General features: G+C 44.6%; 4 protein-coding genes and 1 non-coding gene across 15 annotated transcripts in view; 3 read left to right on the top strand and 2 right to left on the bottom strand.

The window, feature by feature from the left end:
• Positions 1-10250: 10250 nt before the first annotated feature.
• zgc:163014 (uncharacterized protein LOC100038766 homolog) lies at positions 10251-62279 on the top strand. 4 transcript variants are annotated; one of them, XM_063045752.1, is made up of 13 exons: positions 10251-10515; positions 11180-11356; positions 21311-21416; positions 24472-24597; positions 26072-26240; positions 27017-27046; positions 28109-28231; positions 32217-32416; positions 34197-34393; positions 35319-35410; positions 37957-38008; positions 40384-40481; positions 62044-62279. In XM_063045752.1, the coding sequence occupies exons 1-13, from the start codon at positions 10463-10465 to the stop codon at positions 62046-62048; spliced, it is 1428 nt and encodes a 475-aa protein (XP_062901822.1). In that variant the 5' UTR covers positions 10251-10462; the 3' UTR covers positions 62049-62279. The 4 variants fall into 4 exon arrangements, with proteins under 4 accessions (XP_062901822.1, XP_062901795.1, XP_062901815.1 ...); XM_063045725.1 differs by lacking the exon at positions 62044-62279 and adding an exon at positions 48874-50377; XM_063045745.1 differs by lacking the exons at positions 24472-24597; positions 62044-62279 and adding an exon at positions 48874-50377.
• Positions 54322-87472, bottom strand: gstz1 (glutathione S-transferase zeta 1). 5 transcript variants are annotated; one of them, XM_063045774.1, is made up of 10 exons: positions 87388-87472; positions 66689-66740; positions 66133-66200; positions 63154-63234; positions 62292-62417; positions 61214-61292; positions 59760-59812; positions 57688-57737; positions 55256-55389; positions 54322-54474 (listed from the first exon to the last, which is right to left on the bottom strand). In XM_063045774.1, the coding sequence occupies exons 1-9, from the start codon at positions 87391-87393 to the stop codon at positions 55269-55271; spliced, it is 636 nt and encodes a 211-aa protein (XP_062901844.1). In that variant the 5' UTR covers positions 87394-87472; the 3' UTR covers positions 54322-54474; positions 55256-55268. The 5 variants fall into 5 exon arrangements, with proteins under 5 accessions (XP_062901844.1, XP_062901872.1, XP_062901834.1 ...); XM_063045802.1 differs by lacking the exon at positions 87388-87472 and adding an exon at positions 80456-80584; XM_063045764.1 differs by lacking the exon at positions 87388-87472 and adding an exon at positions 66878-66978.
• On the bottom strand, positions 84201-84496 carry LOC134356772 (small Cajal body-specific RNA 13). Its single transcript, XR_010020426.1, has one exon. It is a non-coding gene; the product is annotated as a small Cajal body-specific RNA 13 (non-coding RNA).
• A 343-nt stretch (positions 87473-87815) lies between the features above and the next one.
• glrx5 (glutaredoxin 5 homolog (S. cerevisiae)) lies at positions 87816-106996 on the top strand. Its single transcript, XM_063045714.1, has 2 exons — positions 87816-88192; positions 100837-106996. The coding sequence occupies exons 1-2, from the start codon at positions 87889-87891 to the stop codon at positions 101010-101012; spliced, it is 480 nt and encodes a 159-aa protein (XP_062901784.1). The 5' UTR covers positions 87816-87888; the 3' UTR covers positions 101013-106996.
• A 12058-nt stretch (positions 106997-119054) lies between these two features.
• The window catches only part of LOC134345253 (nesprin-2-like), a 276033-nt gene continuing 274191 nt past the window's right edge, over positions 119055-120896 (top strand). For 2 of the 4 annotated variants that reach the window (XM_063045664.1, XM_063045656.1), the window contains exon 1: positions 119059-119379. In XM_063045664.1, coding sequence (XP_062901734.1) covers positions 119301-119379 — 79 coding nt within the window. In that variant the 5' untranslated portion in view covers positions 119059-119300. Of the gene's footprint in view, positions 119380-120896 lie in introns of all 4 variants that reach the window. The other 2 variants (XM_063045672.1, XM_063045636.1) reach the window with 2 other exon arrangements.

Genomic DNA, 120896 nt, shown 5'->3' with positions numbered 1-120896 from the left:
AGGACCTCTCGGGTAGTAATCTCTGGATTGCTGTCTGTGCCACATGCCAGTGAGGGTAAAAACAGGATGATCTGGCAGATGAATGTGTGACTGAAGAATGGGAGCAGGGGGCTGGAATTTGGATTTCTGGATCATTGGGATCTCTTCTGGGGAAGATATGATCTGTACAAAAAGGATGGGTTACACCTGAACCTGAGGGGAACCCATTTTCTTGTGGGAAGGTTTAAACTAATTTGGCAGGGGAATGGGATCCAGAGTGCTAGGACTGAGGATGGGACAGTTGATATACAACTAGATGCAGTGTGTAGTGAGACTATAAGGAAAGACAGGCAGATGATGGGGCAAAATTGCTGTCAGTGGGATGAGTTAAGTGTTACAGGAGACCAAAATCAAAAAATGTGATGAGTACAGGACTGAAGGTGTTATATTTTTGAATGCATGCAGTATACCAAATAAGGAAGGTGATCTTCCAGAGCAGTTACAGATTGGCATGTATGACATTGTGGGCATCACTGAATCATGGCTGAATGAAGATCATAATTGGGAGTTTAACATCCAAGGAGATGTATATATATATCAGGATGTGGGCTTCACATTACAAGGGGAGATAGAAAAGGCATGTAAAAAGGGCAATGTTACCGTAGTCATGGGGGACTTCAATGTGCAGATAGGGAAAATCAGTTTTGGGCTGTACCCCGAGAGATGGAACTTATCAAATGCCTACAAGATGCTTTTTAGAGCAGCTTGTGGCTGAGGCCACTAGGGGAAGGCAATTCTGGATTGGATGTTTATAATGAACCAGATTTGATTAGATAATGAACACTTCAGAGACTATGATCTTAATATGATAGAATTCACCCTGCAGTTTGAGAAGGAGAAGTTTCAATTGGATGTATCAGTATTGCAGTGGAGTAAAGGGAATTAAAGGAGCACAAGAGAGAAGCTGGCCAAAGTTGATTGGAAGGGAACACTAGCAGGGATGACTGGAGTTTCTGGGAGCAATTTGCAGCAGCAGCAGCAGCAGGATATATACATCCCAGAGATGAAGTAGTATTCTAAAGGGAGGATGAGGCAACCATGGATGACAAGGGAAGTCAAAGACAGCATAAAGGGAAAAAAGGACGTGCAGTACGAAGTAGTGGGAAGTTAGAGGACTGGGAAGCTTTCAAAACCAACAGAAGGCAACAACAAAAAAAAGAGAAAAAATGAAATACGAAGGTAAATTAGCCAATATATAAAAGGGTACAAAAGAAGCTTTTTCAGATATATAAAGAGAGATGAGAGTGGATACTGGACTGCTGGAAAAATGATACTGAAGAGATAGTAATGGGGGATAAAGAAATGGCTGACAAACTTAATATGTATTTTCCATCAGTCTTCATTGTGGAAGACTTTAGCAGAATGCCAGAAATGAGGGGTCAGGGGACAGAGGTGTCATTGCTATCACTAAAGAGAAGGTTCCAGGGAAGCTGAAAAGCTTGACAGTTGATAAGTCACCTGGACCAGATAGACTAAACCTCGGTTTGAAAGAGGTAACTGAAGATATTGTGGAGGCATTAGTAATGATCTTTAAAGAATCACAAGATTCTGGAATGGTTCCTGAGGAATGGAAAATTGCAAATTTCATTCCATTCTTTAAGAAGGGAGGGAGGCAAAAGAAAGAAAATTATAGGCCAGTTAGTTTAACTTCAGTGGTTGGAGTCTATTATTAATGATGAGGTTTTGGGTACTTGGAAGCACATGATAAAGTAGGCTAAAGTCAGCATGTTTTCCGAAGGGGAAATTTTGCCTGACAAATCTGTTGGAATTTTCTGAGGAAATACAAGCAGGACAGAATCGATGGGTAATGTATTCTTGGATTTTCAGAAGGCAGTTAGCACAGTGCTGCACACGAGGCTGCTCAACAACAGGAGCGCCCGTAGTATTACAGAGAAGGTACTAGCGTGGTTAGATGATTGGCTGACTGGCAGGAGGCAAAGGGTGGGAATGAACAGGGCTTTTTCTGGTTGGCTGCCAGTGACAAGTGGTGTGCCTCAGAGTCAGTGTTGGGACTGATCCCTTTAGATTAGATTAGATTCAACTTTATCGTCATTATGCCGAGTACAGATACAAAGCCAATGAAATGCAATTAGTATCTGACCAGAAGCGCAAAAGAGTAGTGTTATTTACAAAATAACTGCGAATAAAAATAAGTGCTACAGCACACAAGTATAAAAGTACTGAGACAGTACAATATGGGTGCAACACTGCTTAGCGCTGTGATGTGAGGTTCAGCAGGGTCACAGCCTCAGGGAAGAAGCTCTTCCTGTGCCTGCTGGTGCAGGAGCGGAGGCTCCTGTAGCACCTACCGGATGGAGGAAAGTAAGAAGTCCATGGTTAGGGTGAGATGCATCCTTGATAATGCTTTTCACCCCGCCCAGGCAGCGTTTATGGTAGATGTTCTCAATGATGGACAATTGGGTGCCGATAATCCGCTGGTCAGTTTTCACCACACGCTGGAGGGCTTTGCGGTCCAATACGGGATAATTGCCATACCACACTGAGATGCAGTTGGTGAGTATGCTCTCAATGGTACAGCGGTAAAAGTCCGTCAGTATCCTGGGACAGAGGTGAGCTTTCTTGATGCTCCGCAGGAAATAAAGGCACTGTTGCGCCTTTTTGATCAGGATCACATAGTATGTCAATTATTTGCATGATGGAATTAATGGTTTTGTGGCCAAGTTTGTGGATGTTACAAAGTTAGGTGGAGGGGCAGTTAATGTTGAGGAGGAAGGGTGTATGAAGAAGGACTTAGACTGGGGAAATGGGTAAAGAAATGTCAGATGGAATATATTGTAGAAAAGGACATGGGAATGTACTTTGGGCAGAAGGAATAAATGCAAGCAACAGGAATTCTGCAGATGCTGGAAATTCAAGCAACACACATCAAAGTTGCTGGTGAACGCAGCAGGCCAGGCAGCATCTCTAGGAAGAGGTACAGTCGACGTTTCAGGCCGAGACCCTTCGTCAGGACTAACTGAAGGAAGAGTTAGTCAGAGATGTGAAAGTGGGAGGGGGAGAGGGAGATCCAAAATGATAGGAGAAGACAGGAGGGGGAGGGATGGAGCCAAGAGCTGGACAGGTGATTAGCAAAAGGGATATGAGAGGATCATGGGACAGGAGGCCCAGGGAGAAAGACAAGGTGGCGGGGGGGGGGGACAGAGGATGGTCAAGGGGTATAGTCAGAGGGACAGAGGGAGAAAAAGGAGAGTGAGAGAAAGAATGTGTGTATATAAATAAATAACGGGTGCGGTACGAGTGGGAGGTGGGGCATTAGCGGAGGGTAGAGAAGTCAATGTTCATGTCATCAGGTTGGAGGCTACCCAAACGGAATATAAGGTGTTGTTCCTCCAACCTGAGTGTGGCTTCATCTTTTCAGTAGAGGAGGCCGTGGATAGACATGTCAGAATGGGAATGGGATGTGGAATTAAAATAGCAATAAAGAGATCCAGAGCAGGCAGAAGACCAGGGCGGGGTGTCCATGAAGAAGAGGAGGGTTGAAGACAGGAGAAGGGGTCATCAGTGGGAGTGGAAGATGCAATAAAGAGATCCAGAGCAGGCAGAAGACCAGAGCGGGGTGTCCATGAAGGTGTCCAGGAATAAACGTATGGACAATTTTCTAAATGGTTGAAAATTCAAAAATCAGAGGTGCAAAGGGACTTGGGAGTCCTCGTGCAGGATTCCCTAAAGATAACCTTCAAGTTAAGCCAGTGGTAAAGAAGACAAATGCAATGTTAGCATCCACCGAGATAAAATACTGGGTGGCACGGGAGGTTGTTCCTGCCTGTGGCCATTGAACTTGCAGCTCCTCCCGTGGAGGGTCAGACACCCTGAGCCAATAGGCTGGTCTTGGACTTATTTTCCAACTGGCATAGTTTGCATTTTGTTGTTTGATTGTTTGTGGTTTTTGTATTGCTATATTTATGCTCTACTCTTGGTTGGTGCAGCTGTAACGAAACCCAATTTCCCTCAGGATCAATAAAGTATATCTATCTATCTATCTATCTATTTTGAGAGGATCAGAATACAAAAACAAGGATATAATGCTGGGGCTTTATAAGGCATTTGTCAAAGTTCAAAGTACATTTTATTATCAAAATGTATATATGTCACCATATACAACCCTGAAATTCATTTTCCTGCAGGCATACTCAGCAAATCTATAGAATAGTAAGTATAACAGGATCAAGGAAAGATCAACCAGAGTGCAGAAGACAGCTGGAGTATTGTGAGCAATTTTGAGCCCCCTTATCTAAGAAAAGATGTGTTGACATTGGAATAATTTACAGATTGTGTCTGTGGTAAAGAAGGCAAATGCAATGTTGGCATTTATTTCAAGGACAATAGAATATAAAAACAAGAAGATAATGCTTGAGCCTTTATAAGACACTAGTCAGGCCGCACGAAGTATTATCAACAGTTTTGGGCCCCATATCTCAGAAAGGATGTGTTGTCATTGGAAAGAGTCCAGAGGAGGTTCACGAGGATGATCCTAGGAATAAAGGGGTTAATATATGAGAAGTGTTTGGCAGCTTTGGGCCAGTACTCATTGGAATTCGGAAGAACGCATAGGGATCTCACTGAAACCTACCGAGTATTGAAAGGACTAGATAGGGTGGATGTGGGGAGGATGTTTCCAATGGTGGGAGGTATCCAGATTCAGAGAGCACAGCCTCAAAATTGAGGGGCAGCCTTTCAGAACAAAGATAAGAAGGAATTTTTTTTAGCCAGAGGGTAGTGAATCTGCGGATCGCTCTGCCACAGACTGCAATGGAGGCCAAGTCCGTGGGTATATTTAAGGCAGAAGTTGATCGTTTCCTGAGAAAGAAGGCAGGTGTATGGGGTTGAGTGTGATCTGGGATTAGCCATGATGGAGGTGACTCGATGGGCTGAATGGCCTAATTCTGCTCCTATATCTTATGGGTCCAGAGGAGGTTCATGAGAATGATCCCAGGAATGAAAGGGGTAACAGATGAAGAGCAATTGATGACTTTGGGCCTGTATTTGCTGGAGTTTAGAAGAATGAAGGGGGATTTCATTGAAAGGTATCAGATATCAAAAGGTCTTGACAGAGTGGATGTGGAGAGGATGTTTCCTATAATGGACCAGAGGGCATAGCCTCAGAATTGAGGGCATCAATTTTGAACAGAAATGAGGAAAAATTTCTTAAGCCAGAGGGTGGTGAATTTGTGAAGCTGTTGTCACTGTGCAGATCAACTCATTGGATATATTTAAGGCAGTGGCTGATAATCAGGGCATCAAAGGTACCGAGAAGAAGACAGGAGAATGGGGTTGATAGGGATAATAAATCAGCCATGATGGAATGGTGGAGCAGACTTGATGGGACAAATAGCCCAATTCTCCTCCTATATCCTATGGTCTTATAAGGTGACTCTGACAGGAAATAACAAAGTAGTGGTTGTGGAGGGGTGGGTTCGTGGGTGGAGGTGTGGATCAGCCTTTCTGCTTGGAGAAAGTAACTTTTTGAGTCTGTTGGTCCTGCCCATGGATGCTACGTCCCCTTTTCCCTGATGGGAGTGGGACAAACAGTTCATGAACAGAGTGGGAGGGGACCTTCATGATTTTGTTGGCCTTTTTCTGGTACCTTTCTGTATATATGTCCTTGGGTGGGTAGGCTGGTACCACTGATGTTTTGACTATCCATTGTTAAATCTTCCTGTCTACTGCAGTGTAGTTTGTGTACCATGCAGTGATGCAGCTTGTTAGGGTAATATGTTGAAGCACATGAGTATGAATGTGCATAGCCCAGCTGTCTTGAGCCTCCACAGAAAGGAGAAGAATTGGTGCACTTTCTTGGTTATGTAGGATGTGCTCTGGGTCCATGAGGGGTTAAACATTTCCAAGAGTTTGAAACTGCTCTCAGTTTCTACTGCTATGCCACTGATATAAAGAGGCGTGTGAGAGGTGCAGGTTCTCCTGAAGTGAATAACCATCTCCTTTATTGAATTGAATTGACTGGACGTTATTTCTTACAAACTTCACATACATGAGTAAAAATCTTTACGTTACGTCTCCATCTAAATGTGCAATTTATAGTAGTTTGTAATAAAGAGTATCTACAACAGGATAGTCAATATAGCATAGAAATACAATTGAAGCTGTAAAGGGTTGTAAATCTAGTCAGCTCCATCTTCGGCACTAGCCTACAAAATACTCAGGACATCTTCAGGGAGCAGTGTCTCAGAAAGGCAGCGTCCATTATTAAAGGCCTCCAGCACCCAGGGCATGCCCTTTTCTCACTGTTACCATCAGGTAGGAGATACAGAAGCCTGAAGGCACACATCTCAGCGACTCAGGAACAACTTCTTCCCCTCTGCCATCCGATTCCTAAATGGACATTGAACCCTTGGATACTACCTCACTTTTTAAAAATATATTATTTCTGTTTATGGCACGATTTTTAATCTATTCAATATACGTGAACTGTAATTGATTGATTGATTGATTTATTATTTTCTCTATTATGTATTGCATTGAACTGCTGCTGCTAAGTTAACAAATTTCATGACACATGCCAGTGATAATAAACCTGATTCTGATTCTGATTCTGAATTAATCAGTCTGATGGCCTGGTGGAAGAAGTTGTCCCAGAGCCTGTTGGTCCTGGCTTTAGTGCTACGGTACCGTTTCCTGGATGGTAGCAGCTGGAACAGTTTGTAGTTGGGCTGACTCTGATCCCCAATGATCTTTCGGGCCCTTTTTATTCACCTATCTTTGTAAATGTCCTGAATAGTGGGAATTTTGCATCTACAGATGCTCTGGGCTGTCCGCACCACTCTCTACAGAGCCCTGTGATTGAGGGAATTACAGTTCCCATACCAGACAGTGATGCAGCCAGTCAGGATGCTCTCAATTGTGCCCCTGTAGAAAGTCTTTGGGATTTGGGGACTCATGCCAAACTTCTTCAGCTGTCTGAGGTAAATGAGGTGCTGTTGTGCTTTTTTTTCACCACACAGCAGGTATGTACAGACCACGTGAGATCCTCGGTGATGTGTATGCCGAGGAACTTAAAGCTGTTCACCCTCTCAACCCCAGATCTATTGATGTCTATAGGGGTTAGCCGTCTCCATTCCTTCTGTAGTCCACAACCAGTCCTTTGTTTTTGCAACATTGAGGGAGAGGTTGCTCTCTTGACACCACTGTGTCAGGGTGATGACTTCTTCTCTGTAGGCTGATCGTTATTATTTGAGATAAGGTCAATCAATGTAGTATCGTCAACAAATTTATTGAATTGAATTGACTTTATTTCTTACATCCTTCACATACATGACTAGTAAACTTCTTTACGTTATGTCTCCGTCTAAATGTGCAATCATTGTAATTTATAATAAATAGTACAGTCAATGTAACATAGAAATACACTCAAATCAGTGTGGGTTGATCAGTCTGATGGCCTGGTGGCAGAAGCTGTCCCGGAGCCTGTTCGTCCTGGCTTTTATGCTGCAGTACTGTTACCCAGATGTTAGCAGCTGGAACAGTTTGTGGCTGGGGTGACTTGGGTCCCCAATGATCCTTCAGGCCCTTTTTATGCACCTGTCTTTGTAAATGTACTGAATAGTGGGAAGTTCACATCCACAGATGCGCTGGGCTGTCCGCACCACTCTCTGCAGATTAAGGGAGGTACAATTCCCATGCGAGTCAGGATGCTCTCAATTGTGCCCCTGTAGAAAGTTCTTAGGATTTGGGGACCTATATCAAATTTCCTCAACCATCTGAGGTGAAAGAGGCGCTGTTGTGGTCAGACCAGCGTCACAGACCACGTAAGGTCCTCGGTGATGTGGATGCCGAGGAACTTAAAGCTGTTTACCCTCTCAACCCCAGATCCATTAATCTCAATAGGGGTTAGCCCATCTCCATTAGCAGATTGGAGCTGTGGGTGGTGACACAGTCGTGGTATACAGAGAGTAAAAGAGGGGGCTTAGGACACAGCCCTGAGGGGCATCTGTGTTGAGGGTCAGAGGGGCAGAAGTGAGGGAGCCCACTTTTACCGCCTGCCGGCGATCTGACAGGAAGTCCAGGATCCAGCTGCACAAGGCAGGGTGAAGGCAGAGGTCTCTGAGCTTCTTGTCAAGCCTGGAGGGAATTATGGTGTTGAAAGCTGAACTGTAGTCCAGGAACAGCTTTTTCACATAATCATCCTTCTTCTCCAGATATGTAAGGACAGTGTGTAGAGCTGTAGCTATTGCGTCATCTGTCGATCAGTTGTGTTGGTAGGCAAATGGTAGAGCGTCCAGTGTTGGTGGCAGCATGCTGCAGATGTAGTCCTTGTTGACATTGCGGAAGAGGTTATTTGCCTGGCACCATGCCTCGGGCTTTTCCACTTCCCTTCTGTAGGCTGTCTCAACAATATTTGTGATGAGCCCCGCCCTGGTGTGTCCTCAGTGAACTTGACATTGTGATTATTTGGGTGTTTGGCCATGCAGTCGTGTGTAAGCAGAGTGTACAACAGCCCTGGTGTGCATCTGTCTTGAGGATGATGGGGAGGGAGTCAGGGGGACAGAGGGAGAAAAAGGAGAGAGAGAAAAAGAATGTGTGTATATAAATAAATAACGGATGGGGTACAAGGGGGAGGTGGGGCATTAGCGGAAGTTTGAGAAGTCAATGTTCATGCCATCAGGTTGGAGGCTACCCAGATGGACATGCCATCAGGTTGGACTGCTAGCGTCCTATACCCCTTGCCCATCCTCTGGTTTTCCCCCCTCCCCCTTTTTTATTTCCCCCTGGGCCTCCTGTCCCATGATCCTCTCATATCCCTTTTGCCAATCAACTGTCCAGCTCTTGGCTCCATCCCTCCCCCTCCTGTCTTCTCCTATCATTTTGGATCCCACCCCTCCCTCTCCCACTTTCAAATCTCTTACTAGCTCTCCCTTCAGTTAGTCCTGACGAAGGGTCTTGGCCCAAAATGTCGACTGTACCTCTTCCTAGAGATGCTGCCTGGCCTGCTGCATTCACAACTTTGATGTGTGTTGCTTGAAATTCCAGCATCTGCAGATTTCCTCGTGTTTGCGTTTTTAAATTCAAGGAGACTGAAGATTCAATCTCTCACTTAGAGGGAATGGGCAGTAAACATTGACCTTGCCTATCTATGATGACCACGTACTGTAGAATATTAAATCACACAAGTGTCTAAAGTAGGTACAGCTCAGTACATTACGGAAACCAACCTGCCCTTCATGGACTGCCTACACTTCGTGCTCTCTTGGTAAGGCAGCCGGGATAAACAAAGATACCCACCCACCCCAGATGTTCTCTATTCGGCCTCTTCTATCGGACAGATCTAGATCTACTGCCAGGTTCAAGGACAGCTTGTACCCTGCAGTTACAAGACTATGATAGAGTTCAATAAGATAGACTCTTGACCTACATTCTATCTTGTTATGATCTTACACCTTATTTTCTACTGGAACAGTACTTTATCTGTAAATGTAACACTATTCTGCGTTCTGTTATTGTTTAACCTTGTACTACTTCAATGCACTGTGCAATGATCTGATCTGTATGAACTGTATGCAGGACAAGCTTTTCACTGTTCCTTGGTACATGTGACAATAATAGACCAATACCAATTTCAAAGTGAATGAAGCTAAAACCAGATTGCTGGGGACCTGGCGTGGTGGTGGGGGGGGGGGGTGGGCGGCGGGGGCTGTAGCGTTGGGGAGTGAACAACCGTTGTTCTGGGTGGGGACCCTGCTAAGTGTACACTCTACAGCAAATGAGGACACCGCAGGCTGCAGATGTCGGAGATGCAGAGTAACACACACCAAATGCTGGAGGAATTCAGTAGGTCAGGCAATATCTATGGAGGGGAATAAAGAGTCAACGTTTTGGGCTGAGACCCTCGATCAGGACTCTAACATCCGCTGGGGCACTCAGCAGGTCGGGCAGCATCTGTGCAGGGTAGTGTGACTGATAGTGTGCCCCTCGCCCCTCTCCATGACCCCATTCCCCTGCCTTCACAGATGCTGCCCGACCCTCAGCATGTCTGTGTCTCTGTGCAGTGAGCTGGAGGCGGGGTGGGGATAGCATTGAAATCACAGTACGGAGCCTGGTCTGGAGTGATGTCGAAAGGGGAATCTTGTGTCAATGTTGGGGTGAAGGGAAGCAGGACTGGAGGCGACAACAAGAGATGAAGTGTGTGACCTGGACAGTTATCAAGTCGGACAAGCGGGACACGTCCATGATCCCGAGGGTGGATTTACAATTCACAGTGACGTTACTGCAAGGGCGGTGCCTAGGTCATGGGGCGTGGTCTTGTCTGTGACGGCACTGGGAAAGGCGGGGCTTATCATTGACGTTGAGGATAGGGCGTGGTCTGATGGGTGACGCCAGGAGAAAGGGCGGGTCTTGGTCTTTGGGGTGGTGACGCGTCCTGCGTGGTTATTGAAGGCGGGGGTTTTGAACGATGGAGTTTTACGCGGTGCGCTCACTGGTGGAGCCGCCTGGCAGGTTGCTGAGGTAACGGGGTCGCCGACCCCAGCGGCGCCTCTCCGCCTTCACCCTGTGTCTCTTATCCCCGCCTCGCCACCGTCCGTGGCCGTCTCCGATAATTCCGGTGGTTACTATGCTCTTTTCCGAACGCGCCTGCCCACCACCCCTCTCCTCTCCTCTCCATTGCCTGCCCACCAGCTCTCACCCCTCTCCTCTCCATTGCCTATCCACCACCCCTCTCCTCTCCTCTCCATTGCCTGTCCACCACCCCTCTCCTCTCCTCTCCTCTCCATTGCCTGTCCACCACCCCTCTCCTCTCCTCTCCTCTCCATTGCCTGTCCACCACCCCTCTCCTCTCCTCTCCATTGCCTGTCCACCACCCCTCTCCTCTCCTCTCCATTGCCTGTCCACCACCCCTCTCCTCTCCATTGCCTGCCCACCAGCTCTCACCCCTCTCCTCTCCATTGCCTGTCCACCACCCCTCTCCTCTCCTCTCCTCTCCTCTCCATTGCCTGTCCACCACCCCTCTCCTCTCCTCTCCTCTCCATTGCCTGTCCACCACCCCTCTCCTCTCCTCTCCATTGCCTGTCCACCACCCCTCTCCTCTCCTCTCCATTGCCTGTCCACCACCCCTCTCCTCTCCATTGCCTGCCCACCAGCTCTCACCCCTCTCCTCTCCATTGCCTTGCAGGGAACCCGGCGGCTCCGTCTTTCGCTGCCGCCTGGAGCTCCCTCTGCCCAAGTACTTGGTTGTTTTTGGCCTTGGGAACTGGGACACGTACACCGAGGATACTTCCTTCTCAGTCGAGGTGTCAGTGGGTCCTGAACTCAAACCCCGGAGGATTGGAGTGCTTTCATCAGCTGTCAGGTGAGGGAGGGGTTTGTACCCGCATCTGTGAGAGTCCTGAGTCAGGTTTATCGCGTGAAATTTGTGTTTTTGCGGCAGCAGTACAGTGCAAGACATACAGATTATTGTATGTTACAAAAATAATAAATAGCGCACGACGAATAACTGTCGAAGATGAACTTTGTTCGCTATATACATTTACCAACCTCTATAGTATCCAAGACATCTTCTAGGAGCGGTGCCTCAGAAAGGCGGCATCCAAGATGAAGGACCCCCACCACGCGGGACATGCCCTCGTCTCGTTGTTCGCGTTGAGAAGGAGGTGCAGAAACCTGAAGGCACACAGCGGAACCGCTTTTTCCCCTCTGCCATCCGATTCTAAATGGATATTGAACCCATGAACTCTTCCTCATACTTTTTTAAATTTCTGTTATTTTGCACTACTTATTTTCACTGTTTAATAAACATATATTTGTAATGTAACTAATTTTATTTTCTATATTTATTTATCATGTATTTCATCGTACTGCTTCCGTAAAGCTAAATTTCACGACACATGCTAGTGTATTAAATCTGGTTGTTCTGAAGTGTTGTATTAGGAATTTGTTGTGTTGGTCAGTATAGGATACCGCAGCAAAAACAACATTTAACAATTATAGAGAATAAGGAGTAAAAATAAAGTTAGAACTTAAAGTATGAATATACAATAAAATATTCATAAATACCTGTCTGTATTTATGATGAATGCAACATTATAAAAAAGGTCGAATGTGTTTACAGCTCAGTGACTGAGGTAATAAATAGATGGGGGTGGAGAACTAACTAGAATGGTTGATCAGATTAACTGCTTGAGCTGGCATGAAGTGTTTGTTTTAAAAGCCCTACCGCGCCTCCCAGAAGGGAGTTTTTAGAAAAGGCAGTTAGCTGAGTGGGTAGTGTTCATGATTAACTGTCTGCTTCTTTGTCCTGCAGCGATGGTTGACTGCAGCTGATCTGGCAGTTCGCTGTAAGTTCTGGCATAGTGAGAGGATGCTGCACCAAGCCAGGCAGTAAAGTTCAAAGTAAAATTTATTATCAGAGTACGGACATGTCACCACGTACAACCCTAAAATCCTTTTTCCTGTGGGCATACTTAGCTAACCTATGGAACAGTAACTACAAACAGGATCAACGAACAACAAACTGTGCAAATATAAATAAATAGCAATGAATAAATAATATGAAGTAACACTATAAAGAGCCCTTAAACTGGACCATCTGTTGTGGGACCAGAAATAGAATGTCCCCCTTCAATCGAGAGCCTGATGGTTGAGGGGTAGTAACTGTTCTTGATGCGGAAGGCGCTGGCGTGGAGGGCTATGAACGACATGGAGGAAATCTGGAAGTCGAACCTGACCAGAGGGCTTAAAAAGAGGATTTTCATGGCAGTCATAGAGTCCATTATCACGTACGGATGCGAGACGTGGACACTCACCAAGACTATGCGAAAGTCTCCAGATGGTTGCTATACACGAATGCTCCGGATGGCTCTTGACGTGAATTGGCAACAGCATATTACACGTCGAGCTCTATAACGACCTACAGATGCTCACCACTAAAATCGAGGCGAGAAGACTGAAACTAGCGGGGCACTGTCTACGCCACCTCAAGCTACCTGCCAGCCTAGTCGTCATATGGGAGCCCAAGCACGGGAGGATGAACCCTGGGCGCCCTCCCAAGACTATGGTTAACACACTCCTAGAAGACAGCGGCGCGGCTAATGTAGATGAACTGAACACACTGATGGAGAGTGAGAAGTGGAGATGCCAGCCTTCTAGGCCTGAGTCAACGTAGTAGTAGTAATTGTTCTTGAACCTGGTGGTGCGAGTCCTGAGGCTCCTGTACCGCCTTCCTGATGGCAGTAGCTAGAAAAGAGGATGGCCTGGGTGGTGAGGATCTTTGATGGATGCGGCTTTTCTACAGCAACATTTCATGGTTGAGAGGGCTTTACCGGTGATGTACTGGACCTTTTGTAGGATTTTCTGCTCAAAATGGCTTATGTTCATGGTTTGAACTTATTTTATGGTGGGGGTGGGGGGAGTTTAAAGGGATTAAGCAGGCTACACATGGAATGGTGGATACCTGCAGTGGACTGACAGGGGTGGTCATGGAAGTGGATACAATAGTGGCATTTAAGAGGCTGCTAGATAGGCACATGAATGTGCAGGAATATTTTGGTTAACAAAAAATTATGTTACAAAACTGAACAGTGCAAAGGAAGAATAACAAGGTGGTGTTCATGGGTTGTTCAAAATCTGAAGGTGGAGGGGAGAAAGCTGTTTTGAATAACTGAGTGGGGAATTTCCGGCCCACCTTGATGGCAGTAACAGGAAAAGGGCATGCCCTGGGTGGTAAGGGTCCTTAATGATGCCTTCTTGAGGCACCGTGTCTTGAAGATGCCCTTGGTGATGGGGAGCCTTGTGCCTTGTGATGGAACTGGCCGTGTCTACAGCCCTCTGCAGCCTCGAGCTGGGTTAAGCATCAATGTTGATGGGACTGAGTTTAAATCACGATAGCTGCTGTCCCTGGGAACTGCAGTCAACATCCTGCACGAGGCCAAACCGTTCATCCCATCTGGACTCTGTCAGTGTTCATGTTTGGGAGAAACTGGTGGTAGTAGCTTACAAGGCCCAAGTATGACCTGAGTTGTGATGTTTTCCAGTTTAGTCATAGTCATAGTCATACTTTATCGATCCTGAGGGAAATTAGTTTTCGTTACAGTTGCACCATAAATAATTAAATAGTAATAAAACCATAAATACTTAAATAGTAATATGTAAATTATGCCAGTAAATTATGAAATAAGTCCAGGACCAGCCTATTGGCTCAGGGTGTCTGACCCTCCAAGGGAGGAGTTGTAAAGTTTGATGGCCACAGACAGGAATGACTTCCTATGACACTCTGTGTTGCATCTCGGTGGAATGAGTCTCTGGCTGATTGTACTCCTGTGCCCACCCAGTACATTATGTAGTGGATGGGAGACATTGTCCAAGATGGCATGCAACTTGGACAGCATCCTCTTTTCAGACACCACCGTGAGAGAGTCCAGTTCCATCCCCACAACATCACTGGCCTTACGAATGAGTTTGTTGATTCTGTTGGTGTCTGCTACCTTCAGCCTGCTGTCCCAGCACACAACTGCAAACATGATCACACTGGCCACCACAGACTTGTAGAACATCCTCAGCATCATCCGACAGATGTTAAAGGACCTCAATCTCCTCAGGAAATAGAGACGGCTCTGACCCTTCTTGTAGACAGCCTCAGTGTTCTTTGACCAGTCCAGTTTATTGTCACTTTATATCCCCAGGTATTTGTAATCCTCCACCATGTCCACACTGACCCCCTGGATGGAAACAGGGGTCACCGGTACCTTTGTCCTCCTCAGGTCCACCACCAGCTCCTTAGTCTTTTTCACATTAAGCTGCCGATAATTCTGCTCACTCCATGTGACAATGATGGAGGAGTTCTTCCAGTGTACACTGCCATGTCCTTTTGATTGACTGTAAATCAACAAAATCACTGCAGATACCTAATGCAGATAATGGACTGTCTTGTTACAATGCTTTTGACAATTCCATCCTCCAATTCTTTATTTTTCATTATAATACTCAAAATGATTTTGATACCTTTAAAATTATTTGTAATTCCTAATTTTTTGAAGCAGTGAAATTGTTTCATTCTCACTCTCAGCTGTTTCTGGCAGCTTCAAGTCTGTATGCTTGAAACTACAGTGAGCAAAACAGTTCGAAATTGTCTTACTGCTTATTCCTCATCAGCTATGTGACAAAAATCACTGCTTTTTGAACACTGTTTCAAATGTAGTCACCCTAAGCATGGTGCCATGTCTAACGGCTGCACAAGTGCATGCAGCTGATGCTGGTTTGAAACTTCAGCAACAGTCTCCTGTCCCAATTAAGTGTCAGTGTCCCAAGTAAACAAAGGGAATCCTGGCTATTTCCTCATTAGTTTCTGTTCTTTAAGAGTTGTTCTGAATAATCGGCTGTCCTGATTAACCAAAGGCCCAATTAACTGGAGTCCACTGTACTTTTCTTGAAATAAGTGCCTTGTGGATGGAGCCTTGAGTGATTTCTCTTGTGAAGGGAGGTTAATTATGGGTCTGTATTTGCCTGCATTAGTTTAATAGCAGGTGACCTAATCAAGAACTACAAGATTCTGAGGGACAGTTTACAGCAATATTGAGGTTAACGCAGAACATTACAGCAAAGTACAGGTCCTTCGGACTGTGATGTTGTGTCGACCTTTGCCAGTAAGATTAATTTAACCCTTTCCTCTCACATAGCCCTCCACTTTCTATTATCCCTGCGCCCATCTAAGAGTCTCTTCAAAGTCCCTAATGCAGCTCCCTCCACCATCACCCCTGGCAGCGCATTCCACACAGCCACCACTCTTTGTATTTAAAAAAAAAACCTACCTCTGACATACCCCCTACACTTTGCTCCAGTCACCCCCTTCATATAAGTAATTTCCACCCTGGGAAAAAGGTGTTGGCTTCCACTCTATGCTTCTTATCATCTTGTACACCTCTCTTGAGCCGCCTCTCATCCTCCTTTGCTCCAAAAACAAAAGTCCTCACTTGCTCAACCTTTCCTCACAAGACATGTTGTGGAATCCAAGCTACACCTGAGTAAATCTCCTCTGTACCCTCTAAAGCTTCCACATTCTTTTAATCTGGTGACCAGAACTGGATACAATATTCCAAGTGTGGTCAATCCAGAGTTTTATAGAACTGCAACGTTACCACGTGGCTCCTGAACTCATTCCCCTGACTGATGAAGGGCAATGCACCATACACCACTTTAACCACCCTATCAACTTGCACGGAAACTTTGAGGTATCAATAGAAGTGGACTCCAAGATTGCTCTGTTCCTCCACTTGTTTGATTATGTGAGATGTTTAGATTCTGAGACAGCACATTAGCTTTTGGCACTGAGGTAACATGCAAACAACAATACAGGGACAAGGTTCAGACAACTCTCCACCAACAACACACACAGCTTATGGCAAGGTCTGCACACCATCGCAGACCGAAGCTAAGTGCAGTGGTGCTGCCGACCGCTGCCTCTCCCCCAGATGAGCTAAGTCTTTTTTACGCTTGGTTTGATGTCGCCAACGCTAAGCCCCGCCCGAGGATCCCACCAAAGCAACTGGCACCTTGGTCATCTCTGAGGCTGAAGTATGTAGGTGTTTCCAACGAGTGGGCAGTGACAAGGCTGCTGGACTGGGTACTCAGGATGTGTGTGACACAACTAGCAGGTGAGTTTACAGACATTTTTAATCTCTCCCTCTCCCAGTGTAGAATGCCCTCCTGCCTTCTGAGGAGTGTCTGGCAGCTCTTGGGCTGTATTCCCTGGAGTTCAGGAGAATGAGGGGGGATCTCATTAAAACATTCCAAAAGTTAAAAGGCCTGAACAGATTAGACATGGTAAAGTTATTTCTCATAGTAGGGGAGTCTAGGACAAGACGGCACGACTTCAAGATTGAAGGACGTCCATTTAGAACTGAGATGCAGAAAAATTACTTTAGTCAGGGGGTGGTAAATCTGTGGAATTTGTTGCCACGAGCGGCTGTGGAGGCCAAGTCATTGGGTGCATTTAAGGCAGAGATAGATAGGTTCTTGATTAGCCAGGGCATCAAAGGGTATGGGGAGAAAGCAAGGGAGTGGGGATGACTGGAAGAATTGAATCAGCCCATGATAGAACGGCAGAGCAGACTTGATGGGCTGAATGGCCCACTTTTGCTCCTATAGCTTATAGTCTGCTTCAAAACATCCATCATTGTCCTGTACCTAAAAAGACCAAGGTAACATGTCTGAATGACTGGCGTCCTGTCACAGTCACCGCAATAATAAGCAAATGCTTTGAGACGCTGGTCAAGGACTAAATCTGCAGCATGCTACCACCCAAACTGGACCGCCTACCATTTGCCTACCGACACAACCAATCAACAGGTGATGCAATAGCCACAGCTCAACACACCATCCTTACGCATCTGGAGAAGAAGGATGCTTATGTAAGAATGCTGTTCTTTGACTACAGTTCAGCAATCAGCACCATAATTCCCTCCAGGCTTGGCAAGCATTTCAGAGATCTCTGCCTTCACCCTGCCTTGTACAGCTGGATCCTGAACTTCCTGTCAGTTCGCCAGCAAGTGGTAAGAGTGGGCTCCCTTGTCTCTGCCCCTCTGACCCTCAACACAGGTGCCCCTCAGGGCTGTGTCCTAAACCCTCTCCTTTACTCTCTACTCAAGACCGTGTCGCTATCTACTCCAATCTGCTAATTAAATTTGCTGACAATACTAGATTGATTGGCCTTGTCTCAAATAATAATGAGGCAGCCTTCAGAGAAGTCATCACCCTGACACAGTGGTGTTGAGAAAATAACCCCTCCCTCAATGTCGCAAAAACAAAGGAGCTGGTTGTGGACTACAGGAGGAATGGAGACAGACTAACCCCTATTGACACCAATGGATCTGGGGTTGAGAGGGTAAACAGCTTCAAGTTCCTCAGCATCCACATTACCAAGGACTTCACGTGGTCTGTACATACCAGCTGTGTGGTGAAAAAAGCAGAACAGTGCCTCTTTCACCTCAGGCGGTTGAGGAAGTTTGGTATGGGCCCCCAAATCCTAAGAACTTTCTACAGGGGCACAGTTGAGAGCATCCTGACTGGCTGCATCCTGCCTGGTATGGGAACTGTACCTCCCTTAACTGCAGGATTCTGCAGAGTGGTACAGACAGCCCAGCGCATCTGTTGTTGTGAACTTCCAATGTTTCAGGACATTTACAAAGACAGCTGTGTAAAAAGGTCCCAAATGATCATTGGGGACCTGAGTCACCCCAACCACAAATTGTTCCAGCTGCTACCATCCAGGAAACAGTACCACAGCATTTAAGCCAGAATCAACAGGCTCCGGGACAGTTTCTTCCACCAGGCCATCAGACTGATTAATTCATGCTGATACAATTGTATTTCTATCTTGTATTGACTGTTCTGTTGTATACACTATTTACTACAAATTACTATAAATTGCACATTGCTCATTTAGACAGAGACGTAACGTAAAGATTTTTACTCGTGTGAAGTATGTAAGAAATAGTCAATTCAACTCAATTCAGTATCAGAGAGGACTGTGATCCTCTGCTCTTCTCTCCCTCAGGAGCCCTGGAAGGAGATGTTGCTGAGAATATCAGCAGGATCCTAAGGTTTTGGATGCTGGGGAAGTCTGGGGTAGGGGAGGGAGGTGGATGAGGGAGAGGAGCAGGGCCAGTCTCCACTCCTACATCAATCTGTAATTGCTGTAAGATTGTGACGCAGAATCAACACTGGGCCCTTTGGTGATGGAGCAAAAGCCCTGCAATCCCTCAGCTACCATGGATTCTTTGACGGTCTGGAGCAATTGCCTGCAAAAAGTGGGTTACAAGAAAATCCCTCCCCACCAATGAGCACAGCTACGAGGAGCGCTGCCACAAGGAAGCAACACCCATCATCAAGTTCCCCACCATGCTGTCTTCTCACTATTACCATGGGGAGGAGGTACAAGGGCATTAGGTCCTACATCAGCAGGTTCAGGAACAGTTATTACCCTTCAGCCATCAGGCTCCTAAACCAGTGTGGATAACTTCACTCACCTCCACTCTGAACTGATTACATAATCTATGAATTCATTTAAGGACTCTACAGCTCATGATTTCAGTATTGTTTTTATTTGTTTATTATTATTTGCATTTGCACAGATTGTTGTCTTTCACGCAGTAGTTTGTCAGTCTTTGTAGGTTTTTTTCATTGATTCTACCATATTTCTTTGTTCTGTGAATGCCTGCAGGAAAATGAACGTCAGTAGTAAATGGTGCCATATATGTACTTTCATTTAAAAAGATAATTTGAACTTGGCTTGCTGGCAACAGACAACTTCAGCTCTCTGGCTCACGTTGGGGCTGAGTGTTCATGCAGACCAATGGCATGAAGTGGCCCTTCAGCCCACTGAGCTCATGCTGGATATCACACATTGACGCGAATCCTACTTTTTATTCTCCTCACATTCCCATCAACTGTGCAGCCGCCCCCGCCCCCCCCACCAATTCCACCCCTCATCTACGAAACAGGGGCATAGAAGATGATAGAATCCCTTCCACGGACTCTGCATGCACTTTTCATTGTCTTGGTAAAGCAGCAGCATAATTGGAGACCCCACCCACCCCAGACATTCTCTCTCGACCCCCCACCACCATTTACAACAGCCTGAAAGCACATAGCACTAGGCATAACGACAGCTTCTACCCCACTGTTATAAGACTATTATATAGTTCCTTAGTTTGTTATGATGGACTTTTAACCTCACAGTTTCCCTCGATATGATCTTCTGCTTTGCCTGCCTGCACTGCACTTTTTCTGTAACTAACGTTTTATTCTGCAAGTTGCTTCCTTGTGGCAGTACTCCTTGTATGGCACCATATACTACTCTGACATTCTGTAACCTTGCACTACCTCAATGCACGATGTAATGATCTGTATGAACAGTTGTTCAAGACAAGCTTTTCACTGTCCATCAGTATGTGTACGGGCAGTCATAAACTGATCCACTTTGGGCTGTGGGTAGAAAGCTGAGCACCCTTGGGAAGCCCATGTGGTTACAAGGAGAACGTGCAGACTCCACACAGACAGTACTGGGGTCAGGACTGAACTCGGGTCTGGGTGCTGAGAGGCAGTAGCGCTAACTGTTGGGCCACCCGTGTGTTTCATAATGAAAGTTGGTGTGGTACTGGGAGAGGGGAGAGCCAAAGCTGGAAGAGGGGATGATGGAAACCTTGGAGCTCAAAACTGTTGGGTCGTGGGGTCGATATTGAAAGTGGAAGACTGAAGTTGGTGAACCCTTAAGTCGGAGGCCACTGGGGTTGGAGGTCTGTTTGTGTGGGTGGGAGGGAGGGAGGGAGGGTGGAAAGGAGTTTGTTTTGCTCTTGTTTTCTTTCTGTTCTTGTTGCTCGTGTTGTTCTGGTGAGCATGCCACATTGGTGCTTGAATGTGTGGCAACACTTGCAGGCTGCTTCCAGCACATCCTTGGGTCATGTTTGTTGTAAAAGTAAACAATGCATTTTAGTGTGTGGTTTGATGTGCATGGGATAAATAAATGAATCAAATGATAGATAAATAAAAGCCCTCCCCACCATTGAGCACATAGACACTAAACATTGCAGGGAAGCAGCATCAGGGACCCCTGACACTCTGGCCATGCTCTCCTCTTGCTGCTGTCATCTGTAAGAAGGCACAGGAGCCTCAGGACTCTCACCACCAGGTCAGGATTAGTTATTACCCCTCAAACATCAGGCCCTTGAACCAAAGGAGATAACTTCACTTCATCATTAAAATGTTCCCACAGCTTATGGACTTTCGAGGACACTTCATCTCATGTTCTCTATTTATTGTTTGTTTATTATTATTATTTCTTTTTGTATTTGCACAGCTTATGTCTTTCACACCCAAGCTGGTGTTACTTTCGTTGATACTATTATGGTCATTATTCTATTATGGATTTATTGAGCTTCCTGCAAGAAAATGAATATGGTAATATGTTTGTACTTTGATAAAAAAACTTACATTGAACGTTGAATTTGAATCTGAAACTGATCTGGGAATGGGATAAGAAGTGGGTGAATTCCCCCCACAGGCAATCTGGAAGCAGTGGGGTAAGGCTGCAGAGGATATTACAGCAGGACTGGAAGCTGGAGTCAACCGGTGAACACGGGGGTAAATGTCTGTATGGTCTTGGGTACAAGTTAGGGCACGGAGTGAAATGTTTTTGCTGGATGTATTCACAGGCAGTAGAAGAGTTAGGAATGCTGAGGGTAAGTGCTGGGCTTCATGTGTGTGTCTGCGCTGCCCCCTCTCCTCACCCCTGTGGTCGGTTGTTCCTGATCAGGTGCCTAGTGTGGCAGGGTGACTGGCCGAGTGAGCTAACAGACGTGGCCCGTGCGCAGGGGGAGCGATCGGGATGGCCTGCACTGTGTGTGGTCCTCGGTGCACAGGTAGGAACTGCTCAGAGCATGCTGTTGGCCTTTTTCACATGCATTCCCTGGGCACAGGCTTGCTGTCGGCGGAGAGACAGAGATCTCTGAGGCACTGTCCATCCTTTACTCTGAGTCTGGACACTCTCATGCTGGGGATTTTGTAGACATAGTCCCTGCAATATGGAGATGGGTGCTCTCCTCTGAGTCCAGACATATTCACACTGGGGAAGAGAGGCAGAGTCCTTTCTACACCCCCTGAGTCCTGACCCTCTTCTGGTGGTCAGAGGAATCCCCCAGAGATGGGGATGGGTTCTCTCTCTCAGTCTGGGCCCTCTCACACAGAGCAGAGGGATCTCTGGGGCACAGTCTCCCCTGCACTCTGTAAGTCTAGACCCTTAAATGTTGATGGAGAGGGATTTCGTGGGCACAGTTCCCCTGAGATGCCCCGAGTAAGGGCTCTCCGACAGGCAGGTGCTGGGGTTTCCCCTGGACTGGGTGGCACTCTGGGATGCCCTGGGACTGTAGCAGAGGGCTCATCTAGACTTGTGTCTCCGTTCCTGTTTGGAGTTTCAATCCTGACCTTTCACTCTGGAGCTGATCACACTGTGGACTTGCTTTGTGCTCACATATTGGTGAAACCCATTCAGCTATGTGTAATGTGGGTTCCCACTGAAGCTGGGAACAAACTTATGGCTGCTATTAGAACCAGAGGTTGAATGTTTGCTGTTTGGTTGTAAGTTGTTACATAATTCTGCATTGGTTCTCCTGAGACCATATGACATGGGAGCAGAATTAGGCCATTTGACCCATTGAGTTTGCTCTGCCATTTGATCATGACTGATTTATTTTCCCTCTCACTCCATTCTCCTCCCTTCTCCCCATAACATTTGACACCCTTACTAATTAAGGGCCTGTCAATCTTTGCTTCAAATATACCCAATGACTTGGCCTCCACGGCCATCTGTGGCAATGAATTCCACAGATTCACCCACACTGGAGCTGAAGAAATTCCTCCTCATCTTTGTTCTAAAGGTTGTTTGTCCTTGTATTCTGAGGCTCTATTCCTCTAGTCCTATACTCTCCCATTGTTGAAAACAATCCTCTGCACGCCCACTCTATCCAAAGCCTTTAAACGTTTGGTAGATTTCATTGAGATCCCCCCCATATTCTTCTAAACTCCAATGAGTACAGGCCCGAGCTATCAAACAGTCTTTGTACGTAAACTCTTTCATTCCTGACATCATTCTTGTAAACCTCCTCTGGGCTCTCTCCAATGCAAGCACATCCTTTCTTAGATACGAGGCCCGAAACTGCCCACCATACTCCAAATGTGGTCCCAATGCAGAGGCTTTATCTTTGCTTTTTCATTCTAGTCCTCTTGGAATGAATGGTAACATTGCAGTTCACTTCCTTACAGCTGACTCAACTTGCATGTTAACCCTTAAGGAATTCTGCATGAGTACTCCCAAGTCTCTCTGCACCTCTTATTTTTGAATATACTCACTATTTAAAAAAGTCTTCCGGAAGGTATTCCTTCGACCAAAATACATGATCATACAATTCCCTACACTGTATTCCATCTGCCAGTTCTTTGCCCGTTCTCTTGATCTGTCCAAGTCCTTCTGCAGACTCCTTGCTTCCTCAACACTACCTGCCCTTTCACCTATCTGTGGCAGCCGCAAGTTAGGCTGCAAAGCTATCAATTCTGTCATGATTGACATATAATCTGAAAAGTAGCTGACTCAACTCTGACTCCTGTGGAACACCAGCAGCCAACAAGAAAAAGCCCTTTTTATTCCCACTCTTTGCCACACCCTGAAGTGTTGTGAGGAGGCGAGAATAAGTTAGGTTCATAGAGGGATTCAGCATGGAGCAGATCCATTTGTGACGACAGGATGATTCAATTAACCTCTCACTCCTCTTCAGATCCCTGAGTCATAAACTTATGCAGAAATGCCTACCTGATCCAGTCCCATTTATTAGCATTTGGCCTATATGTCTAAACTTTTAGTATCCATGGACCCGTCTAAAATCTCTAAATGTTGTTATTGTACCTGCACCTGCCAATTGCTCTGGCAGCTCATTCCATTTACCCACTACCATCTGAGTGGAAAAGTTGTCTTGGGCTCATTTTAATTTTTTTCTACTCTTGCCTTAAGCCTGTGCTATTGAGTTTTAAACTCCCTTCCTGGGGGGGGGGATGGAAATGATCATTCATATCACCAGTGCCCTTCATGACCTCTATAAGATCACCCTTCAGCTCCTTGCACTCAAGTTCAAAGGGAAATAGTCCCAACCTCTCCTTACAACTCAAATCCTCCAGGCCCGGTATTGTCTTCCTGAATCTTCTCTGCACCTTCTCCAACTAAATGGCAACCTTCCTATAACTGGGTGACTAGAAATGCACGCAGTCTCACCAATATCTTGTACTCAATAACCTGACTGAAGAAAGCAAACATGCTTAATGCCTTCAACAGGAATTCTGCAGATGCTGGAAATTCAAGCAACACTGTACCTCTTCCTAGAGATGCTGCCTGGCCTGCTGCGTTCACCAGCTACTTTGATGTGTGATGCTTAATGCCTTCCTCTGAACTGATTCCACAATCTACAAAATCACTTTCAAGGACTCTATACTTTGTTCTCAGTACTATTTATTATATATCTTCTGATTTGCACAGTTTGTCTTTTGCAAATTTGTTATTTGTCAGTCTGTCTTTGTGTATAGCTTTTGAGGATGTTATTGCTTTTCTTTGTTTTGTAAATGCAAGAAAATGAATCTCAAGGTAGTATATGGTGACATGTATGTACTTGGATTATAAATTTACTTTGACTTTGTCTACCTGTTCATCTACCTTTCCTCTTCAATTCTACTTCTTCGGCAAATTCGGATGTAACTGCTGCTGGTTCCTAATTCCTGATGTCCTGGCTGCAGTTTCCTGTGGTCAGCCTCCGGTCTCTCCTCATTTGGCTGGAGGCCAGTGCACTGTTTAACCCCATGTGACCTTTCCTTGTGCTGGGTTGTGAAGAGGGAGAGGGTGGGAAAGTGGCTGAAAATGTGTCCTGTTCCCAGCAGATGTCGAGGACCCACTTCTTGAGCAGCACTCCAGTGTGCCGTGCCCAGTCTCACCAGGTTCTGGATACCGTCCCGGCTGACCTGATGGGTGATGTCTCTTTGCTTTCCCCAGGCTTCCTTCCTATCGTAAGTAAGATTTCCCTAGGGCAGAAGGATGGGACCAGTTATGCTCGTTCTCCAAAACTTTCAGCCCTGATCCACACTTGCATATATCTTCCAAAGGCAGGGAGCGTGATTGTGGAACAAGCTGCTTGTGCAAATGGTGGATGTGGGTTCAATTTCAAACGTTTAAGAATAAACACGAGATTCTGCAAATGCTGGAAATCCAGAGCAACACCCACAAGATGCTGGTGGAATTCAGCAGGTCAAGCAGCATCTATGGAGAGGAATAAAAAGTTAACATTTTGGGCTGTGACCCTTTTTCAGGACATTTTGTGTGTTATTCAACATTTAAGAGAAGTTTGGATAAGTACATGGATAGGATAGCTATGGTCCAGGTGCCTGTCAATGGGACCAGGCAACGGTTTGGCATGGACTAGATGGGCTGAAGGGCCTGTTTCTGTGCTGCTGTGCTCTATTTCTAGTCAAAAGGAAAAGCAGCACAGAAACAAACTCAGTGCATGCAAAATCCTGGAGGAACTCGGCGGAGCAGATGGTATCAATTGAGAGGAATAAACAGCCTACAGTTTGGACTGAGACTTCATCAGGACTGGAAAGTAAGGGAGCAGAAGCTAGAATAAGAAAGTGGGGGGAGGGGGAGTAGTACAGGCTGGAAGGTGATAGGTGAGACCAAGTGGGTGGGGAGAGGAAGGATGAAGTAAGCTGGGAGATGATAAGTGGAAGAGGTAAAGGGCTGAAGTAGAAGGAATCTGTTAGGAGAGGACAATGGACCATAGGAGAAATGGAAGGAGGAGGGGATCCAAAGGGAAATGATGGACAGGTGAGCAAAAAAATGTGGTGACAGGGAAACCAGAATGGAAAATGGAAAGAGAGAGAAGGGAGGGAGGAGTAACCAGCCTCTACCACTTCCTCTAGCAGCTCGTTCCATGTACCCACCACCCTTTCACTAAACGCGAGAGGTTCCTGCATTATTGGAATTTACTGAAAGATGTCTTAGGAACTTGAGCAGCTTTTTTTTACGCAGAAGGTGATAAGTATATTAAGTAGCTGTCAGAGGAAATGGTTGAGGCAGGTATAATAACAGCACTTAAGGGACTGAGGCAGGAAAGGCTGGGAAATGTTGGCTCAGAGGGATATGGGCAAAAGGGACTGGATTAGATAGGTACTTTGGTCAGTATGAAGCAGTCTACCTTTGGAAGATTTGTATTAGTGTGTGGGAAAAAGAGCAAAGTAGGTTATATTCATGGGTTCCTGGACTATTCAGAAATCTGATGGCAGAAGGAAAGAAACAGTTCCTAGCACAGTAAGTTTGGGTCTTCAGGCTCCTGTAACTCCTCTCTAATGATAGTAATGAGAAGAGAGCACGTCATGGATGTTGAGTGTCCTTTATGATGGATGCTGCCTTCTTGGGGCATCATCTTTTGAAGATGATCAGATCTCATTGGTTGGATCTGAGCTGACAATACTCTCCCTTTCACAGGCTGGTGTGGCCACTGCCAGGCAGGGCAAGAGCCTGGATCGGGAGGTACCAAAGACCAATGGGAAGGCTTGGTGCCCTGCAGGGCCTTTCTGCACTCCAACGAGGGCTGTGGGTTCTTCTAACAGCAGCATACGCCATCAGGAGGAGGAGGAGGAAGAAGAGGAGACAGGTGGGGTTAACAATGTGTCCATTTTCACACCCCTTACTGTGAGATCACTCTTGTTCCAATGCAAAGCTGCAGAGGAAAATCTAAAGATTGGGAGTTTGGAGGGACAGCAAAACCTTGGAGCTTGATGTGATTGAATGATGGGAACAGAAATGTCTCATTTTCAATTGAAGGACAGAGCCAATCACCTTCAGCTGACACTCTGATGCTTGTGACGTTGCACAGTGAAGTGTGAATCTAGGACCTGCTTCCCCCAAAACAATACTTCCAATACCAGCAGGCATCTGTTTAAGTTAGTTCCTGTGATGTGCTGAACTGTGTCCACAACACTTTTTCTCTGGTAACATACAGTGTGGTTATTCAACACACTTAATGCTTTCTATAGACAGAGTAAAAATTGGTGAGGGTTGGCAGGGATATGCCAAACTTTTTGTTTAGCCTCCTGAGGAAGGAGAGGCACAGGTCAGCTTTCTTGACCATGGGTGTCTCCTTGGTTGGACCAGGACACGCTATTGTTGATGTCCACACCTGGGAACCGACTCAACCTTAACACTGTTGACGTAGAGAGAAGCATGTGCCCCACCTCCCCTTTCTGAAGTCAATGACCAGCTCTTCTGTTTTGCTGCATATGAGGGAAAAGTTGTAGTCATGACATCATGTCACTAAGCTCTCTCTCTCCTTCCTGTATTCCAACTTATTATTATATGACCTTGCAAAGGTGATGGGGGGGTGAAGGAATGTCCAGTACTGGTAACTGATATTTGTTTTTCTAACTCCAGGGTGTGAATCAGATGTGAAGAGGCTACAGAGTGAGTAAACGTGCTTGTGAACCTTCAATGTCCCTCAGTGGTGGGAGGCGGGTGGTTAATAAGCAATCGACTGGCCCCTGGTCCTAATAACTATCTCAGCCCTCAGTGCTAGAAACTGCAAAGCGAGAGGCCCTGGGGTGGATGTTGTGCAGGGTGACTGAGGGGAGGCCCAGTTGAAATATGATTCTATTCAAAGATTTTAAATAGTTAGCTTTATTTGTCACATGTACATCAAAACATATAGTGAAATGCAATGACCAACACAGCTGAGGATGGTACTGTGGGCAGCCCACAGATGTCGCCATGCTTCCGGTGCCAATGTAGCGTAACCACAGCATAAACGCAGGAAATTCTGCAGCTGCTGGGAACCTGCAGCAACACAGAAAAACTCAGCAAAATAATTTACTTCTGTTGATTGTTTACAACTGTTTACTGCAACATAGAACAGTACTGTACTGCACAGTACAACACCTTTGGCCCACCTTTTAACCTACTCTGAGATCACCCTCCCCCCCCCCCCGCTACATAGCCGTCCATGTTTCTATCATCCATGTGCCTATCCAAGAGTCTGAAATGTCCCTGAAACTTTGCAGGGACACAAAACTGGTCAATATTTAACAGCTAGCCACTACCTTGCAAACAATTTTTGAACATAGCAAAAATAGCAAGGTAGTGTTGTGTGTGTGTGTGTTTATGTATGTGTGCGTATATATATATATATGTGTATATATGTATATGTGTGTATATATATATATATATATATATATATATAGTGTTTTTTGACTAGTTTTGTGTCCGTGAAGTTTCATGATGTTAGAGGTTTGTTGAGCGTGTAGCTGTGTGAAGGGATGGTGGGGGCGTGCAGGACACACTCCTCACTCCAAGCATTGTGGTTCTGTCACCACAGAGATAAGTGGAATTGTGTTGCACTATTTAGAGGAGGTTTACAGTGAAGGGCCATCTCACTGATCCTTGCTCAGCAGCCCCTCCCCAACCCCACCACGGTACTGCTCTCCTGCTGATCTGAGTGCTAACATCTCTCTCTCTCTCGGTGGCCTGCAGCTTGCCCCAGCCCTCGCTGGGATCACGCCTTGTGCCTCAGTGACCCAAACACAGCCATTCTCATTGGTGGAGAGGGACCTCAGAATCGCTGCAGTAAGGATGGCCTGTGGAGACTAGAGATTGGTAGGTGTGGTCACCCTGGCAAAGAATGTTAGATTAGAATCAGAGAAAGTTATTCTGTCGAAGATATTCAGCCCATCAGGCAAAAATGGGTCAGGTTAATTCTACCTCCCAGCTCACAGTCCCAAAGTCCTGTATGTCATGGCTCTTCAAAGTCATGGAATCATAGAGCAGTACAGCACAGATACAGGCCCATCAGCCCACCCAGCCCATGCCAACCATGGTGCCCACCCAGCTAAGCCCAACTTCCTGCATTCTGTCCATATCTCTCCAAGTGCTCCATAAATGATACTATTGTACCTGTCTCAACGACTTCCTCTGGAAGCTCATTCCATAGACTCACCAGTCTCTGCATAAAAATATTGTCCCCCTGGTGCCCTTCAAGTCTTTCCCTCCTAAATCTATGTCCCCCTAGGTTTGGACTCCTCTGTCCTGGAGAAATGACCATTATCATTCACCTCGCCTCTCATAATTCTAAACATTTCTATAAGGTCGCCCATTGTTCTATGTTCCAAGGAATAAAAACCCAACCTGGCCAAACTCTCCCTATAACTCAGCCTGTCCAGTCTCCAGTTTAATCACTTTTTATTCCTATAACAGGGTGACTAAAACTGTACACAGTACTCTGTGTGGCCTCATCAACAGCTTGGATAACTGCAACATGGTATCCTAACTCCTGTACTTGTTCCCTGACTGATGAAGGCTAATGTGCTAAACATCTTTTTCACCTTCCTGTGTTAGGGGCATCCCTGGTACATTCTAAATGTGGCCTTGGCTTCTGTCTTTGCCTCCCTGAGTTCAAAATCCTGGCTGTTTTTTGAGAGAAACCATTTCTACAGCTTCCACAGATTTGCACAGAACTGAAGCCCTCATCACTGTCCTCTCTACCCTGTCCGGGCCGCAGTTTTACATAGAACATAGACATCTACAACACATTACAGGCCCTTCGGCCCACAATGTTGTGCTGACCATGTAACCTACTCTAGAAACTACCTAGAATTTCCCTGCCGCATAGCCCTCTATTTTTCTAAGCTCTGAAAAGGCCTTATCGTAACCACCACCAGTGCACCCACCACTCTCTGTATGGAAAAACCTACCCCTGACATCCACTCTGTACTTACTTCTAAGCATCTTACAACCATGTCCCCTCGTGTGAGCCATTTCAGCCCTGGGGAAAAAGTCTTTGGCTATCCACGTGATCAATGCCTCTCATCATCTTATATGCCCTCTATCAAGTCACCTCTCATCCTCCGTCACTCCAAGAAGAAAAGGCCACATTCACTTAACCTATTTTCATAAAGCATGCTCCCCAAACCAGGCAACGTCTGTGTAAATCTCATCTGCACTCTTTCTGTACTATCCATATCCTTCCTGTAGTGAGGTGACCAGAACTGAACACAGTGCTCCAAGTGGGATCTGACCAAGGTCTTGTATAGCTCTGACATTACCGCACAACTCTTGAACTCAATCCCACAATTGATGAAGGCCAACACACCATACTCATTCTTAACAACACTGTCAACCTGTGCAGCAACTTTTTGAGTGCTCTATGGACATGGACTCCAAGATCTCTCAGATCCTTCACACTGCCAAGACTCTTGCCATTAATATTGTATCCTGCCTTCAAATTTGACCTTCCAAAATGAACCACTTCACACTTGACTGGGTTGAACTCCATGTGCTACTTCTCAGCCCAGTTCTGCATCCTATCGATATCCTGCTGTAAACTCTGACACCCCTCCAGACTATCCACAACATCCTCAACCTTTGTGTCATCAGAAAATTTACTAACCCACCCTTCTACTCCTTCATTCAGATCATTTATTAAAATCACAAAGAGGAGGGTCCCAGAACAGATCCCTGCAGAACACCACTGCTCACCGACTTCCAGGCAGAATATGAACCATCTACAACCACTCTTTGCCTTCTGTGGCAAGCCTATTCTTAATCCACCTTGGATCCTCCTTGGATCCCATGCCTCCTTACTTTCTGAATGAGCATGGGGAACCTCATCAAATGCCTTACTGAAATCCATATACACTACATCCACTGCTCTACCTTCATCAATGTGTTTTGTTACATCTTCAAAGTATTCAATCAGGTTCGTAAGACACGAACTGCCTTTGACAATGCCATGCTGACTATCCCAAATCAGATTATGTCTCTCCAAATACTCATAAATCCTGCCTCTCAGGATCTTCTCCAACAACTTGCCGACCACTGAAGTAAAACTCACTGGTCTATAATTTCCTGGGTTATTTCTACTCCCTTTTTTGAACAAGGGAACAACATTTGCAATCCTCCACTCTAGTGCTTCTCCCGTCCCTATTGATGATGCAAAGATCATCACCAGAGGCTCAGCAATCTCCTCCCTTGCTTCCCACAGTGGCCTGGGGTATACCTCTTCTGGTCCCGGTGACTTATCTAACTTAATGCTTTTCAAAAGCTCCAGCACATCCTCTTTCTTAATGTCTATATGCTCAAGTGTTTCAGACCACTAAGTCATCCCCACAATTACCAAGGTCCTTTTTCCTGGTGAATACTGAAGCAAAGTATTTATTAAGTATCTCCGCAACCTCCTCCAACTCGGTACACACGTTTCCACTATTGCACCTTATTCTCACACGGCTCATCCTCTTGCTCTTCACATACTTGTAGAATGCCTTGGAGTATTCCTTAATCCTGCTCGCCAAAGCGTTTTCATGGCCCCTTCTGACTCTCCCAATTTCATTCTTAAGCTCCTTCCTAGCAACTTTGTAATTTTCTAGAGCTCTAACAGTACCCAGTTTCTTAAACCTTTCTTAAGCTTTTCTTCTTAACTAGATTTTCTACATCCTTTGTACACCATGGTTCTTTTACCCTGCCATCCTTTCCCTGCCTCAATGGAACATACCTATGCAGAATGCCATGCAAATATTTCCTGAACATTTGCCACATGTCTGCCGTGTATTTCCCTGAGAACATCTGCTCCCAATTTATGCTCCCAAGTTCCTACCTAATAGCATCATATTTCCCCCTACCCCAATTAAATGTTTTTCCAACTTGTCTGCTCCTACCCCTCTCTGGTGCTATAGTAAAGGAGGTAGAGTTGTGATCACTACCTCCAAAATGCTCTCCCACTGAGAGACCTGACACCTGACCAGGTTCACTTACCAATACCACATCAAGTACAGCCTCTCTGGTTGGCTTATCTACATATTGGGTCAGGAAACCTTCCTGAATATACCTAACAAACTCCACTCTATCCAAACCCCTCGCTCTAAGGAGATGCTAGTCAGCTACTCTGCCTCGCACTACTCCATCGACCGCTCCACTAGGCAGTGTCTCCCTTTTATCCTGGAACCTTCTCTGCAGCCTCGCGTGAGCTACTGCATCTGCACACTTCTCCCAGACCATATCCTAGTGGAATCTCCCCTCCGTCTCCCTTGTTCCAAAGGACTATTTACAACCTGGGCAGCCTTCAGCCTTGGTGACATCTCCAAGCATGTGGGCCAAGAACTGGCAAGTGGGACTAAGCTGAGCAGAGGGCTGAAAGGCCCCTTATTTGCCATCTGAATGAAGTTTCCTGTCATCCTTCACGAGGCTGTCACTGCTTTCAGGTGTGTGTACTGAACACCTGGGTGGTTGCCTCACAGATCCCTGAGAAAATATCAACTTATCTCTTCAAAACCTTGCTGCTCCTCCACCCCATACCTTAATTCACCAAGACCAGATGCTGGTCTTTTCCATCAATACCAGCCTCTGAGAAATGAATGAGGCACACAGTTCCAGAGAACCTGTTCACCACTGCACCACTTTGAATATCATTAATAAACCATTCACATTGGAATTGGAGGAATGCAGAGGAGAGATATGGTGGAGGAGGTGGGGAAATGAAGGGAAGTGCCCGAAACATCGACTGTTTAATTTACTCCAAAGAAAATCGGGCTATTGTTTTCCATGGATTTTATGAGTGTAAATGACCCGTAATTTTCGACCTTCTGGGCAGATAATGGTGACATCTTCTGGTTTCCCCTGGAAACAACCTCAACACTAACCATCCCCGTCCCACAAAGTGTGTGTGGGCACTCAGCCACCTATGACCCTGATGCCAACCGTATTTACATATTTGGAGGGAAGAATGATGCTAAATGTTTCAACAATGTCTACATCCTGGACACCTTGACCTGGAAATGGTCCTTCATGGTTGTGAGTAAGGACAGCTGTTGAAATTTGGGACCTGGAGTGGGAGGCTGCTTATCACTGGGGCCTGTAGCCTGGCAACGGCGAGGCCATTCTCTTCGGCAACTGGCCCAACCAATCCAGTGTCCCCTTCACCATCAGGTTTGATTGTCTGACAGGGCTGGAGATCTGGTTTGGAGAGGCCAAGGCATGTAACAAGAATTTGCTGGAGTGGACTGGGAAGGTAAAAACAGAAATTGAGACTGTGTGGAGGATGCACCTTATTGGTAACTGGGATTTAATTTAATTTTGTATATTACTTATTGTAATTTATAGTTTTTATTGATGTGTATTGCAATATTCTGCTGCTGCAAAACGACAAATTTCATGACCTATGCCAGTGATATTGATCAGTCAGGTGTGAGGTGCCCTCAAGGCTGCCTTCTTGCCACAGGTGTGCCTCATTCCCCACACCTCCAGCTTGGGAATTACTCGAGCTGTCTTCAGGTTCACCTGTGGATCCAAGATCAAGCGAGTCAGATAGGTCACAATGTACAAGTCCCTGGACAATGGGAGCAATAATGCCCAATGTAGCCCTCATCATGACCACCTTCGTGTGTAGCTACATCATGCTGTCTGAGGAACCTAAATATGCACGCACCAAGTATCACGATGTGCATGTGCTAGGGTTCTGTCTGTCCCCCATGCTGCAAAGCGCGTTCTGGCCCTTTTGACTCGCAATGTCCCAGTCAGCTGGATGTTGCCACACTCCATGGAAAAGTTCTTCTGGACTAACACCTTTTACCACACCCATCTGGGTGGGAGTGGTCGACACAGGATATTCTGCAGACACTGCAGGAGATGGACTCGATGGACACAGCGGGGTGGTTTCCTGAGCGAACTCAGGAAATCTGCAAAATACTTCTCTGCCAGACCTCACCGACAGGCATCAAGACATTGCCTGGTGGTGAGAGGGACATTCCCAGTCAGATCCTTTCTGCATGCCCAGGAACTGGAGCCCACTGCCTCATGAGGCTGTTTCCCTGTTCAGTGTGGCATGCCTGTTCTGTGTCTCAACTCCACCTGCCTGGTTTTGTAGCCCACAGTCCATTAGAAACTGAATGTAAGTTTATTTACACAGAGAGTGGTAAGTGCTCAGAATGTGCTGCCAGGGATGCTGGTACAGACAGATACAATAGGGGCATTTAAGAGACGCTTAGATAGGCTATGTGGGAGGCAAGGGTTAAACTGATCCTAGAGCAGGTTAAAAGTTCAGCACAACATTGTGGGCTGAAGGGCCTGAAGTGTGCTGTAGTATGAACGTGTATAATATTGTAAAGGATGGGGAGAGGTGGATGGAATGAAAGGAAGTGTCTGATAGAATGGTGACTGAATGATTAAAGAGCGGGTGATTAATTAAAGACTCATCCATCTCGGTTGCGTAATTTTCGACTGACCTGTTCACCCCTCCCACCAGCCTGATGGATTTGGGGATGGGAGTGTCAGGGTGGCTTGGTAGTATAGAGTTACACTTTACAGTTCCAGCAATCATCGGCCCAGGTTCAATTCCTGCCGCTGTCTGTAAGGAGTTTGAATGTTCTCCTCGTGACTGTATGGGTTCTTCCAAAGACATACGGTTAGAGTTAATAAGTACAGGCAAGCTATGTCAGTGCCAGAGGCATGGTGATACTCGCGAGCTGCCTAAGCACATCCTCAAACTGCACTGGTCACTGACACAAACAAGTTTTACTGTTTTGATGTACATAAAGCTCATTTCTCTTTCTCTCCCTCTGCCTCCCCGCTGCAGGGAAAGGGGAAGGTGCCATCCCTGGCCTATCACAGTGCCGTTGTCTTCCAGCGGGAGCTCTTCATCTTTGGTGGCCTCCTCTTCCGGTCCCCCCAGGGGGGACAGGTCTACAGCAACACCCTCTACATCTTCAATCCTGAGCATGAGATCTGGTACCAGCCCATCGTGGTGGGGGAGAGGCCACTTCCTCGCTGTGGGTAAGTGGCTCATGGAGCTGTTGGAACTGACCAGAGGAGGACAGCTGGCCAATGGGTTTATTATTGTCACATGTACTGATGTACAGCAGAAAACTGATGGAGATGGAGACCACATTTCATTCTCAAGATGATTAGACTCTGCAATGCCAGCACATCCTTTCAAACAGAATTGTTCACAATACTCTAATACTCTGACCAATGCTTCATAAAGCCTCAGCATTACATCCTTGTTTTTATATTCTAATCCTCTTGAAATGAATGCTAACATTGCATTTGCCTTCCTTGCCACTGCAAGTTAACCTTTAGGGAGTCCTGTACTAGGGCTTCCAAGTGCTTTTGCACCTCTGATTTCTCAATTTACTCCCTGTTTAGAAACTAGTCTACATTTTTATTCCTTCTACCAAAGTGCATGACCATACACTTTCCTACACTGTACTGCATCTTCTTTACTCATTCTCCTAATCTGTCCAAGTCCATCTGTGGAATGCTCTGCCTCAGAAGGCAGTGGAGGCCAATTCTCTGGATGCTTTCAAGAAAGAGTTAGAGCTCTTAATGATAGCGGAGTGAAGGGATATGGGGAGAAGGCAGGAACGGGGTACTGATTGTGGATGATCAGCCATGATCACAGTGAATGGCGGTGCTGGCTTGTAGGGCTGAATGGCCTACTCCTGCACCTATTATCCTTCTGCAGACTCCCTGCTTTCTCAACACCACCTGCCCCTTCACCTATATTTGTATCATCCACAAGCAGGAGAGGGAGAGAGAAGAGGTGAAGGAAGGTGAGCTGCCTGGGCATTCACCACAGCCTCACTGAGTACCCCCTGTCAAACAGCTGGCCTCTGCTCCTCCCGTCTTGGCACTGTAGCTTTAGCCCGTCAGCCCCTCAACACCACAACTCTCTGACTCTCTATCTCTCCACCCGCAGTCACTCTGCCACGCTCCTGAGAGATAAACTGATCATTTTCGGTGGAAACCGGAGCTGCGTGTTCCTGAACGACCTGCACGTACTGGATCTGGGTGAGGAGACAGTGTGGGGTCAGTATGGGGGCTGTTGAGTGTGAACAACCTGCACATACTGGATCTGGGTGAGGAGACAGTGTGGGGTCAGTATGGGGGCTGTTGAGTGTGAATGATCTGCACGTACTGGATCTGAGTGAGGAGACAGTGTGGGGTCAGTATGGGGGCTGAGTGTGAACGACCTGCATGTACTGGATCTGGGTGAAGAGATGGTGTGGGGTCAGTATAGGGGCTGTTGACTGTGAATGATCTGCACGTACTGGATCTGGGTGAAGAGATGGTGTGGGGTCAGTATGAGGGGTGCCTGTGACCAGTGATAGAAATTGCCCAGCACTCAGTTCACCCTGTTACTGGAAGAGTGGGGGGGAGGGGGGTGCAGAATGCTTTGGAGCAGGAGCAGAAGAATATGTGCATCAGAAGTGAGCTTTCTGTGGCCATTTTTTTTTTTGAAAAAGCATCAAAGTTAAAATAATTAACAAAGGATGATGAGACCTGAAGAAAGGGGTTTTTCTTCAAAGATACAGCTATTATCAAAGCGTGTATCAAAGACAACTCTGAAAATTGTCTTCTCCAGATAGCCAGGAAACAAAGAAGGAACATGAAACTCATTCAGAGAGGAACCCCCCCCCAACTGTACAGAAAAGAATGGCATCCCAATAATCAACCCCCCATAACTCCTTACTCCCCCCACACACAAAAGAACAGGAAGATCGACCCCCCCCCCAAAAAAAAGCCTCATCCCCGCACAAAAAACTAACAGAACTCTAACAGAAAATCAACCCTGGACACATTTCCCTCGCAAAGCAAAATGGAAAAGGAATGGTGACTTTTTAAAAAAAAACCCGGAATATAAAAACCTTAAGTCTGAAATAGTCCACAGTCCATAAACGCAGAACTATGGTACCATCCTATGATATCACAGGCATTCATGGAAAGAGAGGGACACCACACGAGGCAGAGCGGCCTACCCCCCTGCCACAGTGAACCACACAACGATCGGCCGCTCTCAGACTCCTCCAGCAGTGATCAAAAGGCACTGAAGCTCTCGCTGACCTTCTGCATTCGCCTCGATGTCTCAGGTCTTGTGCAGAGCTTTTCTCCAGGGTGGAAATGGCTAGTACCAGGGAGCATAATTTTGAGGTGATTAGAGGAAAGTATACGGGGGGTGTTGAAGGTAAGTTTTTTGTTTTACATAGAGTATGGAACATACTGCCAGCAGCTGTGGTAAAGGCAGGTACATTAGAGGTAGTTAAGAAATTCTTAAATAAGCAGATGGATGAAAGAAAAATCAACCACTATGTGGGAGGGAAGGGTTCAAAGTACATTTATCATCAAAGTATGTATACTATACAGACCCTTCGTCCGTTAGTCCTGACGAAGGGTCTTGGCCCGAAACGTCGATTGTACCTCTTCCTAGAGATGCTGCCTGGCCTGCTGCGTTCATCAGCAACTTTGATGTGTGTTGCTTGAATTTCCAGCATCTGCAGAATTCCTCGTGTTTGTGTATACTATACTATATACAACTTTAAGATTCATCTCCTTGCAGGCAGCTGCATAAATGAAGAAACCCAATAGAACTCATTGGAAAAAGACCATCAAGCACCCAATATGCATAGAAAAGAAACAAATTGTGCAAACAATAAAACAAAATAACACTCAGAACTAAAATTTACAAAAGTGAATCCACAACCACGAAGCCAGTTCATTGCTGCAGCCGGTCAAGAGTCCATTAATTGCAGCCGCGGCCTCAATTCTGTGCAGAGATAAGCAAATCTCCCTGGAGCAGTGAGCTGAATATCTGCCCCTCCTTGACTCCGGCCCCAACACACCCGGAGCAGTGAGCTGAACCTCTGCCCCTCCCTCGATTCCGGCCCCAACACCCCCGGAGCAGTGAGCTGAACCTCCTGGAGCAGTGAGCTGAATGTCTGCCCCTCCTCGACTCCGGCCCCGACACTCCCGGAGCAGTGAGCTGAACCTCCTGGAGCAGTGAGCTGAACGTCTGCCCCTCCCTCGACTCCGGCCCCGACACTCCAATCTGGCCTGGTACTTATATCGACCAAACATCAGCTCGATCCTCGCTCCCGGGCCCTGCCCCTTTGACTTGGCCCATACCTGCCACGCTGCGACCTTACTGCACCTCGCGACTCCAGTTCACACCACAAAAATGCCAGGTCATACAGGCAGTTCAAAAGCACAGCGCTGAAAAGGAAGTTACAAGCTATCGATTGTAGTGATCGTTATCCAGGAAAAGTGTGATTAGTACAGCAGTTTGTAGTTTTGTTTGCTGCCGGTAAGGCATCGCTGCATCTCACTAGCGTCATCTTAAACCATATCCTAGAGTGATCTTAGAGCACGCTAAAAGGTCGGCAAAACATTGTGGGTGAAGGACCCGTACTGTGTTGTATTGTTCTGAATATGTGTAGTTCATTAACTAAACATTGTCAGGGTGGGGAAGACACTGGAATGTTCCAGAAAGGAACTGATGTAGATTGATGTCAGAATAGCCTCGCAGTCTGCTGATTCTAACTCCTGTCCATTTCCCCTAGGTTTCATGGAGTATGTGAACGTACAAATCCCAGGTCCTCCTCCTCCACGATGGTAGGTCTTCCCCTCGGGGAACGAGGGTCTGTGTAAACCACAGGGTTCAACAAATGGAGAGGAATGGTGCTGGTCAGGGAGCTTGATCTCCTCGTCCAGGTGAAGCAGTGGCTAGCCGGTTACTGTGGAGTGAGGAAGTACTGACTCCAGCAACCCAGGAGAAGGCACTGGATGTGTGTGGCCTCTATTGCCAGTTACACTGCTGGCATTTAGGGCAGCAATGAAGGTCCTCTATCTCTGGCGGTGTCCAGGGCTTCCTTCATCATGTCAGTAGCTCGATTTCCACTACTGTCGGTCATGCAAGTCCCAGAGCACACTAAGGAATACCATCGCTCTCAGATGTAGAAGGATTCTTCATTGCTGTTTCCGTAACAGTTTTGTTTTACCAGTCAGGGTTGTTAGCCCTGAGCTGAACCTCGAACCTGGAGGACCAGTGGCCCACTCTTAGTCTGGCCTCTACCCTTTGACCTGTTTGGCATGGGTGACCCAAGAAAGAGCCAAAACATAAAGCCCTGACTCCAGCCGATATAGCTCTCCAGGTCATTGAGGCTTGCAAGCCTCCAAAACTTGTGGTCGTCTTGGAGCTCGTGTGTGTGGTAGGACAGTGTAAAGAGAATTTTACATAGTACAGCACAAGAGTAGGATCTTTGGCTCACCATATCTGTGCTAACCATGATGCCAGTTTAAACTAATGCCATGTGCTTGGGTTCATCTGTCTGTCTAAATTCCTCCTAAATAATTCTATTGTATCTGCTTTCACCATCTCCCCTGCAGAGTGTTTCAGACTCCCACAACTCAGTACAAAAGAAAAATGAAAGCTTGCCTTGCAAATCCCCCTTAAACTTCCCCTCGCACCATAAACTAAAGCCCTCTAAACAGTCAAAGTTTTGGGCCAAGACCCTTCCTCAGGACTGGAAAGGGGGCCAACAACAAAATAAGGATAAGGTGAGGGGAAAGGAGTACAGGCTGACAAGCCTGGATAAGCACTTGGTCAAAGAGTTGGACAGCAGGAGAAACCACAGGCGGAGCAGTGAGAGAGGGTCTCACTGAACTGTCAAAGAGGAGATTTAACCTCCTTCAGGCTAAGCATACCACACAGTTCATTGTGACGAAGGCCCGTCACTAACTACAGACGGCACATGGCGCACTCGATAAAACACTCATCCCCAGCAGTAATGGTGACTGGGTCTGAAACAGAGCTGCTGCATGGAGATGTCTCAAATAGAGGCAGCAACAACCTGCGCAGGTGTGCTGATGGTGGAGGATACCATCTTTAATTGGATAATTGAGTTGATTAGCTTTTAGTTGGTCTAGGGGGAGGGGCTTAGCAGTTGTAAGCCTCAGGTTACCAAGGCTTTGGGGTTAGTTTTCTTTGGTGTTTAGTCTGAGGGTGGCTATATATATTTTTTTTCCCCAATTTTTGTCTTGTTTTGAGGTTAATAAAAGCACTCAATTTATTTTTGCAACTCAAGCCATCTGGTTATTTTTCTTAAACAATTGACCCACAGTTTTTTGTGACATCATAGATCACTAAATGTTGCAGCTCAAGTTGATCAGGTGGTTAAGAAGACACGTGGTGTTTTAGCATTTCACTAGTTGCAGGATTGAGTTTAAGAGCTGGGAGGTTAATGTCACAGACCACACTTGGAATATTGTGTCCAGTTCTGCTTGCTCATTCTTGGCAGGGTGTGGAGGCTTTAGAGAGAATGCAAATGAGATTTACCAGGATAAGAAAACTTGTCATATGAGGATAGGTCGAGTAAGCTAGAGTTTTTCTCTTTAGAACAAAGGAGGATGAGAGGTGACTTGATAGTGGTGTAACAAGATGATAAGAGGCATAGATAGAGTGGACAGCTAAAGACTTTTTCCTCAGAGTGGAAATAGCTAATATGAGGGGGCATACTTTTAAGGTGACTGGAGGAGAGTATGGGGAGAGGGGTTTATGTCAGAGGTAGATATTTTTAGAGAGAGTGGTGAATGCATCGAACACCTGACAGGGTGGTGGGCAGAGGCAGATACATTAGGGGTATTTAAAATAATTTTTAAAAAGGCGATGTAGAAGGGAAGGGTTGGATTGATCTTGGAGTAGGTTAAAAGATCCGTGCAACTTCATGGGCAAAAGGGTACTGTGCTGTTCTACGACAGTGCATATGGAGCTAAGGTCTGTGTCTAGGATTATGTAATGTGGTGGGAGAGATGGTTGACTAGGACAAAACCAAAGTCATTAGAAAACCAAATAGGTACGTATTACAATGGAGATTAAACTCTATGGAAGCTGCTGGTAAAGCCTTCAGTAATTTCTCTTTGGTTCCTTCAGAAATTCAACATAACTTCCAAAAAAAGTGTAATATAAATGGAATTTTGTCTTGTTTTAGTCGCCACGCTGCTGTGCCTGTGAATGAGAACAAGATTCTGATAAGCGGTGGATACAATCTGACTGGGGCCCTGCACGACGCGTTTATCTTCAACCTAGGTAGGTGGAATCTTGTCTGTGTAACTATGAAGCAGTTATTTCTCATCCTGCCTTGAGGGGAAGGCACTGGATAGGAGTCATTCTGGCCCTCTTTCCCTCAGCTGATTTCCCTGGCATCCTGGTGTTGCTCGAGACTCAGAATTACAGTCCATTGTCCCTTGGCCATTTCCCTTGCATGATTTCGGTATAACACAGGGTTATAATCTCTAATAAGAGCTAAGGAACCAATGGTTCAATTATTTTATTAACTGAGGCCATACCTAGACCATAAGACATGGGAGCAGAATTAGGCCATTCAGCCCATTGAGTCTGTTCCACCATTCCATCTTGGCTGATCCCAGAACACACTCAAACCCCATACACCTGCCTTCTCGCCATATCCTTTGATGCCCTGACCTTTCAGGAAGCTCAATTTTCACTTGAAATATACACATGGACTTGGCCTCCAGTTCAGTCTGTGGCAAAGCATTCCACAGACTCACTAATCTCTGGTTTAAAAAAAAAAATCCCTCCTTACCTCTAAAAGGTCCCCCCTCAATTTTGAGGCTGTGCCCTCTAGTTCTGGATACCCCCACCATAGCAAGCATCCTCTCCACATCCTCCTTATCTAGTCCTTTCAACATTCGGTAGGTCTCAATGAGAACTCCCTACATTCTTCTAAATTCCATTGGGTACAGGCCCAAAGCTGCCAAATTCTTCTCATATGTTAACCCCTTCGTTCCTAGAATCATCCTTGTGAACCTCCTCTGGACCCTCTTCAATGACAACACATCCTTTCTGAGATATGAGGCCCAAAACTGTTGCCAATACTCCAAGTGTGGCCTGACCAGTGTCTTATAAAGCATCAGCATTATCTCCTTGGTTTTATATTCTATTTCCCTTGAAATAAATGCTAACATTGCATTTGCCTTCTTTACCACAGACTCAACCTGTAAATTAACCTTCTAGGGATCTTGCACAAGGACTCCAAAGTCCCTCTGCACCTCTGATGTTTGAACCTTCTCCCTATTTAGATAACAGTCCGTACTATTGTTCCTTTTACTAAAATGCATTATCGTACATTTCCCAACACTTCCATCTGCCACTTTTTTGCCCATTCTTCCAATTTGTCTAAGTCCTGCTGCAATCGTATTGTTTCCTCAGCACCACCTACCCCTCCACCTATCTTCATATCACCGGCACACTTTGCTACGAATTCATTATCCAAATCATTGACAAAAAATGTGAAAAGTAGCGGCCCCAATACTGACCCCTGAGGAACACCATTAGTCACTGGCAGCCAAACAGAGAAGGCCCCCTTTATTCCTACTCGCCACCTCCTGACTGTCAACCATTCCTCTGTCCCTACCAGTATCTTTCCTGTAACGCCATAGGATTTTATCTTGTTAAGCAACCTAGTGTGGCACCTTATCAAATGCCTTCTGAAAATCCAAGTAAAAGCTTGAAATACTGTGTACAGATTTGGTGAAGAAAGATGTAATTAAACTGGAAAGAATGCAGGAAAGATTCACTAGGTCGTTGCATGGCCTTGAGGATCTGAGTTACAAGGAGAGGTTGCGTAGAGCAGGACTTTATTCATTGGAGTGCAGAAGATTGAGGGTGACCTGATAGACATATATAAGATCATGATGGGCATAAACAGGTGAACGCACATAGTCTTTTCCCAGGGAGTGAATGCTGAAAGCAACAGGGCATAGATTTAAGATGTGAGCTAAGAGATTCAATGGGTACATTAGGGGCAATTTCTTCACACAAAGGGTGTGCATACTTGGAATATTTATTATATTAATTAGCAACATTTAAAAACCATTTAGATAAGTACATGGATAGGAGAGATTTGGAGGACTATGGGCCAGTTGTGGGTAGGGTGGACTAGTTTGCTGGACATGGACAAGTCGGGCTGAAGGGGCTGTTTCTAAGCTGTAGCTCTCTGACTCTATTACTCTTGCCCTCCTCTTCCTCCCCTTGTCCCCCATCTAGTTTCCATGGTAATGATTCCTTATCCCTTATCGGGCCCTTTCTTTCACTAAATACATGCTGGGAAAACTCCACTTCCATTCCTTCCACAGTTACCATGTTAGTGGGGCAGATCCTATAATCTGCTGCCCCAGTGGAAGAACAAGGAGACCATTCAGCCCCTCTTGTTTGTTCTTATTCAGCGGCACCATGGCAGGACTTATTACTGCATAGTCAGCTGATCTTACAACGAGCCCCAAGTGCCCACCAGGCTCTGATACCGTGCAAACATAGGAATGAGGAGCAGGAGGAAGCTACTGGTCGTCTGGAGCCAGTCCCACTGTTCAGCAACATTGTGACTAATCTGACTGTAACCTCAAATTCACATTCCTGTCTTCCCCCGGTAATTAATCACCCCCTCATCCGTCAAAAGCCTATCTTCCTCTGCCTTATTTAAAGACAAGTTCTGTTGCCCTTTGAGGTCAAAATCCTCAGAAAATGTCACCTTGCTTTGTCTTATCTGGCCTTGCCTTCTGTTTATACAGTGACACCTAGTTCTGGGTTCTCTGCAAGGAGGAAACCCCTTCTATCCAGTACATCCAGTCTGTTGACCCCTCAGTATTTCAATCAATAGAGGTACTGTATATAAAATGAGGAAGGGTACAGACAGGGTAAATGCAAGCAGGCTTTTTCCACTGAGGATGGGTGACACCAAGACTGGAAGTCACAGGTTAAGGGTGAAAGGTGAAATTTTAAGGGCAACCCGAGGGTGAGCTTCCTCATTCAGTGGGTGGTGCGAGTGTGGAACGAGCTGTCAGTGGAAATGTTGGATGCAACATTTAAGAGCGTTGACAAACATTCGACATTTGTCCCTCCTGGCACTTGTCCCTGCAAGCAGCCAATGTGCTACACCTGCCCATTCACCTCCTCCCACAACTCCGTTCAATGGCCCCGAACAGTCCTTCCAGGTGAGGCAACACTCCACCTGTGAATCTGCTGGGGCCGTCTGTTGTGTCTGACACTCCCAATGCGGCATCCTCTACATTTGGTAAGGGCTATCATGAATTGGAGGACTGCTTCGTTGCTAACCTCCTCTCCATCTGCCTAAAGTGGCCAAATATTTTAATTCTGATTCCCATTCCAACATGCTGGTCCATGGCCTCCTCTTGTATCACGATGAGACCACCCTGGGGGTGGAGGAGCATCACCTTGTATTCCATCTAGGTAGCCTCCAACCTGATAGCATGAATGTGGATTTCTCCTTCTGGTTTAAAAAAAAATATTTCCCTCCCTGTCCCCTCTGCATCTGTCCCCCACTGATTTTTTACCTCTTCTCATCTGACTATCACCTCCCTCTGATGCCCCTCATCCTTCCCTTTCTCCTGTAGTCCACTCTCCTCTCCTATCAGATCCCTTCCTCTCCAGCCCTTTATCTTTCCTACCCACCCAGCTATCCTTTCTCCCCCTCACCCCACCTTTTTATTCTGACGTCTTCTCCCTTCCTTTTCAGTCCTGAAAAAGGGTCTCGGCCTGAAACATCGACTGTTTCTTCATTTCCTTAGATGCTGCCTGACTTGCTGAGTTCCTCCAACATTTTGTGTGTTGCTTTGGAGTTCCAGCATCTGCAGAATTTCTTGTGTTTGCATTGAGAGAAGTTTGGATAAATACACTGATGGGAGAGGTATGGAGACCCATGGTTCAGATGCTTGTAGATGGGACTAGACAGGATTAGATGGGCCAAAGGGTCTGTTTCTGTGCTGTTGTGCTTCATAATGCTATGATTTCTGTTGATCACCTAAACTCCAATAAGCACTAATCTGGCCTCTCCAAACGTTCCTCAGGCAGACAACCCACCAACTCCTGGTATAAGTCTCAGAAACCTTCACTGAACTGATTTCCGTGCTTTTTTCACTATGTACACTTGAGAGGTCAGATCAGCCATGATCTTATCAAAGGGTGTAGCAGGTTTGAGGGACCGAGGAGCTACGCCTGCTCCTTGTTATAGAATTGTACAGCATCAAAAACCCCTTTGGCCCATAAGTGTCATGCAAACCAAGATGTAGTATCGAGGTTAGTGTAGTACTCTACAACATTGGTTTGATTTCTGCTGTTTGTGTGTTCTCCCTGTGACTGTGTGGGTTTCCTCTGGGTGCTCCGGTTTCCTCCCACATTCCTAAGACATGAGTTAGAATTAGTAAGTTGTGGGCATGGTATGTTGGCACCAGAATCATAGCGACACTTGCAGGCTGTCCCAGACAGTTGATGCAAACGGCGTATTTCACTGTATGTCTCTATGTACATGTCACAAATGTCTTTCTTCTTCTAGCACTTGGCCCCTATCCATCAAAAAAAAATCTCTTGTCATCTAAATAGCTGTCATTATCTGCACTGTGTAGCACAGTGCCTTGAAAAAATATTTAGCCCCCATCCAGGAGTATTACAACAAGGGATTTTGATTAATATAACTAAAATTTTTATTTGTGAATCACATGCTTCTTTTTTCACAGTTGAGCCCCAAAAAATTGTAAAACATGGAAAAACTAAAAATTCAGAAAATGAAATGTCAGCAGTTCAAAAGTATTCATCCCCCTTTCCTCAGCTGAATCACCTCTCACAGCTACTACAACCAGAGTAGTCTTTTTGGATAAATCTCTATTAGCTTTGCACAACATGACGGAGCAAGATTTGGCCATTCCTCCTTGCAGAATTTCTCAAGTTGTGCCAGGTTAGTTTGGGAGCGGCGGCGGACAGCAACCTTGAGGTCTTGTCAGTGGTGTTCGATTGGGTTAAGGTCAGGATTCTGACTGGGCCACTTCAACATCAATTTTCTTCATTTGAAGCCACTCCATGGTTGCTCTGGCAGTGTGCTTTTGGTTGCTGTCCTGCTGAAAGATGAACTTCTCGCCCAGTTTTAAGTTTTCTGGTAAACACTAGCAGGTTGTTATCCAGGATCTTTCTGTATTTAATAGTGTTCATCTTCCCCTCAGTCCTGGTTAGATTTCCAGTCCCTGCCACTGAAAAGCATCGCCACAGCATGATGTTCCTCCACCTTCCTTTACAGTAGGGATGGTGTTATCTGGCTGATGTGTAGTATTAGATTTATGCCACATGTACCACTTAGTGTTGAGGCCAAAAAGATCAATGCTTGTCTCATCCGACCACAAGACCATCTTCCTCATCTTTGCAGTATCTTCTGTGTGATGCTTGGCAAAGTTTTATGGCAAGGATCAGAATCAGGTTTAATATCACCAGCATGCGTCGTGAAATTTGTTAACTTTACAGCAGAAGTACAATGAAATACATGATAAATATAGAGGGATAAAAACTGAAAGTATATGTATGTCTATTAAATAGTTGTTAAAATAAGTAGTGCAAAAAAACCCAAAAAATGTCGTGAGGTAGTGTTCTTGGGTTCAATGTCCATTTAGAAATTGGATGGCAGAGGGGAAGAAGCTGTTCCTGAGTCACTGAGTGTGTGCCTTCAGGCCTCTGTACCTCCTACCTGATGGTTACTATGAGAAGAGGGCATGCCCTGGGAGATGGGATTCTTGATGGACGCTGCCTTCCTAAGGCACCGCTCCTTGAAGATGCGTTGAATACTACAGAGGCTGGTACCCATGATGGAGTTTACAAGTCTTTGTAAATTACTTCATTCTTGTGCAGTAGCCCCCCCCCCATACCATACCAGATGGTGATGCAGAATGCTCTCCACAGTTCATCTGCTGAAGATTTCGAGTGTCTTAGTTGACAAACCATCTGTACTGGGTCCAGTGTTATTTGTCATATACATTAATGATCTGGATGATGGGGTGGTAAATTGGATGAGTAAGTATGCAGATGATACTAAGATAGGTGGCGTTGTGGATAATAAAGTAGGTTTTCAAAGCTTGCAGAGAGATTTAGGCTGGTTAGAAGAGTGGGCTGAAAGATGGCAGATGGAGTTTAATGCTGATAAATGTGAGGTGCTACATTTTGGTAGGACTAGTCAAAATAGGACATACATGGTAAGTGGTAGGGCATTGAAGAATGCAGTAGAACAGAGGAATCTAGGAATAATGGTGCATAGTTCCCTGAAGGTGGAATCTCATGTGGATAAGGTAGTGAAGAAAGCTTTCGGTATGCTGGCCTGTATAAATCAGAGTATTGAGTATAGGAGTTGGGATGTAATGTTGAAATTGTACAAGGCATTGGTGAGGCCAAATTTGGAGTATTGTGTACAGTTTTGGTCACCGAATTATAGGAAAGATGTCAACAAAATAGAGAGAGTACAGAGAGGATTTACCAGAATGATACCTGGGTTTCATCACCTGAGTTACAGAGAAAGGTTGAACAAGTTAGGTCTTTATTTTTTGGAGCGTAGAAGGTTGAGGGGGGACTTGATAGAGGTATTTAAATTTGAGGGGGATAGAAAGAGTTGACGTGAATAGGCTTTTTCTGTTGAGAGTGGGGGAGATTCAAACAAGAGGACATGAGTTGAGAGTTAAAGGGCAAAAGTTTAGGGGTAACATGAGGGGGAACTTCTTTACTCAGAGAGTGGTAGCTGTGTGGAACGAGCTTCCAGCAGAAGTGGGTGAGGCAGGTTAGATTTTGCTGTTTAAAGTTAAATTGGACAGCTATATGGACAGGAAAGGAATGGAGGGTTATGGGCTGAGTGCAGGTTGGTGGGACTAGGTGAGAGTAAGAGTTTGGCATGGACTAGAAGGACCGAGATGGCCTGTTTCTGTGCTGTAATTGTTATATGGTTAAACCAAATCTCCTCAAACTCCTAATGAAGTATAGCTACTGCCTTGCATTCTTTACAGCTGCATCAGTATGTTGTGTCCAGGTTGGGTCCTCTGAGCAATTTCAAGTTCTTGTGTGTCAATATCTCTCTCTTTTCACTTCTGATCCCTCTACAATGATTGGTATGTGTTCCCTTGTCTTGTATGCTTTTTTGGTGGTCGTGTGGTGAGTTTTGAATTTTTAGTTTTTCATTCTTTACAATTTTCCCCCGTATTTTGGGCCCTACTGTGAAAAAAGGACCATGTGATGCACAAATCTAAAACTTCAGTTAAATGAATCAAAATCTCTGGTTGTAATGCTCTTCAATGTGAACAAAGGTATGGTGAGTGAATACTTTTTCAAGGCACTACATATGACTCCATATTTGAGACTAAAACTAGGGGACACTGCCTCAAGATTCAGGGGAGAAGATTTAGGACGGAGATGAGGAGAAACTCTTTCTCCCAGAGAGCTGTGAATCTGTGGAATTCTCTGCCCAGGGAAGCAGTTGAGGCTTCTTCACTAAATATATTTAAGATACAGTTAGATAGATTTTTACATAGGGGAATTAAGGGTTATGGGGAAAAGGAAGGTAGATGGAGCTGAGCTTATGGACAGATCAGCCATGATCTTATTGAATGGCGGGGCAGGCTTGATGGGCCGGATAGCCTACTCCTGCTCCTGTTTCTTATGTTCTTATGCTGCAAAGCTGTGATGGTGCTGTTGGTGTGGTCTCACCAGTAAGACATCTAACATTCAATCCTACCAATCAGCTATCTGCTGTTAGTTTTCTTCACTCATTGCTGTCTCTACACATCAGCCTTTTATGAATCATGCACTCTGACGCCCTTGTCCCTCTGTACACCTGGTCTCTGCAATCTCTCACCATGCACCTCACTGCAAAACCGATTAGAAAACACTTGAATCAGGAGTCCTGATGAATGGTCTTGGGCTGGAATGTCAACCATTTATTCCTCTCCATGGATGCAACCTGACTTGCTGAGTTCCTCCAACATTTTGTGTGTGTTGCTCACGATTTCCAACAGCTGGCGAATCTCTTGTGTTTATAATCAGCAAACACCACCTTTGCTGGACATACTTGTACTCCATTAACGATGTACAGGGGATAGACTGATTTCTTCAGTGCAGAGGATTATGGGTAATATGACCTCTATTATTAACAGAGTGGGCACGTGGCCAAGTGGTTAAGGCATTGGACTAGCAACCTGAAGGTCGTGAGTTCGAGCCCCAGCCGAGGCAACGTGTTGTACACATTGCTCTGCGACGACACTGGTGCCAAGCTGTATGCCCTTCCCTTGGACAACATCGGTGTTGTGGAGAGGGGAGACTTGCAGCATGGGCAACTGCCAGTCTTCCATACAACCTTGCCCAGGCCTGCGCCCTGGAGAGTGAAGACTTTCCAGGCGCAGATTCGTGGTCCCACAAGACTAATGGATGCCTTTAATTTAATTAACAGACAGGGCAACTGAGAGGGAGCCTGGTTGAAGTTGAGAGATCACTTTATGAATAGTGGTGACCTTTAGCGATCATTACGCTTGTGAAACTGAGAGTGTTGTAGTAATGGAGTATGCAACTACAAATGCTGGGCAACTTTCTATCAAGTGGACATCACCCAGCACTAACTCCTTCCTTTCCATACTCTCTGCACCCCCAGACACCTACAACTGGAGCAGTCTGAATCACCATCCTCTGTCCTCTGTGCCAAGAGCAGGTCATAGCCTAGTGTACCTGAGCTCAAGCCAGGGCAGCACAGGGACCTGCCTCAAACTCCTGGTCTTTGGAGGTTCCGACAGCGCTGGACAGTTCTACAATGACACCCTTCAGGTCACTGTGGAGCTGGGTGAGGACCGCTCAGAAAAGCCCCATACATGAGATTATCCACGTGTGCCAGGTGAAGGTGGCCTGACCAGTAAATAATTAAACTGTATCGCTGGGACCTTGTCTCCTTGTGTTAATGACAGAGGTAAACAATCTGAATAACTAATCAGGACTGTGTGGTCACAGCCTTTTACCCTCTGGGTTCTGGCGTATTCTCTGGGGTGTAGGAGAATGAAGGGAGATGTGATAAATGTATATGGTTAATTAGCCATTGTAAACTGTCCTGTGATTAGACTAGGGTCAAATCAGTTGCTGGGCTGGAAGAGCCTATTCTGCACTGCATTTCAGTAAAAAGATAGAAAGATAAGAGTATTGGGTATGGGAGTTGGGATGTTACGGTGAAGCTGTATAAAACGTTTCTGAGGCCGAATTTGGAGTATCATGCAGTTCAGGTCACCTACCTACAGGAAAAATACCAACGTGATGAAAGTGCAGAGAAAATTTACAAGCATGTTGCCTTGACTTGAGGATTTGAGTTGCAGGGAAAAGATGAACAGGTTAGTACTTTATTCCCTGGAACTTTGGAGAATGAGGGAAGATTTAATAGAAGAATATGAAATTATGAGGGGTTTAGATAGGGTAAATGCAAGCAGGCCTTTTCCACTGATTTTGGGTGAGACTAGAACAAGAGGTCATGGATTGAGAGTGAAAGGTGAAATGTTTAAGGGGAACTTCATTCGCTGGTGAGAATGTAGAACAAGCTGCCGTGGGTTAGATATTAAACAGTTGGGAGAAGTACATGGAGGGCTGTATTCTGGGTGTGGGTCAATGAGACCTGACAGAATAACAGTCTGGCATGGACCAACTGGTCCAGAGTGCCTAGTTCTGTGCTCTATGACTCTATTTTGACAGTGTAGGGTTTGTGAAACTTGTTCATGGTTTAGAGTTCTCTTTTGAAGTGAATTGTAAGAAAACTAACAGAATGACTTTTAGAGAAAGAGTTCTAGGATTCCTCATTAGACGAAGGCTGTGGAAGCTTTAGAAAGGCTGTAGAGATTTACCAGGATGCTGTTTGGATTAGAGTGCATGTATTAAGAAGATAGGTTGAGTAAGTTAGGGTTTTTCTCTTTGGAGAGGAGGAGAATGATGACTTGGTGGAGGTGTACAAAATGATAAGATGCATAGAGTGGACAACTATAGACTGTGGTGGAAATGGCTAACAAACGGCTATAATTTTAAGGTGATTTATTGAACTTTTAACCTACTCCACACATACCCCTCCGTTTTCTTTCATCCATGTGCCATTCTAATAGTCTCTTAAATGTCCTAATGTAGCTGCCTCTCCCACCACCCTGGCAGGGTGTTTCACGCACCCATCATTCCGCAAAAAAATAGAAAAAAAACCTACAGTAGCTCTGACATCCTCTCTATACTTTCCCTTATTTTATCTTAAAACAATGCTCCCTATCTCCGTAAGACATATTCAATAAACTAAGCACCATCCTGGTAATTCTCTACACCCTCTCTAAAGCTTCCATATCCTTGAGGCAACCAGAACTCATTTTAGGAAGGTATAGGGGTGATGTCAGTGGTAGTTTTCAGAAAGTAGTGGGTGCACGGAGCGTGCTGCCAGGTGTGGTGGTAGAGGCAGATACATCAGGGATATTTAAGAAACTCATTGGCACATGTATGAAATATAAATGGAGGGCTGTGTGAGAGGGAAGGACAAGATTAATCTTGGAATAGGTTAAGAAAGCCCTCTGCTATGCTGTACTGTTCTATGTCTGAACAACTAATCAAAACTGTATGGGTGGCATTTTCACTCTGGGTTCTGGTGTTGTAGTTGACTTATTTGGGCAGTGGTGGGTTTGTGTGATGTATTTACTGTTGTCATCTGAAGGGACTGTAAGGCATCTGACTGCTCTGACTTTGAAGAATGAAGAGAGACCTCATCAAAATCTACCTAATTGAAGGCCAAGATGGAGAAGATGTTTCCTATTGTGGGGGAGTCTAGGAGCAGGGGGCACAGCCTCAGAATAGAAGGATGTCCCTTTAGAACGGAGATGAGGAATTTATTTTGCTAGAGGGTGGTGAATCTGTGGAATTCGTTACCATCGACGGTTGTGCAGGCCAAGTCATTGGGTTTATTTAAAGTGCAGGTTGATAGGTTCTTAACTGGTAAGGGTGTTACAGGGAGAAGGCAAAAGAATGCAGCAGTTTTATTTGTATAGCACTTTTCAAACACAAGCCAGTTCAAAGTGCTTTAGATAGAACAAGATATATAAAATCAAATATCAAATTTCAGGCAATATAAGAAAATAAAATCACAAAAAATAGTCATGATAAATAGAAGTTACAGTGCAGGAGATTCTAATCAAAAGCTATAGCAAAAAGTTTTAAGCTTTGATTTAAAAGAGCTTAAAGTTTTGGCAGACTTCAGATCTTCTGGAAGGTTATTCCAGATATGTGGCGCATGGTAACTAAAAGCTGCTTCACAGTGTTTAGTTTTGACCCTGGGGACAGTAAGCAGACCTGCCCCAGACAACCTGAGAGCTCAGGAAGGTTCATGATGCAGCAAGAGATCAGATGTATTTTGGCCCTAGACCGAGTGCTTAATAAACCAGTAGTAATATTTTAAAATCAGTCCTCTGATGGACAGGAAGCCAGTGTAGCAATCTGAGAACTGCAGTGATATATTCTACTTTCTTGGTCTTAGTGAGGATTCTAGCAGCAGTGTTCTGAATAAGCTGCAGCTGTCTGAGGGATTTTTTACAGAGACCTGTGAAAACGCTATTACAGTAGTCAAGCCTACTAAAAATGCATGCATGTACAAGTTTTTCTAGATCTCTGAGTGTGTGAGTGAAAGTAAGAGTGTGTAATATAACTAAGATAGGTGGAGTTGTGGATAATGAAGTAGGTTTTCAAAGCTTGCAGAGAGATTCAGGCAGTTAGAAGAGTGGGCTGAAAGATGTTTAATGCTGATAAATGTGAGGTGCTACATTTTGGTAGGACTAATCAAAATAGGACATACATGATAAATGGTAGGGCATTGAAGAATGCAGTAGAACAGAGGGATCTAGGAATAATGGTGCATAGTTCCCTGAAGGTGGAATCTCATGTGGATAGGGTGGTGAAGAAAGCTTTTGGTATGCTGGCCTGTATAAATCAGAGCATTGAGTATAGGAGTTGGGATGTAATGTTGAAATTGTACAAGGCATTGGTGAGGCCAAATTTGGAGTATTGTGTACAGTTTTGGTCACTGAATTATAGTAAAGATGTCAACAAAATAGAGAGAGTACAGAGAAGATTTACTAGAATGTTACCTGGGTTTCATCACCTAAGTTACAGAGAAAGGTTGAACAAATTGGGTCTTTATTCTTTGGAGTGTAGAAGGTTGAGGGGGGACTTGATAGAGGTATTTAAAATTATGAGGGGGGTAGATAGATTTAATGTGGACAGGCTTTTTCCATTGAGAGTGGGGGAGATTCAAACAAGAGGACATGAATTGAGAGTTAAAGGGCAAAAGTTTAGGGGTAACTTCTTTACTCAGAGTGGTAGCTGTGTGGAACGAGCTTCCAGCAGAAGTGGTTGAGGCAGGTTCGATGTTGTCTTTTAAAGTTAAATTGGAAAACTATATGGACAGGAAAGGAATGGAGGGTTATGGGCTGAGTGCAGGTTGGTGGGACTAGGTGAGAGTAAGAGTTCGGCACAGATTAGAAGAGCTGAGATGGCCTGTTTCCGTGCTGTAATTGTTATATGGATATATATATATATATACATACACATACATACATACATATACATACATACATATACATACACGTATACATACATACATGTATATACATATACATACATACATATACATACATACATATATATACACATATATATACATACATATATATACATACATATACATACATACATACATATATATACATACATATATACATACATACATATATATACATACATACATATATATACATACATACATATACATACATACATACACATATATATATACATACATACACATATATACATATATATATATATACATACACATATATACATACACATACATACACACATACATACATACACACATATACATACATACACACATATACATACATACACACATATATATACACACACATATACATACATACACACACATATACATACATACACACACATATACATACATACACACACATATACATACATATATATATATACACATACATACACACACACACACACACACACTCACCAAGATCTAGAAAAATTTTTCCACATTGTCAAGACAGGTGGGCAGAGAGATGGCATCCAGAATCAGAAATATGGCATCACTGACACATGAAATTTGTTGTTTTGTGGTAAGCAGTACACTGCAGTACATAAACATTAAGTTACAATATAAAAAAATGTGCAGAGAGACCAAAATACTGAGGTAGCAGTCATAGCCCTCCCATCTATGTACTTGTCCAAATGTTGCAGTCAAACATGCATCCACCCCCTCTAGCAGCTCAGTCCACATTAGTACCACCATGAACCCATGACTTCTAGTTCTCGTCTCACCCAACCTCGGTGGGAAAGCCTGCTTGCACTTAAGCATGGCTGTGTCCCACTGGGGCGAGAAGTGGTTGAACCAATTGTGATGAACAGCAGCCAATCCTCTGCACCTGAGGCTGCCTTTCTCCACCTCCTGGACTCAAGCAGGGCCACCGGTTAGTCTACCAGCTAGTGTAACTCTTCACAGTACCAGCAGCCTGGGTTAAATTCCTACTACTGCCTGTAAGGAGTTTGTACATTCACTCCATGACCTCCTGATGCTTCAGTTTCCTACCATATTCAAACATGTACGTATGAGTTTGGGTTAGTAACTTGTGGGCATGCTTTGTTGCATGGAAGTTTGGTGACACCTGTGGGCTGCCCTCAGCATATCCTTGGACTGTATTGGTCATTGACACATGTTTTGATGTCTTTCTCTTGCTCTGTCTCCCTGCTAATCATCTTCTAGTTCAGTATGAGTTTATTAACCAACCACAGGCAATGCCACATCTCCTCTATCCTCTGTTTCCCAATCAACTCTGCTGTTTCTTTACCCAGTAATGCAGTCCCACACCTGCTCCTTAAGCAGCTGCTTTTGTTCACATGCTCTTTCCATCCCCTTTCAGCAGGTCCCGACGTCCAAACAGCAAAGCAGCGTACCCTTGTGTTGCTGCCTGCCCTGCCTACAGGCTGCTCAATGTTGCATTTTCTTGACAGAATTAAACAGAGGTAATTTCAATCTTTAAATTTATTCATCTTTTAATTAAAAAAAAGTGAAAATGGAGAGAAGTTGATAGTCCACTGATTGGTATAATTTGCAGTTCTTAATTTGTCAGCTGTAGGTGTCAATATGGTTCAAAGTGTGACCAAAACCCTAAGGAAAAAGACAAAAGGTGAGAATGTTAACATAAAATCTATTTGCACAGTACAGGCCCTTCAGCCACAATGTTGTGCTTTTTAAGCAAATATTTTAATTCCCATTCCAACGTGTCGGTCCAAGACGAAGCTGCCCTCAGGATAGAGAAACAACACCTTATATTCTGTCTGGGTAGCCTGCAACCTGATGGCATGAATATTGATTGCTTCTGGAAAACTAATTCTCCCCCATTACCCCTCTGACCTTTTCTTACCTGCCTATTACTTCCCACTGGGTCCCATCCTTCCCTTTCTCCTCCCCTATTAGATTCCTTCTTCTCCAGCCTTTGACTTTTCCCCACACCTGGTTTCACCCATCACCTTCCAGCTACCCTCTTTCCCCTGCCCCCACCTTTTTTATTCTAGCATCTCCCCCACCCCACCCCTAGTCCTGAAGAGGGGTCTCGGCCTGAAACATCAACTATTTCCATAGATTCTGCCTGACCTGCTGAGTTCTTCCAACAGTTTGTGTGTAGACTTGGTCTATCCATCTTATCATCTTATACACCTCCATCAAGTCACCTCTCATCTTCCTTCAGTGCAAAGAGAAAAGCCCGAGCTTGCTCAACCTATCCTCCCAAAACATGCTCTCTAATCCAGGCAGCTTCCTGGTAAATCTCCTCTGCTCCCTCTCTGAAGCTTCCAGCTCCTTCCCATAATAAGGCAACCAGAACTGAACACAATATTCCAAGCCCTAAGCAGTGTTTGATAGAGCTACAAATTACTTTGCAGTCCCTCACCTTGCTGCTTGATTCATGGTCCTGGAGGAGAGTCAGGTTGGCAGGAGGGGTGACTGACTTTGAATGGCTCTAGTTCCAGGAGGGATTTGTTGATCTTTGAAATGGTAGGAAATGGAGCCATATCCACCTTATACCTGTAGGAGAGAACAAGGTGTACTTGTGTATAATAGGGGAGATGATTCAGATTTGTTACATACAGTGGCACGCAAAAGTTTGGGTGCCCCGGTCAAAATTTCTGTTACTGTGAATAGCTAAGCGAGTAAAAGGTGGACTGATTTCCAAAAGGCATAAAGTTAAAGATGACACATTTCTTTAATATTTAAAGCAAGAAAACTTTTATTTTCACCTTTTACAAAATAACAAAAAAGGAAAAGAGCCTGAAGCAAAAGTTTGGGCACCCTGCATGGCAGTACTTAACACCCCCTTTGGCAAGAATCACAGCTTGTAAATGCTTTCTGTAGCCAGCTAAGAGTCTTTTAGTTCTTGTTTGGGGGATTTTCGCCCATTCTTCCTTGCAAAAGGCTTCTAAGTTCTGTGAGATTCTGGGGCTGTCTTGCATGCACTGCTCTTTTGAGGTCTATCCATAGATTCTTGATAATGTTTAGGGCAGGGGACTGTGAAGGCCATGGCAAAACCTTCACCTTTTTCTCTTGAGGTAGACCATTGTGGATTTTGAGGTGTGTTTAGGATCATTATCCTGTTGTAGAAGCCATCCTCTTTTCATCTTCAGCTTTTTTACAGACGGTGTGATGTTTGCTTCCAGAATTTGCTGGTATCTAATTGAATTCATTCTTCCCTCTACCAGTAAATGTTCCCCATGCCCCTGGCAACAACACAAGCCCAAAGCATGATCGATCCACCCCTGTCCTTAACAGTTGGAGAGGTGTTCTCTTCATGAAATTCTGCACCCTTTTGGCCAAAAAGTTCTATTTTAACTTCATCATTCCACAGGACTTGTTTCCAAAATGCATCAGGCTTGTTTAGATGTTCCTTTGAACCTTTTGAATAGAACTTTTTGGCCGCAATGGGCAAAGGAATGTTTGGAGAAAAAAGGGTGCAGAATTTCATGAAAAGAACACCTCTCCAACTGTTAAGCACAGGGGTGGATTGATCATGCTTTGGGCTTGTGTTGCAGCCAATGGCACGGGGAACATTTACTGGTAGAGAGAAGAATTAATTAGATTAAATACCAGCAAATTCTGGAAGCAAACATCATGTCATCTGTTTAAAAAAAAAGCCAAAGATGAAAAGAGGATGGCTTCTACAACAGGATAATGAATCTAAACACACCTCAAAATCCACAATGGACTACCTCAAGAGGCGCAAGCTGAAGGTTTTGCCATGGCCCTCACAGTCCCCCGACCTAAACATCATCGAGAATCTGTGGATAGACCTCAAAAGAGCAGTGCATGCAAGACGGTCCAAGAATCTCACAACACTAGAAGTCCTTTGCAAGGAAGAATGGGCAAAAATCCCCCAAACAAGAACTGAAAGACTCTTAGCTGGCTACAGAAAGCGCTTACAAGCTGTGATACTTGCCAGAGGGGGTGTTATTAAGTACTGCTATGCAGGGTGCCCAAACTTTTGCTTGGGGCCCTTTTCCTTTTATTATTTTGAAACTGTAAAAGATGGAAATAAAGTTTTCTTGCTTAAAATATTAAAAAAATGTGTCATCTTTAACTTCATGCCTTTTGGAAATCAGTTCATCTTTTACTTAGCAATGCACAGTAACAGAAATTTTGACCGGGGTACCCAAACGTTTGCATGCCACTGTATTGTGTCATTTGCACTAACATCCAGCACAACCCTAAGGGTGTGCTGGGGGCAGCCTGCAAGTGCCATTAGACATTCCAAAACCAAACAGCATGCCCACAATGCTTGGCAAAACATAAGGAGCAGCAAAAAAATCCCAAAACAGGCCTCTTGCACCTCCCCATACATAATCACACCCAGGACAGGCCAGTTTCGGCCCTCCAGTCCTTGAAGTTTACAAAATCTGACACTGACACAAAGCTGACTATATCATTGTTCAAAGATGTAAACGTAGGGAAGCATCATAAATGGAGAGACAGTGCTTAGGAAGGTAGAGCATTTAAAATTGGGGTGATCAACGGCCAACATTTGGATATAGATATCTCAGATTTAAAAAAAACACACACACAGGAGTCTGCAGAAATTGGGAAGTAGAGACACTGAATGGCTTGAAAGCTAGGGTATGAGTTTTAAAACAATTTGCAAGGAATGTGTTTTGGGAGGGTTGAAAAGTTATATCTTGTCTACTCCAGCAACAGCCTGAGGGCTGAGAGTGGGGCTGGGGGAGCCACAGACAGAGTGAAGTTTGGAAACTGTTACCCTGAAGTCATTATGTATGGATTTGATTTGTATTTATTTATTTACTGAGATAATTGCCAAAAGGATGACTAGAACTGTACCTCACCGCATTGTACACCTGTGGGACCAGACACAGGTCTGCCATCGTCACCTGGAAAGCACAAAATCATATTACTAGATCAGTCGTACCATAGCTCCTGATTAATGTCCCACAGGGACCTCGGCACCCAGCACGTGGTGAGGGAGCAAGTAAAGCTCAGAGTAATAGAGTATTGCAGCACATAAACGCACCCTTTAGGCCATGTAGTACATGCTGAATTGCTCTTCTGCCTAGTCCCATCGACCTGCATCTGGATCACAGCCCTCCATACCTCTCCCATCAATTTAGTAATCTAAACCTCTTAAACATTAACATCAAACCCACCTCTACCGGCAGTTCATTTCACACTCGCACTATACTGTGAGTGAACAAGTTCCCTCTCAGTGTTTCCTTAAATATTTCACCTTCCACCCTTAACCCATAACCTCTAGTTCATATCTCTCCCAACCTCAGTGGAAAAAGCCTGTTCACATTTACCCTATCTACATCTCTAATAATTTTTTATACTTCTATTAAATCTCCCCTCATTCTCCTACACTCCAGTGAATAAAGTCCTAATCAATTCAATCTTTCCCTATAACTCTGGTCTTCATGTCCTGGCAACATCCTTGTAAATCTTCTCCGCACTCTTCAACCTAATTGACATCTTTCCTGTAGGTTGTTTCCCAGAGCTGCTTACAATGCTCCACATTTTGCCGGTCCTACACCTTACAGGATTTCAACATAACATCCCAGCTCCTGTACTCAATACTTTGACTTATGAAGGTCAATGCACTAAAAGTTTTACATGTGTTACTTTATTCTGCATTTTGTTATTGTTTTCCATTGTATTAACTCAATCATTGATGTAAAGAAAAGATCTGTCTGGATGGCTTGCAAAACTGCACCTCAGTACATGCAACAATAATGAAACAAGAATCTATATAAACTAATTTACCATTTAATAACCCAAGTTACCATTTAATAATCATCCAGCTTACCTCAGGAAGGCAACATAAAGGATCCCTGCTCCTGCTACAAATGGCAGGAGTTAATGAAGTCTGAAGTCCCATACCATCAGGTTCAGGGGCAGCTACTTCCCTTCAACCATCTGGCTCTGGAATGAACTAACACAAGCCTAACCAACCACAGCAAGAGAACACTACAGACCATCTCTCACTCTACCATAGACGTGTCTTCTTGTTGCAATAATATCTTTTATTTATGTTTATTTATTTATTTAGAGGTATAGCACAGTCACAGGCTTTTCTGACCGTACAAACCTGCAGCGCCCAATTACATCCAACTGGCCAAATAATAATCTAACCTGTACATCTTTAGAACCTGAGAGCACCTGGAGAAAATTCATGCAGTCATGAGGAAAGAATACAAACTCCTTATGGACAGCAGAATTGAACCTAGGTTGATGGTGCTGTAATAGCATTACAATAACCACTACACTACGTTAAAACCATAGGACAGACATAGAATTAGGCTATTTGGCCCAATGAATCTGCTCTGCTCTGCTCTTCTATCATAACTGAATCATTTATACCCTTCAACCCCATTCTCCTGCCTTCTTCCCATAACTTTTGACACCCTTACTAATCAAAAACCTACAACCTTTGCCTTAAATATACTCAATGACTTGGCCTCAACAGCCATCTGAGGCAATGAATTCCACAGATTCACCACCCTCTGGCTAAAGAAATTTCTCCTTGTCTCTGTTATAAAGGGACAACCTTCCATTCTGAGATTGTGCCCTCTGGTCCTACACTATCACCACCCACCCCCCCCCCCCGCCCCACCACCTACAGGAAACATCCTCTCCATGTCCACTCTATCTAGTCCTTTCAATATTCAATAGGTTTCAATGAGATAATGTGCCATCTTGACTTCCACAGTCTTTTTCTCTTCTCTGTCCGAATAATTTATGTTCTGTACCCATGTGCCTGTGATGCTGTTGCAGGCAAGCGTTTCACTCTACCTGTACCTCACTGTACTTGTGCACATGATCTGATGAAACAAACTGATTCCAACTCCTTCATTTTCATTCTAAACACGATATCCACTTGGAAGCTTGCCAGTACGTACCTCATCACCGACACAATATCGTCCTGACACCTGTTGCAGGAGACACTCTAGAGCTGGAAAAAAAAAAGACAAAAGAAATTAGTGCAGAAAGATGGGATCAGAGCGAGATGAGCCAAACAACTTAGTTACATGGGGCCATTAGTAAAACATCCCTTGTAAACTCAGGCCAAGCTGCAGCACTAAGCAACAAAGGGATTTAAGGCCAAATGGCCAAAATTTTGGTCAAAGAAACTTCGCTGAACTTGGTGACAGATTTTACCAAGCTGCTTGAAGGAGAGAAAGTGGAGCTTTAAAAATAATTCCAGGTTTAGAAAAATGTGTTTACCAGCATGGAGAAATAAGACAAGACAGGTAGGAGGTCAAAGTACAGAGTGCAAAAGATCTGAAGGAGGTGGGGTGGAGTTGGGAGGATGAGACCTTTTGTAAATAAGGGTTTTAATATTAAGCCACTCAGACAGGAGCCAGTGAGTACCAGGGTAATGGTAAGCAAGGGAGAGTACAGGAGAGTTTAAAGAATAGCGTAATATTCACACGTATATCGAAACATATGGCGAAATACTTAATTTGTGTCAATGACCAACACAGGCCAAGGATGTGCTGGAGAAAGTCAACAAGTGCTTCCAGCGTCCACAAAGCATTCCCACAACTTCCTAACCCTAACCTGTATGTCTTTGGAATGTGAGGGGAAACCCAGGTGGTCACAGGATGAATGTACAAGCTCGTTACAGATAGTGGCAGGGAATCGCTCGCTGATCGTTCGTATGCAAAGTGAATGTACTGACCACTATGCTACCATGCCACCTGTCAAGTTTCACAAGGATATTGCCAGGACTTTGGGGGGGGGGGGGCGCTCAAATTATAAGGAAAGACTAGATAGGTTGGCACTGCTCTCCCTAGAGCATAGGAGGCTGGGTGGTGATCTGAGAGGTTTATAAGTCACGAGGGGCATAAGTGAGGTAGATGGTCAGTTTTTTCTTCAGGGTACAGGAAATACAAGGCAGAGGTTAAGGAGAAAGGGGAAAAGATTTAAAGGGGACCTGAGGGGAACTTTCACACAGAGGGTGATGGGTATATGGAAGAAGCAGCTGGAAGAGGTGATTGAGATAGATACAATTGCAGTATTAATAACAACATTGGAAAGTTCAGAGAGGGAAGATTTAGAGGAATGGGAGTCAAACATCCATCTCCATGAATTCCATTTGACTGCACTTTGATCAGCTTGAACAAGTTGGGCCAAAGGACTTTTACTGGGCCATTCTGTATAACTATACAAATCTAAGTTAGCACAGGGGCAACTGGACTACAGGTAAGTTTAGAAGGCTGTTGAGGACTTGTTGAACAATAGAATCTAAAGGGTTTGATCAGGAGGAGTGAGGAGGTACTGAGGTGTGAGGTAAACTGAACAAGAACATTAAACAGCAGCCATCCAACACGACATGATCGCCTGATCTCACCCTGCAGCCCGTTGATGATGAAGTGTCGGGCCCAGTCTAGCTTCTTCTCTTCTCCTACCCTTTGCAGCACACCCAGGTTCTGAAAGATCAGAGAGCACTGTGACAATATGCTCATTCTAGAGACAGTAAAACAACTCAGCCCAACTAACCCCTCCCATGGTTATTCAGAACTTCAGACACAATCCAGCCCTCTGTCAATCAACTTCGTCCACACTTTTCACTGCCTCAGAAAAGCAGCCAGCATGATCAACAACTTCACCCACCTTGATTATTTTCTCTTCTTCCCCCTCCAATCAGGCAGAAGATACAGAAGCCAGAAATCACATGCCATCAGGCTCAAAGACTGCTTCTGACAAACGTATCAGACTTGTATGATAAACACCCAATCTATCTCATCATGGCCCTTGAACTTTGTTTACCTACTGTGCACTTTTTCAGTAACTTTCTACCACCTTGATATACTGATGTATGGAATCATCTGTCTGAATAACACACTATCGAAACTTTCACTGTAGTTAGATTAGGGTGTTGAATTATTATTTTTCTTGTGGACTAACTTTCCTATGCTTGCTTATAGTTTTTGTGTAATCACCTATATGCAGGTAAGTGTTCAATGAATTTTCCAGTGATTCTAATATGGCTGATGCTGTATTTTCTAGAAGCTTCTCAGTTTTTCTGTAGCAGGTGTCATGCCCCTTTAAATCTGGCTATTTCACAGATTTCATTCTATCAATGGAATGTGTTTTATCTCAAATCAGAGTATGAAATGACTAACTTATTTTTCTTTTTTCTTTGCTCTTGTTACACTTAAACCATGGGAAACCACCAAGTTTAATGCCTCATTCTTGACTTCTGAGGAACCCCTGGATCAATATCACTAGATCCAACACACTTGGTATGTGAAAATAGTAAAATAATACTCCACATGTGCAGCCAGATGTGTGTAACAGACCAAACTTGCGAGGGGCAGAGAGAGGAACTGCTGCTCTCTGTCAAACAACTGAAAGCACAAAGAATTCGCAGGGCAAGCGAAGGTGGAACCAGACTGGTGGGGTATGCACTGGAACCAAAGCCATACCTGTAGGGGCTGGATCCCAGAGGTAATGAGATCAGAGATCATGCGGACTTGGGCACGTTTCTTGGGATCAGCGGGCAACAGCCGTGGATTGGGTCTAGTCTCTTCCAGGTAATGAATTATGGCCATCTACCATCAGCAGAGAAAGTAACAAACAACCAGAATTGTGTGTTAAAGACTGGATTCGTTCACACAGAAAAACCTAAAATTTACAAAACAATTTGCATGGTATGGTAGTGCCAATAATCAGGTTTCAATTCCCACCACTGTAAGGAGTTCGTACATCCTCCTCATGACCACGTGGGTTTCCTCCCACCTTCCAAAGACATATCGGTTAGGTCTTTGGAAGACATATGCTGCAGGCTATGTTGGTGCTGGCAGCATAGCAATACTTGCAGCTTGCCCCAGCACATCCTTGGGACTGTGCTGGTTGTTGATGCAAATGATATTTCTTTGTATGTTTTAATGTACATGTAATAAATGAATCTGAACCTGAAGGTGGGTGGGTTGACGTGAGAAGCTACTAGCCTCTCACCTGCCAGCTTGTACGCTTCCCCTCCACAACCCCCCCAGCTTATTATTCTAGATTCTGTATGATGAAGGATCTTGGCTTAAATTGTCAACTGTTTGCTCCCTTCCATGAATGCTGCGTAACTTGCTGAGTTCCTCCAGCATTTTGTGCATTTCTCAAGATTTCCAGCATCCGCATAATCTCTATGTTCACCATTTGAGATAACAAGGCAGGTCTGAGTAATAAAGTAAAAATTTACATATCTGGGCAAAAACAGGCCTTGAACCCTTCTCTTGGGCAAATTCCAAGATCACAGAGTAACAAAACCACTCAATAGAAACGAGCCATCCTTACCGACTGGGAGAGGACAATCCCATCGATGGAGAGCGCTGGCACCTGCTTCATGGGATTAAGCTTCTTGAACGAATCAGCGTACTGTAAAGGGAAGTTACTGATTAAAATGGTGCTCCTAACAGGACCAATATGCACCTCACCCCATCTGTCCATCAGGAGTAAAGTGCTGGTCTTGGGTCTGGGTAAGTGGGTGGATGGGAGAGAGGAAAAGAGTTTATTTTGAAGCTGTTGTGGCTGCTGCTTCTGTTGTTCTGCTAAACACTTTGGACATGCTATCCTGTCACCAAACACTTCCTAAGGTTGTGCTGGTTATTAATCCAAATGACTTTCTGCATGTTTGGATAAATGAAACTCAACAATCCCAAAGAAGGGATTCTGTCCCGTCCTGAGCAATATCTATCACTCAATTAACATCCTGCATATGATCATGTGGCTGTAGTATTGAACTGAATTGACTTTATTTCTTATATCCTTCACATACATGAGTAACAATCTTTACATTACGTCTCTAAATGTGCAATCATAATAATTTATAATAAACAGTCACATAGAAATACACTCAGATCAGCGTGAGTTAATCAGTCTGATGGCCTTGTGGAAGAAGCTGTCCCGGAGCCTGTTGGTCCTGGCTTTTATGCTGCAGAACCATTTCCTGGATGGTAGCAGCTGGAGTCGATTGTGGTTGGGGTGACTCAGGTCCCCAATGATCCTTTTTTCACAACTGTCTTTGTAAATTTCCTGAATCATGGGAAGTTCACAACTACAGCTGCGCTGGGCTGTCCACACTACTCTCTGCAGAATCTTGCAATTAAGGCAAGTACAGTTCCCATACCAGCCAGTCAGGATGCTCTCAATTGTGCCCCTGTAGAAAGTTCTTAGGATTTGGGGGCCCATACCAAACTTCCTCAACGGTCTGAGGTGAAAGAGGCGCTGTTGTGCTTTTTACACCATACAGCTGGTGTGTACACGTGAGGTCTTCGATGATGTGGATTCTGAGGAACTTAAAGCTGTTTACTCTCTTAACCCCAGATCCATTGATGTCAATAGGGGTTAGCCCGTCTCCATTCCTCCTGTAATCCACAACCAGCTCCTTTGTTTTTGCGACATTGAGGGAGACGTTGTTTTCTTGACACCACTGTGTCCGAGAGATGACTTCTTCCCTGTAGGCTACATCATTATTGTTTGAAATAAGGCCAATCAATGCAGTGTAGTCGGCAAATTTAATTAGCAGACTAGAGCTGTGGGTGGTGACACAGTCATGGGTACACAGGGAGTAAAGGAGGGGACTTAGTAGGAGCTTGCGGTATGTAAAATGGCTACCTCCCTCACAGAAGTAACAATACAAAGGGCAATTCGGAATCAGAATCAGGTTTATTATCACTTACCTTTGTCATCAAATTTGTTGTCCTGGATAGTGGATTCATTGTATATAAAGGGCATTTAATAAACAGGACCAGTATAAGTTTAATGTCGGTAGTAGGTAAGTTATTGGAGGGAGTACTAAGAGACAGAATCTACAAGCATTTGGATAGACAGGGACTTATTAGGGAGAGTCAACATGGCTTTGTGCGTGGCAGGTCATGTTTGACCAATCTATTGGAGTTTTTCGAGGAGGTTACCAGGAAAGTGGATGAAGGGAAGGCAGTGGATATTGTCTACATGGACTTCAGTAAGGCCTTTGACAAGGTCCCGCATGGGAGGTTAGTTAGGAAAATTCAGTTGCTAGGTATACATGGAGAGGTGGTAAATTGGATTAGACATTGGCTCAATGGAAGAAGCCAAAGAGTGGTAGTAGAGAATTGCTTCTCAGAGTGGAGGCCTGCGACTAGTGGTGTGCCACAGGGATCAGTGCTGGGTCCATTGTTATTTGTCATCTATATCAATGATCTGGATGATAATGTGGTAAATTGGATCAGCAAATTTGCTGATGATACAAAGATTGGTGGTGTAGTAGACAGCGAGGAAGGTTTTCAGAGCCTGCAGAGGGACTTGGACCAGCTGGAAAAATGGGCTGAAAAATGGCAGATGGAGTTTAATGCAGACAAGTGTGAGGTATTGCACGTTGGAAGGACAAACCAAGGTAGAACATACAGGGTTAATGGTAAGGCACTGAGGAGTGCAGTAGAACAGAGGGATCTGGGAATACAGATACAAAATTCCCTAAAAGTGTCGTCACAGGTAGATAGGGTTGTAAAGAGAGCTTTTGGTACATTGGCCTTTATTAATCGAAGTATTGAGTATAAGAGCTGGAATGTTATGATGAGGTTGTATAAGGCATTGGTGAGGCCGAATCTAGAGTATTGTGTTCAGTTTTGGTCACCAAATTACAGGAAGGATATAAATAAGGTTGAAAGAGTGCAGAGAAGGTTTACAAGGATGTTGCTGGGACTTGAGAAACTCAGTTACAGAGAAAGGTTGAATAGGTTAGGACTTTATTCCCTGGAGCGTAGAAGAATGAGGGGAGATTTGATAGTATATAAAATTATGACGGGTATAGATAGAGTGAATGCAAGCAGGTTTTTTCCACTGAGGGAAGGGGAGAAAAAAAACCAGAGGACATGGGTTAAGGGTGAGGGGGGAAAAGTTTAAAGGGAACATTAGGGCGGGGCTTCTTCACACATAGAGTGGTGGGAGTATGGAATGAGCTGCCAGACGAGGTGGTAAATGCAGGTTCTTTTTTAACGTTTAAGAATAAATTGGACAGATACATGGATGGGAGGTGTATGGAGGGATATGGTCTGTGTGCAGGTCAGTGGGACTAGGCAGAAAATGGTTTGGCACAGCCAAGAAGGGCCAAAAGGCCTGTTTCTGTGCTATAGTTTCTATGGTTCTATAACTCTTCAAATCTGCTCAAGGTTTATAATTGAAAACATTTTCAAATTGTAATATGGCTGAAGAATGCAAGTATTGCAATCACAACATCTTGCCTAGTTTAGTTTGAAGATGGTTTGAACAGAGGGTAACGGGGTGGGCACGTACCTGCTGTCCTCCATCTTTCACCAAGTTGACAGCGACCTGTTCGTACGCGATTCCTTTGAAGGCAAGAGCTGAGTGATGCAGAGAAACAACTCTTTACAAACTTAAGGTGGCACAGTGGCATAACACTTCATAGCACAAGTGACACCGGTTCAATTCCCGCCACTATCCGCAAGGAGTTTGTATCTTCTCCGTGACTGTGTGGGATTCCTCCAGGTGCTACAGTTTCCTCCTACACTCCACAGGCTCACTGGGCTGGGAGGGCCTGTTACCGTGTTGTATGTCTAAACAAAACTCAATGTTTCACACCTGCCCAGCTTCCCTCACTGAGCTGGGTGCAATTCAAGGCAACCTCTCACCCAGCTGAAACTTTTTTTTTTTAAAAAAAACAGAGTCCAAAGTTTAATGGGTTGTTGCAATTGACAAGACATAGAGCTGAATTTCTTTTAAAAGCCATCTGGGTGCCTCCATCTTACACATTTACACCCACAGAGAGGTATACACACACACACACATACACACACACTCTTCAAATTGCAGCCAGTTGCTGGAGCCTCACCAATTCGCACCCTCCATGAGCAGGAACTCCTGAAGTATGAGTACAACACGGGCTGGAAAGAAGCAGCACACAGTAACTATTAGATTCCAATCCACTAACTGATTGCATTAGTTCTGTGTAGACTCAGACACGTTCCAGGGCCTGCACTTGCCCTGATGAAGGTTATTGCTGATTCATGTAGATACCTACTTTACCCCTCGATGCCATGTCCTGTTGCGCTTTGTCCCGTTGTAGTCTCTGCTCCCACGTCAGACGTGCAAACAGAATTAAAATATGGGTGGACACAAAAAACACCAATCACTAACCATCACAGCTCAGTCCAGAGGTTAAAGTTTATTCTGCTATTGGCCAGATTTCATTTACTCTGGTAGATTAAATGGAAATGATGTAAATCAGAGAGCAGAAGAAATTATGTGCTCCATGCAGAGGAGATACAGAAAATACAAAACACAAGAGATAATGTAGATACAAGAAATCCAGAGTAACACACACAAAATGCTAGAGGAACTCTGTAGGTCAGGCAGCATCTATGGAGAATAGAGACTCGACATTTTGGGCCATTACCTGTCAAGCCCAAAAGCACATACCACCAGGCTCCAAAACAGCTTCTACCCTGCTGTTATAAGCCTACTGAACGGTTCCCTAGTACATAAAATGGACTCTCAATCTCACAATCTACCTAGTTATGAGCTTGCACCTTATTGTCTACCTGAATTTTCTTTGTAACTATAACATGTTATTCTGCACCGCTCGTTTCCCTTTGTACTCTCTAGGTGCACTGATGTGATGAAATGATCTGCAGCTGCATCCTCAGGAAGGCATGTGAGGGTAGGGCATTCACCAGTTAACAGCAGAGCTATGGGGAATGTTGTAAAGCACAAGGGCCTGGTTCCCTGAAAGTGGAGTCACAGGTAGACAGAGTGGTGTAGGCGGCTCTTGCCAGGCTGGCCTTGAGAATATCAGTCAGGGCATTGAGAATAGAAGTTGGTATTTTACACTATAGTTGTACAAGACATTATTGAGGCTGCATTTGGAACACTAAGTCCAGTTTTGATCACCTGCTACAGGAAAGATGCCATTAAGCTGTAGAGAGTGCAGAGGAGATTTAAATGAATATTGCTGGGACTTGAGGAACTGAGTTATGAAGAAAGGTTGAACAGGTTGGGACGGTTTTTCACTGGAGTGTAGGAGAATAAGGGATGAACATATAAAAGTGTTTAAAATCACAAGGGGAATAAATAGGGTGGGGTTCTAACATTCAACTGTCATTCATTCTTTGGGGGCACTCCTCTGTTTTCATGGATGGTCACAAAGAAAAAGAATTTCAGGATGTATATTGTGTACGTTTCTCTGACATTAAATGTATCTTTGAAATGGAGTGTATTTTTCCCCCAGGGCTGGGGAATCACTAGAGAGCACATGTTTAGGTTGAGAGGGGAGAGATTAATAGGAACCTGAGGGCAACTTTTTCACCCAGAGGATGGTGAATATATGGAATGAGCTGCCAGAGGAAGTGGTTGAAGTAGGTTCATTTACAACATTTAAAAGGTTTTTTGACAGGTACATTGATAGGAAAGGTTCAGGAGGATAAAACTGATAAATTGATTTATTACTGTTATATGTACTGAGGTACAGTGTAAAACTTGTCTTACATACTGTTCATATAGATAATTTCAATTCACAATGTGTTGAGGTAATACATGGGAAAACAATAAAATACAGAATAAAGTGTGACAGTTACAGAGAAAGTGCAGTGCAGGTCAACAGCAAGGCCATAACAAGATGCATTGTGAGGTCAGGAATCCACCTTATTGTACTATAAAGCCATTCAGTAGAGTCAGAAGCCTGTTGGTACCATTCTGGAGACTGATGTCACATGGCACTACTTGGGGATCCCAGCAGATGGGCTATCTTCACATTATCACATAGAACACTGCAGCACAGTACAGGCCTTTCAGCCCACAACGTTGTGTCAACCTTTTAACTAACACTGAGATCAGGCTAACCCTTCCCTTCCACATAGTCCTCCATTTTTCTGTCATCCATTTCCTAAGATTCTCCTAAATGCCCCTAACATATCTGCCTCTATCACCACCCGAGCACCATGTTCCATTTATCCTCCACTCTGTGTAAAAAAAAAGTGACCTCCAATATCCTCATCCCCTCCTCCATACTTTCCTCCAATCACCCTGGGGAAAAGTGTCTGGCTGTCCACTCCATCTATGCCCCTTATCTTGTATACCTCTATCAAATCACCTCTCACCCTCCTTCACTCCAAACAGAAAAGCTCCAGCTTGCTCGACCTTTCCTCAGTGCAAAAAGAGGAAAAGGAAGTAGTGTTCATGTGAAAAAAATTTTCTTCCATACTATCCATACAGATCAATTCATTACTACTGTGCATTGACGTAGTACAAGGTAATACAGTAACAGAATACAGAGTAAAATGTTACAGTTAGAGAGAAAGTGCAGTGCAGGTAAATAATAAAGTGCAAGATCACATCAAGATAGATTCTGAGGTCAAGAGACCACCTTATCATAGTATTAGGGCATGCAAACACAAGGAAATCTGCAGATGCTGGAATTTCAAGCAACGTACATAAAAGTTACTGGTGAACGCAGCACGCCAGGCAGCATCTCTAGGAAGAGGTACAGTTGATGTTCCGGGCTGAGAGTCGACTGTACCTCTTCCTAGAGATGCTGCCTGGCCTGCTGCGTTCACCAGCAACTTTTATGTGTGTTGCATAGTATTAGGGAACCATTCAATCGTTCTAACAGCAGGTTAGAAGCTGTCCTTGAGACTGATTGCATGTGTTTTCAGGTTTTTGAGCTGCACAGTGGAACAAATGACCACTCTAACAAACAGCAGGTCTTCAGCACTACATTCAGCAACTTGCTGGGGACTGAGAAAGGTTTAGATTAGATTAGATTAGGTTATGAGGACACGCAGTCCTCTTTTATTGTCATTTGGTCTGTCCTATGTTTCTGTGATATCACAACGGAGGAATATTGTATCATTTCTTAATGCATGCATTACTAAATGACAATAAAAGAGGACTGCATGTCCTCATAATCTAATATTCCTCCTGTGTGATATCACAGAAACACAGGACAGACCAAGACTGAAAAACCAACAAAAACCACGTAATTATAACATATAGTTACAACAATGCAACAATACCATAACTTGATGAAGAACAGGCCATGGGCACAGTAAAACAGTTCAAAGTCTCTTGAAAGTCCCACATCTCTCACAGACGGGAGAAGGAAGAAAACTCTCCCTGCCATGCCCGACCACAGTCTGACTCTGAGTCATCTGAAAACTTCGAGCCTCCGATCAGCCCTCCGACACTGAGTACCGAGCACCATCTCTGCCAAACGCTTTGACCCCAGCCTCGGTCGCCAGCAGCAGGCAAAGCCGGGGATTTTGGGGCCTTCCCTCTGGAGATTCTCGTTCACACAGTATAGCAGCGGCAGCGAACCGGGCATTTCAGAAGTTTTCTCCAGATGTTCCTCTGTGCTTCTCACGTCTGTCTCCATCAAATCAGTATTGTGCACGGCATCCTACTTACAAATACGATATCATTTCACCAGAGAGCTGCGCGTGCTGTGTCGCGCCGCCATCTTCTCCTCCCGCCTTCTCTAAAACCAAAAATTGTCTGTGGACACAATAGTGAAGGCCTGGACCCTCACTTCTTCCCAAGCCTAGTGCCTGACTAGCTCAAGTGACTACATACCCCATCCTTCACTATTTCAGACTGCAGTCTCGCCATACAATCATGGCTCTTCACAGTTTCCAGTTTTCCTCACCAGAAGATCCAAGAGCTAGATTCCTTTAACCCACTGCCACATGTCCCTTCAATACAAACCAAACATTAACCAACCTCTCCTAGTGTAGACATTCTAATTAAAGAAAATTAAGCTCTCCACCACCATCCTTCCTGTTTGAGGGGTTCATTTCCACACACTGAAAGCAGTAAGAGCTGCCTTGTGGTACACTTCAAGTGTACCCAGGAACTTCAGCAGCTTCAAGTTCTGGGTGGCTAAATCTCAGAGGATCTCTCCTGTGCACAACATATCAATGCAATTATGAAGAAGGTATGCCAGCAGCTTTATTTCTTTAGGAGTTTGACTCAGCCAGCTCTACCATGGCCCCTAGCCTCTCCACCGTTGAGGCCATCTTCAATGGGCAATACCTAAGGCGGCAGTATCCATCTATCCAGGACATGGTCTTTTGTCATTACCATCAGGAAGGAGGTTGTTGTTGTTCAGTTGTTAAGTCGAATACGACTCTTTGTGACCTCATGGACTCCTGCACACTAAGTCTTCTTGTTGGAAACTGCCTCTCTCAGATCCCCCAAGGTCATAAGTATTGTCTGAGTAATATTATTTATCCATCATAGCCTCTGTCATCCTCTCTTTCTTTTACCCTCTCCTTCTTTTACCTTCTGTTTTACCTAACATGAGAATCTTCTCCAAAGAATCTGGTCTTTTTATGATATGGCCAAAATATCTGAGCTTTTCTCTCATAATCAAGCCTCCTTGTAAGGAGTCTGGCTGTATTTCTTAAGTATTGACTTGCTGGATCTTCCTGCTGTCTAAGGAACTCTTAACATTTTCCTCCAGCATCCAAGTTCAAAGGCGTCGATTCTTTTGTATTCAAAAGAAATGTAATTTCTTTGGCTGATTGCCAAACTTCGCCAGCTTGGTATCAGCTTATCCCTCTGCAATTGGACCTTGGACTTTCTGACTAACAGACCCCAATCAGTTAAGTTAGACAACCTCTCCTCCTCCACTCTCACCCCGAACACCGGCGTGCGTCAAAGCTGTGTGCTGAGCCCTCTTCTGTACTCCCTTTTCACCTATGACTGCATTACTGTACATGGCTCTAACTCCATAATCAAGTTCGCAGATGACACCATGGTGGTTGGCCTGATCAGAGGGGATGATGAGACGACCTACAGGGATGAGGTCCAGCACCTGGCCATGTGGTGTGCCGACAACAACCTGACCCTTAACACCCAGAAGACCAAGGAGATCATTGTGAACTTCAGGCATGCTAGGAGCCACACTCACGTCCTCATCTACATCAACGGAGCTGTAATGGAGCCTGTATCAAGCTTCAAATTCCTTGGTGTCCACAATTCTGAGGATCTCACCTGGTCCCTGAACTCCTCCATCCTGATCAAAAAGGCGCAACTGCACCCTTATTTCCTGTGGAGCATCAAGAAAGCTCACCTCTGTCCCAGGATACTGACGGACTTTTACCGCTGTACCATTGAGAGCATACTCACCAACTGCATCTCAGTGTGGTATGGTGATTGTCCTGTATTGGACTGCAAAGCACTCCAGCGTGTGGTGAAAACTGTCCAGTGGATTATCGGCACCCAATTGCCCACCATTGAGAACATCTACCATAAACGGTGCCTGGGCAGGGCGAAAAGCATTATCAAGGTTGCATCTCACCCTAACCATGGACTTTTTACTCTCCTCCCATCTGGTAGCCTCCGCTCCCACACCAGCAGGCACAGGAAGAGCTTCTTCCCGAGTCTGTGACCCTGCTGAACCTCACATCACAGCGCTAAGCAATATTGCACCCATATTGTACTGTCTCAGTACTTTTATTTTTGTATGCTGTAGCACTTACTTTTTATTCACAGTTATTTTGTAAATAACACTATTCTTTGCATTTCTGGTCAGATGCTAACTGCATTTCATTGGCTTTGTATCTGTACTTGGCACAATGACAATAAAGTTCAATCTAATCTAATCTAATAGTCCAGCTCTCACAGTGATACAACACAACTAGAAATACCATGGACTTGACTATACGGATCTTCGTAGCCAATGTTATGTCTCTGCTCTTCAGTATTTTATCTAAATCTGTCATTGCTGCTCTCCCCAGAAGTAAGCGCTGTTTAATTTTGTGGCTGCAGTTACCATCTATAGAAATCATTGAACCAAGGAAGACAAAATCTGTCACTACTTCCACTTCCTTTCTATTTATTACCAGAGTTAATAGGGCTGGGCGACATAATCTTGGTTTTCTTAATATTGAGCAACAAACCAGCTTTTGCATTTGCTTCTTTCACTTTGATTAGAAGTTTCCTCAGATCCTCCTCACTTTCAGCCATTAGAGTAGTATCATCTGCATTTCTGAGGTCGTTAATATTTCGTCTGGCAACTCTGATTCCAACATTTGAGTCCTTACCAACTGCATCTCAGTTTCAAGGTAACTGGGAGATTGTTTGTGTCTTCCCTAGTGAAGACAGATCCAAAGTGAGACCTTCAAGGTCGGCAAAGATGTGGCAAGTGAAGGAGTGAGTGCAGGGATTGGCCGAGAAGTCAAGCTCTTGGGAGTCTTTTTTCTGTTGTTTTCAGGAGCGGGTGATTTAAAAACTGGTCGGGACCAGCCTGCAACACATACCTTCAAGGTTGGCAAAGGTGCAGTGAATTAGTCAATTTATCATCCGATATAATCAAGGTTTGCTCTAGGGGAGCGGCCTTATCGAGGGAAGTGCCTTGTGAGAAAAGTGCCAGTCTTTTGCTCGAGAGTCTTTGGCGAGGAGGCTGAGGGAGGAGACTACGCCACATTTGGAGAGGGTGAGAGGTGGTGAAGAAATGACAGGTAAACTGATTTAGTGTGATGCTTGCATGATGTGGGAGGTCAGGGACACAGATGGTGCCTCTGGCTGCTACAACTGTGAAAAGTGTGTCCAGGTTCAGCTCCTGAAGGACATGTTGGGGCACCGAAGAAGCAACTGGATGACCTCAGATTTATCTGGGAAAACGAGAGTTTTCTGGACAGAACCTACAGCAAAATCATTACACCGAAGACAACAGAAGAGAGAAGGGGAGCAACGATGAGGAAGGGATGGATGCTTGGAGTACAGGAAACCCTGGGGGATGTACCTCTTGAAAACAGGTTCACCCTCTTGGAAGCTGTCGGGACAGAAGACACTGCCAGTCTGAGAGGCGGACAGGTCTGCGAGTCAAAAATTGGTGCTGAAGCAAAGCCAAGGAGATAGAGAATATAAAGGAGGATAGTAAAAGCTTCTTTAGGTATGTGAAGAGGAAAAAATTAGTTAAGACCAAAGTAGGGCCCTTGAAGACAAAAACGGGTGAATTTATTATGCTGAAGAAGGAAATGGCAGACGTGTTGAACAGGTACTTTGGATCTGACTTCACTAGGGAAGACACAAACAATCTCCCAGATATAATAGTGGCCGGAGGATCTAGGGTAACAGAAGAACTGAAGGAGATTCACATTAGGCAGAAAATGGTGTTGGATAGACTGATGGGACTGAAGGCTGATAAATCCCCAGGGCCTGATGGTCTGCACCCTGGGGTACTTAACGAGGTGGCTCTGGAAATCGTGGACGCATTGGTAATTATTTTCCAATGTTCTATAGATTCAGGATCAGTTCCTGCGGATTGGAGGGTAGCTAATGTTATCCCACTTTTTAAGAAAGGAGGGAGAGAGAAAACAGGGAATTGTAGACCAGTTAGCCTGACATCAGTGGTGGGGAAGATGCTGGAGTCAATTATAAAGGATGAAATAGAGGCACATTTGGATAGGAGTAACAGGATCGGTCCAAGTCAGCATGGATTTATGAAGGGGAAATCATGCTTGACTAATCTTCTGGAATTTTTTGAGGATGTAACTATGAAAATGGACAAGGGAAAGCCAGTGGATGTAGTGTACCTGGACTTTCAGAAAGCCTTTGATAAGGTTTGATAAGGTTAGTGGGCAAAAGTAGAGCACATGGTATTGGGGGCAAGGTACTGACATGGATCGTAAATTGGTTGGCAGACAGGAAACAAAGAGTAGGGATTAACGGGTCCCTTTCAGAATGGCAGGCGGTGACTAGTGGGGTACCGCAAGGCTCGGTGCTGGGACCACAGCTATTTACAATGTACATTAATGATTTACATGAAGGGATTAAAAGTAACATTAGCAAATTTGCAGATGACACAAAGCTAGGTGGCAGTGTAAAATGTGCGGAGGATGTTGAGATAATGCAGGATGACTTGGACAGGTTGGGTGAGTGGGCAAATGCATGGCAGATGCAGTTTAATGTGGATAAATGTGAGGTTATCCACTATGGTGGCAAGAACAGGAAGGCAGATTACTATTTGAATGGTGTCAAGTTAGGAAAAGGGGAAGTTGCAACAAGGTTTTGGTGTCCTTGTTCATCAGTCACTGAAAGTAAGCATGCAGGTACAGCAGGCAGTGAAGAAAGCTAATGGCATGTTGGCCTTCATAACAAGGGGAGTTGAGTATAGGAGCAAGGAGGTCCTTCTGCAGTTGTACAGGGCCCTGGTGAGATCACACCTGGAGTATTGTGTACAGTTTTGGTCTCCAAATTTGAGGAAGGACATTGAGGGAGTGCAGCGGAGGTTCACGAGGTTAATTCCTGGGATGGTGGGACTGTCATATGTTGAAAGATTGGAGTGGCTGGGCTTGTATACACTGGAATTTAGAAGGATGAGAGGGGATCTGATTGAAATATATAAGATTATTAAGGGATTGGACACGCTAGAGGCAGGAAACATGTTCCCGATGTTGGGGAGTCCAGAACCAGAGGCCACAATTTGAGAATAAGGGGTAGGCCATTTAGAATGGAGTTGAGGAAAGACCTTTTCACCCAGAGAGTTGTGGATCTGTGGAATGCTCTGCCTCAGAAGGCAGTGGAGGCCAATTCTCTGGATACTTTCAAGAAAGAGTTAGATAGAGCTCTTAATGATAGCGGAGTCAAGGGATATGGGGAGAAGGCAGGAACGGGGTACTGATTGTGGATGATCAGCCATGATCACAGTGATTGGCGGTGCTAGCTCGATGGGCCAAATGGCCTACTCCTGCACCTATTGTCTATTGTCCTCTAGATCAACATTCATCATGATGTGTTCAGCATACAGATTAATTAAGTAGGGTGACAGTATGCAGCCTTGTCATACTCCTTTCCCAATCTTGAACCAGTTTGTTGTTCCGCATTCAGTTCTAACTGTTGCTTCTTGATCTTCATACAAGTTTCTATAAGGCAGATCAGATGTGCAGGTATCCCCATTTCTTTAAGGATTTGCCATAGTTTATTATGGTCCAGGAACCCAAGGCACACACCTAAGAATGGCTTCTTCCCTCTGCCATCAGATTTCTGAACACTACCTCTCGTTTTGCTCTATTTTTACACTACTTATTTATACATTTATTATTGTAACTAGTAATTTTTTATATATTGCACTGTTCTGCTGCCACAAAACAACACATTTCATGACATATGTCAATGACAATAAACCTGATTCTGATTCATACAGCCCTTACAGCACCCAAAAGAGCCCTTTTATCCACAGTGTTCATCCCCACTCCTTGCAAGAGCAATACCATCAGGACCATCACATTTGAGGGTGAATTCAGCCATGGGGAGGAATGCTGCCAAAGTAGTTCTGTCAACACCCTGCACCTCTACCAAGAAATCATTCCAAGGTGCTTAACAGCAGTATTAATAAACAGCCCATAAAATTTTCCAAAAATCTCAGAGCAACAATCAATCTGCTGGAAGAATTCAGCAGATGAAAATGCATCTTTGGGGGTGCTGACCATGTTTTGAGTCAAAACCCTGCATCAGGGTCCAATCTGTCAACAGATCCTGATGCAACGTTTCAACCCTAAGTGTCGACAGTTCCTTACCTCCCACAGATGCAGCTCGACCCAGTGCGTCCCTGCAGCTGACCATTCCTCCAGATTCCAGCACCTGCAGTCTCTTATGTCTTAAGTCTCAGTACAAATAGTCAAAGGTTTAGTGAAGGACATTTTTAATAAGTACCTTAAAAATAAAACAAAGATAGAGTGAAGAGTTTTACAAGGCAATTCTGGAGATAAGGGTAAAGGTAGCTTAACATATCGCCATCAAGGGTGGAGTGATTACATCTAGAGTGTGCAAAAGGCTATGGTTGGAGGGGTGAGGAGTTGGAATATGAGAACATAAGTACCCACAGATAGTTCCACACAGAGATCACTTGCCAGAGCAAACTACAGGAAACTGCCTGCTTCTACCTGCAGATTAAATGCAGAGTCAGATGGATATTCACCTGTACAGGTATTCAGTTTTAAATTAGGAAGGGAGACAACACAAATCAGACACTGCTCACCCTGACTCACCTGCACCCCCCCCCACCAATCATGCTACTCCCCCTTGGTCCCAACCCACCCCCTGACCCCTGATCATGGTGCTATCCCTGCTCTCCCTCGGTTTTGACCCCCCCCCCCCAACAATGCCACTCCTCTCCAGTCCTGACCATAGTTCTATGAACTGTAAATACAGGCTCCAGGTTCATAGTAGAAGCATTTTTGAAAGAAGACCAAGTAGTTTCATGAACTGTCTGCAGGACATCACCATTGGTCACAGGTGCTGTCTTAGTCCTCATAAGGTTAACCTGCAGGTTGATTTGATGGTAAGAAAGGCAAATGTAACGTTGGAATCAATTTTGAGAGGACTAGAGTATAAAAGCAACAATCAATGCTGAGGCTTTACAAGACATTGGTCAGACTGTACTTGGGGTATAATGAGCAGTTTCAGACTCCTTATCTAAGAAAGGATCTGCTGGCATTGGCAGTTCACAAGAATGATTCCAGGAATGAAAGAATTAACTCATGAGGAGGGTTTGATGGCTCTGGGCCTGTACTCGCTGGAGTTTACAAGAATGAGGGGAGATCTTAATGAAAGCTATCAAATATTGAAAGGCCGAGATAGGGTGGACATGGGGAGGACGCATCCTATAGTGGGGAATACAAGGTCATCACTTTAGAACAGAGAATAGAATAGGAAGAACTTCTTTAGCCAGTGGGTGGTGAATGTGGAATCCATTGCCACAAACAGCCGTGGAGGCCAAGTCAATGGGTATATTTAAAGCAAAGATAGATAGGTTGTTAATTAGAAAGGGTGTTAAAGATTACAGTGAGAAGGCAGGAGAATGGGTTTGAGGTGGATAATAAATCAGCCACAATGGAGCAGATTCGATGGGCCAAGTGGTGCTGCTCCCCATCCCCTGACCCACCGCCCTGACTGTGCTATTCCCCCTTGGTCCTACCCATTCCGACCATGCTACTCATCCTCAGTCCTGTCCCTACACAGTATGCATATACTAGATACTGTACATGAATATCTACCCAGTATGACCTCTCTATCCTTGTAACAGTCCCTCAGTGCTGGCCCTGCACATGTAGCTTCCCACTTACTGCAGGTCAGAACTGAATCAGGCTCTTGGGCCCAACTGGTCCACACCGACCAAGACGCCACACCAAAACTTGTCTCATTTGTCAACCTTTGACCCATAACTATTCTTCCAATCCATTTCACTACTGTCCCTTTCTCTCCATGCAGGACTACATAGTAACATAGTGGTTAGCTCAATGCTATACAACGCCAGTGATTGGTTCAATTCCCACCACTGTCTTTAAGGAGTTTGTCTGCTCTCCCTTCGACCACCTGGGTTTCCTGTCACATTCCAAAGACACAGGGTTAGGGTTAGTAAGCCGTGGGTATGCTACGTTGGCACAAGAATATTAACACTTGGGGCTGACTCCAGCACATCCTCAGTCTGCGTTGGTCATTGACACAAACAACCATTTCACTGTCTCGATGTACATGTGACAAATGAGGTTAAATATTATTTAATCTGTCTGTATCACATTCCCCCAATTGCTGCTTCAATGGCCATGCCATGGACAGCAGGCCTCCCTGTACCCTACGAGAATACTGTTGCCACCATTGAATATTGCTCCTCTGAAGCCTTAACTTCGGCACTGAAAGTTTTGCAGCAGGGTCCAATCCTGATCTCAGGCGCTGTCTGTGTGGAGTTTACATGTGCTCCCTGTTACTGCGCGAGGTTACAACACCGTAATCAGCAGCCACAAAACAGCACACCCTGATGCCTTCCCTCTCATTGGGGATATCAACCAGGGCAGCTTGAAAAAGTCTCTGAACAACTACCGCCAAATTATCACCCGTGGAACCAGAAGAGCCAACACACTTGATCACTGTTATGCCACTATTAAGGTCGCTTACCTTGCCATCCCACATCTACACTTTGGCAAGCCTGATCACCTGGCTGTACCAGTACTCACTGCTCTACTCTCTCTACACCCATGCCATCTATAAATTTGACAATGACACAACTATGGTTGCAGAATTTCAGATGGTGACGAGCTGGTGTACAGGAGCGAGATAGATCAGCTGGTTGAGTAGTGTCGAAACACAAAACGTCAGTAAGACCAAGTAGTTAATTGTGAACTTTAGGAAGGGGAAATCAAGGAACACACAATGGTCCTCGTCGAAAGGTCAGCAGTAGAAAAGGTAAGCAGCTTCAAGTTCCTGGGTGTTAACATCTCTGAAGATCTATCCTGCGCCCAACATACTGGCACAATTACAAAGAAGGCACCACAGTGGCTATAGTTCATAAGGAGTTTGAGAATACTTGGTATGTCACTAAAAATGCTCACAAATTTCTAAAGATGTTCTGTGGAGAGCATTTTAACTGGTTGCTTCACCATAGGTATGGACAGGCTCCTGCAGAGGATTGGAACAAAAGCTTCAGAAAGTTGCAAACTCAGCCTGTTCTATCATGGGCACTCGCCTCCCCAGCATCCAGGACACCGCTAGAAGGTAATGTCTAAAAAAAGACAACATCTGTCTTTAAGGAACCCCATCACCCAGGATATGCCCTCTTCGCATTGCTACCATCGAGGAGGAGATACAGGAGCTTGAAACATGCTCAACATTTTAGGAACAGCTTCTCCCCCCCACCCCCTACCCCATCAGATTTCTGAACAGTCTATGAACCCATGTATACTACCTCACTATTTTTTATTATGTAATGCAACGTATTGCTGCCACTAAACAACAAAATGCCAGTGTTATTAAACCTGATTCTGATTCTCATGGGTGCTTCGATCCCTCTCACATCCAAAGTTGCCCCTGGTATGTAGATGAATGGAGAATCTAGGACGGGGATGTTGATGGAAACAGAAGAACAGGTTACAGGGAATATTCTGGATCGAACCCCTACATCAGGAATAACCGTGGAGAGGAAAGGTAGCCAGTGAGTGTTGAGACAGGAGCCCGGGGTGATTACTGAACCAAGAAGGGGTATAAAATAACAGGCAGGTTGCGCCAGGTAGGGGAGGGAGAAGGATAGAGTTGGGGACCATGGCAGCAGATAGTTGAAAGCAGATTGAGAGAGAAAAATTGAGAGGAAGGTGATGGGGGTGGGAGAGAAGAGGGGAGTTGAGTGTTGGAGAGTGCTGCTGGAGGAAGATAAAGAATACCAGGGCTACCAATGCCGGACTCTGATAAACAGAAGTGAGAAGGGAGTTGATTGTTCTGGGAGCTGACAGACTCAATGGGTTTCTTGTGTGTCGAATGACATATGCAAACTTGCAGCTTGAGTTTTCTGTTCGACTATCTCTAGCACTACACTAGTGGTCGCCAACCTTTTTAAGCCCAAGATCCCCTACCTCGGCCTTAGTGAAAGGCAAGATTGACCTACTAAATCATTTAGAGAAGAAACAGCCCAGATTGTACTTCCAACTTGAGGCCTTTTATTTGGGCTAATTGCATTTGAATTATATAAAATGCTTTTGTCAAACTTTCAAATTAATTTAACAAGTAAATACTGTAACTAGCATATCTGATAGGCCATAGCTGTCTTTCTTTAAGAATATTACAATACTTCATCCCTTTAATTCTCAAGTTTCATGATTTCATTACTTACACAAAATGATGCTTCAATATCAGCCTTATTTTGAGCAGCATGTTTTGTGAAGAACGATCGCTGGGCCTTCAACCCGGATTTCAGCTCCTCAACTTTCCTGGCACGGATTGCGCTCTTTGGCGGGGGATTGGGTGTCTTTAAATTTCTGGTGGTTGGTGTTGTGGTGCTGCTCCAGATTCCCTCTTTTAGTCAGTGCTCGTGTTTGGTGGCACAACATACATACACACTGGTCTTTCACCAAGGTAAATAGAAATTCCTCTTCCCATTCTGGATGTAATTTGTACGTTTTCGCCTTCTTTCGTGGAGCCTCCGCCATGCTAGCTAGCTACCTTGCAGGATATCACCAGCGAGTGCCATATATTGATGTTTGCAACAGTCGGTACTCTTAGCTAATCTAATTGGTCACTTTGATGCAGCGCAATCTACGCTGGAAAAAAATACAACAGCTAAATCAAAAGAGAGAGAGACGCTAACTTTTCAGTAAAAACTAAAATTAATGCTAATTACTAGCACACTATCCAAAATGCTAAACATGAATTCACGCTATCAAAGGCAAAAAATTCAAAAGAAAGAAAGAGCAGTACAACTGATCAAACTTTTGCATAACTGACATAATATAAATAGCAGCATAATACAGTCAAAACTGATTAAAGTTGATCAAATTTTAGTTAAGTCATGAATGCCTAAGTGAGTCATTTTTACCCATACATGTTGTTTTCTTTCGTCATTGGACAGTTTGCCCATTGCTTATGTTTAAGATAAACGAAGCTCTCTCACGCTTCATGGAAATTTGACAGACAGCGGCAATAGTCACATGATGTCAGCACACAACAACCAGGGAAAGCAACGAAGTGTGGGTTGAAAACAACTCACATATGCACTCTGGGGGTAAAATTTGCTTTTGTATCAAAAGGTTTATCAGGCGTAATGTATTTGTGTATTTCTTTTTCTTTTTTTTTCCCGGGATCTACTGGGAAAGTCTCAAAGATTGACCGGTCGATTGCGATCGACTGGTTGGCGACCACTACACTGCACTGCTGTATTTGCTATCAGTAACTACAGCAGCAAATCTATGCTCATTCATGCATCAATTGTGTCCCATCAAACTGACCGATTGCTCCTTCTTGATTTCTTGACAGAGAGGCCACAGTCAGTCCGTGTTGGCAGGAACATCTCTGACTCCATCACACTGAGCACTGGATCCCCACAAGGCTGTGTGCTTAGCCCATTGCTGTTTACACTGCTAACACATGACTGTGCAGCCAGATTCAAGGAGAACCTGATCATTAAATTTGCAGACGATACCACAGTGATGGGGCTCATCAGCAAAAATGATGAAACTATGTACAGGGAGGAGGTCAAACACCTAGAGAGCTGGTGCAGGGATAACAACTTGATGCTTAATGTCACCAAAGCCAAGGAGATGATCATCGATTTCAGATGGTCTCAGCCTGAGCACACACCCCTCAGCATCAGCGGCTCCACAGTGGAGAGAGTGGAAAACATCAAGTTCCTTGGGGTGCAGATCTCGGACAATCTCTCCTGGTCCAGGAACACCACTGGGATTGTGAAACGGGCCCAGCAGAGATTGCGCTTTCTAAGGAAGCTTAAACAAGCATCACTCCCCACTAACATCTTAACTACATTCTACAGAGACGTGGTTGAGTGTGTGCTGACCTTTTGCATCACAACCTAGTACTCCAGCTGCAGTGCTGTCGACAAAAAAGCCTTGCAGAGGGCGGTTAAGGGAGCAGAGAAGGTTATTGGGGTCTCCCTACCTTCTGTCCAAGACCTCTTTCAGAGTCGATGCCTCCAGAAGACACGGTACATCATTAAAGACCCCTCACACCCTCTCCATGAACTGTTTATTCTTCTGCTATCGGGCAAACGTTACAGGAGCATCAAAGCTAAAACCACAAGGCTACTAAACAGCTTCCTCCCACAGGCTGTCAGACTGCTAAATAGCTGCTCTAGCTGACTCTGCTTTTGACACTTTTAACTTGCACTGGACACTTATAACTGATTTAACTGACATGTGGCTGTTGCGTTTTACTATTTATTGTTATTTTTATTATTTAGTGTTGTATTTGTTATGTTATGATTGCACTGCTCCTGGGAAACGCTGTCTCATTCTGCCCTGCAGAGCTGATGTATGGTTAGAATGACAATAAAGTTTTTTGAATCTTTGAATCTTGAATCTTTTATCCCTTACAATAATGCCTCCCAGCACAAGGGACTTGCACAATTGTGTGGCAGAAAGTAATTGACTCAGCCAGCTCCATCACGGGCACTAGGCTCACCAACATCAAGGATATCTTCAAAAGGCGGCAATCTCCATTAAGGACTCTCATCAATCAGGACACGCCGTATTCTCACTACTATCATCAAGACAAAAGTACAGAAGCCTGAAGACACACACTCAATGTTTCTTATTGTCATTTATATTATAATTTATGTATTGCATGGTACTGCTTCTGCAAAACAAATTTTACAACATGCATCAGTGATAATAAACCTGATTCTGATTGTGCTAACGTGTTTATTACTGATAATTTATGGAGTGATTTTAGGTTACACATTACTTTTGATTAAAATGCAAGGATACCTAAACCAGTTCTGTCCAAGAAAGCACATTAACACTTCCACTTCCTCAAATTCAGCATGTCCCTGTTAAGCCTTACCAAATTTTATCAATTCACCATAGGAAACATGCTATCTGGAGACATAATGGGTTGGTATGGCAACTGCTCAGCCCAAGACTGAGAAACTGCAGCGTTGTGGACACAACTCAACTCATCATGGAAATCAGCCTTCCCTCCATGCACTCTGTCTACATTCCTCACTGCCTCCGTGAAGCAGCCAGCATGATCACAGACTCCACCCGCGCTGGACGTTCTTTCTTCCCTCCCCTACCCTCAGGCAGAAGATACAAAAGCCTGAAAGCATATACAGTCAGGCTCAAGAACAGTTTCTATCCCACTGGTACGAGTCCCTTAGATGGACCTCTTACGTAAGATGGACTCCTAACCTCATAAAGATCTTGCACTGTCATTTACCTGCACGGCACTTTTTCAGTAGCTTTAACACTTTATTCTGTATTGTTATTGTGTTCTAGCTGAATGAACTGTCTAATGATTTGACCAGTATAAATAGTATGCAAGACAAACTCTTCACTGTATCTTGGTACATTTAACAATAAACCAATACAGTACTAAATTTTTGCAGACAAAATGGGTGGAGGTCACAGTACATTTGTAATCAGTTCCACCTCACCTAAATAAACGCTCAGTCATACTCGATCAGTTTCTGGCATGTTTAGATAGGAGTTCTGCAAACCAGCATGCTCTCCCACACACGCCGCCAAAGAACTTGTATGAACTGAAAGGAAAATTACCTACCAATCCCAATTAACTAAAATCTCTGGAATCTCATAATTCTGGTTCTGCAACTTAACCCTTCCAGAGCTGAATTTAACACCATGCAAATCACCTCAAGATTGAGCTACAGGGACAACCAAAGATCCGGAAAAAAGTACTGGCAAATCGGAGATCAGGGAGATGAACTCCCTTGTGTTGATCACTGAACATGGTTACATAAGCAAGGTTATATACAGATGTACCAAGTATTTGTACATTCACTGGGGTGTCTGGATTAGGCATCACTTTATAGATTTGTGGAAGGGTTTGAGGTGCTAAAAGCCAATCCCCACTACTAAAAGTAGATGCAGTTACACAGGACTGAAACAACTTGTACCAGCCGTCAGTGTCTGATAGAACAGTGCTCTCGTCTTATCAACAATATCTGGAACTGGGAGGCTTTACTCTTCCTGTTTGATGATCGATGAAGGCATTGGAAAAGCCAGCATCTCCGTGACAACAGGACTCTGTAAGCGCATAGGGAAAGGGAAAGGAAAGTGGATGGCGAGGGAAATGGGCAGATGACGTCTGTGCCTGCAAATGCTACTGGATACAACCTCAAAACATCAAACCAGCTCTCACTTTATTTCCCCATTCTCTATTTAACCTCAAACTGCTGCAGGGAAAGAGCTTGAAGATGGAAACTGACGTACAGTACAACTCATTATGGTCTCATGTGAGACAGATGCTTGAATCACAAGCAAAAAAAAATTACTAAAAGAACTCAATTTCTCCAACTCCTGGTAATGTCTGTCTCCTCTGTCCTTCTCCCCCATCCACCTTCCCCTTGTCTCACCTATCACCTGCCAGCCTACATTCTTCCCCCTCTTCTAATTCTTCTCTTTTTGTTTGTCCTGATGAAGGGTCTTAGCCCAAAACATCAACTGTTTATTCCCTCCATGGATACTGCCTGATCTGCTGAGTTCCTCCAGCATTTGCACGTATTGCTGAAAGAACCCAACAGGCCAAGCAGCATCGAGAGGGAAAAGAATGGTTGACTAAAAGTGTAGAGAGAAGATAGAGGTGAGAGGAAGGGTTTGAGTCAAAGTGATAGATGGGCATTTGGAGCTAGTAGGGAAGTGACATGTCTCAGTAACTGGGAAGGTAGAGGGAGACAGATGGACCTCCCTTTCTCTGATTGCATTGATTATCTCTCAACTAGTTCCACTTATCAGCCTCTGTCTCTCTCTCCTCCAGCTCACCTCTTTTACAGGCCATCTTCTCTCAACACCCTTGGCTTTAATCTCCCAGTATCAACATCTCTGAGGATCTGTCTTGAGCCCAGTACAGAAATGCAACTACGAGAAGGCACACCAGTCAATCCACTTCACTTGGAGCTTCAGGAGAGTTGCTATGTCACCAAAGACTCTTGTAAGACTGGTTATGTCACCACCAGGCATGGAGGCCACAATGCACACGATTGCAAGAGGCTGCAGAGGGTTAGTAGATTCAACCAGCTTCATCACAGGCACAACCCTCCCCCTCCCCACCATCACGCACATCTTCATCAGGCAATGCCTCAAGAAGGTGGCATCCATCAGTAAGAACCCTCAACAGCCAGATCATGCCTTCTTATTACTGCTATTGGAAGGGGGTAGAGGAATCTGAAGATTTGGGAACAGCTCTTCCCCACCACCATCAGATTTCTGAATACTCCACAAACATAACTCTTTCTGTATTATTTATTTATTTTGTAATCTATAATTTTACATCTTTGTACTGTATTGCTGCCTCAAAATGTCAAATAAACCTGATTCTGATCTGTCTCAGCCTGAAATGTTAATCATTCCTTTGGTTCAGCAGATCAGGCACAGTCGCTGTCTGATCAGCTGAGTTCTTCCAACAGTTCACTTTTTTTGAGCCAAATAATATGTTGGGAATGTGAGTACCAGGTATTATTCAAAGTCAAGTTTAATTTATTATCACAGTACACACTGTACATGTCACCACATACAACCCTGAGACTCTTTTTCTGAGGGCACACTTAGCAAATCTATATAATAGTAACTGTAAACAGGATCGATGGACAAACTGTGAAATACAGATATAATAAATAGCAATAAATAATGAGCATGAAATAACAAGATAAGAGTTCTTAAGTGAATGTAGTTATCCCCTTTTGTTCAAGAGCCTGATGGTTGAGGGGTAATAACTGTTCTTGAACCTGGTGGTGCGAGTCCTGAGGCTCTTGTACCTTCCACCTGATGGCAGCAGTGAGAAAAGAGCATTACCTGGGTGCTGAGGATCTTTGATAATGGATGCTGCTTTCCTGTGGCAACATTTCATGTAGGTGTGCTCAATGGTTGGGTGGGTTTTATCTCCAACTTCTCAGGACAAAGAGAGCAATTTTATTCAGGAACTTTGACACTCCCACACCCTAACACTGGACATTTTAGTGTCTTCAACTACATGCTGAAAAAGTGCAAACGGGGAGAACTCCTGGATTCAGCAACAAGATTCACAAGTCCTGCACCACACATGAACATTAACTGAATAAAATACGCAACATATTATTGGAACAGCTCTGCCCAAGGTCACAGGAAATCACAGAGTAAGAACATAGAAAAGTACAGCATAGTACAGGGTCTTTGGCCCACAATATTGTAGCGACCTTATAGCCTACTTCAAGGTAAATCTAGCCCTTCCACCCTACATAACCCTCTTATTTTCCTTTCATCCACATCTCCTAAGAGTTTCTTAATTGATCATAACGTATCTGCCCCTACCAGAATCAGGTTTAATATCACTGGCATATGTTATGAAATTTTGTTTTGCACCAGCAGTACATTGTTATACATAATAAAAAAATCTATAAAGTCCAATAAGAAATGTGCATATTTAAATAAAATAAGTTGTGCAAAAAGAGCAAAAATTATTTTTGAAAATTAGGTAGTGTACACAAGTTCATTGCCCATTCAAAAATTTACCACCACCCCTAGCCTACCACTAGGTGATTGCACGCACCCACAACGCTGGGTAAAAACTTACCTCGACCAAACTGCCTACTTTCCTCCAATCATCTTGTATTAGCCATTTCCACCCTGGGAAAATGTCCCTGACTGTCCACTCGATTTTATGCCTCTTATTATCTTACACACCTCTCATCCTCCTTCGCTCCAAAGCGAAAAGCCCTAGCTCGCACAGCCTTTTCTCATAAGACATGCTCTCTAATCCAGGCAGCATCCTGGTAAATCTCCTCTGCACCCTCATTAAAGATTCCAAATCCTGCATATAATGAAGCCACGACTGGAGACAGACCAACAATCCTGAATGCAGGCCTGTTTGGAGGTCGTTCCTATCTCGAGAAGCCGATGACCTTGAGGACGGGGCCAGACAGGGACTTGGGGGATACCGAGGCGGAGGCAACTCCTGACTGGAGAGGCCGGGGCCTGACATGCTTGGTGGGCGCAGGCCCGTTGCCATGGAAACCGGAACACGCACAACGCAGGCCCCGAAGCGAAGGGCGAAGAGGTTTGCGTTGATGGAGAGACACTGCCTATTCAGATGGGCTCATACCTGCATCACTAGACCGGCACACAGACAGCACCAGCATTAAACGGCATCCAGTGAAACCGGCCTGACCCCATATTACTGACCCCGGAAATAGAAACCCAAACACACGGTTTTTCACCGCCCCCACCGATTCATTTACCCATTATCGCTGTTCTCCAATGACATCACGGAGAATGGAGGGCGGGTCTTCACCTCACAAAAAATAATAAACAGACATAAGAGAGTCGGTTTATTTCGTGAACAATTTCTGTAGTGGTCACTGTGAGTTTAGTGATTTTTTTAGCTCCGGTTTAAGGTTAAGGTCACCCGTAGAGGATGAGATTTGGACTTTGTGTAGGACCGAGTTAGGTTTGACTGATGGAAGGATCGTGCAATAGAACAGCAAAGAACTCCGATTGATTTTCAATCTCACCAATAGAAACCTGGGAGGGGCGGGGTCATATGGCCGGCAGCCAGTGAGCATTTCAGGCCGCGCTACGAGCCTGGTGGTCTGGAGTGTTGGACATGTCCTCCCTGCTTCAAGCGGCTTGTCGGTCGATCGTTCGGCGGGCAACGGCGCGGGTGCCGGGGCGGTGGCTGAGCGAAGGGTCGGCAGGAGGAGCGGGTGACGGCGGATCGGAGGCTGAGGGCGCACTCCGGCGGCGGCTGGACTCGCTAGTGAAGAAGGACAAGGTGGTGGTCTTCATCAAGGGCACCCCCGCCCAGCCCATGTGCGGCTTCAGCAACGCCGTGGTGCAGATCCTGAGAATGCACGGCGTCGAGGGCTACGGCGCCTACAACGTGCTGGAGGATCAGGAGATTCGGCAAGGTGATGGGTGTGGGGGACGGGGTAGGGATGGGTTGAGGGCAGCGGCGGGGTAGGGTCATGGATGGGGTGGGGGAAGTAAGGGGAGAGGGTTGCGGTTGGGTTGGGCAGAGATGGAGAGGTTATGGAGATAGGAGGATAGCAGTGATGGATGGGTCCTGGTGAGGTGTTAGGCTGGAGGTTGTGGAATGAGGGTGGTGCGGCGGATCAGGGCTTGTACATTAGCTGTTCGTCAGTCTTTTGTTATGTATAGTTTGTTTTGTAAAATTTAATGTAGTCGTTACAGGCAAGGAAACGAATCTCAAGGCAGCATGTAGCAACACGTACAAAATTTGTCAAATTTTACTCTTGACTTTTGATTTGGGGTGTAGGTATGGGGTGGGGGTTAGGGCATGAGGTCCAGGAGAGGAGAGACTGGCAGGGAGCTGTGATTTCATATAATTATATAGAAAGAACAGGAATAAATTTCATTTTCGGTGAATTAAAGTCGATGATCTGAATATACACACTTGCACCTACAAAACTATTTGGAAGGCATTTTAAGGAGCAGAATTAGGCAATTTGGACCATTGAGTCCGCTCAGCCATTCCATCATGGATGATTTATAATCCTCCTCAACCCCATTCTCCTGCCTTCCGTCTATAACCTTTGACATCCTTACTAATCAAGAACCTATCAACCCCTGCTTTAAGTATGCCCAATAACTTGACCTCTGCAGCCATTTGTGACACTGAATTCCACAGTTCCACCTCTTCTGGCTAAAGAAATTCCTTGTCATCTCTGTTCTAAAGCAGTGGTCCCCAACCACCAGGGCGCGAGGGAATGATATGATTTGGCAATATGAAACTACAGGTTTCCCCCGCCATCTGAAGGTAGAGCGTTCCTATTAAACGGTTTGTAAGCCGGAATGTCATAAAGCGAAGAAGCAATTACCATTTATTTATATGGGAAAAATTTGTGAGCATTTGCAGACACAAAAATAACCTACCAAATCATGCCAAATAACACACAACTAAAATAACAGTAACATATAGTAAAAGCAGGAATGATATGATAAATACACAGCCTATATAAAGTAGAAATACTTCTCTACAATCATTGCCGCACTGTTCTCCATAGCGAAAATCTCACGCAAGCGCTCTCAGCAGAAACACTCTCTCCAGTAACCTTTAAGCTATGAAGCTGCCAAATCATACCAAATAACACATAAAAATACACAGCCAATATAAAGTAGAAATAATGTGTGTACAGTGTAGTATCACTTACTAGAATTAGGAAGACAGCGCCGAGCACACTGATGATGGTGTGTTAGGCTGAGTCGTCGGAGGTTCGGGTGGTGCAGTGGTCCCCAACCTCTGGGCAGTGAACCAATACTGATCCGCGAACCCTGCAGGGGTACAGTGGTAGCCGGGACGCACCCAGCACATCTTTAAGAAAAAAGCCAAAGTAAACTAGCTAATTGATTAGGTGCCGCCCGGCACGTAAATGTCGGCCCAGATCAGAGGTGACGCAATCACGTCTGATCTGGGCCAACATTTATATGCCGGGTGGCACCTAATTAATTAGCTTGTTTATTTGGGCTTTTTTCTTAAAGATGTGCTGGGTGCCTCCCGGCTACCGCTGCATTCTCCGGGGCAATGTATCGGTCCGCGGCCCGGGGGTTGGGGTGGTGGGACACTGGGGTGTCATCTCATCGTCGCCTGTTTCCATCGCGGCAGGCGGTTCATCATCTTCTATGTCTGCCTGCCTGGATGTCGAAAGTCAAGGTTTGTCGTCTGCTGTGGCTGATGTGGAAGGCTTGCTTGACTGCTTAGCCTCGCGTATTTTTCTATCATACAGTTCTTTGTAAGCACTCAATCCATCCTACAAATATGCCCTAAACCGATGTACCCTTTCAAAATTAAAATTGTACTCTATCATTGCAGTGAAAATCTCACGCAGTTGCTTCACGTTCAGTTCCTGGACGACTTCACTTTCGGTCCGTTCGCTACTGCATTCGGTTTCGATTGTTATCCTTTCCTCTTCCAATTGCATCAGCTCTTCATCTATCAGTTCTTGGTCATGGGATGCCAAAACCTCTTCAACACCATCTTCGTCAGCTCCCACAAGCCAAACTCACTTTGTCCTTACTTCGTTCACCACAATCGAAACACTTAATTATGTCTAGTTTTACACTAAGTGTAACACCTTTACGAGCTCTTTCAAGCTTTTCCGATACCTTAGAACTCAACGTGGGAAGAAGATCAACTCCTCGAGCTTGCAAATGACGGTGGGTTGAAAAGTATGTTTGACATAACATTTCTGCCGGCATTCTGGATCAAAGTCAAGGCTGAATATCCTGAAATAGCCACAAAAGCACTGAAAACATTGCTTCCATTTCCACCATCATATCTCTGCGAAGCGGGCTTTTCTGCAATGAATGCAATGAAAACTAAATTGCGGAATAGACTGGACATAAGGAACCCCCTTCGAGTATCGCTGTCTCCCATCACCCCTCGATAGGACTGTCTTGTTGCAGGAAAACAAGCCCAGGGCTCCCACTGATTCAGCGATATTGGTGCATTGCAATGATTTTATATGTTCATATGGGGAAAATATGCGCTGTGTGTTTAATATTAAATTCGTTAGGTAAACCCTTTTAGAAATGAAATTGCGTGCATTAGCCAATTATAAGTGACTTAGTCGACTTATCACCTGTATTCCGGTCGTGATTAACACCCCCGCCCCCCCCACCCCCCAAACCGGTCGGCCGGTCCACAAGAATATTGTCAATATTAAACCGGTCCGTGGTGCATAAAAGCTTGGGCACCCCTGTTCTAAAGGTATGTCCTTCTATTCTGAAGTTGTGCCCCACTATAGGTGAAGACCTACAAGTAACTGGGGGTACACCTGGATGACAGACTAGAGTGGAGCACCAACACAGAGGCTGTGTACAAGGACCAGAGTCGCCTCTACCTCCTGAGGAGACTGAGATCCTTTGGCGTATGCAGACCTCTCCTTCACACGTTCTATCAGTCTGTTGTCGCTAGTACAATCTTCTACGTGGTGGTGTGCTGGGCAATGGCATCAACATGGGTGATGCCCACGGGCTCAAAAAACTAATTAGAAAGACTGGCTGTTGCGGGAGTCAAACTGGACACACTGGAGGCTGTGGTAGAAAATTCTGGCAATTCTGGACAATGTTTCTCACCTTCTGCATGCCACCTTGGCTGAACAGAAGAGCACTTTTAGTAGTAGACCAAGATAACTATGCTGCTCCAAAAAGTGTTCTGTAAGGTCTTTCTTGCCCTCAGCCATTGGGCTCTATAATGAGTCAACCTATAGTCTGTTAGACTGAGGTAACTTATTTTGTATTTGTTCTTCTCTTCTAATATTGCAATGCTACTGTGACACTGTAATTTCCTTTGGTATCTGTCTATCTATAGGAAACATCTTGTCCACATCCACTCTATCTATGCCTTTCAATATAATTGCCAAGTTTCTGTGAGATTGCCCCCACCCCACCCCCTCCCCTTCTTCTAAACAGTGAGTACAGGCCCAGAGCCATCAAATGCTCTTCGTACATTAACCCTTTTCAGTTCTGGAATCATTTTCATGAACCTCCCCTGGACCCTTTCCAAAGCTAGCATGTCCTTTCTTAATAAGGCAGGGGTCCCCAACCTTTTTCATACTGCCGACCGGTTTCATATTGACAATATTCTTGCGGACCGACCCGGGGGGGGGGGGGGTAGGGTTGCCAACGTACAAGACTAGCAGTCAAATACGTTGGGTTTACCCGGAGAAAGACTACAATGACCATGAAGCCTTGCGCGGGCACCAGTGCGCATGCGTAACTTGCGCGTGCGTTTACGTGCTGATTTCTTAAAAATTGTTTTTGCCGATTCTGTTGGCGGCGGCGGCGTGTTAATCACGACCGGAATAGAGGTGATAGTGGCTAATACACTCAATTTCGTTTCTAAAAGGGTTTATCTAACGAATTTAATATTAAACACACAGCGCATATTTTCCTCGCATGAATATAGCGATAAGACAATTATCAGGGGAGCTTGAAGTGTTGAACGAACTTCCATTAGAAGTGGTAGAGGCAGGTTCGGTATTATCATTTAAAGAAATATTGGATAGGTATATGGACAGGAAAGGAATGGAGGGTTATGGGCTGAGTGCAGGTCGGTGGGACTAGGTGAGAGTAGCGTTCGGCACGGACTAGAAGGGGCGAGATCGCCTGTTTCCGTGCCGTAATTGTTACATGGTTATATAAGTCACTTATAATAGCATCATAACATTTTAAGTAACGTTTGGATATCAAACACACAGCGCATATTTTCCTCGTATGAACATATAAAATCATTGCAACGCACCAATATCACTGAATCAGTGGGAGCCCTGGGCTTGTTTTCCTGCAACAAGACGGTGCCATCGAGGGGTGATGGGAGACAGCGATACTCGAAGGGGGTTCCTTATGTCCAGTCTATTCCACAATTTAGTTTTCGTTGCATTCATTGCAGAGATATGTTGGAAATGGAAGCAACGTTTTCAGTGTTATTGTGGCTATCTCAGGATATTCAGCCTTGACTTTGATCCAGAATGCCGGCAGAGATGTTATGTCAAACATACTTTTCAGCCCGCCATCATTTGCAAGCTCGAGGAGTTGATGATGTGCGAGTAACGCGTGCGTTCAAGCTCAACAGTGGGCGTGACAGGGAACGAGGAGAGGTGCAGCTGACTCCTATCTCCAAATCATATCGTTTCCTCGCGGCCCGGTAGTGCATGCCTTGTGGCCCGGTGGTTGGGGACCCCTGTAATAAGGGACCCAAAACTCACTACAATACTCCAAATGTGGTCTGACCAATGCCTGAAAAGCCTCCACATTCCATTCTTGTTTTTATATTATAGTCCTCTCAAAATGAGAGCTAACAATGGATTTGAACATAAAACAGGAGAGCTGAATTAAACCATTCAGCCCATTGGGTCTGCTGTGACATTCCATCATGGCTGATTTATGATCCCTCTCATTCTCATTGTCTTGCCTCCTCATAACTTTTGACATCTTACTAATCACAAACCTATCAATCTCCACTTTAAATATACCCAATGACCTGGCCTCCACAGCTGTCTGTGGCAATGAATTCCACAGATTCACCACCCTCGGACTAAAGAGTTCTTCCTATTCTTTGTTCTGAAGTAATGTCATTGTATTCTGATGCTGTGCCCTCCGGTCCTTGATTCCCCATGTTCCCCAAGTAGGCCTTCCAACATTCGATAAGTTCCAGGTAGATTCCCCCCTCATTGTTCTAAATTCCAGTGACTATAGGCCCAGAGCCATCAAATGATGCTCATGTTAACCATTTACCTTCCTTACTACTGATTCTACCTGCAAAGTAGCCTTTAGGAAATACTGCACTAAGGCTCCCAAGTCCCTTTGCACCTCTCACTTCTGAATTCAGTCCCCATTTAGAAAATAAAATAAGCCTTTACTCCTTCTAACACATTGCATGACCGTACACTTCCCTACACTATATTCTAGCTGCCATCTCCTAATCAGTCTGAGTCCTTCTGCAGAATCCGTTTCCTCAACACTGCCTGCCCCTCCACCTATCTTTGTATCATCTGCAAACTTGGTCACAAAGCCATCGATTCTGTCATCCAGATCGTTGCATATAACATGAAAAGAAGTGGTCCCAATACCAACTCTTGCAGAACACCACTAGACACCAGTAGCCAATCAGAAAAGGCACCCCTTTTCCCACCCTTTGCCTCCTGCCAGTCAACCAATCTTCTGTTCAGGCTGCTATCTTTCCTGTAATATCATGGGCTCTTATCTCATAAAGCAGCCTCATGTGCAACACTTTGTCAAACACCTTCTGAAAATCCAAGTAAACAACATCCACTGACTTTACTCTGCCCGTCATTTCCTCAGAGAATTCAAACAGATTTGTCAGGCAAGATGTTCCTTAAGGTATCTATGCTGATTTCTGCCTATCTTGTCATGTGCCTCCAAGTACCCCAACACTTCATCTGTAATATTTGACTCTAACAACTTGCCAATCCATTAAAGTCTGGCTAGCTAGCCTAAAATTTCCTATTGTCTGCCTCCCTCCTTTCTTAGAGTGGAGTGACATTTGCAATTTTCCAGTTCTCTGGAACCATTCTAGAATCTAGTGATTCTTGAAAGATCATTACAAACGCCTCCACAATCTCTTCAGCCACCTCTTTCAGAACCCCAGGATGTAGTCCGACTGGTCCAGGTGACTGATCTATATCTAAGATCTTTCAGCTCCCCAAGCACCTCATCCTTAGTAATAGCAACTACACTTACTTCTGTTCGCAGAAACTTGCATGTTTCTGGCATACTTCTACACTGAAGATGTGCTTAGAAGTATTATACTTATTTTATGCTGAAGACAAAATACTTACATAGTTTGTCTGCCATTTCATTGAAACCCCACTCCAGCTATTTCTACCGCTATACTATGATTTTACTGTGGTCCGATATCCACTCTTGCCTCTTACTTTTTAATAGAGTGTATATGAGAAAACTTTTAGCATCCTCTTATATTATTGGCTGGCTTACCTTGCATTGTGGTTTGTGCAGTCAATTTATTGAGCCAGTGATCACCAATCTGGGTTCAATGTCTTTTAAGGGAGTTTGAATGTCCTCTCCTTAACTGCAATGTATTTTTGCCAGGGGCTCCAGTCTCCTTTCACATTCCAGTCAAAGACCATAAAACATAGGAGCAGAATTGGGCCATTTGGCTCATCGAGTCTGCTCCACCACTTCATGGCTGATCCATTTTTCCTTTCAGCTCAATCTCCTGCCTTCTCCCTGTATCCCTTCATGCCCTGACCAATCAAGAATATCAACATCTGCCTTAAATATACATAAAGACTTGGCCTCCACAGCTGCCTGTGGCAAAGAATTCCACAGATTCACCACTCTCTGGCTAAAGAAATTCCTCCTCATCTCTGTTCTAAAAGGATGCCCCTTTATTTTGCGGCTGTGTCCTCTGGTCTTAGACTCTCCCACCATAGGAAACATCCTCTCCATATCCACTGTTTCAAGGCCTTTCACCTTCACCATTTGCCCCTCATTCTTCTGAATTACAGTGAATACAGGCCCAGAGCCTTCAAACGCTCTTCAAACCTGGAATCCTTTTTATGAACCTCCTTTGGACTCCTCTCCAGTTTCAGCACATCCTTTCTAAGATAAGGGGCCCAAAACTGCTCACAATACTTCGTGAGGCCTCCCCAGTGCTTTATAAATTCTGAACATTACATCCTTTTATATTCTAGTTCTCTTGAAATGAATGTCAACATTACATTTGCCTTCCTCACCACAGACTCAGCCTGCAAATTAACCTTTAGGGAATCCTGCAGAAGCACTCCCAAGTCCCTTTGCACCTCATTTTTTTTTGTGTATTTTCTCTCCATTTAGAGCATGGTCAACCCTTTCTTTTCTATTACCAAAGTGCATGAGTGTACTTCCTGACGCTGTATTCCATCTGCCATTTCTTTGCCTATTTTCCTAATTAGTGTAATTTTTCCTAATCAGTAATCAGTTCTCTACTTCCCCAAAACTACCTGCTCCTCCACTCATCTTCATATTGTCTGCAAACTTTGCAACAAAGCCACAAAGCCATCAATAGCATATGACATAAAAAGAATTGGTTGCAACACAAACCCCTGTGGAATACCATTAGTCACTGGGAGCCAACCAGAAAAAGCTCCCTTCATTCCCACTCTTTCCCTCCTGCCAGTCAGCCACTTGTTTATCCATGCTAGAATCTTCTCTGTAATAGCATGGGCTTATAGCTTGTAAAGCAGCCTCAAGCAACCTTGTCAAAGGCCTTCTGAAAATCTAGTACATAGCATCAACAGATTTTCTCCTCAGGAAACCATGCTGACAAAAGCCTATTTTATCATGTGTCTCTAAGTACCCCGAAACCAAATCCCTAACGATTGACTCCAACATCTTCCCAACCACTGAGGTCAGACTAACTTGCCTATAATTTCCTTTCTTCTACCTCTCTCCCTTTTTGAAGAGTGGAGTGACATTTGCAATTTTAGAGTCTTCTGGAACCATTCTAGAACCTAGTGATTCTTGAAATATCATTACTAATACCTCCACAATCTCTTCGGCCACCTTCTTCAGAACCCTGGAGTCCATATCATCTGGTCCAGGTGACTTATCTACATTCAGACCTTTCAGTTTCCCAAGAACCTTCTCTCTAGTTATGGTACCTTCACACATTAATGCAGGGGTCCCCAACCTTTTTTGCACTGCGGACCGGTTTAATATTGACAATATTCTAATATTCTTGCAGACCGGCCGACTGGGGGGTGGGGGGGGGAGTGCAGGGGGTGGTGTTCAAGTAGGGTTGCCAACTTTCTCACTCCCAAATAAGGGACAAAAGTAGCAGTCAAATACGGGACACTTGTGTTTACCCTGAGAAAGACTACCATGACCATGAAGCCTTGTGCGGGCACCTGTGTGCACAGGTGTGTACGTGCCGATTTTATTTTTTCTACAAATTGGTTTTGGCTTAATCTTCCCGATTCTGTTATGTGAACCTACACTGTACGTACATTATTTCTACTTTATATAGGCTGTGTATTATCATATCATCCCTGCTTTTACTATATGTTAGTGTTATTTTAGGGTTTTTTTATGTGTTATTTGGTGTGATTTGGTAGGTTATTTTTTGGGTCTGGGAACGCTCAAAAATTTTTCCCATATAAATTAATGGTAATAGCTTCTTCACTTTACATCATTTTGGCTTACGAACGGTTTCATACGAACACCCTACCTTAGCTGGGGAAATACGGAACAAGGACCGTCCCATATGGGACAAACCAATTTAGCCCAATATACGGGATGTCCCGGCTAATATGGGACAGTTGGCAACCCTATGTTCAAGTTCAACAGTGCGTGATAGGGAATGAGGAAAGGTGCAGCTGACTCATATCGTTTCATATTGCCAAATCGTATCGTTTCCCCATGGCCCAGTAGCACATGCTTTGTGGCCCGGTGGTTGGGGACCACTGCATTAATGCCCCATGTGTCCTGGAACTTCCATCATACTGCTAGTGTTTTCCACAGTAAAGACTGATGCAAAATACTTAATTCAGTTCGTCTGCCATTTCGTTGTCTCCCATTACTACCACTCCAGCGTCGTTTTCCAGTGGTCCAATATCCACCCTCTCCTCTCTTTTATACTGTCAAAAGAAACTTTTGGTATCCTCTTTAATATTATTGGCTAGCTTACTTTCCTCTTCCATCCTTACCTTCTTATTGATGACTTTAGTTGCCTTCTGTTGGTATTTGTAAACTTCCCAATCCTCTAACTTCCCACTATTTTTTGCTTTATTATATGCCGTCTCTTTGGTGTACAGTTGGGGTTAGTAAGTTATGAGCATGCTACGTTGGTTCTCGAAGTATGGTGACAATTGTGGGCTGCTCCCAGCATAATCCTCACTGATTTGATGCAACGACTCATTTCACTGTATGTTTCAATGTACTTGTGACAAATAAGTGAGATCATGGAAACGGTACAGATCGAAAAGGAGGAGGTCCTTGCTGTCTTGAGGAAAATTAAAGTGGATAAATCCCAGGGACCTGACAGGGTGTTCCCTCGGACCTTGAAGGAGACCAGTGTTGAAATTGCAGGGGCCCTGGCAGAAATATTTAAAATGTTGCTGTCTACAGGTGAGGTGCCGGAGGATTGGAGAGTGGCTCATGTTGTTCCGTTGTTTAAAAAAGGATCGAAAAGTAATCCGGGAAATTATAGGCCAGTAAGTTTAACGTCAGTAGTAGGTAAGTTATTGGAGGGAGTGTTAAGAGACAGAATCTACAAGCATTTGGATAGACAGGGACTTGTTAGGGAGAGTCTACATGGCTTTGTGCGTGGTAGGTCATGTTTGACCAATCTGTTGGAGTTTTTCGAGGAGGTTACCAGGAAAGTGGATGAAGGGAAAGCAGTGGATATTGTCTACATGGACTTCAGTAAGGCCTTTGACAAGGTCCCACATGGGAGGTTAGTTAGGAAAATTCAGTCACTAGGTATACATGGAGAGGTGGTAAATTGGATTAGACATTGGCTCAATGGAAGAAGCCAAAGAGTCGTAGTAGAGAATTGCTTCTCCGAGTGGAGGCCTGTGACTAGTGGTGTGCCACAGGGATCAGTGCTGGGTCCATTGTTATTTGTCATCTATATCAATGATCTGGATGATAATGTGGTAAATTGGATCAGCAAATTTGTTGATGATACAAAGATTGGAGGTGTAGTCGACAGTGAGGAAGGTTTTCAGAGCCTGCAGAGGGACTTGGACCAGCTGGAAAAATGGGCTGAAAAATGGCAGGTGGAGTTTAGTACAGACAAGTGTGAGGTATTGCACATTGGAAGGACAAACCAAGGTAGAACATACAGGGTTAATGGTAAGGCACTGAGGAGTGCAGTGGAACAGAGGGATCTGGGAATACAGATACAAAATTCCCTAGAAGTGGCGTCACAGGTAGATAGGGTCGTAAAGAGAGCTTTTGGTACATTGGCCTTTATTAATCAAAGTATTGAGTATAAGAGCTGGAATGTTATGATGAGGTTGTATAAGGCATTGGTGAGGCCAAATCTGGAGTATTGTGTTCAGTTTTGGTCACCAAATTACAGGAAGGATATAAATAAGGTTGAAAGAGTGCAGAGAAGGTTTACAAGGATGTTGCCGGGACTTGAGAAACTCAGTTACAGAGAAAGGGTGAATAGATTAGGACTTTATTCCCTGGAGCGTAGAAGAATGAGGGGAGATTTGGTAGAGGTATATAAAATTATGATGGGTATAGATAGAGTGAATGCAAGCCGGCTTTTTCCACTGAGGCAAGGGGAGAAAAAACCAGAGGACATGGGTTAAGGGTGAGGGGGGAAAAGTTTAAAGGGAACATGAGGGGGGGCTTCTTCACACAGAGAGTGGTGGGAGTATGGAATGAGCTGCCAGATGAGGTGCTAAATGCGAGTTCTTTTTTAACATTTAAGAATAAATTGGACAGATACATGGATGGGAGGTGTATGGAGGGATATGGTCCGTGTGCAGGTCAGTGGGACTAGGCAGACAATGGTTCGGCACAGCCAAGAAGGGCCAAAAGGCCTGTTCCTGTGCTGTAGTTTCTATGGTTCTATAACTCATCTTCTCTTCATTTTTTTTTCTCAACTTATTGTTTTTTTTCACTTGCCTTCTGTTGGTCCTTAAAGGTTCCTAATCCCAGCTTTCTACTAATTTTTGCTTTATTATATGTCCGCTATTTTGCTTTATGTTGTCTTTGACCTCCCTTGTCATCCACAGTTGGCTCATCCTCCCTTTAAAATGTATCATCTTCTTTTGGATGTATCTATCCTGCATCTTTTGAATTGCTCCCAGAAACTCTACTGTCATCCCTGCTAGTGTCCCCTTCTGATCAATAAGATTGATATTAAAAGGGTAGTTCTCCTCCCTTCATCGTTGGCTCAGTATTGCACCCCGTCACTTTCCCCTGTAACTCTGATCCTCAGTACTTGTATCTGTCTGTCCTATTGACTTGTCATTGACATGAAGCTTTGACTATCTGCTTGATTCAGTCTGATATGAGCATCTACGTCATTTTTTTAAAATCACAATACTGTTGGCTAAAAATGAGCTTTGTGGGATGGATAATAGGATTAATGGTAAAGCATTTAAAAATAATTCCCAGGGAAGGTGTGAATAACTGGAGTTTGGAATAGGGTAAAGGGCGGGGTGGAAAATGAAGAAGCAATGAAGGTATCAGCACCAGTAAGGAGGGATCTCGATGCCCACCATCCAAACCACTGCAGTTTAGCAGCACATTGCACTAAAATGGATTTTTTTTTGTTCTAATTGTGAAAAGATGCTGGAATTCCAGAGCAACAGGCACAAAACACTGGAAGAACTTAGCAGAACAGGCAGCACCTGTGCAAGAGTAATAAACAGTTGACATTTTGAGCCAAGGCTCTTCATCAGGACTGAAGAGGAGGGGGAAAGAAACTAGAAGGTGGGTTAGGGGAAGGAGTACAAACTGGCGGGTGACAGGTGAGACCAGGACGGGAGTAAGGTGGGTGGGAGAGGGGGAATCAGGTAAGAAGCTGGGAGGGGATAGGTAAAGGGCTGAGGAAGAAGGAATCTGAGAAGACAGTGGACTATGGAGAAAGGGAAGGAAGAGGTGAGCCAAAGAGAGGTAATGGCAGATGAGGAAAAGAAAAAGGGTGACAGGGGAACCAGAATGGGAAATGGAAAGTGAGAGAAACGGTTTAGCAGAGAATTGATAAGAAGTTAGAAAAATTGGTATTCATGCCATCAGGTTGGAGTCTTATTTCCAATCCTGAGGAAGTGTCTGTGCCTGAATGTCAACTGTTTATTCCCCTTCATAGATGCTATGTGGCCTGCTGAGTTCCTTCAGCATTTTATGTTTTAATTGTTTTCTTACTTAATAAAAAAAACTTGTATAATTTGTCTTTGCAAATTCTGCCCTGTGCCTGTGATGCTGCTGCAGAATGTTTTTCTTTACACCTGTGCACACATGTAGTTGTGCATGAGACAGTAAACTTGACTTTGATTTTGTAGTAGTTCTATGACCCTCACTCACTCTGGTACTTGTCCTTTTGAAACAGGTATTAAAAACTATTCCAATTGGCCGACCATCCCGCAGATCTACTTTGACGGCGAGTTTGTGGGCGGATGCGACATCTTGCTACAGATGCACCAGAATGGAGATCTCGTCGAGGAACTAAAGAAACTTGGCATTCGCTCTGCGCTGTTAGACACTGAGAAAGAGGACGCAAAATAGAGCAGCCACCTTCCATTGTCAGCTGGCCCCTGTCTTGCTCTTGTCACGTGGTTGGTGGTGTGTTGTTATTTAGTTATTACTGTGTCATTGGACCTTGGCAGGGGTGGAGTGTTGTAAGAACTCCATGGAGAGCCTCATGGTGATATACTGATGGCATAGGGGAGTTCAACGTGTCGGACCGTGTAAAACGACGGAAAAGGATAACCAACAGAAGCATAATTGTGGTTTTTAATTGCCCTCTTTTTTTTTAGAGGAATCAATAAAATGTTATGTTCATTTGCTTTTAAAATTTGATTTTGTGGGTATTTAAAGGCAGCTGATAGTATGATCATTCAAGGGCTTATCAGAGATTCAAAGGAAACAGACTTTTTATCCCAACTTGTACGTGCCAATCATGTTGGTCCTGTTAGCCTGTGTTTGGCCCATATCCCTGTAAACCTTTCCTATCCATATTCATGTCCAAATGTCTTTTAAATGTGACCGTACCCAGCTCTACCACTTCCTCTGGTAGTTTGTAGTATGTACCCACCACCCTCTGTGTGGAAATCTTGCCCCTTAGAATCCCTTTAAATCTTTGCCCTCTCGCTTGTAACCTATGCCTTCTATTTTTTAGAATCCCATACCTAGATGGAATAAATGGTAACCGTTCACTTTGTCTATGGATTTACGAACCTCTGTAAAGTCGCCCCCAGCCTCTCCTTGTAACTCAAGCCCTCCAGTCGAGGTAATATCCTTGAATCTCTTCTGCACCCTTTCAGTTCAGTAACATCCTTCCTATATATCTGTGACTTTCCTGATGACGTCCTTTTTGCACCCTCCATTGCTTAATTCCGGCGGTCCAATCAGCAGCAGGAGCAGATCACAGTGACAAGGTTTCTCGCTGGTCGGCGACACTTGTTTGAAGGACAGAAGGGACCAGCGGGGCAGCCATTGTCGGGAGTAGGCCAGTGGTGAGAGTAGGACTGTCAGGCTTTGGCTCAAAGGAGGTTTCGGCTCAAAAGGGGCTTTGGCTCTGGTTAAGCTGTTAAGATTCCCTTTTTTCCTCTTACTGTACCTAGTGTAGTAAATGACTGTTGTGTGTTCTTCATGCTGGATGTTAGAGTCCTAGAGTCTCCCAGGGAATTGCATCTGTGTGAAGTGCATCGGGCTGCAGCTCCTTGAAGATTGTGTTGGGAACTGGAAGAGCAGCTAGATGACCTTCAGCTTGTACGAGAGAGTGAGAAGACAATCGATCAGAGTTGAAGGGAAGTAGTTGTTCCTAAGTTCCAGGAGGCGAGTGGCTGGGTTGACGGTCAAGGGAATTGGAAATGTCAATAGGCAGTTAGCGCAGAGCACCCCTGTGGCCATTTCTCTCAATAATAAGCATATCACTTTGAATACTGCTGTGGGGATGACCTTCTAGGGGAATGCCATGGAGACCGGGTTACTGGCACTGAGCATGGGTCCATGGTGCAGAAGGGAAAGAGGGAGAAGAGGGGAGCGGTAGTGATAGGGGACTCAATAGTCAGGGGAACAGACAGGAGATTCTGTGGACGTGAACAGGACACCCAGATGGTATGTTGCCTCCCTGTTGCCAGGGATGTCTCAGATCGCATCCACAGCATTTTGGGGAGGCAGGGACAGCAGCCAGATGTCTTGGTACACGTTGGTACCAATGACATGGGAAGGAAAAGCAAAGAGGTCCTGAAAAGAGAATTTAAAGACCGAGGTAGGAAGCTGAGAAACAGGAGCTCTGAAGTAGTAATTTCTGGATTGCTGCCTGTGCCAAGCACCAGTGAGTATAGAAACAGGATGATTCGGGTTATTAATGCGTGGCTGGGAAGCTGGTGCAGGGGACAGGGCTTCAGATTCTTGGATCATTGGGATCTCTTCTGGGGGACGTACGACCTGTTCAAAAGTGACTGGTTGCACCTGAACCCGAGGGGAGCAATATTCTCGTGGGCAGGTTTGTTAGAGCTGTTAGGGAGAGTTTAAACTAATCTGGCTGGAGGTGGGAACCTGAGCGAGGGGACTGGTGATAGGAAGGATGGTTAAAAAGTAAAGATAGCGTGCAGTCAGACTGTTGGAAAGGGCAGGGAGATGATACGACAAAATTGTAGCCAGCAGGCTGAATATCAGTGCATTAGGGATTCAGAATCAAAAAGGGTAGCAAATACAATACTCTGTGTTATATCTCAATACACAGAGTATTAAGAAATAAGGTGGATGATCTTGTTGCACTGTTACAGATTGTCAAGTATGATGATGTGGCCATCACTGATTCGTGACTAAAGGATGGTTGTAGTTGCGAGCCGAATGTCTAAGGTTAGTTATTGTACTGGAGGGATAGGAAGGTCGGCAGAGGGGGTGGTGTGGCTCTGCTGGTAAAGAATAGCATCAAATCAGTAGAAAGATGAGACGTAGGATCAGAAGATGTTGAAACCTTGTAGGTTGAGTTAAGAAACCTCAAGGGTAAAAGGACCCTGATGGCAGTTGTATACAGGCCTCCCAACTGTAGCTGGGATGAGCGCCACAGATTGCAACAGGAGATAGAAAAGGCCTGTCAAAAGGACAATGTTATGATAGTTGTGGGAGATCTCAACATGCCAGGTCATTTGGGAAAATCAGGTTGGTGATGGGTCTCAAGCGAGTGAGTTTGTTGAATGCCTACAAGATGGCTTTTTAGAGCAGTTTGTCATTGAGCCTACTAGACTGGATGTTGTATAATGAATCAGAGAACTTAAGGTAAAAGAACCCTGAGGAGGCAGTGATCACGATATGATTGAGTTCAACTTGAAAGTAAAGTCTGACTTAACAGTATTTCAGTGGAGTAAAGGAAATTACAGTGGTATGAGAGAGGAGATGGTCAAAGTAAATTAGAAGGAACTGCTGACAGGGATGACAGCAGAGCAGCAATGGTGTGAGTTTTTTAAAAAAATGAGGAAGGTGCAGGATAGATGTATTCCAAAAACACAGAAATACTCAAATAGCAAAATAGTACAACCATGGCTGATGAGAGAAATCAAAGCTAATGTAAAAACTAAAGAGTGGACATACAACAATGCAAAAATTAATGGCAAGACAGAGGATCGGGAAGCTTTTAAAAACCTACAGAGAGCAACTGAAAGAATCATTAGGAGGGAAAGATGAAATATGAGAGTAAGCTAGCAACTAATATCGAAGTGGATAGTAAAGGTGTTCTTGAGTAAATAAATAAATGAGAGGTGAGAGTGGATATAGGACCTCTAGAAAATGAGGTCAGAGAAATAATATTGGGGGCCAAGGAGATGGCAGATAAATGAAATAAGTATTTTGCGTCAGTCTTCAATGTGGAAGTCTAACAGTGTGCCAGATATTGAAGGGTGTGAGGAAAGAGAAGTGAGTGCAGTTACTATTACAAGGGAGAAGGTGCTGAAAAAGCTAAAAGGCCTAAAGGTACACAAGTCACCCGGACCAGACGAACTGCACCCTAGGGTTCTGAAAGGGGTGGCAGTGGAGATTGTGGAGGCATTAGAAACGATCTTTCCAAAATCATTGGACTCTGGCATAGTGCCAGAGGACTGGAAAATTGCAAATGTCACTCCACTCTTTAAGAAAGGAGGGAGGCAGCAGAAAGGAAATTGTAGACAAGTTAGCCTGACTTCAGTGGTTGAGAAGATATTGGAGTCAATTGTGAAGAATGTGGTTATGAAGTACTTGGTGACACAGGACAAGATGGGACAAAATCAGCATGGTTTCCTTAAGGGAATTTCAGGCCTGATGAACCTGTTGGAATTCTTGGAGGAGATTACAAGTAGGCGAGGTAAAGGGGATGCAGTGGATGTTGTATATTTGGACTTTCAGAAGGCCTTTGACAAGGTGCCACACATGAGACTACTTACTAAGTATTACAGGAAACTAAGTTGCGGATTGGCTGACTGGTAGGGAGGCAGCGAGTGGGAATAAAAGTATCATTTTCTGGTTGGCTGCCTGTGACTAGTGTTTTTCCACAAGGGTCGGTGTTGGGACCACTTCTTTTTATGCTGTATATCAATAATTTAGACGATAGAATAGATGGCTTTGTTGCCAGATTTGGAGATGATATGAAAATGGGTGGAGGGGCAGGTAGTGTTGAGGAAACGGGTAGGCTGCAGAAGGACTTGGACAGATTAGGAGAATGGGCAAGAAAGTGGCAAATGAAATAAAATGTTGGAAAATGCATGGTTATGCACTTTGGAAGAAGAGATAAATGTGCAGACTATTTTCTAAATGGGGAGAAAATCCAAAAATCTGAGATGCAAAGGGACCTGGGAGTCCTTATGCAGAACACCCTAAAGGTTAACTTGCAGGTAGAGTCATGGTGAGAATGGCAAATGCAATGTTAGCATTCATTTCAGGAGGTCTACAAGAGCAGGGATGTGATGCTGAGGCTTTATAAGGCACTGGTGAGGCTTCACCTTGAGTATTGTGAACAGTTTTGGGCTCCTCATCTAAGAAAAGATGTGCTGTGGAGTGCTGTCAGAGGTGGTTCACTAGGATGATTCCGGAATAAAAGGGTTATCATACGAGGAATATTTGATAGCTGTGGGTCTGTACTCATGGGAATTTAGAAGGATGAAGAGGGGATCTTATTGAAACTTCTCAAATCTTGAAAGGCCTACTCAGCAGATGTGGAAAGGATGTTTCCCATGGTGGGGGAGTCTAGGACAAGAGGACGCCCCTCTATCCTGGGGCTGTGCCCATTTAAAAGCAAGATAAAAAATTTCTTCAGCCAAAGGATCGGGATTTATGGAATTTATTACCACGGGCAGCTGTGGAGGCCAGGTCGTTGGGTGTATTTAAGGCAGAGCTTGATAGGTTCTTGATTAGACACGGCATCAAAGGTTATGGGGAGAAGGCTGAGGAGTGGGACTAAGGAGGCAAAAAAAAAAGTATCAGCCATAATTGAATGGTGGAGAAGACTCAATGGGCCAAATGGCCTAATTCTACTCCTATGTCTTATGGTCTTAATCAAATTCTCTCTATACTAACAGAACTGCACGCAATGCTGCTGTTGGACAGATTCATATTTATTCATCACACGTATAACGAAACATACAGTGAAATGCATTATTTGCATTAACAACCAACACAACCTAAGGATCTGCTGCAAAAGTCGCCACACACTCTGGAGCTGACCCAAAATATTCAGCAGAATAACATGAGCAGTAACAGCAAAATGAACCTCTTTCTCACCTACAGAGATAGACAGGCCTCAGCCTTAGGAAAGGCCACCTTCAACCCCCAGTCCTCAGCCACAGGCTCACAGACAGTGGGCCTCTGACTTCAAGAAATGCTGACCTAGGGACTTCGACCACTGGGCCTCAAGCTCCGGGCTTGCTGCCTCCGATCTTCAACCTCTTGTATTGACCCAGGACTTTGAACATTGGGTCTCAACCTCTGAGTAAGAGTGTCAGAGATTATGGGAAGAAGGCAGAAGAATGGCGTTGAGAGGGGAGAATAAATCGGCCATGTTTGGATGGAGGAGTAGACTTGATGGGTTGAATGGCCTGATTCTGCTTCTTTGTCTTACAGAGTTCCAACTCTTTCTCAGTGTCACTACTGATGAAGGTCAGCATGCCATAAACTGTCTTTTTCACTATGTCTACCCCTGTTGCCACCTTCAGAGAACTCTATTTGTATCTCTAGATCTATCTGTTCTACAGCACTTCCCATTGTACTGTCATTCACTGGGCATGTCCTGCCCTGGTTGGTTTAACTTCCCAAAACATAACACGTTGCTCCTGGCCCAGTTAAATCCCACCTGTTCTTCTTTTGAGGCCTAGAGAATCATACAGCACAGAAACATGTTCTTCAGTTTATCTAGGGGCCATAGATAGACTACCTGGCCAATTATACTGCCTAGATCAGGGGTAGGCCACCTTAAGCACAAACGATTTTCTAGCATGCGTTGTTCATTAATTTGAGGCAAAACATAACTAGATGTATTTAAATGGATAATTCCCATATTTCAAGTTATTTATGGCATTTATCTGGCCCACTGTCCGCTCATTAATACGCGATCCAGCCCACAGAGGTAAAAAGGTTGCCGACGCCTGGGCTACACCCACCTTGTCCATGGCCTTTCTTGCCCTTCCCATCCATGCATTTATCAAAGTTTCTTTTAAATATTGTAATCAAACCTACATCCACCATTTTTTGCTGGCAGCTCATTCCACACTCGCACCAGCCTCTGAGGAAAGAAATTCCACTTGAATGTTTCACCCTTAACCTATGACCTCTAGTTTTGGTCTCACCGAAACTCAGTGGAAAGAGCCTGCTTGCATTTACCTTATCGATACCCCTCATGATTTTGTATACTGCTGTCAAATCTCCCTTATTCTATGCTTCCAGAGAATAAACTAACCATGCATGAATTCCTGGTTACTCTCTGTCTACTTGTGAAGCCACTTTCAGGAAATGATGGATCTGTATTCCCAGATCCCTCTGTTCTATCACACTCCTCAGTGCCCTGTTGAAGGAAGTTGTTGGCGAAAGTGGAAGTGAACTAGCGATGGAGGTCGGCGGGAAAGAGGAACGGAATGCAAAGAGGAAGAAAAAGCAGAGGTACGGGATATCAAACTCTGAGGAGTCAGCGGATGATCAAAACAGGACAGAAAACAATGAAAAGAAGATGAGATTAAAGCAATTATAAAACTAAGTGAAGACAGGGTGTCTTTTGGTGATTGGAACCCGATTCATTTGACAAAGGTGCTCAACAAAATCCTAGGCAAGATTACAGGAGCAAAGATTTTATGAAATGGATCGCTATTAGTGATTTGTTGGGATAGTGCTCAGCAAGGCAAAGTGATAAGATTATGTAAAATAGACAGCAAAGTAGTACAATGCTCAATACCCAACGATAGAAAGTGGACTAGAGGAGTTATTTTGGGGATACCAACGAAAGTTACTATGGATGAGATTAAACAGAATATAAAAGGAGCAAAAGTTATTGAGGCTAAACGTTTGAAAGTTACAAGAAACGGGAAAAAGTGTGATAGTTTATCGGTAATGATTAACTTTGATGAAGAGAGATTGCCGACTAACGTTTACTTAGGGTATATGCATTATGCGGTTAGAATATAAATACCACCGCCTTTAAGATGCTATAAATGTCAGAAATTCGGGCACATTGCGGCGGTCTGCAGAGGAAAACAAAGATGTGGGAGATGCGCTGGAGAACATGAATATGGGAAGTGTGAAGCGGGAGCTAGGCTGAAATGCTGCAATTGTGGCGAAGAACACAGCGCAGCTTATCGAGGGTGCATTTATAGCAAGAAGGTGGCTGAGAAACGATATGTAAAAGTAACTCAAGGAATCAGTTATGCAGAGGCAGTGAAAGAATTTGATGGAAAAAAAGGCTGTCAAGCAAACAAATACAGGGAATAACAAACTGGTGAATTGTGAGAGCTGTAATATGAAAAATAAGGATACACTATTAATGAGTAGAAAGGATTTCGTGCTTTTTATGGTGGATGCAATTAATTGTTCAGGGCAAACAAGCAAACGAACTGAGAAAATTAAAAATATCGTCAAATTTGCAGGAAAGTATCTTGGTATTAAAGGGATTTGGTGGGAAGAAGTCAAAGAAATGCTGAATGGAGGATCCAACAGTTCACAGGCAGGGGAGATGGAATCTTAATGGCAGTATATTTATCGCAAATGGTCAAGAATTTAAGAAATGTTTCAGAACTTAAGGAAAATCCTCAGATTTTATGGTTGAAGCCCAGGGTGAATGTGCAGAACTCCAACAACAAATAGAAGTACCTGTCAAGAACAACGGTGAGTTGGAAAGAGATTGGAAAATGGAGGAAATCATTACAAGGATACAAAAGGAAAAGGAATTTGTTGCAAAGTGAATTATGTACATTCAGATTACAAAATGGAAACATAGAAGCAAATGAAGAAGAACTCCGAGGTCTCAGTAAACAACAGCAGGCTACGATCCAAGAAAAGGAAAACCTGAAAAAGCAGATAAGACTTGGAAAAACATCAATTTTAAAAGTATAACGTGCGATAATTACTATTCTTTAACAAGACGATTTTAGTCTTACAAGTGATGTAGATGAAATGAATGTAATTGAGGTAATGCAATTACATGAAAACGTGACAAAATTAGGGAAGAATGGCAGTTTGCGGCATTATCTAATGAGCACATTAAGCATTCACAAGGAATTGAGTGATGCTAATAGTGAACTGCAGGCTGAACTAGATTGTCTAAAGTAGAGAACTCCAGGACATATTTGGTTGGAACACGAGAAGTCTAGCAGGTGGCGGTAATGCACTGAAAACTGGTTGCCAACCGCCATAAAACAAAAAAGAAGAAGGTCCAACTGATGGTGAGTCAGTAACCTAGTAAAAACTATACCATGAAGGCAAAAAAACACTCCAAGCAACTCGGCGAAAAGATTATTGAAAAGCGCAAGTCAGGAGATGGATACAAGAAAATTTCCAAGTCACTGAATATCCTTTGGTGTACAGTTAAATCGATCATCAAGAAAAGAAAAGAATATGGCACAGCTGTAAATCTGCCTAGAGCAGGCCATCCTCAAAAACTGAGTGAAGGTACCAGAGGGGAATAGTGAGTGGGGTCACCAAGAGACCTATGACAACTCTGGAGGAGTTACAAGCTTCAGTGGCTGAGATGGGAGAGACAGTGCATACAACTGTTGCCCAGGTGCTTCACCAGTCGCAGTTTTATCGGAGAGCAAAGAGAAAGCCACTGTTGCAAAAAACTCGATTGAAATCTGGACTAGAGTTAGCTAGAAGGCATGTGGCAGATTCTGAAGTCAGCTGGAAAAAGCTTCTATAGTCCGATGAAACCAAAATTGAGCTTTTTGGCCCTCAGACTAAATGCTATGTTTGGCATAAGCCAAACACCACACAACATCAAAAACACACCATCCCTACCATGAAGCATGGTGGTGACTGCATCATGCTCTGGGAATGTTTCACTGCAGTGGGCCCTGGACGGCTTGTGAAGGTAAATGGTAAAATGAATAAAATGAATGCAGCAAAATACAAGGAACGCCTGGGGGGAGGTGGGGGGAACCTGATGCAGTCTGCAAATGAACTGTGACTCGGGAGAAGATTTGTTTCCAGCAAGACAGTGACCCCAAGCATAAAGCCAAAGCTAAACAGGAATAACTTAAAAACAAGCAGCTGAAGAAGAGAGTGGAAGAATTCGGGTAGAAAAAGTCTTTTTTTTTCTTAAAAACTGCTCGGGGAGAAGGGTCTGCACTGCACAGGCCTGTGATGTAGCGCACCGAGGTTTAAAAGCAGACCACCATATACAGCAGCCATCATCGGAGTGGACTGAGTCAGAGTGGGACGGCTTTGGCTCAAACAGGCTTCGGCGAGAACAGGCAGAGGGCAGGGTAGGTTCCGGTAAGTTTTTTGTTCAGATTGTTTAGTGCAGAGAGAATGCCAGGCAGGATGTTGGAATGCTCCTCTTGCAGGATGTGGGAAGTCAGGGAGCCCTCCGGTGTCCCTGACAACGACACCTGTAAGAAGTGCATCCAGCTGCAGTTCCTGACAAACCGCGTTAGGGAACTGGAGCAGGAGCTGGATGACCTGCGGATCATTCGGGAGAATGAGGAGATTATAGATCGTAGCTACAGGGAGGTAGTTACGCCAAAGGAGCAGAGGACAGGAAATCCTACAGGAGGGGCAGGACTGGCAGCTTAATATTCCAGGGTTCCGATGTTTCAGATGTGACCGAGGCAGAGGAATGAAAGGCGGGGGAGTGGCATTGCTTGTTAGGGAAAATATTACAGCAGTGCTCAGGCCAGACAGATTAGAGGGCTTGTCTACTGAGTCCTTGTGGGTGGAGCTGAGAAACAGGAAAGGTATGGCCACATTAGTGGGATTGTATTACAGACCACTCAATAGTCAACGAGAATTGGAAGAGCAAGTCTGCAGAGAGATAGCAGGCAACTGCAGGAAACATAAAGTTGTGGTGGTAGGGGATTTTAATTTTCCATATATTGATTGGGTCTCCCATACTGTTAGGGGTCTAGATGGTTTAGAGTTTGTAAAATGTATTCAGGAAAGTTTTCTAAATCAATATATAGAGGGACCAACTAGAGGGGATGCAATATTGGATCTCCTGTTAGGAAACGAATTAGGGCAAGTGACAGAAGTCTGTGTCGGGGAACACTTTGGTTCCAGTGATCATAACACCATTAGTTTCAACTTGATCATGGACAAGGATAGATCTGGTCCTAGGGTTGAGGTTCTTAACTGGAAGAAGGCCAAATTTGAAGAAATGAGAAAGGACCTAAAAAGCGTGGATTGTTCTCTGGCAAGGATGTGATCGGTAGGTGGGAAGCCTTCAAAGGAGAAATTTTGAGAGTGCAGAATTTGTATGTTCCTGTCAGGATTAAAGGCAAATTGAATAGGAATCTTGGTTTTCAAGGGATATTGCAACTCTGATAAAGAAGAAGAGGGAGTTGTATGCCATGTATAGGAAGCAGGGAGTAAATAAGGTGCTTGAGGAGTATAAGAAGTTCAAGAAAATACTTAAGAAAGAAATCAGGAGGGCTAAAAGAAGACATGAGGTTGCCTTGGCAATCAAAGTGAAGGATAATCCAAAGAGCTTTTACAGGTATATTAAGAGCAAAAGGATTGTAAGGGATAAAATTGGTCCTCTTGAAGATCAGAGTGGTCGGCTATGTGCGGAACCAAAGGAAATGGGGGAGATCTTAAATAGGTTTTTTGCGTCTGTATTTACTAAGGAAACTGGCATGAAGTCTATGGAATTAAGGGAAACAAGTAGTGAGATCATGGAAACTGTACAGATCGAAAAGGAGGAGGTCCTTGCTGTCTTGAGGAAAATTAAGGTGGATAAATCCCCGGGACCTGACAGGGTGTTCCCTCGGACCTTGAAGGAGACTAGTGTTGAAATTGCAGGGGCCCTGGCAGAAATATTTAAAATGTCGCTGTCTACAGGTGAGGAGCTGGAGGATTGGAGAATGGCTCATGTTGTTCCGTTGTTTAAGAAAGGATTGAAAAGTAATCCGGGAAATTATAGGCCAGTAAGTTTAACGTCGGTAGTAGGTAAGATATTGGAGGGAGTACTAAGAGGCCGGATCTACAATCATTTGGATAGACAGGGACTTATTAGGGAGAGTCAACATGGCTTTGTGTGTGGTAGGTCATGTTTGACCAATCTATTGGAGTTTTTCGAAGAGGTTACCAGGAAAGTGGATGAAGGGAAGGCAGTGGATATTGTCTACATGGACTTCAGTAAGGCCTTTGACAAGGTCCCGCATGGGAGGTTAGTTAGGAAAATTCAGTCGCTAGGTATACATGGAGAGGTGGTAAATTGGATTAGACAATGGCTCAATGGAAGAAGCCAAAGAGTGGTGGTAGAGAATTGCTTCTCCGAGTGGAGGCCTGTGACTAGTGGTGTGCCACAGGGATCAGTGCTGGGTCCATTGTTATTTGTCATCTATATCAATGATCTGGATGATAATGTGGTAAATTGGATCAGCAAATTTGCTGATGATACAAAGATTGGAGGTGTAGTAGACAGCGAGGAAGGTTTTCAGAGCCTGCAGTGGGACTTGGACCAGCTGGAAAAATGGGCTGAAAAATGGCAGATGGAGTTTAATACAGACAAGTGTGAGGTATTGCATGTTGGAAGGACAAACCAAGGTAGAACATACAGGGCTAATGGTAAGGCACTGAGGAGTGCAGTGGAACAGAGGGATCTGGGAATACAGATACAAAATTCCCTAAAAGTGGCGTCACAGGTAGATAGGGTTGTAAAGAGAGCTTTTGGTACATTGGCCTTTATTAATCAAAGTATTGCGTATAAGAGTTGGAATGTTATGATGAGGTTGTATAAGGCATTGGTGAGGCCGAATCTGGAGTATTGTGTTCAGTTTTGGTCACCAAATTACAGGAAGGATATAAATAAGGTTGAAAGAGTGGAGAGAAGGTTTACAAGGATGTTGCCGGGACTTGAGAAACTCAGTTACAGAGAAAGGTTGAATAGGTTAGGACTTTATTCCCTGGTGCGTAGAAGAATGAGGGGAGATTTGATAGAGGTATATAAAATTATGATGGGTATAGATAGAGTGAATGCAAGCAGGCTTTTTCCACTGAGGCAAGGGGAGAAAAAACCAGAGGACATGGGTTAAGGGTGAGGGGAGAAAAGTTTAAAGGGAACATTAACGGGGGCTTCTTCACACAGAGAGAGGTGGGAGTATGGAATGAGCTGCCAGACGAGGTGGTAAATGCGGGTTCTTTTTTAACATTTAAGAATAAATTGGACAGATACATGGATGGGAAGTGTATGGAGGGATATGGTCCGTGTGCAGGTCAGTGGGACTAGGCAGAAAATGGTTTGGCACAGCCAAGAAGGGCCAAAAGGCCTGTTTCTGTGCTGTAGTTTCTAGGGTGTCTATGGTTTTAACAAAGTTAATATCAGAGTCCAAATCTCAATCAAATTGCAGATTTGTGGCTAGACTTGAAAAGGACTGTTCCTTCATGATTCCCATGCAATCTGACAGAGTTTGAGCAGTTTTATAAAGAAGAATGGGGAAAAATTGCAGTATCCAGATGCACAAAACTGATAAAGACCTATCCACACAGACCTGAGGCTGTAATTGCTGCCAAAGGTGCATCTACTAAATAATGACTTGAAGGGGGGAGGGTGGGTAATAATGGAATCAATTATGTTTCACCAATTTGTCGAAATTTGTTTTCACTCTGACACGAGTCTTTTCTGTTGATCAGTGTCAAAAAAAAGCCAAAATAAATCTGCTGTTATTCAATGTTGTAAAACAATAAAACATGAAAATTTCCAATGGCATTTATATGTTAGAGCCAGAAGCATGGCGACACTTGAAGTCTGCCCCAGCACATTTCCGATGCAAGTGGTGCATTTCACTTTGTTTCATTGTACATGTGGCAGACAAAGTTAATCTTTTTTCTTTCGAAAGAGGAATAGTGAAGTAGTGTTCATGGGTTCATGATCATTCAGAAATCTGATGGTGGTAATTTGAAGAATGCTGGATATTGATGGATGCTGGCTTGAATTGAATTGACTTTATTACTTTCATCCTTCACATACATGTAAAAATCTTTACGTTATGTCTCGGTCTAAATGTGCAATTTATAGTAATAGTATGTACAACAGGACAATCAATGCAGTATAGAAATACAATTGTATCAATTATTGAGGAACTACACTTTGGAGATGTCCTCAATGGTGGGCAGGTTTGCGCCCATGAGAGAGCTGATTGAATCTACACCTCTCTGCAGAGTTTTTACATAACACCGAATGTGGTTCATTTTTATTGCATGCCATGCGAACACCCCACAGCAAATCCCTAAATACATGTAAATGTATATTGCAAATAAAGTTGATCCTTAAGTATGATATACAGTTCTGGTTGCCTCGTTACGGGAAAGATGTAAGGATGTTAGATGGGGTCTAGAGGAAGTTTGAGAATGGTCCCTGAGATGGGGGACTTTAATTTAGGATACCTGAGAGGGGGAGGGTCTGGTTTCTTTCCAGCAGACTGAGGGGAGATGTGTTATAGGGGTGTAAAATGATAGGGGGTGTGGACAGTGGCAGGTTGTTCCTTTTAGTGGAGTGGAAAGATCTATAGGTCACAGTTATAAAAGGGGAAGAGGATTCATAAGATATAGGAGAGGAAGTAGGCCATTTGGCCCATCGAGTCTGCCCTGGCATTCAATCATGGGCTGATCCAATTCTTCCGGCCATCTCCACTCCCCTCCTTTCACTCCATCCTCTTTGATGCCCTGGCTAATCAAGAACCTATCTATCTCTGCCTTAAATACACCCAATGATTTGGCCTCCACAGCCGCTCATGGCAACAAATTCCACAGATTTACCACCCTCTGACTAAAGTAATTTCTCTGCATTTCAGTTCTAAAAGGACGTCCTTCAATCCTAAAGTTGTGCCCTCTTGTCCTAGAATCCCCTACCATGGGAAATAACTTTGCCATATCTAATCTGTACGGGCCTTGATTAGAAATCTGATTCTGATTCTGCTGACTCCCAATCTAACGCTCTAACACAGAAGGCAGAAAGAACCCTGACAGTAAAGTTACGGTGTTTGCTGAGCAGGTCGTTTGGAAGTCATTTTCACTTCACTGATTTCCTTACCTTCCAACACCAGGACATCCATTTCATTTACTCTGATTTTGTTACTGTTTACACAAAACTCAAATACTCAGAGCTGGTGACATTAGCCTGGCACCATGCCAACACAAACTAAGTGCTAATCTGACAATATATATGCCCTATCACACTGGAGAGCTCAGCGTTTTCTCTCAACTAACTTGCCACACGTTTTAAGTATTTTCCTGATGGAAACTCCTGACTGGCTAGTATTCATATCTGATTCTTGACAGCAACCCCTAAGGTATAAAATTATATTAACACTAGGGCAAGGGAAAGTCGGCTTGAAGTGAATTTCCACTGAAAAAATGACCTTGCTTTTATAAGGGAATATTCTGTACAATTATATTTGATGTAGAGAAACTATTTTCACAGCAAACAAAGTAAAAAGAGAATGCAAGTGATGGAAATGTAAAACAGAAAAAAGGAGATGTGGAAAACACTCAACAGATCTGGCAGGATTCAGGGTGAGATGCAGAAAGACTTTTGTTTTACAGTGTGTGTGGTTGGAATCTAGACCACTCTGCCAGCAGACGTGGAGGAGGCAGGTTCTACTGTGACCAAACAAAGGGAAATGGAAAAGTGGGTGAGCAAGATTTGCAAGCCGACAGAGAAGGGCCTGAGGCTTGAATTCTGGTCCTTTTGGTAGAGGGCTGGCATGGATATGATAGGCTGAATGGCCTTCCTCTCTGCTGTAGCCACGGGTTCCCGTGGTAAGGAAATGGCAAAGAAATTAAATGGATACTTTATGTCAGTCTTGGTAAAGCAGCCAGCATAATCAAAGACTCCAACCCACATGGTCATTCTCACTTCTCCCCCTTTCCTTCGGTCAGGAGATACAAAAGCCTGAAAGCACACACCACCAGGCTGAAGGACAGCTTCAATCCCACTGCTATAAGACTACTGAATAATCCCCGAGTATGATGCTGTAAAATGGACTCCTGACCTCACAATGTACCTCATTGTGACCTTGCACCCATTCTTTCTTCTTGCTGCTTGGTGCAATTTGTTAGTTTTTTGTGTGTGGAGGGGTTGGGAGTTGATGTTCTTGTTGACATCTAACCATATAACAATTACAGCACGGAAACAGGCCATCTTGGCCCTTCTAGTCCGTGCCGAACTCCTACTCTCACCTAGTTCCACCGACCTGCACTCGGTCCATAACCCTCCATTCCCTTCCTGTCCATATATCTATCCAACTTAACTTTAAACGACAACAACGAACCTGCCTCAACCACTTCTGCTGGAAGCTCGTTCCACACAGCCACCATTCTCTGAGTGCTGGTGTTACCCCTAAACTTTTGCCCTTTAACTCTCAACTCATGTCCTCTTGTTTGAATCTCCCCCACTCTCAATGGAAAAAACCTATCCACGTCAACTCTATCAATCCTCCTCATAATGTTAAACACCTCCATCAATTCCCCCCTCAACCTTTCATTTGTGCTTTTTTTTCACATGGGGCTGTTGATGATTGTGTTGCCATTCTTTCAAGTTGCTGTTTGGCTCAATTTGGGGTTTTTTGGCAGAAGGGTTGATGTTTTTCTTTGAATGACTTTCACGAATTTCTTTGTTTCATGGCTATCTGGCGAAGATGAATCTCAGAGTTGTATTCCGCATACATATGTTGATAATAAATGAACCTTTGAGCCTTCTCTATTTGCACTGCACTTTTTCGAGACTGTAACTCTTTATTCTGCACTCTGTTATTATTTTCCCTGTCCTTTCTAATCCTATTTGCCAGCACACAGGCAGGGGAATGCACAATAAATGGGAGGGAGGGAGTGGCTTATTATTGTTAAATGAACCGAAGTACAGGGAAATGCCATATGCCCTTTTTAACCACCCTATTAGTTTGTGCTGCAACTTTGAGAGATCTATAGATGTGGAACCCAAGATCCTTCTATTCTTCCAAACTGCTAAGAATCCTGTGATAAACTCCGCATTCTGCTTTTAAGTTCAACCTTCCAAAGTGAAGCACTTCATACTTTTCTGGGTTGAACTCCACTTCTCAAGCACGGCTCTGCATCCTATCAAGCTATGACAACCTTCTACACTACCCACAACACCACCAGCCTCTGTGTCATCTGCAAACTTGCTAACCCTCCCTTCCACTTCCTTGTCCAAGTGATTTATAAAAATCACAAAGAGTAGGGGTCCCATTACAGATCCCTGCGGAGGAGATTTACAAAAAAAAAGTGTTCTACGGAGGGGAATAAACAGTCAATGTTTTGGCCCGAGACTCTTTATCGGTAAGAATCCTGAGGAAGGGTCTGGGCCTGAAACATTGGCTGTTCCCCTCTGTAGAAGCTGCCTAACTTGCAACTCAACAAATCAGCATCGTGAGTGTGTGTGTTGCTCCAGATTTTCATTGTCTGCAGAATATCTTGTGTTTACAAGGATATTGATGGGACTCAGGAGACTGAGTTATAGAGAGAGGTAGAGCAGGTTGGGACTATTTTCTACTGGACATAGGACAAAAGCAGAGTTCAGAATCAAGTTTATGAAGATTGTAACATAAGTCATAAATTGTAGCTTTGTGACAGCAGTACAGTGCGAAACATAAAATTATTGTAATTTGTAACAACGAATAAATGGTGCAAAGAGGAATGATTAAGTGGTGTTCTTGGGTTCATGGACTGTTCAGAGATCTGTTGGTGGAGGGGAAGATTGCTGTGTGTGGGTCCTCCTCCTTGATGGTGGCAACAAGGAGGTCTATAAAATCATGAGGGGCATAGGTAGGTTGAATGTGCACAGACTTTTTCTCATAGTCGTGGAATCAGAAAATAGAGGGCACATGTTTAAGTTGAGAAGGGGGAGATTTAAAGGGGACCTGAGGGGGGTGGTGGGTAGAAAGAATGAGCTGCCAGAGGTAGAAGCTGGTACAATTGCATTTTAAAATACAGTTGGACAGGTACCTGACTAGAGGAAGGTTTAAAGGGATATCAGCGAAATGCGGGCAAACGGGACTGGCCCAGAAAGGTTGGGATGGACGGGTTGGGCCAAAGGGCCAGTTTCTGTGATATCCAACTCTCTGGCTTGATGTCCTTTGACAATGGAGGATTGTGTCAATAATCCAGTATCTGGCCTGTGAGCCTGCAAACAGGCAGTGGGAAAATATGCAAAGTACGTGGTTCAATGCAAAACCAACGCATGACTCTGAAAGGCTGGTCTCCAAATATGTACTTTAGCAACCACAGTAACCGAAGGAAGGACGGAGATTCTGTATTAGCTCGAAGAGTCTGTGCAATGGGGGAAGCTATTGAGCTGGAGCAGAGCAATACACAGTGGTAAAAGGAACTTGTCAAACAAGTGTGTAAGGATTTTCAATTCCCGTGGTGTGGGCTACAATACACAAAATCCCGGAGGAACTCTGCAGGGCAGGCAGCACTTAAAGAGAAGAATAAGCAGTTCATGTTTCAGGCTGTGACCCATCATTAGGTTTTTGAAGAAAGGGGACTCGAGACAGAATTAAGGAGGCGTGGGGATGAAGTTTACAGCGCCATGGGGCATGGAGAGACCGGTTCCCCGATGAAGGTCAGCACCCTGGCATGGGGAGGGGAAAACGTAGGGTCCCATCCCCTCCCCCACTGCTCCAGGAAGCGGCCTGGAGATGAGACTGCGGGTTTCAATCCCTAACCACCTCCCCCGATGTTCCCAAGCGCTGCCCCCACGGGGGTGTGTGTGGGGGTTGATCCTAGGGAGGCGTCCGATGTCCAGTTCGGCGCCACAACCCGCTCACACACCGCGCAGGTGGGAAACAGCCGAGACTCCGGGTGCTGTTCATTTCTCCTCGCCTGCCAGTTCCTGTGTGAGCGGGGTTCCCTGAGGAGGTGTCCAGTGTGTGAGAGAGAGGGAGTGGTTTTCCCTGCCTCTCTCTCTCTGATCCCACCGTCCCAGCTCTGCACTCATTTGTAAATAAGGAACTGGATGAAATCCAGGCGAACACTCCAACTCAGACACAGTCGTAACGAAGAAAAAGCGGCCAAGATATTTGGGTGAGGTGGAGACGCCCTTGTCGCCGGTGCCGGCGGGCTGTAGGTTCCCCTCACTCGCAGCAGCTGCGGCGAACTGCCCAGTACCGTGAGCGGGATCGCTCGTCCAGCCCTGTCCTCCTGAAACCGACGGCGGGCAGGATGAGGCACGCAGGCAGCGCCGCGGAGCTAGAAGAGGAGGACGAGATCGACATCGACGGCGTGAAGTCCGCGTTGCAAGGTGAGGGAGGCAGCTGGCGGCAGGACGGAAGGGAGCCGAGTAGGCTACTGCTCGCCCCCCCCCCCCCGTTGTGATTGGTAAAGTGTTTACCGTTGTCACAGGTATCAGGGTACACAAATAGATCATTCCACACATTAGGCAAGAACGCAGAATAAAATCTTGCAGTCACGGAGGAAGCGCGGAATAGGTAGACAATAAGGTGCAAAGGCCAGGACGAGATAGGTTGGATATCAAGAGTACATCTTTGGTGTGTGAGAGATTTGTTCCAGAGTATTAATGGCTAATACGAAAAAGTATAAGATTAAGGCGATTGGAGAAAAGTATAGGGAGGTTGTCAGAGGTATTTTTTTTTACCTGGAGAGTGGTGAGTGCGTGGAACATGCTGCCACGGGGTATGTAGAGGCAGTTATATTAGGGACATTTAGGAGACTCTTAAATGGGCACGTAGATGATCGAAAAATGGTGGGCGGGGGGCTATGTGGGAGGCAAGGAGTAGTTAGTTCTTATAATAGGTTGAAAGGTCAGCACATTGTGGGCCGAAGGGCCTATAAAGTGCTGCTGTGGTCATGTTCTATTGCTTTTATAACAGCGAGGTAGAAGCTGACCTTCAGCCTGGTGGTACGTACCTTCAGAATGATCGGGGTGGGAGGGGACTTTGATTATACCGACTACTCTACAGAGGCAACGAGCGGTGTAGACGGAGCGGAGTCATTTACCTCATACTGCCCCTCAATTCTCACTATCCTTTGTTAACATTTATTTGTACGTGCGTGTGTGTGTGAGGGGTGGGGGTGGGGGGTCGGCCAGTCGTGGGTTCATTTGGGTCGGCACCTTTTCCGGTGACTATGAGAGTTTAGGGCAGAGGGGGAGGAGAGGAAGGAATTGGAGGATCAGACAGATCTAGTTCACTTCTGGGTGTGACGACCCATGCCTGGGGGGACGTCAGTGCGAGAACGTCCCAGAGTGAACCAGTTGGTCCAGATGGGCGGGGCAGAAGTCATGTGAATGGGACCCCTCTTCTATACAGCCCAACCCTCCAACTTTCGGGTAACTTTTAGATAGGCGGTTACCTCATCTCCTCTGACCCTTGCTGCCCTGGGTTCACTCTTCGGGTTCCAGACTGTTTGCTTTCTGCATTTATTTTACAACGAGGTGTATTTACAGTACACACTTACATTATTTCCAAACATTCAATTTACAACGTGGTCATCCCTAGCGAGGACGCACTCCAGCCCTGTGGTGCCCACCGCTCCAAGCAGGTGTTCCCCGCCTGGTCCCTCTCCGCAGGGACCGCCGGAGCTCGCAAGGGGTGGGAGGCAAGCGTGCGGAGATCAGGAGCGCAGGGCTGACGTGCACTAAAACGTCAGAAGCAACCCATTCCGGTACATAAACGAGCTGGGGCTCCTCACAGTCCAAATGACTCAACAGGTCAAGCAGCATCTGTGGAGAGGTGTCGACGTTTCGGGCCGAGACACTTCAGGACCTCGGGCCCGATTATCCGGCATTTTGTGTGTGTT

Source organism: Mobula hypostoma, chromosome 1, assembly GCF_963921235.1.
Source record: "Mobula hypostoma chromosome 1, sMobHyp1.1, whole genome shotgun sequence".
Taxonomy (NCBI): Eukaryota; Metazoa; Chordata; class Chondrichthyes; order Myliobatiformes; family Myliobatidae; genus Mobula; species Mobula hypostoma.
This window is presented reverse-complemented; position numbering and strand designations above follow the sequence as displayed.

Coding starts and splice junctions, on each gene's coding strand:
- zgc:163014 (XM_063045725.1), top strand. CDS start 10,463: ATGGAGTTTTACGCGGTGCGCTCACTGGTGGAGCCGCCTGGCAGGTTG. Junction 21,417..24,471: donor GTGTGGTCCTCGGTGCACAG/GTAGGAACTGCT, acceptor TGTTCCCAGCAG/ATGTCGAGGACCCACTTCTT. Junction 28,232..32,216: donor CCTGTGGAGACTAGAGATTG/GTAGGTGTGGTC, acceptor CCTTCTGGGCAG/ATAATGGTGACATCTTCTGG.
- glrx5 (XM_063045714.1), top strand. CDS start 87,889: ATGTCCTCCCTGCTTCAAGCGGCTTGTCGGTCGATCGTTCGGCGGGCA. Junction 88,193..100,836: donor GGATCAGGAGATTCGGCAAG/GTGATGGGTGTG, acceptor CTTTTGAAACAG/GTATTAAAAACTATTCCAAT.
- gstz1 (XM_063045764.1), bottom strand. Junction 66,201..66,688: donor CTCATGGAGGGTGCGAATTG/GTGAGGCTCCAG, acceptor TGCATCACTCAG/CTCTTGCCTTCAAAGGAATC. Junction 63,235..66,132: donor TGAAAGATGGAGGACAGCAG/GTACGTGCCCAC, acceptor TTCCCTTTACAG/TACGCTGATTCGTTCAAGAA.